This window comes from Archocentrus centrarchus, chromosome 8 (assembly GCF_007364275.1).
Source record: "Archocentrus centrarchus isolate MPI-CPG fArcCen1 chromosome 8, fArcCen1, whole genome shotgun sequence".
Classification (NCBI taxonomy): domain Eukaryota; kingdom Metazoa; phylum Chordata; class Actinopteri; order Cichliformes; family Cichlidae; genus Archocentrus; species Archocentrus centrarchus.
The window spans coordinates 6,394,268-6,538,446 of NC_044353.1; the positions used below are offsets into that span (position 1 = coordinate 6,394,268).

Consider the following 144,179-nt stretch of genomic DNA (forward strand, 5'->3'; position numbering starts at 1 on the left):
GAAATGTAAAAAGGAGACTTTGAAACAGGCTGTTGCATTAGCATAAAGGGCAAGCTAGATCCAATTACAGCCTGTTATGTTACGTTTCATCTATCTGCAAAACAATATACTGTGTTTACACCAACAAAACAGACCTGTCGGGAGGGGTGTTACCATTCTATTTTGGCATAAAAGTGATAATACGCACACATCACACTACAGTGTATAATTACATTATTTTAGTTTTTGCCTTTGTTACACAGATATTGTGATGATTATTATCATCTATGCAGATCAAAACACATCAATCTGATCATTTTCTAGAGGGGATAGTAAAATACCATTCAGAAAGAGTGTGTTTGCTCACTCAGCCTTTTTCTTACTGAGCTGAACATACCCTCCCCAGCTGATTGACGCCTCACATGGAACTTGCTCAGTCAGTGTAAATCATGTACATTATGTAAATCATCACTGTGAGCCCCACTCATTCACTAAATGCTTGCAGAATTACAGAGTGATGTTATAGATAACCTGTCTACAAGCAAATGAGTTTGTTTCATCCTGCTAACATGCTGTTATTAAAATGCTATCTACTACAATGAGTCTGCTGAAAGTGCAGCTTTGCTGTTGCTCCTCCCACTATTTTGACTTTAAATATATTATTTAGCTGCCAGTTAATAAAAGTTTATACATAACTGTTAGCTAACTGACTGGCGGGGAATCACATTACTCTCCATGACCAGCAAGATTTTTATCTACACAAGACTGCTACAGGCACCAGAGAGCTACATCAGACAGGAGCACGCAGGATTTAGACCAAATCGATCCTGTCGAGACCATATTTTCACACTGCTACAGATTCTGGAACAGAGCAAGGCCTGGAATGCTCCCATTTACACCAACTTTGTGGATATGGAAAAGGCTTTCAGCAGCATCCACTGAGACTCCTTATGGAAGTTTCTTTGCCAGTATGGCATCCCAGAGAAGATGGTGAACGTCATGAAGGTGCTGTACCAAGACTTTGCATTAAAAGTAATTTGCAACACGGATCTGACAGAGGCATTCCACATCAATAGTGGCGTGAAGCAAGGCTGCACCTCTCTCCGTTTCTGTTCATCCTAGCAATGGATTGGATCACAACGAAGACAGTTGCAGAGGGAAGAAGAGGAATCCATTGGACACTCACCTCATGCCTGGAAGACCTAGATTTCACGGACGATGTGGCACTGCTCTCACACCAACATCAAGATATGCAGGCAAAGACCACCATCATGGCAAGTACAGCGGAGCAGAAGTTGAAGATCAGCACCAAGAAGACCAGACACCTCAGAATGAACAGCACGGAAGCAGCCGTCATCATCAATGGGGAAGAAATGGAAGATGTGGAACACTTGACTTATCTGGGATCTAAAATGAGCAGGAACGGTGATATAGAGGAGGAGATTAGGGCAAGATTTTCCAAAGCCGGCCCGGCCTTCGTAGCACTGAGAAGTATTTGAAGAGCAAAGAACGTCAGCACCACCACCAAGATCAGGCTCTTCAATGTCCTGAGCAATCTTATAGCGCAGAATTGTAGAAAATGACTTAGACCATCAGTCACAAACTAGACGTCTTCCAGAACCACCGCCTCAAAAGAATTCTGAACATCTTTTGGCCAAACACCATTTCCAATTCTGAACTGCACCAAAGGACTTCCAAAATTCATCACACAAGAAGCTCAGATGCGCAGACAGAGATGAATTGGACATGTGCTGTGCATGCCGGTGGGGAGCTCTGGTGACGGCCTTATGCGCATCTACACGCGAAGAGGATTAGTAGTAGTTAGCTAACTGAATTAACAGGTGTGTTAAAGCACTGTAATTATGAATGTTCAGTCTCTCTTTTTAGCGGCTAGTGGCCTTTTACATTTTTTATTCAGACGTCTTAACAGAACAAAAGGACATTTTACACACACACAGTCATCCTGACAGAGACTGTATTGCTAAAGCTGGCACAATTAAATGATTGACCCGAGTGCTTACGACAGTTAATGTGCACTGTGTCTTTTTTTAAAGTAAAGCTAAGTAGTTGCTGAGTTATGATGCCCCTGTTGTACTAAAGTATTGTGATATTGTGATTGGCAGACCTGCCAAACTGTGATTTGGCTTTGACGTGATTGTGCTGCCATTCAAACATTGCTGATGCCAATCTGCCAGTTAGCATCAGCATTGTTTTAATGCTGATGCTAACAACATTAATGCTAACCTGTTAATTATAAGTGGATATTTTGTTCTTTGCTCTCTTTAATTTTGCATATTAACATTAATATGGGTGAGAGATAATCTTTGAATAATAGTTGACAGTGACAGCTGAAAAATTGTTTTGCTTGAATGAGTATTTTAAATTAGCTTTACTGTTTTCTGATTAGCTGAGGCTGGTGGAATGACACGTTAGCATGAGACTGGGTGATCTAATTAACATCATGATTAATTGAACATTTTACCTTGATTATAATTAATGAATGATTATTTTACACACACACACACACACACACACACACACACACACACACACACACACACACACACACACACACACACTAATATATAATATAATATATATAATATAATATAATGCAACAACACAGTCGATAATGTGTTATAAAGGGGACAGTAGATAGTGGGAGGAGTTTTATCTCACAGGCTGCACTCAGTTCATCTGGCTTAAGTCCCCCACCCCCACCCCTCCACCCTTTTTGTAACTTGAGGTGTGCCTCAAGGCTCTGACCTGGGACCCCTCCTTTTCATCACTTACCTTCTTCCCCTTGGCAATATCTTCCACAAATTCAGCATTCATTTCCATTGCTTCGCGGATGACACCCAGCTCTACTTATCCACCAAACATAACTCTTCCCTGCCATCCTCCTCCCTCACCACCTTCTTATCTGAAATCAAATCCTGGTTCACCTCAAACCTCCTTAAATTGAACAGTGACAAAATTGCATTCTTCCTTGTCAGAACAAAATCCACCTTATCCAAAGTTGGCAGTTTCTCCCTCTCAATCGACAGCTCCTCAGTTTCCCCCTCCCCTCAGGTTAAGAGTCTGGGTGTCATCCCTGACAGCACTTTATCTTTCCACTCCCATATCAATAATATTTCCCGGTCTGCATATTTCCACTTATGAAACATAAATCGTCTCTGCCCCTCCCGCATACCACCTCCGTTCTTGTTCATAGTCTTGTTACCTCCCGTATTGATTACTGTTTCTTTTATTTGGCCTCCCTCACAAATCCCTCCAGAAGCTTCAAACAGTTCAAAACTCAGCTGCTCACATTATCATCCCAAACCTACAGCAGCTCCACTGGCTCCCAGTTAAATTCAGAATTAATTTCAAAATCCTCCTGTACACATTCAAGGCCATCCACAACCTCGCTCCTTCTTATCTAGCTGAACGTCTTCACATCACTTCCGCCTCCCGCACCCTCTGGTCTTCCTCTTCTATCCGCCTTACTATGCCCTCTGCCCGCCTCAGCACCATGGGGAACAGAGCTTTTTCCTGCTCTGCTTCCCAGCTGTGGAACCCTCTCCCACCTGACATTTGCAATATTGACTCTCACCATGTTTTCCAATCATGACTCAAAACTTACCTGTTCAAGAGTGCATACTTGCTTTAGTTCCTTTGGTCATTTTAGTTTCTGTTTGTGCTTTATGTCATTTTTTTTTTAACCCCTGTAAAGTGTCCTTGGGTGTCATGAAAGGCGCTTACAAATAAAATGTATTATTATTATTATTATTATTATTATTATTATTATTATTATTTTTAATTGAATTTTAAAAGATAAAAAAATGACAATCAGTTAGAGGTTCTGAGTGTTGGCTTTGATTCATTTTGATTAATTGCACACCCCTACTTTAGCATATATCATACAAGACGAATGGGACAAAATGAAAATTTTGACTTGACGGTGGTACCAGAGCTCCTTGAAAGGTAAATTAATGCATCCAGTTTTAATGGCAGTCCCCCTAACAGAGTTTCACTCCCAAGCACTAATGTCAGTATCATGGTGGTGCAAGAGGAAGGGTCAGTGGATCAGCGGATATGATTGAATTCATCCTCTGGGGACTATGAATGGCTGCAGTAAAGTTAGTAAATGGGAGTAATAGCTCATTTGGAGAATTGATCATCATTGCTATTTCCATATCATGCTGCATGGTGGGAATGAATAAAACAAACAGATTTTTGGCTTTGGGCCTAATAATTTATTACAAGTCCGTGGGTATCACTGCAGACTTCTGCTTTAATGTAAGCATTACGTTTCTGGACTCTTGTGAATCATCTTCATTTTACGTCATCGCTGGTAGGTGTATGTTTAAGGGCACTTAATGCTGGGACACACACATGCGTCTGCTAAGCCAGTTATGACCATAGCTTATGTCAGAAAGCCGACAGGACCAAGTTGGAGCATGTTTGCTGGACTCTTTAAATCCAGTTGCTGTCATTCCTCATGATTTAAAGATTGTTTTAATACCTGCTGCTGATTATGTTTGACAGGTGGGCTGTTTTTTGTTTTTTGTTCCAAAATGGGCTCATTCATTCACAGTGAGTGTGATGGCAGCACTGACTCTCCTTTTACTCCAGCATGTGCTGGATTGCTTTGGTTAACTCTATTCTTGTGTGTGTATATGTGTGAGTAGTAAGCACCTGGACGCCCTTCTCACTTATTTTTTGACAGCTTTGTCTTGGGACGAGTGACGGGCTGACTGACTGACTGTAATTTGGTCGTCATGGATACAGATGTAGTACACACACGCGCACACAAGCACACACAGACAGCAGTGTGACTCCAGGGGTTGATGCGCCTCAAATAGAAACGCAGAGATGAGTCATCCGCCAAGCTGCTGCAGTACACACAAACACACACACACACACACACACACACACACACACACACACACACACGCTCACCTTTAGCAGATGTGTTTGGGATGTCAGGCCACTGAGATATCAGACATGTTGCCTGGACAGTCACATTCCTCTCTTCTGCTGCCAGAGATACGTGAAAGGCTGATTTTAAGCTAACGGGACAAGTGTTTAATAAATAATCATAGTGCTGGATAATAGAACAGCAGCTCATTCAGTGTGTAACAAGATGGGACACTTCAAATTAACTTTCTATATTTATATTTTCTCTTTTTGCTGTGTATGTAGTCTCTACTTGTTAGTCATACTGAGGCAGCCTTAGATCTGCTTGAGGACATGGGGAGCTGTTTACACAGGAGGTGAGGATGATGAGGGAGATGAAGGTGATGAGGAGGAGGTGGGATAGAAGTGATGACAAAATGATTCAAAGAAACATTATCATTTCTGGAAAGGAAACAGCAGCCACAGTGGTCAATGCAGAGATGAAAAGCTGATAAATACATGAATTAGGGGAGTCCTGAGCTGATCTGCTCGATTTGTTCATCTGTTAAATGTATTATCATTGATTACATAGAGCTTGGTTTGTTCTCATCCTTTGTTTTTTCTAATCCTTGGAGTCTGCGTTTGCCAGCAGTCGAGATACCCCATTATATTCTGTTAAAGGAACTGGAACCTATTCTTAAAGCTTCTCTTACGATCCAGCTGCTAAATGGAACAAATAAATACTGTAAAGTGCAGCCAGCAGTTTCAATTAATAATATCCACACTGACAGTGAAGTGAGCACTGCGGCTTTTGGTTAAAAAGCAACCTCTTCATGAGTCTCTGACATTTTTTTATTGTTTGTGAGATTTTTGCTCAAGGTTATGCGCTGGACTGTGTCTTGGCCAGTCTCAACAAAAATTGTCATGACACTAAGTCTGATTAGTACTCTACTTTATAATGCTTTTTCAAATGAATATAGTTTTAGAGCCCGACTGATATATTTTTAGCACTGATACCGAAATTTGAGGATTTAAAATGCAGTGTTCCCATAACATATATCAGCTGAGATTTTTTTTTCTCTTTCAGACACACAAAGCATAAAGAGATTTTTCTAAGATTTGTGTACAAGTTTCCTCAAATCTTTAGGACACACTGTACACTGTATTGAGAAATACCAAGTTTTTGGCTAATGGCACTTTGGGAATCACCTTACTGGTGGAAAACACTGCTTAATGCTGGTCAGATTGTGTTATCTTTGGTATTTTTGTATTCAGCTAAAGAAATGGGAACAAATGATGTTTTGTGACAGGCTGCTAGTGCTTTTTTCTTTTTTTTAATTGTTCTTTGCTAAGTTGTCTGTTTTATATGTAGACATAACGCAGGTTCATCCCTTGAGTTATGCTGAGTGATTCATAGGTCAGTGAAACAAAACAAAACAAAAAAAACCTTTCCTCTGACAATGGTGAATTACATGAACATGAGTAAAAAAGCAGCGTGCCCAAAGGAAAAACTTTGAAAGACCTTCAGAAAGTTGGAGAACTATCTCCTTAAAAAGTCTGGCTCCTTGGAAACAAAAAAAAGAGGAAGAAATCTGGGGTGGCTTAAGACTTTTGCACAGTACTGTAGCTATACTTTATTATAAATTACTCTTTTGAAAATGCTTAAGCCTTCCAATATTAATAAAGTCTATCAACACAATCTGAAGAAACAACTGCTGTGAGGTTATGTCCAACTTCCTGTTGTGTTTACCAGATATTTACTAACGTTGAACTAGATCTGGGCTGTACTTTCAGTGCAGGTTTTTACCCACAAGATGGTGCTGTGAGGCACTTTATTTAACCAGGCAAGTCATTAAGAACACACACTTAGTGGCAGGCTGGCAAGTGGCAGTGCCTCTTGAAGAAATGGGGGTAACTAAAAATAAATATCAAAGGTTAAGGAGCAGGCATATGAAAACATCTCAACATGACCACTGCTAAAACACTGCCCCCTGGTGGTGAACATTGTAGTTAAATTCTGCAGAAGGTAATTCAAAAAAGGGTCTTTACGGCTTTAACTTTCCTTTTCAGCAAACGTGTTTAAGGCTTGAGTGAGTGAAACCTAACAAAACAGCTGACTAATAAAATGTTGTTCTTGCAAACCTAAACAGCAAATACGGCTTAAAGCTGAAGAAAAGATGGAAGGACCACCATTCAAAACACCAACCTCAGGGTGGTGCTAAATTAACAATCAGGAGTTAATCAAAGCTAAAAGGATTCATCCTCTGGGAGCTGTTAATGTTGGTGCAAAATGTGCCAATCCTTTGGCTAAATGTTGACATTTTTTATTGGTTAAGTGGAGACTTTGACCAGCTGGTGACACTAAATGACTCTTCACCAAACTCAGAGGACTTTATCCTCTTGTCTGTGTAGATGCTTGGAGCTGATATCATGCTTACACTGACTGTGCCGTCCCCTGTGCCCCACAGCTAGCTAACAAAAACACCTGCACAGCCATAATTTGTGCACACACAGGAAAAAAAAACACAGTCGCAGCGTGAGTAGTCATAGCTAGCAGAGCAAGAAGAGGGCACAGTGCCCGCCCACACTCTTTGATTGACACACGGTTTTTTGGCAAGTGCAGCGCAGAAACATGAAAGCACCCAACACCACCCCTCCCCTCCTATCCCCACCCCAGAGCTGTAGGCTTACTGCTCCCTCCTTCTCTCCCCTCTCCCTGTCTATTTTTATCTCTAGCTCCTCCTCTACCCTGGCAGGCTATTTTCAGCACCGTTCCCTCCATCACCCCCCAGTCGCCTGTGTTTGTAAATGCTTCTCTTCTCTTCTCTTCTCCTCTCTTCTCTTCTCTTCTCGAGTGTCCTTGCTCCCTGAGCTGTTGTTGACTTTTCTCTGTATCCGTCTAACTTCCTTTCCACCCAGTGATCTACTTTCAGTCTCTCTCTCTCTCCCTCTCTCTCTCTCTCTCTCTCTCTCTCTCTCTCTCCCTCCACCCTCTGTCTCCCGTCTCCGACATTCATTCAGGAGCTCGGAGAGTGTCTCACACACACATACACACTCACTCACACACACACTCGTCAGTGACTCTCAGTCAGTGAATATTAGCCGTCTGACCAGCAGCTGTTTCTGGTCGCTGTGTGGAGCTCCACTTTGCAATTTTTTAAATGTATTTTTTAAGCGAGCGATAAGAGGACAGTGCGATCCCCTGCTGTTCATTTTCTCAGTGAGGATTCTAAACTCGACATCCCAGCCTTCTTCCATTTCCCTCTCTCTGTCGTTCTCTCAGTGCTTCATTCTAATTTTGGAAACATGGAACCTCGGGGAGCGCTCTCCCAAAGCTATTTATGTCCTTCCCTCTCCTCCTCCTCCTCCTCCTCCTTGTCCTCCTCCTCCTTCTCTTCCTCCTCCCTCTCGTGAGCCAGGAGGAGAACAGCGTGAGGATTCTTTGATGCACCCGGAGCAGGGGAATTCGGCTTCTCCTCCGTCTGTATTTTTGTTGTGTTGACGAGGCTGCAGCACCTCGTCTCGTCCATCGCTCCTCAGCCTTACAGGCTGTAAGTGACTGGATTTTTGTTTCCGATTGAATGGGAGAATCAAACTTTCTTCTCCTTCCTTCTGCAACACATCCCAGAAGTGATCGGGACTCCGGGTGATGTAGACAAAAACAAATAAAGAAGACCACACAGACACATTTCAGGTGGTTTCCTTTGACTGTTGACATTTTGATTGATTTGCGAAGCCCGGCCGAGGGGAGGCTTTCTGCAGGCTGGAGCTGCGACTACAATATTAAAAAGGAGGAGTTTGCCTGAAGTGTCGCCCACTGTTCATCACAACTCAAGCTGAGCAGCCGGAGCCAGCAGAAGCTCCAGGAAAACAAGGAGGCAGAGGCTACCTGCAAATCCAACTGAGACTGGATTACACAACAAAAGCACAGAGGAGTTCTATTCTGTTTTTCTGTTTTTATTTTATTTTCATTCATGGTCATTTTCAGCAGAAGCAGAAAAGAAAAACCACTTTGATAGTTTAGAAGTTTCCAGTTTAACTCAGATCTATGAGTCTAAGCCATGCCTGCGTCTCGGATGAAGAAGTGACTGTTTAACAAAATAAAGCGCCGGCTCTTGCCTTGGCATGCTGTTGCATCCCACCGTGTCAGGATTGTGCGCCATGTTGCAGACCATCTATGAGACTGAGTCCTGTTTTTCCTCCACCAGCACAGACAGCCATCATCAGCCTCTGGAGCTCCTGAGCGGCAACAGGGGCTCCAGCGCTGCCATGCCCACCGCTGGTGAGTCATCTGTGGGAAAGTAGAGGTGGGGGGGGGGGGGGGGGGGGGGGTTGGGAGGGAGTGGGTGGGGGTGCTGCGGTGTGCTGGCAGTTCGATTAAAATTGATGAATAATTTTGTGTTTTCATAAAGCCTTTTTGGTGTTTGTGTTGAAGTTTGGCTGCTTGATTTGTCAGCTGGAGCAGCAGCATGCACAGCTCACAGAGGAGGTGATGGTACCTTAGTACTCTTAGTGCTCGTTTGCCACAATTTGCGTCAAACTGTGCACTCCACAGATACATCATACACGTATTTTTAGCTTCAGCGTGACTTTCCGCATCTCATCAATGTCATCTTCTCTGGTGTACATTGTGAATAAATAATGATGAATGTGTTTTAGAAATCATAGAACCAGGAATCGATTAGAATAACTGTCTGCTGGTTACTTAATTATCAAAGCTTTGCAGTGGTAGTTATCAGTGCTAAAATATCCTGGTTCTGTGGTATATCACAGCATTACAGTTAAACATGTTGCCATGATTGAAACTTGTAACTCTTATTTTTTATAATGGACGCATGTGTAAAAAGTTCTGCAGATTATGTTAAAACAAAAGAAAAACTAAATTCGACTGAATTCATGTGTGGCACAAGTTGACGAGTCTGATGGTCAATCAGAGGAGTGAGCTGCACAGGCAGAGATGAGGTTCTTCCTTTTCTTTCAGTACTGTGGTTCAGTAAAGGTAGGTATGATAACACTTCCTCTGCAATCTGATTTCAGTACATCTGTGAGTGCATTGCAGATAGCACTTGCAAATAGCTTATCTGATATACTCTCAATTATTCCATTTTTCTAAAATGTAAAAAACAGGGCACAAGTTTTTAAGCCCAAAACGAACCGACAGTATAGAAATATTGAGTTAGCATCTCTTAAAGTCTAAAGATAATTAAGTTACTGTATTCAGGCTTTAAAATCAGTGAAGTACAAATACAACTGCATAAAAAAGAAGACTGTTTCACTCTTGAAGTGAAGGAGCACCTTTCTCACTTCTTCATGTTTGATCTCTTGCAAAGGTCTGAGTATTTTTGTAGTTTTTGTAGATGGCTTCTTTTTAGCTGTCTCACTCTATACAGACGGAGAGATCTCATTATGTCTGAGTTAGCTTTGGGAAACCTTTGGTGGCTTGCAGCATTGTCAGTGGTTTTGGGGCTATTTGTATAATGTCAAACACACAGCAACTAAATCTAATGCACTAGTAGGAAACATGGATGGTAAAATGGATTTTTCTGAGGTTTAGGTAGAGTATAACTGGCTGAATGATGCGGCCAAAAGGAGGTAAACTGGCATTGAAGTGTAGTTTGATGACAGCAGGTTGGAGCAAGGAGGATGTACACTGACTCTAATCTTCTTTCTGGCTGCAATTACAATGTTGTGTGCGTGTGTGTCTGTGTGTGTTCAGAATTAAGAGACTCACAGGGATTTGAAAATGTTGGCTAACGAAGGGGCACTGCGTCCTGTTGTAGATTTATTGGCGCTAAATTCCACTAAATGGTGCAGTGAATTTGCTCTTAGATTGCAAAATAAACACCCCCCCCCCCCCCCCCCCCCAGAACTAAAACAGCTGCACACCTTCTCTGTGTTTATTTTTTAATAAAACTAGCAAAATTGCATATCTGCACATACTAGTGCAGCTCATAAAATAGAATATTGTGAAACTTTTTTCAGAATTTTGTTCAAAAAAGGTAAACTTTGATTTATTCTAGATTCATCACATGTAAACTAAAACATTTCAAACCTTTTAATTTTGATGATGGCTTATAGCTGATAAAAATCAGATATCCAGTATTTTGGATTCCTAGAATATTTCCAGAGAAATCAAAAATGATTTACAACACAGAAACAACTTTGCAAAAATGTTTATTTATACACTCATTAGTTAGCTGGAGCTTCTTTCCTGTGCATCAGTGCGGTGCAGCATGGAGGCAGTCAGCTTGTGGCACTGCAGATGTGTTATTGAGGTTTCTGTGATGGCGGCCTTTGGCCTGTCTGGATTTTTGGGTTGGGAGTTTCTCTTCTTCATCTTGACGATACTCCATAGATTCTCTATGGATTCAGTAGGATTCTGTAGAGTTCAGGTCAAGTGAGTTGGCTGGCCAATCAAGCACAGTAATGTCATATCAATAGCAAATATTTGGTAGTAGTTTTGGAACTGTGAGCAGGTGATAAGACCTGCTGGAAAAGGAAATCGCCATCTCCATAAAGCTTATCAGCAGATTCAACCATGAAGTGCTCTAAAATCTCATGGTAGATGCTGCTTTGACTTTGGCCTTGAGAAAACACAGTGGCCCAACCGCCACCAACACCAGCAGATGACAGGGCACCCCAGAGACTGTGGAAACTTCACACTGGACTTAAAATACCTGGGACTCTTTTCCTCTGCGGTCTTCAGCCAGATTCTAGGACCTTGATTTCTAAAGGCAGAGCAGCATTTTCTTTCATCTGGTGGCTCTTAATGCACTGGCACAGCATTTTCTTTCATCTGAAAAAACTTTGGACCACTGATCAGCAGGCTGATCAGCAGCCCTGGTAAGAGGCTGCTTACATCTCTGGTTTAGTAGTGGTTTAATTTCAGGAATGTGACAGTTGTATCCTCTTTCCTGAAGACGTCTGTGCATGGTGGCTCTTAATGCACTGGCACAAGTTTTAGTTCACTCTTTTTATAATCAATTTTTATTGACAATCATCTCAAGACTGCAGTTGTCCGGGTTCTTTATGCATCTTTTCTTACCAAACTTTCCATGAATATGCTTTGATACTGGACTGAACAGCCAGCCTTTTCAGCAGTTACCTCATGTTGGCTCACTGTCATTGTGGAGTGTGTCAATAATTGTTATCTGGACAACTGTCAGGTCAGCAGTTTTCCCATGACTGTGGTTGTCTATACTGAACTAGAGCACAAGATGCACAGCAGTTATACTGTTTTAATAGTAAGTTACTCAAACTTGAAATGGACTTTTTTAATAACTTGAGATACTGGATTTCTGAAGTTTACATAAATACTGAATATATAAAAGTTTACCTTTTTTAAATTTCACTATGAAAAATAATGAACCTTTTCATGATATTCTACTTTTTTCTAGATGCACTAATACATCAGATCCAGAGTAACAGTAGCTTCCACTTACTGCTGCAAGTGGACATTCCTGGGTCAGGTTGTGTCGATAACCCTCTAATGTATTTACCACCCGTCAGCAGTATCCTTTGCTCCTATTAGTAGTTGCTCCAATTCCTCGTCTCAAAGTTGAGATAAGTTTAATTTAGGACCTGGCCACTTTGTAAAGGTAAAGGTCGTTTAGGCTTCGTAAGTAGCTTAATTTCATTGACGTTCACTACACTGCATCACTGCTAGTCTCTTCCTGTGTGGGCGCATCTGTACAGTTATGTTTTTATCCAACAACAGATGTAAATGCAGGACTGTTTCCCCTCGTTTTGGTCTCCACCACCTCCTGTAGAAAATGTGCCCTGCTTTGTTCATCAGATAGTTTCTGAACTTGTCTGTCGGTTAACTGGTAGCATTCAGCGAGCGCTTTTATGCTGTAAACTGTGGCCTGATGCTAACATGACCAAAGGAGATGAGAGCCATGCGATTCAGCCAAAAGCAGTAGGCTGTAAAAAATGTAATAATGGGCTAAACAATTCTAAATGCTCCATAGAAGTGAAGGGGCCTGCCCTGTGGGGTGAGCATTTGTTGAGGTTTCAGCGCTGACTGAAACATGGAAATATTGATTAGTGCATCTTTAAAGCTATGTATATACTGCCTGCACAATTGATCGACATTGTCAAGTACTTTAAGCCCGGTGTAACAAAACAGACATCCACCACGGATGACCTACAGTCTGCCATCCCATAATACTTGGCCCACCCATCAGTCTCTATAGCAACACCACACGTGACTCCTCTCCCTCTCTCTAAGCTTCTAATTTGTCTAAAGTACACACAGCCATTATACTATTTTTACCTCACTCTCCCTCTTCCTCTGCCTTTTCTTTCTCTCGCTCTGTCTCTCTGTCTCCTGGCTTTTTTTAGAGTGTTTTGCAGGGCTGACGTCATAGTGCCTATTTTCTTTTGGCAATGCAGAATGAACAAGACAGGGAGAAAGAAAGCAAGAGAAAAGACAAATATTGTTTTCCAGAAATGCCTCCCAGCAGCAACAGCAGCAGCGGAAGCCGCAATAGTGTGAAATAGGAGTGATCGAAACAGAGAGAGTGAAAAGTCTTCCAAATAGGACTTCAAACTACACGTCCCTGTTGGGATACATCATGTCGTTTTGAAAATATTTGCAGTGACAAATCTTGGCCAGCACTTAGTAAAGCATCTTTGACTCTCTGTCTGGATACTGGCTGGATCACAGTGGCTTTAAAGCACCCACATGAGATATTTCTGTCAGAGGCAGTAGTGAGAAATTCCCAGTTAGTTGATTGTAGGACAGAAATGGTGCATTCCAGCAGTGCAAGCAAAACAAAAAAAGTGCTGTCTTATCCTGATCACTTAATTTATAGTTGAGCAGCTGTGGATCATTTCTGTTTCCTTCATGCTGATTATTTTATGGAGCGCCAGGTTGTGCTGCGTAAACAAGATGTCCACTCCTATGATCTGCATGATGTCTTTACTAGGCATGGATACATCTGTTTTCTTTTTTTTTTTTCCATAATGTTTTGCATTTAACAAATAACAGAAAATATTTTTTAAAATTACAGTTTCCCAGAGTCTGTATTTGTCAGACACATTGCCATATTTGAGAAACTGAGGCTTGTCATCGGAAAATGATTACCATAAGTGTTTGTTGCCAATCAATATATAATTTATCAGGCATCCAAAGTGAAAAAAAAAAAAAAAATTGTGATTATTGTGCAGCCGTAATTTGTAGTGTGGCCATCCTAGGAGGACCACATATCTTTAAAAGACAGTTTATAATGTACTCAGAAAATGTCATTACATATTTATTTAAATAATAATCTCAGAGCAGTGAAAGCAGAGCCAGTGGCAGCTTCTCTATCATGTTAGTCTCCTGTGAGTCTCACCTCAAAGACCAGAGGTTTATCCACAATGTGCATGCACAAACAACCATGCCGATTAGCTTGCCCAGCTCAAGCCAGTGTTAATGACACATGCACATACTCATCAAATCAGCTGTTGCTGTGTACTCTGGCGAGACTGGAGGCAAGCAGAGTTGAGCGTGCTTCCAGAGATACCTGGGGCCACAAGATGACAATAATTTAAATGCGTGCAATGAGAGAAGCATATGGAACAGAACACTGTTTAAGATGGAAAGAGAGAACTTTTTTCACTTTGGTGTCTGTTTTTAGACAAGCTGTGCTTGCTTTGCTTGCCCTGACTGAAGCAGTGCCTGCTTTGCTTGCCCTGACTTAATGCCACCAATGTGCAGTTAAATTTAATCATTTAAATTTTCACACAGTGGAAACAAGCTAACATTAGCTTGCATGGGTGAGCTAGTTTCTGAGCTTTATTCATAATCTTGACCTAATCACTGTATAGAAAAGTGTGTCTGTGTAACTTATTAGGGCTGAGGTATAATGACCAGTCTGTGCTCATATCTATCCAGATTCATTGACTGGACAAACTAGATTCACAGTCTTTCATTCTTGCTTTTTTTTACTGCATCTGCCTTGGTGCATGAATGACTGTGTACAGCTGCAGTGAGCACTAGTCAGTTAGAAGCTGATACCAGATGATTGACTGAAATGTTGCCTGAGCCCCGCCTTTGTGTCAGACTGTACGTTAGTGTGTGTGTTTACCAGACTATAAATGTCTTCAGTTTGACGTCAGACGCTGGCTGCTGTGGAATGCTGCTTCGTTGCCAAACGGACTGTTGTACCCACACTCACAGACCGGTCTCTCACGTACACACACACATACAGACACTGTGTGTGTTGTACTGCAAGGGGAGACACGTGCGTCACAGTGAAACTCCAGAATATTTGTTTAGGTAATTTGGATGTGAGCGGCTGCACACATATGCACAGACACACTTGTTTATCCACAGCTCTCACTTTTTTGGGCAGTTCTGGTCACAAACCAGCAGCCTGAAATGGTTCTGATGATTTTTATATACCTGTTTCATGAAACACTGGTTAACTCATTATAGATCTAGTACATGTTTCTCTTTATCTCTGCTATGGTCTGAAGCCAAACTCGTCACAATCCCCCAGGACAAGGCTAACAGGCTTGGCCCTACTGTGATGTTTGTGTTTGATTAGCTTAGAACCCACATTGGAAGCAGACATCAGAGACCAATCAGTCCAACTTAGAAAGTTCAAAGGTCAGACTTCACAGTAGGTAAGACCTAATTGAATTTCCTTGCTGGTCTGCAGACAGGAACTGTCCTGACGTCACAGCATGCTGCAGTGTGTGGCGTTTTCCAAGAAGTAGCCTGATCCTCTCGCAGGGGTCATCAGAAACCAGGAGAGCAAAGGCAGGTCAGGGTTGCAGTCCTTCTCGTGGACACAGTGATAGCTGGTGATGGAAGGGGGATGCAAGGACCTCCCTACCCCTCTCTGTTTCATTCTCTCATTGCACCAGGAAATGTGTTAACTAGAGATGGGTGCTGAAACCTGGTATTAAATGAGCCCTGGGGCTAAATTATGAAAGACTAAAGTATCAATAAGCTACCGTATTATCTGTACTGCTTTCGGTAGTGGAGAAATTAACTCCATAAATGCAACAAGTCTTTTGCTTGTAAGGAATAAACATGATCAAACTGTCAGAGCATGTATGGAAAGTCCACCGCATTCAGATTGAGAAAGGCAGGCAGAGTTTTCAACTGCTAGATTTGTAATTCATCTGATGTTGCTCCAGGTGTGTTATACCTGCAGCCTGGAGTGCACACATAAATATCTAAATTATTGGCTATCTTCTCTAAAATGTGAATGTTGTTGTTTAAAAGTAACAAGTTGACTGCTACGGGCGTGTGCATTCAGTCCAAGATGGTTAAAACATCATCTAAACTCTTGCTCCCAATTTCCAGTCCCAAATTCCCATTTTCAGTTTCAGATCACCCCATGATTTGGAGGCTGCAGTCGAACTAATGTTACAGCACAGTAGATGCTGTCAGAAAAAGTCCTCAGCATCTGTTAGTGCTAACCAGTTGCCTCTCTGCACTGCCAGGAGCCAAAACTAAAGTAACTGTCCAAATGACATCATACAAACTCTCCCCTCCTCCCTCTTTCTCTCGCTAACATTCACTCATACACACAAGTGATCAGTGTAAGCTGATTGGAGCTGCTAAGCTGATTGGAACCTTCCGATCTGAGTGCCGCTGAGGCTTGTAGCTTAAACGTACTTGTGGAGGGAGAAAAAAGAAAAAGAAAAGTACATTACCACAAATGCAGAGCGTGAGTGACAACAGTCAGCTTAACAAACTCTGTGCATTTGTATACCTACACAAATGCTGCTTCAGCTCTGTTAAAATTCAGCCATGTTTTCTCATATTCTGTATAGTTAAACTCAAGCCTTTTAGACAGTATTTGGTGTCTTAAAGCATGTTTTGTTTGTAGGTTATATTAAGAAAATCTACCAATTTAACCTCTAGGACTTTACCAGCCTATTAAAGCAAACAATACACATTATTAATTGGAGGTCATATTCTTTTAAAAGACTTAACAAAAAAATCAACTGCTAGGCTTAGCTAGGCTTTGCCTGGAGCAGGAAATCAATACTAATCACCCATACCAATCGGCCTGAAAGAAGAACGAGGCGACGTGGATGTCACTGATGGGGGGGGGTGTACTTAGGTACAGAAGCACACTCATTTCTGTACCTAAGTAGTTCATTTCTGTTCCTTTTTCTTTACTACAGTCACACTACTGTGATAATCTCTCTCTATCTGTATGTATAGCACACGTTAACATGTTTCCGCAGTGTCCTTTAGCTTAGCCATGCTGAATATAGGCTGATTGAAGCACTAGAACTCAGTGCTTTCCACTGCTAGGCTAATACTTAGCTGGTGAATATTTTTAGGCTGCAGGACTGTCCCCCTCGCTTTTCTTGCAACACCATCACAGTTCATCTGAATGACATGGAAGTATGTGGGTGTGCATGCAATGAGTGATGCAATAATCTGCTGTGTCCCTGACATTTTCCACACTAATCAATCACTCATTTCTCTATTCTCTCTCTCCTGCAGTAGTGGAGGTGAAGAGCAGCCTCCCATCAGGCATGCAGAGCCCAGTAGGAACAGCAAGCGAGCAGAGAGGAGGAGGAGGAAGTGGTGGAGAAGGTGGTGAGTAGGGAGTCCTCTAAGAGTCCTTGAAGTGGGAGGTGTGTATGTGTGTGTCTGTGTGTGGGGTAGCACAAATTTAAAAAAATAACCAGAATGTGGGAAGTGAAGTGTCTGACGCTTAAAATTTGATGCTCACAGTGTGCCCTAATGTGCCTCACCCCGAATGTTCAAATGAAACCTATATACATTGCCCAGAAAAAGTAAACAGGAAGGCCACTGACATTTTTTCCCCTGCTCATCTTTTCTGAATGTTTTTTCACTAGTTTTGCATTTGGCTAGGGTCAGTGTCACTACTGGTAGCATGAGGTGATACCTGGACCCTACAGAGGTTGCACAGGTAGTCAAACTCCTCCAGGATGGCACATCAGTACGTGCCAATGCCAGAAGGTTTGCTGTGTCTTCCAGCACAGTCTCAGAGCATGGAGGAGATTCCAGGAGACAGACAGGCAGTTACTCTAGGAGAGAGCTGGACAGGGCTGTAGAAGGTCCTTCACCCATCAGCAGGACCAGTATCTGCTCCTTTGTGCAAAGAGGAACAGGATGAGCACTGCCAAAGCTACAAAATGACCTCCAGCAGCCACTGGCCTGAGGGTCCGAGGTCCTTTACTGGGCCCTGTGCTCACTGCCCATCACTGTGGAGCCTGACTGGCATTTGCCATAGAATACCAGAATTGGCAGGTCCACCACTGGCGCCCTGTAGTTTTCACAGAGGGGTAGACTTGACTACGACTTATCACTCATAGGTCTTTAACCAATGAGTGTACTCTGGAAAATCCTCCTTTCTGAAATTTAGAATGACCAAAATTTGCAAATTCTATATCAAATCAGTCTGATCAAAATCTGAGTGCTCTCACCTGACCCTAATAGATATGTACAACCCCAATTCCAAAAATGCAGTGTAAAATGTAAATCTGCAAATCTCATAAACCCAAATTTGATTCACATTAGAACATAGAAAACATATCAAATGTTTAGACTGGCAAATTGTACCATTTAAGAAAACAAAACAAAAAACTAATATTCAATTTGATTGCAGCAACATATCTCAAAAAAAGTTGGGACAGCACCATGTTAGTGTCGCAACCCCTCTTTATTTTAACATACGGTTGTAAACATCTGGGAACTGAGGAGACCAGATGTTTTTAGCACCCGGACTCTTCTACTATGAAGCCATGCTGTTGTAGATGCAGTATGCAGTTAAGCGTTGTCTTGCTGAAATATGCAAGGTGTTCCCTGAAAAATATCTTGTCTGGATGGGAGCATATGTCGCTCTAAAACCTGTATATACATTTCTGCATTGATTATGCCCTTCCAGATGCTCAAGCTGCTAATTGCACAGTTACTGAGACACCCGCATACCATCAGAGATGCAGGCTTTTGAACTGAACAACTAGTAAGCCGGATGTGCCTCTCCGCTTTAGTCTGGAGGACATAATGTCCATGTTTTTAAAAAAGAATTTCACAAATTTATTCGTCTAATCCCAGAACAGTTTTCCACTGTACCTCAGTCCATTTTAAATGAGCATTGACCCTTAGAGGACGGTGTTTCTGGATCATGTTTACATGTGGCTTCTTCTACACATGATGGAGCTTTAACCTGCAGTTGGGGATGCCATGGTGAACTGTGTCCACACACAGGGATTTCTGGAAGTGTTCTGAGCCCATGCGGCCCACGACAGAATCATTTTTCTGAGAAACTGCCTGTATAAGATGATCTTTTTATACCCAGTGATGTTACTGACCTGTTGCCAGTTAACCTAATTAGTTGCAAAATGTTGCTCCACCTCTTTTTTTAGTACCACTTACTTTAATTACCCCGTTCCAACTTTTTTGAGATGCGTTGCTGCCATCAAATTCAAAATGTGCTAATATTTGTCATGAAATATTAAAATGTCTCAGTTTCTGTTTATGTTTACATTGCGTCCCAGTATTTTTTTAAATCTGGTGTTGTATGACGTGGTAGCTAGTGTTTGTTGATGTTTAAATGTATAAGTGATGTTCCTGAATTGTGGCTCTTCTCTACAGTAGCACAACATTTTAGCATTTAAATTGTCTCCAATTTGAGCACTGTTGCAATGACACTTTTGCTCAGTTCAAGTACAATTGCAAAGATTACACTATAGTTGACAGTCTGCAGACAGAATGTCAGACAGTCACAATAAGAAACTATGTATTTGGGTAAAGTTGATCCCCTGTTGTTTCTTACATTTCCAGGTGGGAGTCCAGGTGAAGGTCCAGGAGGAGGAGGAGGAGGCCCAGTGGACCTGCGAACAGAGCCCAGGGTGGGGTCTCTGTCTGGTGGTGCAGTGGTGGACACATCCCTTAGAGAACAGCAGCTTCAGCAGGAACTCATTCTACTCAAACAGCAGCAGGAACTCCAGAAACAGCTGCTGTTTGCAGAGTTTCAGAAAAAACACGAAGTGCTAACAAGACAACATGAAGTCCAGCTACAGGAACATTTAAAGGTAAGTTAAATTACGACCTCTCTGTTTTGTTGGTTTATCCCAGGAGTCATTCAAAAACCCGAGTGTGTATGTAGCAACAACAGGAGCTGCTGGCAGCCAAACGGCAGCAGGAGCTGGAGCAGAAAAGGAAGCTGGAGCAGCAAAGACACGAAGAGCAGGAGAAACAGCGACTGGAGCAACAACTACTGCTGCTGAGGAACAAGGAGAAAGGCAAAGAGAGTAGGTCATACTGCTGCTACTGCTGCTAGCCTATGCATACGTTTACTCTGTGACCACAGGCTGTTGGCATACTGAGAGTGAAGTGTCCTGATTGCTTTCTGTGTGTTTTGGAAGGTGCCATTGCCAGCACAGAGGTGAAGCTGAAGCTGCAGGAGTTCCTTCTCAGTAAGAAAGAGCCTGGTTCCGGCGGACTAAACCATTCCTTCTCTCCTAAGTGCTGGTGAGGACTACACAGAGAAAACCTGTTTTAGTATGTGTGTTGTGTATAAATGGGAAAGTGTTTCTCGCTGGTGGTGTCCTATAAGCAACAAGTCTGAGATAAGGCTTCTGAACCAGAACTATGTAACCTAACATAACATGTGCTTAACACGCTCACTATGAAAATTAACCAGTTAGTCAGATCATCTGCAGAGGAACGGTTTAATTGAAGAGTTTCAGTCAGGTTTCAGAATTCATCACAGTACAGTCTTCTTCACACACTAAGGTTAATTATGGAGTTCCACAGGGTTCTTTGCTGGGACCAATTTTATTTACACTATACATGCTTCCCTTAGGCTGTACTATTAGAAGGCATAGCATACACGTTCATTGCTATGCAGATGATACCCAGCTTTATCTATCCATGAAGCCAGATGACACACATCAGGAAAGTCTTAAAAACATAAAGGCTTGGATGTCCTTTAATTTCTTGCTTCTAAATTCAAAACGGAAGTTATTGTACTCGGCCCCACTAATCTAAAGTCTCAAAAGCTCCCTGAAAAGCCTTCAGCTGATCCAAAATGCTGCAGCTAGAGTACTGACAGGGACTAGAAAGAGAGAGCAGATTTCTCCCATATTGGCTTCTCTTCATTGGCTCCCTGTTAAATCTAGAATAGAATTTAAAATTCTTCTCCTTACATAAAAGGTCCTGAATAATCAGGCCCCATCTTATCTTAAAGACCTCATAGTCCCATATCACCCCAACAGAGCACTTTGCTCTCAGACTGCTGGCTTACTTGTGGTTCCTCGGATACTTAAGAGTAGAATAGGAGGCAGAGCCTTCAGCTTTCAGGCCCCTCTTCTGTGGAACCAGCTTCCAGCTTGAATTTGGGAGACAGACACCCTCTCTGTTTTTAAGATTAGGCTTAAAACTTTCCTTTATGATAAAGCTTATAGTTAGGGCTGGATCAGGTGACCCTGAACCATCCCTTAGTTACGCTGCAATAGGCCTAGTCTGCTGGGAGGTTCCCATGATGCACCGAGTGTTTCTTCTTCACTCACCTCTTTTCACTCTGTTTATATCCCACTCTGCATTTATTCATTAGTTATTATTAATCTCTGTTTCTCTTCCACAGTGTGTCCTTTATCCTGTCTTTCTCCCCTCAGCCCCAACTGCTTGTGGCAGATGACTGCCCCTCCCCGAGCCTGGTTCTGATGGAGGTTTCTTCCTGTTAAAAGGGAGTTTTTTCCTTCCCACTGTCGCCAAGTGCTGCTCGTAGGGGGTCGTTTTGACTGTTGGGTTTTCTCTGTAATTATTGTAGGGTCTTTACCTTACAATGTAAAGTGCCTTGAGGCGACTGTTTGTTGTGATTTGGTGCTATATAAATAAAATTGAACTGAATTGAACCACATCAATAAAATCAAGTAGGGCCTGAGAGATATTGAGGAAGCACCCTTCATTTTCCAAGTTGAGGAGAGAGTGTGTGGGTGCTGTTTTATGACATTACTTCCGCAGAAGACATGAGGTTGTGGTTTTGTTGTCTTGATTTAGAAAAGATGTGCAGTAACAGATTTTACGTTTTACCTCATTACCATGGTTACATGTAGTATTTGAAGGAAAAGGGTGCAATTTGGTAAATACAACTATCTCGTTAAATTGACTGAATGCAGTTTATGTAATATAGTCACATCATTTAGGCCACTGCATAGTAGCTTAGTGAACGTGACACAGCTGTACACACTGTGTGATGCAGTATTGCACATGCAAATCCTCCAGACTGGCTCACGCATCTATGAAGAAGCAAGCAAGCAGTATTTATCCATGCAGCACTTTCAGAGTGCTTTATGGAAAATAGTGTCAATAATGTAAACCCTGAAAAAAAAAGGTTGGAAATAAAATATTACATAAAATAAAAATTAATGTAAAAAAAATACTATTACCAGAATTAGAAGAAAAAAGCTGCACATTAATTAAAGAGAAGCACACAAATTAAAAAGAGAAAAATGTACACTGCAAAAAAAAAGCTGGTGCAAAAACACCCGAGTAAACGGTTACATATGCCTTCAGATGTGATTCAGCAGAGCTCACAGGTGCAGGCAGAGGCTTCCAGAAGTCGGACGGCATGGCCTCAAAGATTTGGTCACCCTGAGTCCTTACACAGGTGTGCAGAACCGACAATAATTTAACACTTAGAGCTGAGTGAGCAAGCTCATGGGTAAAGTTGAAGAATTTATACCACATGCAAGGGAGCCTGCAATGCTCTGTAGAGGGAGAATTTCAAACTGGATCCTGAATGCAGCAGAGAGCCATTGAAGCGACAGAAGTACCAAAGCGATTTGGTCTGTTTGCCTTTTTAAGTAGACAAACGGTAAATGTTACCCATCACAAATGTTTCAGTGCAGTTTAACAAAATAAAAACTACCACCTGTAATGAAAGCAGTGTGGAGTGTTCCAAATTAAAGACTGATTGTGTTATTTTAATGTGGCTCTGTCCATGACAGCTATTAAGTTTGATTAGTTACTCCTGAAATCAGTTGTTCTAACAGAAGCACCACATGTTCACGTTTCCCTGCAACAGAATAGACCCAAGATTGTCCATTCAGGGAATTATTTATTTTTAGGAGCCGTTTTGGTCCTCTGTAAAAAATGTTGGTCCCAAAACTGCTCGTTTTGTATTTTCAGTGAGCTGAACTCTTTTTTTTTTTTTTTTTTTGTTTTCTACCATGGACAACTGCTCAGGCATAAACCCAGCATTATGTGTTTTTTTTTTTTTTTTTCCTTCTTTCAGTCAGATGTGTGGATACTCACCTGAGTCATGTTAAATAATATTGCTATAACACTTAAAACACATCTCCATAACACACGGTTGCATATCTCACACCTATGCCTGAATGACAAAAAGCTGTCATTTCCATGAATATAATGTGTTCCTGTCTGAAAAGGGCCGCGGACGACAGCGATGCCATGTTCAGTTAATATCAGCAGCCCCCAAAGCAACTGAAAATGTTTCATTGATCTACAACAACAACAGAAAAGGTCAGGTTTCAGTGTCAGAAGCTTTTACTTAAATCCATTCTGCACCCGCTATAATACAGGAGGAAATTAATGGAAGAACCACAGAGAGAATGTTTCCACACTGACAATCAAAGGAAACAACGCGGTATTCTAGGAAGTGTAGGAAATGACTAAATGACGTGCAAGTACCGCAAGAACCTTGACAGAAAATGACGTTAACTCCGTCTCATGATATGATGAAAGGGTTTTCCCAGCCGGCTAATCTACCTTCTGTTCTTCTGGTGTTTGTGTCTGCAGGGGAGCCCAGCACACCTCCCTGGAGCAGAGCTCTCCTCCACAGAGTAACACTCCAGGGACTCCTCCTTCCTATAAACTGCCCCCTCTCCTGGGGAACTATGAGGGCAAAGACGACTTCCCGCTCCGCAAGACGGGTACGAGTCACAGACATAAGGAGGGTGTGCGTGTGTGTGCGCGCGTGGGTGTGTACACGTACGCAGTTTGACAAAGGACTGTGCAAAGGTGGAATGCAGTGTGCTCATAGACATACTGGTAAAATAAGGTAATGCAGACTAATTACCTTTAGTGTACATGGTTCAAACGTGTGCAGAAACTCCATAACACAACTGAGATTTCCAGCCTAATAGAATTGATATATACCAAGGTAACAAGACAAATCAAGGTGCATCCACACAGGAGGAGAAATCATGGACCGTCACTGAAATTCAGCAACTTGTAGCTACAACATGCACAATAACCCTTAGCGACGTGAAGAGGGCAGGCCTCAAGTTAAACTTTTCTCAACTTTGAGGCAAATTATTGAAGTGGCTACCTAATGGAGGTAAAGAATACCTCTGATTGACATATGAAGAGATGTTAAATAATTACACAGGACACAACCTGAGCAGTGACCAGCCGTCAGGTACAAAGCGATGCGTGACAAGGCCACAAAGTCAAGCTTAGCCACAATCTAGGAATTCCACGATATTCCACATCAGCTGACAGCTCAGTTCATACCCCTCTACAATTTACAATCATATCTTACACAGGGAACTCTGTTTAAGCTGCTTGAGCATGCACACAGATGCTGGACATCTGGAAACGAGTTTGCAGTCCACCTCCACCCCAGCTTTTCTTTCATGCTATTTCTGAATTGTCCTCTCTGTCGTCATCTGTCCTGTGCTGGGATCTTGCTGTTACTCTCCCTGCCTAAGGCTTTTCATGTGTGCACATGGAAAGTGGAGGTTCTCAAACACATGCCGCCAAATATAAATTTCTGCAGATGGAAACATCAATTTGTTTTGACTGTTGTGGTCTTGACTGAATTAACAGTTACCAGATAACATGTGTGTCTCTCTAGTTAAAGTGTTTGAATGCCCAGTATACAAAGGTTGTCCACAATACTCTAAGAAAGTCAAGAGTGCGGCAGCTGGGCTACATGAAGCTCAAGGGGTATGTGTTCCCCTCTGGGTGGGATGGGAGGCAGGACCTCAATACCACATCTGCACCACCCAATTCACAACTGCACAGATTGTGATGATCACAAGTGCATAGCACATAGGTCAGAGGTATTTTAGCTTTACTTTTATACAGCAGGAGGAGGTTGTGATGCATCACTCATCTTTGTGATATGGATATATATATATCTCAGTACACCCAGCTGCTAATATTCCTATAGTACACTCAATTATAACGATATTCTGCATAATAGCTGTCACTAGGTTGACCCGCTTAGGGGTACTGTTAGGATTAGGTTGTATTTTAGCCACATGCTACACAAGCAGAGTTGCACAAACTAGAAGATGTTACTTTTCACATCTGTTGCATTTGTCTTGGCCCTACAATTCTTCTCTTATTTCTGTTTGGTTATGCCATACATCCATCCATCCATCCATCCATCCATCCATCCATCCAATTCAGGGTTGCGGGGGGGCCAGAGCCTATTACAGCTGCCAGTCTCTCTGTGTTAGCCCAGTCTGTCACAGGGCTAACACAGAGAGACAGACAACCATTCACACTCACATTTACACCTATGGGCAATTTAGAATCACCAATTAGTCTAACCCCACTAACTGCATGTCTTTGGACTGTGGGAGGAAACCAGATATTGGAGAGAACCCACACAAACAAATCCAGGACCTTCTTGCTGTGAGTGCTAACCACCGTGCTGCTCTGGTTATGGCATATAGGTGAAAAATCCATATAAATGGGTGGATATGAACATTCCTAACCTCCCAGAAACCTGCTGGATTTTAAAACATTAAAAATTGTGCTAGATGGAAACTTGACTAAAGGTGTTCTTGCTTTCACTCAGGTAGACACAAGCATCCATGTCATGTTGTTTTCAGCTCTAAATGTTTTTTTTCCTTTTCACCAGAGGCAGAAACACTTTTTAGACTTTAAAGATTTTATGCACGACACAGGTGCTCTTCAGTGGCACTTATGTAAATGAGGTAGACCAGACTAAACTCACTCTTTGAGAATATACTCCACTGTGTCCTGGGATAGTGCATCCAGGTTCCTATGGCCTGGCTTGTGATAATGAAAATGATTTATAGCAGAGCAAGTGTCAGGCAGATCTGTCACTGGCTGACCTGACGCCACAGTGACATCCCTCTGGATCCAGATACTGTTTATGGCAGTTGGAACCAATAAAATCTTCATGTTTTCCCTCTCACTGTTCGTCATCCTCACCTTGACCTGTATATTAAAAATAGCTTAAAATACACTGGAGCTGCTCATTTAGCAAACTAGCCAGCCAAAATGTAATGTAGGATTAGCAGACTTCTCAGTCTGCCCTCACAGTCTCTGGTTGGCAAGTGACCAGGTACCTTAAAATACCCCTGAAACACTCTGCCAAAACAAACCACTGCATGTTACCAGTGACCTATAATGAAAACAGAAAACAAGGAAACTACAAGAAAACTCATAACCAGCAGTACACAAAGTCATCCCTCCATCTTCTTCTGCTTATCCAGTGATTGTTGTTCTTTCACCTGCGTTTCAAACTGTACTTTGTTACAGTGATTAAGCTGAGCAGTTTTATTTCCCCTCTTTCTTGAACCCATCCAGTCTCAGAGCCTAACCTGAAGGTTCGTTCACGCTTGAAGCAAAAGGTAGCAGAGAGGCGGAGCTCTCCACTCCTCCGCAGGAAGGACGGAACTGTCATCAGCACCTTCAAGAAGAGAGCCATAGAGATATCAGGTGAGCAGAGACGCTTACCTTTTCATTCTGACAGATGTGTGACGTGCAAACTCTCAGCTGTAAAGTGTTTAGTGTGAATAGCTTCTTTAATAATACATTTATGATTTCAATTTAAAATGAATTCCTCCACCTCTCTTTTATTCCTGTGTGTCTGTGTCTCTCCACCAGTTTCCTCTCTCTGTAACAGCGCTCCGGGGTCAGGTCCCAGCAGTCCCAACAGTTCCAATACAGCTATTGCCAACGGCAATACCGGATCAGTCCCCAACATACAGACTGAGGTACACACACACACACACACACACACACACACACACACACACACACACTCTTCGTTATACTCACTCATGTAGCATATAGGCTGGCTTTATTTAATTTCTGCAAACTCAACATGAAGCTCGAGTTTGCCCCCTGCAGTTCACTGTGGTTCATGTCAAGTTCTGTGTAAGCTGTAAAAAAGAAAAGAAAAAAAAAAAGATATATTGCAGTTGTGCGATAGTGATGATTGAATCACCTTGGTCTTTGGCAGGAACTCTGACTCTGTGTTTGGATTCCTTTCCTGTACTTGCAGTGTATTTCTGCATATGGTTGTATTGTCTGCATTTATAGCATTTTTTTGTGCTTGGTTGTGTTTTCCACTTTCAGTCTTGCTTTTCTTAATGCTGTTCTGATGGTGCTTAGTGTGTTGAGCTTCCACTGACAGTGTTGAAAAGACACCGTTTTAGCAATCAGCCAAAATCTGGGAGAAGAAAAAAACCTGGAGTTGTTTCAAATGTGGAGGCAGAGTCAAAATGACAGCTTTCATGCATGTTTACTGGAAAACATTTAGGGGAATGTTCAGAACAGGTGATGGGGACCTTTGTCTTATTCTCAATCAGCAGTTGATAATCATGGGTTAAGATAAAATTCAAAGCAGAAATACAGCTGCAGGAATGTGGCTGCAAAAATATTTATAAAATTTATAAAGGATCTAACTGTACTTTTAGTGGTACAATTGTTTGACACTTGGGAGAGTACTCTCTAAAGTACTGCCATTGCACCCTTGATGGGGGGATTATTTGTACCATTGTGGTTTGTCCTTACAGAAACTAATCTCAAACCTCAAATTAGAATTTTGTAACATGATGTAACAAAGGCTACAGAGACCCAGAATCTTATTGCTGTGAGGCCACAGTGCTAACATCTGCATCACTGATACAGAATAAAACTCGTTATATTATCTAAAATCATTTTTATTTACCTTAGAAAATAAATTAGTAAAACCTTCAAATCTAAGTGCAAAAATCAGTATTTTACATACATTTACATTTCCTTTTGTATTTGGCAGAATATTGTCTCCTGACACTGGAGGTTGAAATTAAGAAGAACTTGAAATATGTAGCCTTGACTTCTTCTGAATATATTTTTTAATTCTTGGCCTCAGACAGGTACGCATAGTTAGCTTGAGGTCCAATAAGGGAATTCCTTGGTACAGATTTTTACAGGAATGGACTTTTCCTGTACCCTTATTTTTGAGAGAGTACAATGTGTGATGCAAATGAAATAGGGCCCATAATGGAACTCTGAGGTACACCACCACGTGCCATATCTGATAGTGACTTTTATTGTTTTGTTGATAAGAAAAAAAACACATTAAGGTGATGCCCAGCATTCCACTTTGATGCAATCCTTAGTTGGGCTCATACTGTGACCTTGACAGCAAGCGGTTTGCCCAATATAATTTAAAAAAAAAAGAGTTTTGAGAGGTCATTTTTCCTGGATTATAGTTAGTCTGACCGATACAAGACTTTTAAGACCGATACTGATATTTGGTCATTTAAAAAGTCTCTTCCTTACTTCCACCCTTTCTCTTCCGCTTTTCCTGGTCAGGGTTGCGGTGGGGCTGGAGCCCAGCCCTATGTCATAGGGCGAGAGGCGGGGTACACCCTGTACAGGTCGCCAGCCTGTTGCAGAAAGACAAACACAGAGAGACAAACAGTCATGCGCACACACATTCGTTTAGAATCTCCAGTTAACATAAGTCCACGTCTTTGGACCGTGGGAGGAAGTGGGAATACCAGAAGTAAACCCACGCAAACATTCAAACTCCACACAGAAAGGCCCGGGCCAAGGTGGATTCGAACCAGGACTTTATTGCTGCAAGGCAACATTGCTAATTTTTTATTTTATTAAAAAGGCACCCTGTTATTATTAGTGTGGTGTTAAATATGAATAATATACTGGGCATAACCGTATCAAATACATGCTTAAGCAGGCAGTATGGACTAATGTTTAAAGGTCTTTAAGTCTTCTCTGTTTATTGAATTTGAGCGAGTGTGGAACAAATGCTGTGGACGTTTCCTGTTTTTGTGCTGCTGCAAGAAGTGCAAGATGTAAATGCTGGCTCACAAACCCTTAAATTTTGCCCCCAGTATGTGCTAAATTTGACAAACCGTATACCTGTGATGACTTGAAGTGTGCTGCAAATATGATGCGGGATCAAACATCAGGGCTAAACCACAGACTAACTTCTTAACTGCTGCTGAGGTTTCACAGAGAAGGACACTAAAAGCCATCTGCTTGTGTATGTGTCTGCAGCTGAGGTCTCTCCATCAGACGCTGGGGGCTGATGGGACATTGAGTCCTCTGAGTCTCTACACCTCACCCTCTCTGCCGAATATCTCACTGGGCCTCCCTGCCAACACACACATCACGGTGAGTCACTGCAGCACACACACATTCATCAGCACAAGAACATACAAACACTACTACACATACCCCACACTGACCGACCTTGCCACACACACAGTATTTTGAGGATTTAACTGCAGTTCTGCAAGTATGTGTGTATCCTGTTTTCCTGGAGTGTCAGGATATTTATTGTTTTCCACACCTTTATAATGAATCATAAAAAAACTTCTAGAACACTCTGATGCTGTAATTTTTTTCCCCCTACTTATTCTTCGAATCGACAGTTTGTCGCTGTGGGCCCGTGGTACATAAAGGGATAATACCCTCCCTATCTGCTGTTCTGGCAAAATTATCAGTATTTTTTAAAGGATATATACTGGAGTTGATAATACCTGAAGGTGCCCTGCAGAATCTGGCACTGAGCCCTTTACGAAGCAAAGCTCGAGCCACCTCGGATCATCAGAGCAGTCCCAGCACATCCCATAACACTGTATCACTTGTTCATACTTTTTCCCGCTTTCCACCTCGTATGTTTCTCAAGTTCAGAGACACTCTAGCCCATTTGTGTGGCCTTTAAAATTTCAATATAAAATCTGTGTTTATATAAAAGATAGATGTAGCCACTGTGCTGTCATTGGGTAGTTAGATTCTGCTGCGAGTCCTTGATCGTCAGTTTGAGTCTTTCCGGTTAGATACTGAGGGACGCTGCACGCTGGGTGGTGTGACCATCCCAGTGTAGAATCGCACACTGAAAGAATACCCAGCTTCATCATCCTTCTAGGCCAAACTTTAAAACAATGTTGTCTTTCTGCTGGAGGTTTATTCCTGTTAAAAGGGAGTTTTTCCTTCCCACTGTCACCAAGTGTTTGCTTATAGGGGGTTGTTTGGTTGTTGTGGTTTTCTCTTTATTATTGTAGGGTCTTTACCTTACAGTATAAAGTGCCTTGAGGTGACTGTTGTTGTGATTTGGAGCTATATTAAAAAAACTGAATTTGAATTGAATCAGGAAAGTGTTTACTGAGGGTATTGATCAAGGGAGCAGTAGTTATTTTCCCAGTGACTTCTTTACAACTGGACTAGTTTTTGTAGGAGTTGCCCCCTGCTGGCCAGCAGAAAAAATGCAGGTTTATGGTGCATCCACATTGGCTTCTCTTTTCAAACCCAGAAGCTCCATCTGTCTTTTGTTACAAGGCAGTTTTGTTCACTTTTCAAAGTGATACATAAAGCAGTAGCTCATCTTTTTATATATGTGTGCAGTTTTCCACACAGAACTAAACCAAAGGTAGCTTCTCATTTCCATCACTGTTAATTTTGGTGCCTAAAATGGTAACTTCTGGTTCACATGTATAACATAATGCTATGACTAAAATGTGTGAATTGGTTAAAGACAGTTTCTCCAGTGGGTTTTTGATGTCTGCTCATCTCTACATGAATCCTATAAAAAGGTATTTTTTGTACATATGGTGCTAAAAAAACAACCCCTAAAGCTGCTTCATATGGAATACTTAATGAAGAGCCCCCATATTGTCGTGTTGCAGTGTAACGCTGGTTAGTCCTCTATTTTTATAGAGGGCTGGATGATTGTAGTAAACTGTACTAATGAAAGCAACATGGTGTTTAGACTTCTTTTCAATTGGCTTTGCATGCACTTCTTTGTAGGCTTGGTAACTGTGCGTGCTCACATTTAAAATTTTCAGTCCATAATCTCGTATTGTTGCATTTATGGTTTGGAAATGCCACCACTCAGACTTTTTAAATGTGAAGATTCATAAGAAGAACCTGTACTATACCTATAATATATTTAGACTATAAGTATATGTATTCTGTGCTAAATAAACAGTTCCTGTTCATAGACAGATTTTAGCAAGATGTTGACCAGATGAAACTATGCCGCACTATGAGGCGGTTGTCAATATGTGTCCATGTGGTAACTATGGCAAAATTCCCCCCTGCAGCCCTCCCAGAAGCTGTCTGCCCAGCAAGAGGCTGAGCGTCAAGCCATCCAGTCGCTGCGGGGGGGTGGAGCTCTAACAGGAAAGTTTCTCTCCACATCCTCCCTTCCAGCAGGTGAGCTGGACCGCTGTTACTATCACAGAGTTTACTGAGGGATTATGCACTAATAATAAAATAAAAAAACAAAACAAAACATGAGGGTAATGCAGTTGTAGTTGGTTTTAAAATTAATTACTTGGAGTGAGTTATGATTTAATGTTCCTTTGCAGGTGTGGGGCATGATGTGGAGACTCCGCCCCCTAGCTCTCATTCAGCTCATTCCTCGTTATTACAGCATGTACTCCTGCTGGAGCAGGCGAGACAACAGACCGCTATGCTAGGTACCGCAAACACAATCATACGCACAGCGATGCTAAAACTCACGATGGTGCCTAACTCCCTGTCCTCCTTCTGTGACCCGCTACCTGTTCAGTGCCCATGTACAGCCAGTCGCCGCTGGTTACGGCAGAGAGAGGTGTGTCGAGTGGCATGCGGGCCGTCAACAAGCTGCCTCGCCACCGTCCGTTGGCTCGTACACAGAGCGCACCTTTACCCCAGTCCCCCCAGGCCCTGCAGCAGCTGGTGGTTCAACAGCAACATCAGCACTTCCTGGAGAAGCATTACAAGGTACACATATTTACATACACACTGCACACACACACACACAAACAGATCCAGATACTCACAAAATCTATGTGTGTGTGTGTGTGTGTGTGTGTGTGTGTGTGTGTGTGTAGATGCTATCGAAGGGGGCAGAGCTTCCTAGGCCACCACCCACTCACCCAGAGGAAATAGAGGAGGAGCTTACAGAGACCAATGACATGCAGGAGGAGGATGAAGGGGTGGGCCTTCACAGGTGTGGTGGTATTTCTGACTCACTCTGTGTGTGTGTGTGTGTGTGTGTGTGTGTGTGTGTGTGTGTGTGTGTGTGTGTGTGTGTGTGTGTGTGTGTGTAATAAATATATACAGTGTTTAACAAATGTATCAGACCATCACGCAGTGTGAGGTTTATATCACAGCTGGCCTAACAGTACCGATTTACCAAAATCAGTTTTTATGTGTCTGTAATGGTTAATCCACTATCATGCTTAACCCTCTTAATTGTTTGTTATTTTTGACATCATTTCGCGTGGGTGTGCCCGGAAGCGGCCCGTGGGCCTGGAGTTGTGCTAAACCTTTTTGGTGTTGGGATCGACTAAAGCGGTGCAGTCAGAGTTTAGTGAAAGGAGCGCTTGCAGTTATTTTTGTAGCTGAACTTATTGCATAATATTCATTGGAGTTATGAGAGATAATTGAGATTTTTGAGTCATTTAATTAACAAAAGTCTGTGGTAGGCTGTTTCCTGCAAATTGTGCCATTATTTTTCTTAACTGGTGTGCCTGGCATAGCTGAGGTGGTTGTTACTGGAATAAACTCTTAATGGCTAAAAGCTGTAAACTCAAGAGCTTTGGTGGGAGGGGGAGAATAGCTGCTCAGCGCAAAACACATACAAACCACGGGTCTGTTACAGAGAGTAAAGTTAATTTTTACAGTGAGTTGAGTGGTTTGCAGTGTTTCGGATTTATTGTCATATTTCTGCGCAAACATTGGAAACTGCAGAGAGCACTGAAAAGCCTCAGTTTTAGTTCTCTTCAACATCACAAAAAACACTTCCATGAATTTTCTGTGACATATGTGTTATGTAACAGTAGAAAGTGTGTTAAAATGCAGCTGTTATTGTTACAGGTCTGATGTGTGTTAGATTAATAATGTCAAGAAAAACAAAAGTTTCTGATGTGTTTGCCAGGCGGTACTTTTAACATCACATCAGTCGTTTCTCATGTTCTGTGAGTGCCTAAACATCCTGTCAGTCAGCTGTCAGATTTCAGGGTTATAAGGTGGATTTATTATTTGTAATGAAGCAGCCTGGGCCTGCTGCTCCTGTCTCTTAAGGCCCCAGTGGCTCTCATTCAGTTTCTTTTGAATTTGCTCTTGAATCAAAACACTGATTCTTTTTGCACTCCAGCTCACTTATCATAATTGCCATTCTTTTCCTGGAAGAAACCACATATAAAACCTGAGCTTATTGTGTTTGTCAGATTACAGCAAGAAGAAGCTGTGGCTGTGTTGTCAGTAGGTTACTTGTTCTCTCACCGGGTCTTCTTGTGTTCAGCCTGCTAATTTGTGCTGCTCTTTATAGATTGCGATCATCATTATTGGCTGCGCACTTAGAGCGTGTGGATCTGGCCCCTGGACGCACCTTTTACTTCTGTCCTGTCATCTCATCCAATCAGGCTTCAGAAAGAGGGGTCTGATGACAGCACACCTCCATCTGAGCGTCTCTGTGTGCACGTGAAGAGTGAGGAGGAGCGCGGGAGCATGCACGTCAAGGGGGAGAGTACAGAGAGCGAGCTGGAAGAAGAGGACGAGGATGAAGATGTCATTCAGCTGAGGGAGGGCGACGAAGAGGAGAGGGGGGGCTACACTCAGGTTTGTGTGTGAATACCGCAACTTTACGTATCTGACCCTCAGTGTGTCTCTATGCAGATTCGACACATGCTTAGTTCAGGTCTATTAGTGTGGTCAGTCAGGGAGTGCTTTGGCTCATCTGATAGGGAGATGAGGTCTGCAGCCAGGTGCTGGCTGAAAGTCCACGGTCAGTCTAAAAACTTGTTGGTTGCACGGCGTCATCCCACAGAGGGATGAGTCACACAAATGCATCATTGACCGCCTTCCTGCTGTTTTGCGTCTCGCTGTGTTTTCTCTGTTGCAGCGGTTGTTCTGCGTTAGTGATCTGACTCATCCCAGCTAATGGTCGGCCTCTTACTTCAGTCTAAACCTGAGGTGGCTTCAGGTGTTTTTTTTTTTTTTTTTTTTGCCCACGCACAACTGTTTTCACACATAGCAGTTCTGAGCTGCAGTACATTTACGTATCACTGCAGAGTATTCCTTATGGGCTTTTTTTTGTTGTTGTGCTATGCTGAGCTCATTACATAACACGTGTCATCTGCTTCCAGTAAAAAAGAACATGCATTTAATTTCCCAAAATTTGACAAAGCATATTTTTCTGTCATAGACGAGGCCAAGTGTTCTGGAATAACTGCCTCATACAATGTGATGCCCTGTCCACTTGGCAGTGTGCACGGTAGTGGCGTCTAACTGTGTGTGTGTGTGTGTGTGTGTGTGTGTGTGTGTGTGTGTGTGCACAACGCTGCTCAGGGACTCTGACTGCACTAAAAGATCACTTTTCTCAAAGTGGATAAATGATGTTAGCGCTGCATAATTTCTGTCTTATTTACTGTGCCGTGATTCCACAATCAGACTGAAATGCCAGCATGAGTCATAAAATCCATAAAACATAAAATCTGGGATCGTTGATTAAAATAACGAAAAAAGAAGGATGAACTGAGAAATGCAAAAAGACCACGAAGACTAGAGGTGACAGCTAAAAGGGATGATTACAGTATCATTTCCCAAGTAAGCCAAACCCCCTCACAACATTTAGCAAAGCCAAGAACACGCTCAAGTCTGCAATCAATGAATGTAAATAGAAAGGGCTGTTACAGTGCATAAATCAGCCAGATTAGACTTTACAAGAAAACATAAAAAAAGAGTTAAAAGATCCAAATTATGATAAGAGGATGAACAAGAAAAAGAATGTGTCATTATCTGCATACCTCATCATCCGTCCACCGTGGTGGAGGCAGCGTTAAGGTCATAGACTGTATCTAAAAGATGGCCTTACCTTACATGTCCGAGAAGTGACAATGTTGCAGAAATACCTTAAACCTGCCTTTTTTCAAAATGGTCAGCAGAGGGCGACTCCTCCAGCTCCAAAGAAGTGCAGATGTATAGAAGTCTTTTGAAAATGACCCTTGGCACCTCGATCTGTGCCCTCAGTAATCACATTTGTTTTAATCAGCTGTAAGTAGAACTGCAGCACTGGTGTTTATTGATGATGTGACAGCTGATAGAAGCAGCATGAAAATCTGAAGTGAGTAAAGCTGTAATTTAAGTCAGGTGCTGTAAAACTGAGAGGATGGTGCTTCACAGATTAACTGGGCAGTGGCCCAACACAAGGGGGGTGGGGGGGGCTCAGCTTCTGGCTTGGCTTTGGCTGTGTTGCAGACTTCAGGCAGTCAGTGATTGCAAATAATTTACTTCCGAGTATTAAAACGTTTATTACTTATTGAATTAAGCTACTTTGTCCAGTTACTTTTAAGCCGGTGGAAATGGAGGGACAGTGTATAAAAATGGCTGCGACTCCAAAATATTTCTGGTCAGCTTCTTGAATGAAAGCTGAAGTCTGAACCTCAATCACATCTTGATTGCTTGCTTCATTTTAAGACGGCAGTGACGTAGTGCAGAGGCAACATTTCAGGAGGAAGACTGTGCTGCTGTCCAGATACTTCTGGACCTGACTGTAAAAGGTTTGTCTGTGACGTGCATGCGAGCAGTCGGTGGGTTTAAGTGCATTTAACCTACACACTTCACTGTATTTTTCAGTGATCTTTTTCTCTCCAGCCTCATGACACCTCTGACCTGTGTTCACTGTGGGTGGTACTTGCTGAGAGGAGGGTTAAAATGGATCCTATGATTCTGGATAAACAACTTTTTTTTTGCACCAGTACTCGATGAGTCATCCGAAGAAGAAACGAGACGTTTTAAAAAAACGGAAAAAGATGGCATTTGAATGTGAGACACGTCACTTCCATAAGTGTATACATGGAGAGTGAGGATGCTTCCTATATGATGAGATCGGGGCGCTGCAGGGGCCACATCCTCTGCAGTTCTTTAAGCATCAGGCTGGATGTTTGGGGCTCATTGTTATGAATAGTGGGAGAAAGACAAAGCCCTTTCAAACTGACCTAGCCTCAAGATAATGATACACACACACTTGTTGATGCAGCAGTGACATCACCAGCTGGTGACTCAACCACTGGTCTCACCACTGTGTGTGTGTGTGTGTGTGTGTGTGTGTGTGTGTGTGTGTGTGTGTGTGTGTGTGTGTGTCCTGTATGTCTGTATATCTTCAAGTGTGTGTCTTTTAGTGTCCACCCACGCATGATGAGTCACCCAGATCGCAGCAGGGAGCACAGCAACACTCCCTATATATAGACATCACAGAATCCGTATATGTGTGTGACTGGAGTGGTTACACAAACCTTGAAATTTTGCTCGCTCTCACTCACTCACTCACTCACTCACTCACTCACTCACTCACTCACTCTCTCTCACACACACACACATGCACACACACACACACACACACACTGAGGGGGTGGTGATCAGCTAGGTTTCAGGACAGTCAGTCCAAATGTCATGAAAATGAAACATGATTTTTGTGAATGATACAATATTCTGAATAGTAATTTCAGTGTGTGTGTTTGTAGACAAAGAGACAGGATTGGTTTTAAGCGTGCTCTCCTGTTAAACACACACGTCCTCCTCCATCGCTGCAGTGAATGGGCTGATCTCTGATTCATCCTCCTGCAGTGAATCATAACTTTCTGTCTCTTCTCTCCCTCCATCCCCGTCCCATCAGGCTTTGCAGCAGCTGGGCGTGTTCCAGTCCTCGTTGCCCCACAGACCCCTGGGTAGAGCGCAGTCCTCTCCTGCAGCCGCTGTCAATCCCATCAAGCACCTCTTCACTACTGGTCAGTTTTTATGTTTGCGTGTCTTATGTGTGTGTGTGCGCGTGTGTGTGTGTGTGTGTGTGTGTGTGTGTGTGTGTGTGTGTCCACATCTGGTTTCTGATTGGATAAGAATTTGATGGTGTCATTCTGCCTACTGGAGGCCTCCGTACTTGTTGCCTAGCAACAGGGAGCTGACTCTCTTGGTTCAGAATAAGAGCCCATCAATTCTCGAGTCATATCGTGTTTTATATTTTATTGTTTTCAAGTAAGAACTCTTCCTGTTTTTAACTTTTAAGTGCACTGACGTGCGGTGAGGCCGTACATGTATCTGTGCTCCGTCGAGAACGTGCATTAACGGGTGCTCTGCGCTAAACGCTCTAAACTGAATACACATCACTGCCTTCAGGACGTTTGGTTCCAAATGGGACTTCTCTGTTTGAGCACTTGATGTGATCCAAACTGTTACTAAGGGGAGTCTGTTTAAGCCTTTAGCTGTAGCGTCACGTTTTAATCGCTCCACCTGTAACTCCTCAGTTCAGCTGTGCAACTGGCACACCTGTCTGAATAAACTTTATAGGACAAGAAGCTGTGTTCTTGGCATTGGCAGCATTAATTTGTACAATTTGTATAATTATGACCTGTTCTGCTCGTTGTAGTACAGGAGATCTGCATCACAGTTCAAAGTCACCCATACTTACCTCACCCCGGGCACTGGTGCAGCCCCTCAGTTCCTGTGCTGTTAAATAGATTAATTCTATTATTAAATAACATTTTGGTTTATTTAGAAAAAAATTAATGACCAAAATGTTTTTTTTAATGCATTTATTTGCTTTTAGCTCTTTGGTGCCAAAAAGTTTTGTGCTCTGTTGCTGTCCTTGTTAAATTCAAAGTGTTTATTTTAACAACAGCTTAACCTGAGACATTAAAAGGAGGCTTTAACATCATCAGACGAGGGTAGATGTGACAAGTTGAGCTGTCTAAAAATGTTTCCTTTGTCCAAAAAAAAAAAAAAAAAACTTGGTAAAAGTGGCTCAAAACAGGGCCTCCAGAGAGTGTGCAGATATTAATACTAATAATCAAAGCTAGATATAGAGGTGACCTGCCTTTAAAGGATTTTGCACAAAAATCTTCATAGACTGTATTGTTGTGTTACAGTAACATACTGCAGCCGCCTTCAGTCTAAGAGTGGATTTGTTGTTTTCTGTGCCATGTAACAGAGTATTAAACCGCAGTAAAAAACGTAGACTGTACAGCTGCTACAGAACTAAATGTTCCTAAATGCCTCGCACATGTTTAACTGGTAGCTACTGACATCTTGTGGTGCTCATTGGGTACTACAGCTGCAAACATTTATTTATACAAGCCTCCACTCTGGCTGTTACTGAAGGTGCAGGCTTTTATTTTAAATACAGTATCTGTGTGGACTTGTCTCTCTCCCTCTGCAGGGCTTGTATATGACAGTCTGATGCTGAAGCATCAGTGTGTGTGCGGGAACGCTCACATCCACCCAGAGCATGCTGGGAGAGTGCAGAGCATCTGGTCCAGACTGCAGGAGACGGGTCTGCTTGGCCGCTGCGAGGTACACACACACACTCTTCAAATAGGACCTTCAGACTCACAGCAGAGCTGCGCCTGCTGTATAAAATTCATTTTTAGTACAGTGGTTAGTTTTTTCCCTAGTAATTTCTTCCAGTTATTTTGTTGTATGCAAATGTGGAGCCTTACTCTCTGTCTCTCTGTCTGTGTGTGAGCAGAGGATTCGTGGGCGTAAAGCTTCTCTGGATGAGATCCAGTCCGTCCATTCAGAGTTCCACACTCTGCTGTATGGAACCAGTCCGCTCAATCGGCACAAACTGGACCACAAGAAGCTGCTCGGTACCCATCTGTCTGTCTACACTTACACTCTGAAGCCTGCCTAAAGCAAATCTGCAGTGGAGGAGTAAATAAAGAGGAATAAATTATAATTAAAAAAAAAAGTCCATTCTCTCTCTCTGTTTTTTTTTTTTTTTTTTTTGCTGGTCAGTGAAAGTCCACCATCTTGGACTGCATCTGGTGTTGGTAGTCTGTGCTCCGCTCTGGAGATCTGCTGCGAGCTCGAGGCTCACTGGAATCTAATGCAGGTGGAGAGTTGGTGCTGCTACGCTGTAGCTCGCTGAGGCTGCAGAGCAGAACAAGAAATACAATCACTAGCTGCAGTCCAAGAGGAACATATTGGAACACCAGCTGATTATTGCTCTTGTTTTTATTGTCACAGAGAAAAAAAAATGGTATTATTTAAAGAAAAACACACCTCCTTTCTCGCACACATACACAGACGCCCGACCTTGTGATCTCAGTGTAGTTCTGTGAGAAACACAAAGTAGTAGCAGTTAAAACAGCTGTGTAGGTTAGTCTGGTGATACGGTGTTTGTGCTCTAATGGGTCACGTGGTACATTTGAGAGGTCATGGGGTGATTTATTAGGGAGGAAGGAAAAAATTAAGTTTTTGCGTTCATTTCCACTCTTAGCCGTCCCGAGCTTCTCCTCATAGGAACAGACAGGGAGAGTGTTTCTTTGGCGCATCTAAAAGCCTTTACAGAAATGCATTTAATTTTCATATACTAGTGCACAGTGGAAACACTAAGTCAAGACAGAAGGACAGTGAGCCAGATGCACAAGACTCGACTGAAACTGAAAGCATCTACATGCACTCCAAGCATTCACACTTTTCCTGCTGTTGGCAGCTGTTAAACAGCTCTGCAGGCTCGTTGATGTGAACATGTTGGTTTGTTGAGTTGATGTCTTACACTATTAATGTTTCTCCATTATTACGCACACACACACATGTGGTGTTAGTTCCCCTTGTAATAAATGTGTATGATTGAAATGTTGTGAGAGCTGCGCTGTAACCTCGACTCTCGCTGATTTTTTTTTTTGTTGTTGTTGTTGTTGTTGTTGTTTCAGGTCCAATCAGCCAGAAGATGTACGCCGTTCTTCCCTGTGGAGGAATAGGGGTGAGACTCCCTCTTTCTTGCCTGTCTGTCTGTATTTGTGTCAGCCCTGCTCTGAGCATTGTGCTGCCCCCTGCAGGTCGACAGTGACACAGTGTGGAATGAGATGCACTCATCAGCTGCAGTGCGCATGGCGGTGGGCTCGGTTATTGAGCTGGCCTTCAGAGTGGCTGCAGGGGAGTTAAAGGTAACACACTCACGAATGCTCATGAGCATAAAATCATGCCGTCTGAGGTGCCCCCCCACCCTCCCCTCACTCTGCGTCTGTTTCTCTAGAATGGCTTTGCTGTCGTTCGTCCCCCGGGGCACCACGCTGAGGAATCCACAGCCATGTCAGTGCACCTATCACAGTACTCCCACATGAATACATTTGACTTTAACTACATCTAACTAAGAGGCTTTTTTATGTGTGTGTGTGTGTGTGAACAGGGGCTTTTGTTTCTTCAACTCAGTCGCCATTACTGCCAAGCTATTGCAGCAGAAACTTGGAGTGGGCAAGATCCTCATTGTGGACTGGGTGAGACACACAAAAACACACACACACACACACAGTTTTTCCATCACTGCAGAGGACATTACATTTACACACATGCATTTTCATGTGCTTAGACAGTTCATATTTCATAATAACTTTATTTTGACTTTAAACATTTGCCCCAAAACAGATGCATGCTCCTTCAGTGTGGCTGAAATACATTATTAATACATTCATCTTTCAGTGTATTAAAGGATGAATTGCATTAATGTTAAACAGGCTTTAGGCTTACTGGGGTAAGATCAGGGTTTTCAGGTGGTTCGCTTCTTAGTGGGGTTGCGTGCTGTGAAAAGGTTTGTGTGACTGCTTAGCCTGATTGCCAGTGTTTGTGTAGGTGAAGCCAGGTTACCAGATAGTTGCTTGATATTACAGGCCTCTGGTTTCTCCCACTGTGAATTTCAAACACACTGGAGTTCCACTTAAAGGCTGAAAAAATGTACAAAATTAACATATTTTATATATTATATTATATTTCAGTGGGACTTGAAACTAGCAAATGAGACCTCAGGTTCGTTAGAAATTGTTTACCCAGATCATAAAGCAGGGTCATTCTCCCATAAACCTCTGTGCAGAGTCTCCCCCTGCTGGCCTCTAGAAATAATTCAGGTTTGAGGCACTTGTGCCAAGCAACTCACTTTACAATAACACCCTCTACTTTCTAAAAATGGACGTGGCTGTCGTCTTTGTGTCCTGATTTTCATTCTCTCAAGTGCTCTCATGCTTTGAGGGCCCAGTTAGTATTTTAAAGGCCACAGGAACAGCCAGATGAGTGTGATGTTGACCATTAATGGTTCTTTACAGGCCAGGTCATTCTTTCTCTCCTCTGCACTCCATGCTTATGTGCTTTGGAAGAAAAATAACATCTGGAGGCTGTTTGGCTCAAGGTCATTAAGCCCAGTTTAACGTCTGGTCACAGAGAGAAGTTGGCTGGACTCACAGTGTGCAAATAATTCACACTTGTCCTTTGGTTTAAAGAGTCTCTGTGCAGATTTCATGTAAACAAAGCTTGAGACGAAACACATCAGAGGTTAACAGATGTGAATATGTTTCCTTACCAACTCCTGGTCTTGTATTTGCTGGTGCATTAGGCATCAGTCAACATGTTACCATCATCAGAATATTAGGAAACCATTGACTGTAGCATTTAATACATATTTTTTTCATATATCACCCACATGTGGGTACACATCGAGCCGCCCGCCTGTCCGGTCCCCTGTGAGCCGCCCAAATGAGAGACCCTCACAGCAAAGGAGACGGAGCCCCGCGCAGGCCGGGGAGTACGCTCGGCCGCCAGCCTTTTACTTCCTTTAGTTAGACAAGTTTGATCGCTGAACATTTTGTCTACACAAAACAAGGTTAGACTCACCTTCAGCTGTGTTTACAGTCTCATTACCACCAACAAAAACCAGCTCCTCAGTGCAGCCAGAAAACGTTTGAAGTCACACGGTCCGATCTTGCATTCTGATTGGTTCTAGGGACATGGAGGCTTTTGCAGGCAATGGGAAGTGGTGTTTGATATTGGTATTTAACGGGTTATTTCATGTGACAGCTGTGGAAAGGATCCCATAAATATCCATAAATATGAAGAACTCTTCATATTTTTTCCACCTCACTAGGCTAGTCTTGATTTCAGTAATATTTGGGGGGTCGGATGGAAAGCTCTGCCGGGCCACCAGTTGATGTTCACTGTTGTAAACCTTTTGTAATAGAGTCCAAGAAAAGTAAAATATAGAGATGAAATCAGTAATAATCAAGAACATGACATGAAGGTGATGCTTGAGAATATCATCACAGTGTGAAGTCCTGTTAGGGACGCTCACAGGTGGAGTTAATCTGTCTTACAAAAACACAGGAAAAGAATTCAAGTCAGGATAAATGAGCCCATGGTGGTTACACTAGATTACTGTGTGTGTGTGTGTGTGTGTGTGTGTGTGTGTGTGTGTGTGTGTGTGTGTGGTAAACCATTTATTTACTGCCATTGGAAAACACTTCATGTAAATCGCTAACCAGAATCAAGTGCATCTGAGTGAAAGGTTAACCAATCCCAGTGTGCCCACTGTGTCTGCATCATGAGATCCCTCTGACCTTCTCTCTGATGCTGCTCTGATCTGTCACTGCAGGACATTCACCATGGCAACGGCACCCAGCAGGCCTTCTACAGTGACCCCAACGTCCTCTACATTTCCCTCCATCGCTACGATGACGGAAACTTCTTTCCTGGCAGCGGAGCTCCTGAGGAGGTAATCCCGCAGGCCCGTTGGTCATTTTCTAGTTGTGGGGATTCCACCAAACCAAAAGTTTCAGCCTGGCTGGCCAAATTATCCCAGAAATGTGTGTGAGGTCAGCTCAAAGACAACCAGCAGTTATTTAAATTTAAATGGCAAATATTGTAATGGTCCCAGAAGGGAAAGAGACCTGAATGCAGCCTGCGGGGGGGGGTGGGGGGTGGGGGGGTGGGGGTGGGGGGGGGGGGGGGGGGGGGGCAGTGAATGAGAACTATGCAGGAAGCAGCAGGGTAAAAAAGTAAAGCTGATTAACAGCTGAGTCCATACTTAGATCAAACTAGAATGTGGAAATGAAGTTTAAACAGGAAGAGAAACTCATGAAAAACAAAAACAAAACGCTGGACTGCTAGAATTCATGAATTCATTGGCCGGGGGAGGAGATGAACTGATACTGGCAGAAATGCAGGGAGACCAAATAAAACTGGAAATAAATGTAACCAAAAACATAACAATATTACATTATTTGGTTCTGTATTTAATTCCATGAGCAGCTTACACACACACACACACACACACACACACACACACACACACACACACACACACACACACACACACACACAGAATGGCTTAAGACACATGATAATAACCATTGATCCTCTCACTCTGTTTTTGTTTCTCCTGCTGTCTGCAGGTGGGATCAGGTGCAGGTGTTGGTTTTAATGTGAACATAGCCTGGACCGGAGGAGTAGATCCCCCTATGGGTGATGTGGAGTACCTCACTGCCTTCAGGTAAACTTTTTTCAGTGGGAAATGTTAAATAGACTCTTACACTTCTTGATTCAAACACATTCACACAAGCACTTTTTTCTACTTCTGCTTTCTAACGTTCACACACACTCACACTCTGACGAGCACATTCGGACCAACTCAGGGTTCAGTATCTTGCCCAAAGACACTTTGGCATGCACAATGGAGCAGCTGGGGATTGACGCACCAACCTCCCAATTAGTAGATGACCCGCTCTACCTCCTGAGCTACAGCCACCCCGTGTTGCAATTTCATTGTTTTGAATATATTTTTTAAGTTTTATGAATGTATTAAAATGGTGACAGAGGCAGATACACAAGGAGTTTTCATTTGGTACTGATAATTCATATTTATGGCATAAATGGTTTCAAATTCTGGTGGCAAAACCCCCAAAAATCTCCAGTCGGGAAATGTATATGAATCCATTGAGGTAAAAAACAGAGGCTTTTATATGTGTGTGTGCGTGTGTGTGCGTGTGCAGGGCTGTGGTGATGCCCATCGCCCAACAGTTCAGTCCAGATGTGGTCCTGGTGTCGGCAGGCTTCGATGCAGTGGAGGGTCATCAGTCTCCTTTGGGAGGCTACAATGTTTCTGCCAAGTGTGAGTACATCTGTGGCTACTTTAGTTTCCACTTTTTTGTTTGTTTTTTGACGGGATTTTTGAGTAGCTTAAAAGTTTTGATTGATTGATTGATTGATTGACAAAAACAAGTTGAATTTTCTACTGTGAATTTTCACAGTATGTGCTAAACCCAGAAAGTGAATGAAGGGAAAACTACCAAGTTTAAGAGGACAACAGATTGACTGCAGTCGTGATACATGAGGGCAGAGCTGCTGCACAGATTGGTTGGACCAAATTATGTGGAAACCAATCATCATCATCATCACTGTGAAATTTAAACTAAATGTTTTCTTAAGTTGGGAAAATGTGGTTACATTTGCAGATATTCTACTTGTGTATAAATCCCCCGTTCCTCCCCTTAATGAGTTCATTAAACCAAATCAAAGTACATGTATATCTACCAGAGGGGACTGTAAAATACCCCTCAGGAAAAGTGCTTTTGGGCGGTCAGTTTTTCTTATCGAGTACTTGAATTACCCACAGAAATGAGGAACTTTACTTTCTTTACTTCTTTCTCTAAATCTATAAAACAGTGATTATTGGATAATCAATGATTTGAAGTAGTGTCAGTGAAATTCTTTAACTGATTTTAATGTTTGATTTTGTATGTTTTGTCTTTTAATTAATTTAATGTCATCAGCTTACCAGGACTGCAGATGAAAATTAGCCTGTGTGGCTAAACCTGGCATGACAAATTTAAGTGTTCATGTTAATTAATGTGGATTTTCCCTTAAACTTAAACATAAACGTGTCCCATGATTCTCTTCACGCTGGCAAATCACAAGAATATTATGTGACTGTTGTGTGTCGGCAGGTTTCGGTCAGCTAACGCAGCTGCTCATGGGTCTGGCGGGTGGGCGGGTTGTTATGGCGCTGGAAGGCGGTCATGACCTCACCGCTATCTGTGATGCATCGGAGTCCTGTGTCTCTGCGCTCCTGGGAGACCCGGTGAGAGAGAGTCAGATTTTCAATAGTAATTATTAATATTTTGTCTCAACCTTAGACCTTGAGAACCTGGAGGTGTTAGCCACAACAATATGAAACAGTAACACTGTGAGGTGTTGTGATGGTTTGAGGGGACTGAGTGCACACACAGTGATTACTGCTTCATATGAAAATGTTCACCATTATGGAAAATCTGCTTCATAGCTTATGAAGCAGATGTCACTGTGATGTTACCCGCTGGATTTGGCACATAGTTTAGAAGCCTCGAGCGTGTCCATGTTAACTTTTTAAAAACATGTAGCGACCATGTTTGGAGAGGAAGATACAGCAGAGGGGAGCTATCAGCTAACGCCATTTGCTTCAAGAAGGAAGGTTTAGTTACTAATATTAAATTTGATGGTAATTTTGGCTTTGAAAAAACAGCTTAACACAAAAACATGCTTATCAGAGTTTTAGTACAACTGAATGGCCAACAAGACTCAAATAAAAGCATCTACAGGCGTAGCTCTACAGACCAAAACCATTTTTGTTTCAGGGTATAAAAAGGTTTCTGCTCTAAAGCTGAAACTTTATGAGCAGTGGCTCAAACTCTGTGTTTGCTCAGACAGATCAGCTGATCCAAATGCCAGCAGATTCCCTCCTACACAGCCAATCATTAAATCTGATACAGGGCGGGCTATTTTAGCTGCTTCAGCCTGCCCACAGATGCTACGCATCTACAAGCTGCTCCACAGCTCACCTCCACCCCAGCTTCTGCTTTTATGCTGCGTGTGTGTCTTATTCACCTGTTGTGTATCTGTTGTGGTTGATTGATGGCTGCTCTGATCAGTTTTGGGGTCTCGGCTTCACTTTTCAAGCTCTCAGCATAAAGACAGTGAGGTAGCCTGTCTTGCTCCGAAGTGGGAAACACCAGTTGTAGCATGTTGGTATCTTGTGTCGTGAAAACATGTGATTCAGTGGTGAGAAAACTCAACAGGCTTACATCAACTCTTTACCTGCTAGCAGACACCGTCCACACCAACAAGGAGGGTTTTGTGACCAGATGCTGTCACATCCGCTGGGATAATCTGCTGGAAAAGTCTCTGTGCTAAAGCTGGTTTACTAGCATACAGCATACGACTGCTGATGTAACGAGCCAGTCGGTGCGAGTTAGTGATCAGCACTGTGTTCCTATATGTATGTTAATCTGTGAAAACTGCCGTGTAAGACTCATTTTCTGGTTTTCTGTTCTCTGTCAGTGTGACTCTGTGTTCCAGTGGCCTCAGGAGAAGCCATGTCCAAAAGCCTGCGCCTCACTGGAGAGAGTAATAGAGATCCAGAGTAAGAAGCTCGCACAGTCAACACACACACAACGAGTTCATATCTTGTCAGCTTCCTTATTGCATTTTCTCACCGTGTCCCTGCAGGTAAACACTGGTCCTGTCTCCAGAGTTTGTCTCAGACCAGCGGACACTCGCTACTGGATGGCCCTCTGGGGGCTCAAGGCCAGTCAGAAAAAGACGAAGCAGAAACGGTCAGCGCCATGGCCTCCCTGAGCGTTGATGTTGAGCAGCCAGGCTCTGTTCCTGATAACACAGAAACCAGCAGGTCAGCAGTGCACAGTGTTAGCTTCACACCACGGGGCAAAGTGTCAGGACAGCGCGCATATAGTGCAGACACAGCAGACGAGCCTAAACACGCGTCAGTCAGCACATAAGACGTGTTCCTCCCACTGTAAACAACTTTGCAACAACAAGTAAACATTTCTGCTGTAATTCATGATAAGATTAATCTTATTAATCTTAACTGTCTGGTTTCCTCTCAGGTCCACAGAGGAACCAATGGAAGAGGAGCCCGTGTTGTAGAAGGAGCTTAAACAAGAAGCACACCAAACTTCCACTTCCACCTCCTTCTAGCACCTCTCTTTCTCTTCCTTTTCCTCTTCCTCCATGGAGTGTGCATTGGTAAACACACACACACACAGTGGAATTGTGCTGTTGTGGAGGACTCCACTTGTCTAAGGAGAACGTAATGGAGGAGAAGCGGTGTCGCGTGAAAACATGGATGCACCTCTTTCTCTACTGTTTCATCCATAAGAGGGGGAGCAGACGCCTTGTTAGCACCTCCGTGGGGTTCAGCAGAGGGGGAGCGTGGGCAAGGATACACATCATGTACCCTTGTATATTTGACTACCTGTACACAGCACCACTGAAATGTACTCTCCCACCCTCCGATCATTCTCGTGTCTTTTTATTCCATCCCTGCTCCTCCGTTTCCGCTGAGGGATGACGACTGTGGAAAAACTTGAACTTGAATCTTAAATGTCAGACACCGAGTGGACGACTGGTCTGCTTGCGTGTGTCGAGCGCAGGAGGGGGAGTAAGCGATTTTAATATGAGCAGAGGAGGAGGAGGAACTAGGTGCCTTTTTTTCTGTCCACAAAAAAAAACAAAACTAAGTCCAGAAAACACAAACCACCACCGCAGCACCTCAGTAAAGCAACCAGCCGATCGGGACTGAAGAAGCACACTTTTAAACACACACAGACACACTGTTGTTGTTCCAGTTGGTCACTTCATCTTTGAGTCTTTGTTTCTTCATCTGGATGCCTTAGTTTTTCCTAATCTCACTATTTAGCAGCCTTTAGAGCGATGGAGAGAGAGAATAATGAGTTTATGTAAATATTTACTCTGCTTACTACCTAAATACTTTCTTTAATATCCGGCTATATTCCAAAAGACTCTTTTTTTTTTTTTTTTTTTTTCTTTTGAGGGAGAAAAACTCTCTAAAGCCATCATCACACACTAGAACTCTCCAGTAAAAATCTCAGTTGAATATTAGTAGTAAAATAAAAATAATATTCAATCAGACTTTTATGGAATCTGGTGGAAACATCTCAGGATCAGATCAGCTTTAGCAGGATTCATGGAGCTAATGAAACTGCAGCACCCATCAGTCCTCTCTCTCCCTCTCTCTGTCCTCATCATTTGTGTCATGTGACCTAAACCCTGCATCTTCTTCTGCTTTTGAAACACCACAACGACCATCGCATCCCACTTTTTTTTTTTTATTTTAATATTTCCTGTTTGGTGTAAATAGTGTCTCCTGTCCTGTTGGCCATGGTTACATCACAGCAGATTCGGTGTGGTCACTTTTCTATATCTGTACATACACACATGTATAAAACCACAAAAGACTTTCTCTTTTTGTATAAAAAAAGCAAAAATAATATTCTATATAAATATATATATGTAAACAGTGTTTTATCCAATCAGATTGGATTTCTGAATATATTCTATTTGAAGATTTGATGTTTGGAAAGGTTTGGTTGTTTGGCAGGAAGTAAGCACACGGTCTGATGTGATCAGACCACAACCTGTTTGTTTGTTTGTTTACAGATGCTCAGGATGGCTGAATGTTGTTGTTGTTGTTGGGGGGGATCAGCGAGCTCCAGTTCAGGACCAGTGCTGCCCTCCTCAGGCAAACAGCAGCAACTACAGAAAGGTGATATTAAGTTCAAAGGTCATGACTGAGTGAAATAGGTTGGTCCAGTGATGATTTGTTTTTGTAGTCCAAATTGAGTGTTGTTGTGGAGGCTCCTCCATAGCTTATATCATTCATTATACATATCACATGATGGTACCAAATCATGAGCCCTGTAAGTTCAGATACATCCGTCACTGAGTCATTAACTCTACAGCGATGGTCACTGAATGGATCGTGAAATGAGGAACAGCACAAGTGTTGAAAACAACCTCACTGCGTGGCGGTCAGACTTCTTGAAGCATCATGAAACTCACTGCCATCTGTTTCCTACAGTTTAGGAGGTTTCAGGTCAGAGCAGCAGGCTAACCGGAGATGCCGAGACTTTTCCTCCCCTCAGCCGCGTCATCCAGCTCTTCTGGGGTGGTGCAGGGTTTTCCCCACATTTAGTTGGATAAGCCCAAAACACCTCACCCAGAAAGCATAACCACCAGGGGCTTGCATGGGTGGAGTTATTTTGTTGCTCCTTGTAGGGTCTGACAAGGTGAACTGGTCCTCCTGGGTGAGGAGCCAGACTAAGTGCAATCAGGGATCAAGGACATCAGGGTTTAGCTTAGCCCACTCTCAAACTATATAAAATCGCGGTGAAGTAAGTCATAGTAAGTAGTTGATTCTGTCAAATGGAGTTTGTGCATGTTCATATAGGGCTGTTAGCACTAACAGTTCTAGAGGTGTCTGTTTCTAATAGGAGCAAATCTAATTCTGCTGTAGCCAGAGCCAGGAAGGAAGGTGGTGGTGGTGGTGTCACTGATCCATGCCACTGCTGCATCATTAGGTCACAGGGAGATCTGAGCAGAGCTACAACTTCCTGTTGGATTCATTCTATGTATTGTTGTATTCTCATGTCAAGATTTCCCATTTCAGGCCTGTACTTTTTCATGAGACACCTGTGTTCAGTCTTCAGGTGTAACTTTGTAAACCTTGTTGCCTCTTTCTTTCTAAGAGACGAGGCTTTCTCCTTTCAGACCTTCCAACCAAGATGTTATTCTCCAGTTTTGTTTTTCTGTCGTGAGCTTTAACAGTTAACATGTGAACTGAGGCCTGAAGCATGATTTCATAGTCTAGTGGTTAATACATTTACATACCTGGACTGTGAAGAGCCTGTTTTGCTGTGGGAGGATGGGGGTGGAGTCTGGGGTTGGATCTGTGCAGTTTGGCTCAGTCTGACCTTGAGGTGATTCTGAGGTTGTATTCGCTTTGCTTTAAAATCTATTATTTTTATTACATCCTGGTTTGTAAATCATTAGAATTGAAATTCTTATTACCAGGACTGTAAATCACGGTGATAGACATCAAGCAGACTGAGTGTAGTGAGGCAGTTTTAACACAGATTTCAGTTCCATTCAGTGACAGTGACCGAGGACGCCTAGTATCATGTTCCCGGATCAATGCCAGCTACCCACTGGTTGCAGTAGAGTAGTGAGAAAGTGCTTTGCTACATGATATAATCCTCAAAAATCATCATTGCCCAGCAGGTCAAAAATATAACTCAAGATTAGCCTGAAGGTAACAGAGTGCAAACATCCAGTTTGAACAGGAGTGTTTAAAAAGCTGCAGCTGGATCTGTTAAATCTCTGATGGTACTAATTGTAAATGTGTGCATTTAAAAACACTCACTGGTAAAATGCTGACACTGGGGGGGGGGTTACATTTTGAGAGGGTAATTAAAAAAGTCTTACAGACGTGGACAGAATTGTTGGAACCCTTCTGTTAAAGAAAGAAAACCCACAAACGGAAATAACTTGAAAACTGACAAAAGTAATAATTAACTGTAAAGTCAAAAGTAATGATAATAAATAAATGATAAATAAAAACTGACTGAAAATTAATTAATGAAAATCAGACATTTTGAATTGTGGTTCAGAATTATTTTAAAAAACTGGCCTGTATAAATATGACGGTACGACTGAAAGTAAGCTGACCGCAGGGACGCGGTAAACTGAGGTGTGTCCTGTAATCAGCATCACAGGTGTCGTCTAACCTGTAATCAGTCAGTCTGCCTGCTGTTTGGAATCACAGTGTGTACCACACTGAACATGCAGCACAGAAAGCTGAGCAGAGAGCCGTCTCTGGAGATGAGAAAGACAATTGTAAAATTCTCTTATCAATATCAACATAAAATGCATATTGATAAGCCACAGAGCTTCTGGGAGAACGTTCTGGAGCTTGTTGGCAAATCACATCAGCATCAGATCAGGACACTGTAGCTACTGTGGAGCACGGAGGAGGCTCGGTCATGTTCTGGAGCTGCTTTGCTGCATCTGTGTGTCTTGAGTCTGTGCAGGTACAACAAAATCTCAAGACTGCTGCGGGATTCTGGAGTGAAACGTGCTGCCTGGTGTCAGAGGTCCTCCAGCGGGATAATGACCACCATTTTTGTCCCGGTCACTTTGATTAATTTGTTTTTAAAATAATTCTGTTGAACCGCAGTTGAATTGAACTTTTCGTTACCTCGCCCACAGGTTATGTTTTTGGTCGGGTGTATCTGTCTGTCTGTCAGCAGAATAAAATTATGAGCGGATTTCTGTGAAAATTTCTGGAGTTGGGGTCAGTACAAGGAACGATGAATTTTTCCTTAATTAACTTTTGTAGCGTAGTATCAGCACATATAAAATTTGGGGTGGGTGAGGTATGGGCTCTAGTTTCTTATTACTTTTGTCAGTTTCAGTGACCATTGTGGTTTTTTTCTTTAATGTAACAGTTCCGACTATTTTGTCCACGTCTGTGTAATAAATCTTTAATAAACCAGTGCAGCTAAACTTGAACACTCATGAAATGAGTGATTGGATGATCGGGGATGTTGAAGTTTGTTCGGTCTCACAAAACTCCACTGTTGGAGACCGTAGTTCAAACCTGCTGACTGTCATAAGGCGTGGCTCTGCTTGGCTACCACCTTCACTTTCTGACCAATCACACGTTGCTCTGCTCTGCTTCAGAACTGGACCAGCCTATTATCAGCACCTATTGAAACTCAACTCAGAAACACTATACTGGGACGTCAGGAGACTAACTCTGATTGACGTAATCATCAGCCTCACTTCATTTCCCAGGACCCTTTGCGGTGTTGTAGCCGACGCTGCTACCTCTGGGTCTCATCCGTTCAAAGCAATACCGCAGTGACGGGAACAGAGAGCGAGAAGGCCGCAGTAACACGTGATTTGAGGAACTCCCTATACCTTTTTACACAGTGTGGTTGAGTACTCTTAGTGTATATTATCTGTCAGGTGGAATGGAGAGACAGTATTGATTGATTGATTTATTGACCTGTGTTTCCAGGTGGATTAGTGTAGTCTTTTTGTACTATTGTAAACACTAAGGGCATTTTGTCCATTTAACGTGCAGTCAGTAACAGCAGCGCCTTGTGTTGGGTTCATGGGAGCCGTAGACTGAGCGAGGGAGCCGGGCAGATCAGGTCAGGTCATTTCAAAGACCCATTGAACACCACGGTGCTGCACGATGTCAACTTCTGAGCTTGGCTGGAGTTCATGCAAGTGGGAGGAGCAAGCAGCAATTAACACAGGGATTGGTTCAGCTGAAAATACCTTAACCTTTCTAAAATGACCACCAACAAGTAAAGACTTTATTTACATGAGCAGCATCTTGTGGTCATTATGGCAACTGCAGCCTAAACTATTAAACCACTGCAGAAGAAGACAGCTCAGTGGAAAAGGTGGTGTAATTAAACAGAAATACTCTGCTTTTTGTTTTGGCTTCGTGTAATCATTGGAAAAATGTTAGTTTCTTCAACAGTCGACCTGTATCTCTTATTTTCATCTGGTGCTCTTTAGAATCACTTTGGTTTCAGCCTGTTTACATTTTGCTTTTACAGTTTTCTACAATAATCTGTTATTTTTCCTTTTGAGATGAAAGATTTCCCACTTTTTTTTAAAAAAAAAACTATTATCATTTACAGGCAAACAAATGAAGACAAAGCAGGGAATGGAAATAATCAGATACTGTTTTTTTTTTTTTTTTTAAAGGATTTCAAGCCAAAATAAGTTTGGATATTACTGAGTCATTTGATTGGGAAGTAAAATCTCGAGGATGCACAAAATGTTTCCAGTTTTCCTATTGGAACTGCATTTACAGCTACATGGAAATAAGTCCGAATTCAACAGGACATTCCTGCTTTCACAAAGAGGAAAAAATAGAAACGTTCTTGACTACGAGAAAAGAGTTCCTGGACTTACTTGATTTACTGCAGTAAATTTAATCTTGAATATGAATTTAAGTATTTTAGAGACATTTAAAAAAAAATAATAATAATGTGGAATTCAGTTTTCATCAGGTCAGGTCAGACTTATTTTGTGGCTTTAAAGAGCTTCCACAATAAAAATAAAGGTTTAAAAAGGTTAAAAAAAACATATCATTTGAGATATTCAGGTGTGCTTCATCTCTCCAACTCTGATCAAGAAACTTCTTGAGCAAAACTGAATTACCAAGCAGGCAAAAATCGGCACTGGCTCCCCGCAGCAAAAACAGAAGCTGCGTGATGCTTTCGCTGTTAGTGTCACACCTCCGAATAACAACAAACCTTTAAGACTTTCTTCAAGCATGTGGTTCATTTTAAAAAATACCCAACTTCCATATTAGCAATGCTGCTGCCTTCCAGGATCCAAACAGTTGCTTTAGTGAGTTCCTCTGTGTTACCACAGTGAACAATTCAGTTTTATTTATATAGCACCAAATCACAGCAGTCGCCTCAAGGCACTTTATATTGTAGGTAAAGACCCTACAGTAATTACAGAGAAAACCCAACAGTCAAAGCGACCCCCTATGAGCAGCACTTGGTGACAGCGGGAAGGAAAAACTCCTTTTTAACAGGAGGAAACCTCCAGCAGAACCAGGCTCAGGGAGGGGCAGTCATCTGCTGTGACCGGTTGGGGGTGAGGGGATGGAGACCTGTAACGTCTCACCATCACTGTCACTAGAGGTCTGGGTCAAATTAACATCCAACCTTTCTTAGCTTTTTTTTTAATCAAGTCTTTGCCTAATTGGGCACACCCTCACAGAAAAGCTCTTAACAGAACTGAAAGGTTTAAATCCAGGTCTGAGACTTGGCTCGTTGCTGACAGTCAACCAGACCCTAACCGGGCTACCTGTGGGATGTTTTCAGCTGTGGTGGTTGCTGCCTGGTCTTGAAGACCCTCGTGAGCACAGATCGCAGATGTTGCGGGCTTGCCTCGGCACAGGGCTGATCGCACTTAGTTTCAGAAGAACCCAGAGAGAAGAGTGGACGTCTAGAACTCTTTAAAACTCTGAAGAACAGCGTGTTGATGTAGAGAGAGATGGTTTGTGTTGTCTGGGCACCTCCCCAGTCTGGAGGCCTCATAGCTTTACTGCTGCTGCCACCACACACACTTGAGGTGAAACGCACACAGTCACACACACTCGGACTATTTTGCTACGAGTTGATACTGTGTTATTTCTTGATATGTTTGATACTGTGGTGTAAATGTAGTGTCCTGCTATCATGCAGTGTTCAATGGGGGGGGTATATTTGGGCTCTTGGGTGGGACAGAGGAGGCTCACCTTCTCTCGCTCTGCCGCTTTTACCTCCTTCTGTTTTTCGAGGGGAGACGTTCTCTCTGTTACCTTTCACTCGTTTCGGCTCGCGACTGAAACTTTTTTCGGGAAACGCCATTTTTGTTGAAACTGACCACGAGCACATTCCTGACTCTTCTCTGTCTGTGCTGTTGTTTTCTCCAGATTCTTGCCTGTTGCGACGATATGACATGTGTCTAGTTCTTGCTGACTCACATGTATATAAAGTGCATATATGTGTACACATGTGCAATACACGCTATTTGAGCAATCTATTACTGTGACTATTATTGATGATGATACTCGTCCCTTTGTTGAAGTTTCAGCCCGTTTTTTTTCTTTTGTTTTTGTTCCCCTCCTCGTCCTGATTTGCTGTCGATGGATTGCGTTGCAGGAGCCTAAAAAGGGAAGGTGACTTTTGTGATTCTTCACATTCAGTTTAATTTCAGGGGGTTTGTAGACATTTTAAAGAAGACCTTTTTTTTTTTTTATTACTCTCGCCGTAATGTTGTGATGTTGACCCTGTTTCTCTGTTTTCTTTCTTTCTTTTCTTTTTTTTTAAAAGTGGGCCTGTTGTTAAACTTGTCTGGAAACTCAATAAAGCAATTCACTGACTGTGCAGTAACTCTTATATTCTGTGCATGATATGAAATTTGAGGAGTCGCTTTTTAACCATTCACTGATACAGCAAAACACTGTCATATACAGACTGCAGACTATGGAAGTTGCCATCAAGATGTCACCAACTGGTTTTTGAACTCTGTGTTCAGCACTGAGTTTTTTTTGACTGTCACCACTTTGATTTTTCTGGAGCTAAAAGTGAGCACATTTGGGCAGGAGGGGTGCAAAGTTATCTGCCGGTGTTAACAGGTGAAGCTCAGGCGTGCGTGCACACGACCACGCTTTAGTCTTTTTGTTTTTCCCTCTTGGTCAACACAGTAATTGCTCTGAAGCTCTGTAGAAGACGTGGCCTTGGCCCGGTCCTGCACGAACTCCCCAGCAGTTTGTTTGGGGAGAGCACCGGATCTCTTTCTAATCCAGCTTCCACAGTGTGGAACTAAACCGCTCCTGTAGCCATGTTTGCTTCTCATTATGGGATGCAGCAGGACACACACTTTCTGGTTCTAATATAGATTAGTTGGTGCACAGTGAAGAGACAAGAAAGTGAGATATAGAGGAAGACACACAGGAAAGGGCCACAGGTCGGACGCACACCTGGGCATGTGGCACACATGGCTCATCCACTGAGCCACCCTGCCACCTACACTTTCTGCTTCTATTTGATTTCGATGGGTGAAGTGAACCAAGTTCATCAGCAGATTCAGACCAGGGAAAATATCTGTGAAATGCCTCGAAGCTCCTCTGAGCAGAACCAGGCTCCCCCTGCTCCCTGTGAGTGGCCTTTAATGCTCGACTGCAAATTTGACAGACTTGTAAAAAGGCTGCCACAAAGCGAGGCTGCATCCTGTTATCCACAGCCTGTAAAGTGGTGACTAAACTGAGGGATGCTGCAGACATGCGGCTTATTCTTTTGCTGCAGTTTAAAATAATTACGCTCTCATTATCACAAGTTATTCTATTCAGCTTTATTATTAAATTGTTACATTTTCAGTTTGATTAGAACTGAAAAACATAAAAAATAATGAATTACTGTACATTTGTTTTTTTAATCAGAAACTGGAAGCATATTATACAATTTATTGTATACAAAAGGAAAACAGTTGTGATTATCCCTAAAATATATTTTCTCATATTGTGTGTGTGATTACACACACACTCCCCAGTATTTCCTCCACATTTTTCATCCTGAGGCTGCACAGAGAAACTCACGTTTAGCTCTCTGGTGAGTAAATCTTGATGAGGTGTTGCAGTTCAGTGGGATATCCGGTGACCGGGCATCGGTGGTTACTTTTCACGTATGTGTAGATGCAGCGGTAACAGAACACGAAGCCCGAGGTGGACAGCGCTGTGGCATTGGCGTGGGGCTTCCTGCACAGAGGACAGGTCCTCCTGTCTGAGTCCAGCTCGCTCTGATCCTGCTGCAGGTGGAGCGGGGGTGGAGGAGCGGGCAGGGAGGTGAGAGCTTTGACCGTGTTCTGGTTCTCTGATGAGTACCACCACTCCAGGAACTGCAGGAAGAAAACGCCCAGGGAGAGGGAAGAGGAGAGGGAGACAGCTACGCCCCTTGCTGCTTGTGACATCATCCACCATGCTCTCTGCATCAAGCTGTGAACACAGGAACAATGCATTGTGGGAGCTGAGTTTTTCTTACAGTTCTTGAATGAGACATTGTAACAAATATGACTGCGTAATAAATCTGGTTGTACAAGCACTTGAGCAGAGGCTCTTCCATCTATAAAGTCCAATAATGAAGAGTCAGAAATACAAACTGTAACATGAGTGAAAAACTACAGTAACCATACAGTAAAGCTGCTGGTGCAGCAGGTGTGAACAGCTGAACCTTAGCGGTGCTAATGCTAACTCAGCCTGTGCAGTGCTGCTAGCAGGTGTTAATACATTTAAAAACAATATTCAGGGAGTCAGTTTATGTTTTACGCTGTCGTATACTCAAAGCAGTGTTCAAAGTACTCAAACTTTTGGCCAAACACGGTGAAATTAATCTCACTGAATATTTCAGAAGAAGACTGTGTGAGGTGTACCTTCCACCAGCTGGTTTGCCAGGGGTCCTGGCTTTCCGCTCCAGGTCTCTGATATCTTGAGTGTTAAGTCGCTCCAGTCTGACCCTGGCCAGCCATAAGAGAGGACTGTGGGTCCTGGTGAATCCAAAGACAAACAGCAGCTGCTGACAGAAGATCCAGGCCTGCCAGGCTGAGCTGACGTACGGGTACGCTGCCACGGCCGCCCGGTACAGCCTCTGGCTCCTTGTCTGCGCCAGCCGGATGGAGAAGTCCTCCTCATCCCTCTGTCGCTTCAACGTCGCCTCCAGTTTGGCCTGCAGGTATGGCAACAGGCACAGAAGAAGAAGAGACCACCAGCGGGATGTCCTGGTCAGCCCGAGGCGTACAGGAAGTCTCCGCCCACCTGAAACTCTTTTCAAGCCATAGAAGTTCTCAGAGAAGGAGGCACTGCAGTTAGACAGGAAGTGGTTCTGAAGGAGGAGGTCCAGCAGCAGGTAGAGCTCATCAAAGCTTCGCCAAAGGAAGCCAAAACGGGATGGGTTGGACTCTGCCAGAACCTGAAAGGGACACCAGGAGTGGGGCTGTTAAGAGCGGAACAGAATCTAATGCCTGTTTTCCACCAGTATCGACTTTGGGGTACTCTATTAGGTGGTAGTGCCTGGCACCGGGTACTTTTTAGTACCGACTCAGCCGGGGTTCCAAGCGAGATGAGTTGAGCCAAAAATGTGATGTCAACAGACTGCAAGCCACTGATTGGCCAGGCAGTGATGTCACAGGATGAGTCATGGCTGTACACTAACCAACACTGACGTTTTTGTACTTGGTGGCTGACAACAGAATCCAGAGGGAGTAGGCGGAGCAACCGTTTCTTTTTGTGTCGCAAACAAATAAACTCCACTCGCTATAATGACCCCACCGACGCTGAGGCGGTACTCAACTGTAAGACTCGAGCTGAGCCGAGTATGTACTAGTTAAAAAAAAAAAAAGGCATTAATGCGCTAACACAACTCTATTAACAAAACAAAACAAAGCACACACCGCGGTGCAGTGAAACACTCACCTTGACTGCATGTTTCAGTGCCGGTCTGACCGTCTCCATCAAAGACTCCTGTGCGAGGACTTCAAACACTGATGGCTGCTCAGTGACGACAGTGGATGTGAGATGGGCTCCGGCCTCAGCCATGGCTGCTGCGAAAACACAACACATACAACTTTCACTGTCCAGCACAAGAGTTTGAACCCATTGTGCAACACAAGGGAAAAAACAAAACAAAGAAACAACTTTTGAGCACAATGTTAAAAAAAAAAATAAAAAATCCTCCCCAATATGTCAGACTGCAAGTGAAGCAGTGAAAACACTCCACATAACTATTTTATGGTGCTTTTGTCAGACAGCAGAATAAGTGAACTATTGGCTTAATGTAACTACACTAGAAGCAGTCACATGTGTTAGTGCTCAGAATTTAGCTTTGTTTACATCTGCTCAGAGGAAAGCAGCTGATGCAGACCTGAATGAAATGCTGTCAATCATCATGACAGAGGTGGGCTTCCAGTTTATTTTCCATTTGGAGCTCAAACCAGGGGTATACAGGCATGGGAGAAGAAAAAATACATATATATTGTGTGATATTTGAGGTACAACTTTGAATTGACATTCTGGGGCCATTGCAGAATAATAACTTAAAATCTGGCACCTTTAACAAATAAGTTCTGGTTTATTTTAAAGTGAATCTATGTGATGGAGGAAAGCCATTTTAAACTTTATGATGGGGCAAAGTCAGTAAAGTTTAAGCAGTTTTAATCACATTTGAGGGGTGATAAGTTTTTATGCTATGCTTGGCCACTAAAATGAAAGTTTATTCAAGTGAGGCTTGAAAACAGCTGCTCAGAGTGACAGGTTATGATGTGCGGATCGATACTAAAATATTGATGCTTCCAATAGCAGACCTTTACGCTTTAAAATCGATTCTCTGGTCCAAGTATCAATACTTGCGATACTTCAGTCATTTGAGATAATGTATCTTACCAAGAACATGTTAGAAAGTAACTAAATTATTATTATTGATTATTACGGGGTTGAAGAGAACTACTTTTTCTTCTGCCTGGTAAGTGTGTAATGCGTAAGGACGTAATGCCCAAGTGCAGCATGCTGCTACTGCTCACACACTCACTCAAACATAGACACAATGGCAAATGGTCACGTGTGGAGCTATTTCAGCTCCAAAAATAGCCAAGGGGCAAACTGTTTGTGGAAAAACTGTGAGAAGTTGTGGTAACACAACAAACCTCATTAAACACCTCAGAATACACCACAATACTGAATATGAGGCATACTATGACACGGACCGAGGAGGAGAGCCAAACGTCAGGTGCTGCTGTGAGGGCAGGACAGACGGAGTCCTTTGGTGTTGCAGGGAGGAACTATCCAGGTACAGAGAAAGAAATGTAGAGTTTTAAGGGGTAATAAGCACGGCTGCTGTTTGAGTTGGACAGATTAATTAAGACAGTATAAGTAATGAAATAAAGACATGCTTCAGCACATAGCTGCATGCTTTCAGCTTGGAGTAATATTTGTAACATGCCTACGTGAGATAATCTCAGAGGTAAAAAAGAACAAAAATCTGAGAATTATTCAAGTAAGCTTTCCTAAAGTGTAAGATAACAAAGTGGTTTAATAGTAGAGCAATTGTGGTAAAAACTGCTAAAGTGAAATATAAGAAATATATACTAGGAAAGATGAATTAAAAAAAATAACATTTTACCAATAAAATATAGCTCATTTATTATCAGTCTGTGTTATTTGTTAAATTATCACTTTAAAATATAGGTATATCGACAACCATGCAATTATTGTGGCATTTATTTATTAAAATGTTTTACTGGCAATTTTAATGAGTCACCCAGTGACTGGAATATTTGTACTGTATTGTAGGCTATTTGGAGAGACTGCATATAAGTCAATCTAAATAAGACTAAGCAATCAGTGTTGAATAGCCCTATCATTTGTTTTGCACTGTGATTTTATTTCATTTAAGATTTTTGCACAAAGTACTGGATCAGTATCGCCGATACCAGCTTGAATTTTACTCAGTATTGGATCAGAAAGGAAATGTGTGGTATCGAACATCACTAGTGACAGGACTTGCTGCTGTGCTTCCTCTTCGTGCGGCTATCATAGCGCTGTGTTATCGTTACAGGCAGTCATGTGTGCACTTCGAACTGAAGCTCAAAGTCCAAAGCTGGCATGACTCACAGAGCCAAAGTTTAAAGCTGCTCCATGTCAGCCTTAAACGACACGGGTGGCTCCAGTATAACTGAAGGGACCACCTTTAATAAGCATTTGTGATACGCGTAATATGCCACCGATTTATTTTTAAGGCTCTGAATCAGTGGCTAGTTTACTCGGTGCTAACACTAGGTAAGTTAGGTACTAGACAGACGGATTTAATCATTTTAACCCAGCCAAACTGGCCAAAAAAGTAGAGGGAGAATTATTTTTTCACTTCTTTATTTTCAGTCCTGCGGTCACAACACACCTTCCTCTGCTAGTCGTTAGCTCTCAGCTAGCAGGGCTGTCACCGTCACTTCCTGGCGTCTCTTCAGGCTCCGTCTGTATCACACGGCGACGCTGCGCTGGTCATTACCGCAGACTCTGCTTTCGCCCCATTTCTCTCCTGTTATTAACCGCCTGCCGTACAATGTGCACCGTCCACAGCTACCCACCGATTCGGTTTACACACGCTCCAATTTATTCCAACAACGTCATCACGCAAACGCACCTATCGGGCTTAGGTTTGACGCTAGAGTGGATTGACTGAAAGGACGCTATACTCTATAGTGATTGGCTGTTTTGCTGTCAAGCAACTGATGACGCTCTCCGTCCCAGGTCACCAATAGGCGGACCTGTTATGCCAAAAAGTGATTTGCGATGTTTCTGAGTTTTTGATGTGCAGACTGTAAACAGACTGTAGTCAGCAGGATTTATGAAGAGGTTGTATATAAAATGAAGAAATTACCTGTTTTACAAGTATCTTTATAACCTCCTATTGTGGCTACATTGTAGTCAATCCAGTCATTTTTGGCCACTTAAAATATCGTGATAGCATTGTGACGTTTGTTGCAATTACTTCTGCCCTCTTGGCTTGATCTCCCTTAAAAAGACATTTTTAAGTGACACATTTTACCCGGATGAATAAAGGATATAAAATAGCCACTTTGCCAAAGAGTGACTGCCGCTTCTGCCCTGTGACAGGAATGTTTCGCTAAAAGTAAAAAACAGAAAGAACTATATGTCATAAATCTGATAATTTTAGGGGGAAAAACACACACAAGCTAAATTCAGTCACTTTAACATTTCAAAAGGAAACTGAGCAGTACATCAAGCATCACAGTGCTGGAATAAAAACTAGTTCTTGTTGAGTTGCCTCGCATGAAGAACACAGATTTCTGTAAGCTTGGTATAAATTTAGATCTATATTAACTGATGAAAGTGTGTTTAAGGTGGAGGTATAACAGTGATTATGTGACGTTCTCCTTTCTCATCCATCATGCACTGTTTGGCCTGTGAAGGTTTCTCAGTCAGTGAGGTTCTTCCTGGGGTTCTTCTTACTCCTTTCCCTGTTATCTTCTGTGTGTGTGTGTACATAGAAACCATAAAAGCGATCACTAAACAATAAACAATATCCAGCAATATCCAGCTCTCTGTGTGGGTCTGAGTCTGGGTATAATCTCTTGATCCTACGCTCGATCTCTCTCCTCTTCATTTCTGCTCTCAGCTGTCTGACTTCAATAGAGGCTTAAAACAAAACAAAGCAAAAATATGAAAAAGAGGGAAACCTGATGTCAGCACGGATTATTGTGTAGGCTCAGTCCCATCACTGCAGCAGTGCAGTCTATTATAATGACCTTGAATTTTGGAACTGCTGCGATCTTCTTGTTGTGCAAAAGTCTTGAGCCACATCTCATTTCTTTATATTTTGCTTCCAAGGAGCCAAACTGTCTTGTTTAAAGTGGTTCTCTGAAGCCTCATCAGAAACAGGGAAACGGAGAAAAGGCTGAGTGAGGTATGCCACATTACACAAGAACTGAACTGGAAATCCTGCAGCACGTCTGATGGAGCGATGAATCCAGATTTGATATTTTTGGTTGAAATTGCCATCAGTGTGTACAGAGGAGGCCAAGAGAGGGACAACAGTGAGTGTCTGCAGTCATCTGTAAAACACGGTGGAGGCTGTGTCATGGTTTGGGGCTGCATTTCAGCCAGTGGTGTTGGAGATGTTTTCAAAATTTATGTTATTATGAACACAGAAAAGTACAGTCACATTGTGATATGCCATACAAAAAAACATCTGGAAAGCATCTGGCTGGAAAGGCAGCTGACATCCAGAGAAGAGCTTTGAATGTCCTTCAAGAAGCCTGGAGAACTATTCCTGAAGATTACTTAAAGATATTTCAATAAGGAAAGATGATTGGGAGAAATATAACAAGATTTATTGATAATACAAATAGTTGTTTGGCGATTAGACTCCGATGGCCCAGTGAAGCTGAAGGGAATCCCAGTAGAGATGGGAATTAGGCAGGAGTCTAGATGCTGGTGATGGTCGAGACTAAGACGGAGGCTTGGAAGGAGCTCTTGGGTGGTGAAGGGACCCAAGAGAAGGAATTAATCTGGAAGGGAGAATGACAGGTAAGCAGTGATAAAGCACACTGAGTGGAGCAGAAAGATGATTGGACTCGAAGAGATGCGGTCAGCACTGAGTTTAACAGCGTGGGAAAGTGGAGGTGATGACAGAGAAAAGGCAAAACACATGGGAAAGAAAACGGAGGAGTGATTTCAGATCTTCCTTATTGAACTTAGAAAGCTGCCTCAGAGAGTTCAAGCTGTGCTGAAGAATGAAGGCAGGCACGCCAAATGTGGAATTTCAACCTCATTAGAATTTGACAGACTCTGCTTTCTGCCTTATATACTGTAATCTGTTTGTGTTTGCACGTTTCCCATTTTCAAAGCAAAGGATGAAGAAATGAGGGCTGCCTCAAAACTTTTGCACAGGACTGTTATCATAGTCAGTCTGAGGCTGAAAAACTTCTATCAATAAATCAAGCAATGTCTACTTAGATACCGTATACTCATAGAGTGTATATAGAAAATGGATGTCGTCACTGTGACATCACTCTTTTGTTGTGAAGCCTCAAAATGAAAACTTTTGTCATCATCATCCTGGTGTTTTTAAAATCAGATGTGATGATTTAGGGGCAGATCTGATTGAGACAGTGCAGCCTCATAAGCTGTCATCACATGATAAAGCACAGCCCTGCTAAAACTCTAAATTTGACTATAATTTACAAAATAATGTTGTATTTAATAAGACATGAAATTAACAACTGGGAACATAAACTCAGTGAGGAAAATGCACTGATGTCACAGATCAAGGGAGCTGAAGGTTTGTCTTATAGACTTCTATAGGATCTGACTTCTTTCAGCATCCAGAGTGGCCCCCTGCTGGCCAAGAAAAATAATGCAGGTTGAAAGCATTTCTGCATAGGCTTGTATTTTCAAACCTGTAAACTGTATCTACATTCTATTTACAACTTCTTGTATTTACACACACACACACACACACACACAAAGTCTTTATATAATATTTAAGTTGGTGAAAGGGACAGATGGTGGGACACCAAGGAAAGTGAAGGGGGGGCATGATGACAAACATCAGACAAGCTCCACTGCAGATTTCAGTGAATGAGAGGAAGCATTTGGCGGCTGGAGAGGATTAGAGGATTATTAATGCAGCTGACCGCACCGAAAGTCTCCATCAGCATCATCATCGTCATCACCGTCCTGTCTGTGGTTCGCTCTCTCTGCCTGTTGTCTCAGCATCATCCAGCAAAATCAGAGGACATGTAGGAGCTGAGGAGCCAGCATGGAGATATGTTGGTTCTTCATGAGCAGGAGGGGTGAGTCAGGGATTTCAAATCAGACCGTCATTAAAATGGTGGATTAAAAAAATCATTTGTTGAACTTTAGCTTCATTGATCTTTATTGGTCAACTTACGCGGTCTTTATCTTCTTATTTTTTGACTGTATAAAATTTATTATTTTAGGAAAAGCTTTCTGACCTCACATTTTATGATTATTGGCTCCCCAGCAGCCTGAGCCTATTGCAGCACAAATAAGGGAGGGCTAAGGTGTCCTGATGAACTATAAGCTTTATCAATTAACATCATCAGTCAGGACTTTGTATGTAAGGAGAAGGGTTTAAAATTCAGTTCTGGATAATGAAGGGATGCTAATATTAATATTGATCTAAATATTTGGTTTCTTTCTATTTCCAGTCTCTTTGACATGGACTGCGAGGCTCGGTGAAAAGAACAGCAGAATAAAACTCCCCACCTTCAGCGAACTTTCTGCTTCTTAAGAACTCCTCTTAACAGACTGCCCCCCTTCCTTCAGTTGTCCTGGGAAATATGGGTCTTCTTTCCCCGACCCTTCTCTTCCTCCTTTTTGCAATTTATTCCCCGCAGTCCTTTTCCCCGTGTGCTGAGTGCTCAAAATTGTGTCCACAAACATGCATTTGTTACGAGCACGCTGACCTGGTGGACTGCCGCGACCGTGGCTTTGAGCATGTTCCAAGGGGTCTCCCACATGGCACATGGCTGCTGGAGCTAGGAAGAAACAACCTGAGTGTGATTGGCACCCAAGCCTTCAAGGGACTGTGGTCCTTGCGGGTGCTGGTGCTCACCAACAGCCAGATAGAAGAAATTCAACCACAGGTAGGAAAACCACTATTCAATTGGAAGCACACTGAAAGCTGTTGATATATCATATAAAAGGTAAAGTTGAAATGGCACCCATAGTCGATGTTTTGTTGTCTCTGCACAGGCATTTTTCTCGCTGTCTTTCCTGGAGAAACTGGATCTCAGCTGGAACAAATTAAAAACTCTCCCTGTGGACTTCTCATCCAGTCTGTCTGCTCTCAAAGAACTGCGACTAGAGCACAACAACTTGCATTATATATCTGGATACAGGTACCTGGCTATCTGTTGACCCTCAAAGTGCAGGGGAACGCCATCTCTCTTCCTCCATCAATCTCCATATTCCTGTTAACCCTCTGAGGTCATCATAGGTGTCAACCCTAGCCCTAACCCTACCCTACCCTAACCTAACCCTAGGCAATAGAATATGTCATTTTTATTTTTATTAAATTGTTTTTACAAAATAATCATTCTGCCTCACGCACTTCACAAACTATTTACATATTTTTTTCCAAGAAAATCAGTTTTGCCTTTAGAGTTAGATCTCAGGAGGTTAACCTCTTCCAGCACCTCGAGCTATGACCTGACAACTTATTTTAATTAAGTATCTTTGCTAATACATTCATCCTGTCACCCTACATGTTGATTTTCACAGCAACCAAAAGGCTTAATTGCAAGCCAGAAAGTATCAGAAATTGAGACAACTTTTCTTTTTTTATTAAATAATTCTAAGGTGATCAAAAAGATCAGAAGCTAGCTATCCTATGCATGCCTGTCTTCACCACCCAGTGACTGCAGCTATAGACAGCAGCATTCGACACAGTGCCTCTCATGGTATCTCATCCTTCCCTCCTTGTCTTTGTGTCTCTGCTGTTAGCTTGGAGTACCTGGACAACATGGAAAAGCTGGACCTCAGTTATAACAAGCTGGAGTCTGTTGGACCCGGTGTGTTCAGGGGCCTCTCCCGGCTCAGACAACTCTATCTGCACGACAACCGACTGACTGTGGTGCAGCAAGGGAGCCTGGACATGCTGCCTGGACTGGAGGTGAACAGAGTAAACTCTTTTTTTTAATCACTGGGCAATTGAACAGGTACCTAAAACCAGTTTATACAGGGTTCTGGGTATTTAAGAAACATGTGAATGTAAATGAATCTTGAAAAATGAGCAGTGTTATTTCATCTTGTTTGTGGGAAAGCTCGTGTTTTGGTACACTGAAAAATTATGAGTTTGAAATGTATCATTAGTAATAAAGTGTAAAGTACTGTGATGTAGTATTTAATGTTATATTGCACTTTAACGTGCAGCTTAGGTAGAATTATGTAATTAGTGTAAAGAGAAGTGGCTCAAAGATCCATCCCTGTGGGACACCATTCCTGATTACTTGTTATCTGTATGTCTGCCTTTCTGAATACCTGTCTGTCTTTCTTGCTAGGTCCTCCAGCTGAGCAACAACAACATCTCTCAGATAGATACTGATGCCCTGGCTCCTCTGTACAGCCTGGCTGTTCTTGATCTAGAGGGAAACAACCTGCATAACCTCAAATTCAAGACCTTCATCAGCCTTCATACAACAGCAACACACATACAGCTGTCAGGTCTGCAGGAATACTCAAATGTTTATTTCATATGTTATCAGAAACTGTCAGACCAGACTGAAATATGCTATACAGAAGTAGTGCTTATGCCTCAACTGTGCCTTCTCTGGTCAAGTTTTGACTCAACACTCTGACGCACACTTTTGTGGTCTGTATTATCCGTTTAATTAAACTTTGTATGCTTGAATTCCTTCATTCCCTGCCAGGGAACCCTTGGAGCTGTGACTGTGAGCTGCATCGTGTCTTCAGTAAGATCCTGCATGTTCGGCACCTTCACATTGACGATTACCACAACGTCACCTGCCAGGACCCTCCGCAGCTGATGGGGGCTTCGTTGGCCTGGGTGGACAGCCAACTGTGCGTGGCTGAGACCGCAACTGTACTTGTCATCACTGTCACTGTGCTGGTCACCGTGGTGGCGGCTGTGGCGATGGCAGAGAGGAACAGGAAGAGGAACCACGGGAAGAACTGGGATGCTGAGTCGCAGACGCAAACTCATCCACCATCCTGAGGCACTGTAACATTAGTGAGAGGATAAGGAGATTTGATAGTATGGACTGATGTCACAAGCTTCCAAAAAAAGCATACACTTCATGATTGCTGCCACAAATGGATAGTACTTGATTTCTCTTTTCCTGTGAAAATACATATAATAAAGTTTATACTTTTTGATGCTATTTAAATTCTACCATAGCCACATAAATACATCATAGTGGACATCTTAAGCTTTTCCTTAGCTTGAAGTCACCAAGTGTCATCAACTGTCTGTCATGAAATTAGAAAATTGCAAATAAAATCATATTTAATAGCAGACTTCTTGCAGATCCTCTACTTTGTTTATAGCTTATCACTATACCCTGCCTAGGAATGTCATTAGTCCTCACATATAAAACATCTTTTTATACTGTCTGACAGTCAGATGGAGAGTCGACAGTAGAGACAGAGGGGGTCATAAGGACCATATGTCTCTGTAGTCCACAGGAGATTACTGCAGGACTGATGGAGGGGAAGAGAACAGAGAGGGACAAAGTCCCATAGAGGTCAAAGATGTCAAGGTGATTACTGCTGATCCGGAATGCAGTTATTAAGGGTGTGTGTGTGTGTGTGTGTGTGTGTGTGTGTGTGTTGGAGGTATTACACAGGCAGAAAGAGAGCTGTCTGGCTTCCAGCAGCAGTTCTCTTATCCTTACTTTCTTCTTTTATTGTTGTGGTTTTTTGTTAAAAGTCTTTCTGAATTTTTTTTAATAATAATTAATAATTTTGATTTCAGTCAAAGAAATCCAGGAAAACCCTTCAAAGAACTATTTGGACCAGTGTTGGGAATCAGTCTGGTCACAGTCTAAACATGGGTGAAACTCTGACGTCCTCTCTGTGGTCAACACTGATCTAAACTGATACCGAGGAAAAAAACCAGAACTGCAGGCGGATGGATGTTCACCTTGTTTGCATGAAGAGCAGCTTTCAGGTCAGAATGTGTCTTAGAAAGTGAGAAACTGAAAAATTAGATTATTGCAAAAATGCATTTATTTTAGTTTTTAATTAAAAAAAAAACAATAACTTCTAATATGCCTAGCACTGGTTGTGAGCAGACATCCACAAAGCTTGTATCTATAAAGCACAAGGATGTCTAGATGATGCTGAAGATGTATCTCGAACCAACATTGTGGTAATGTCCCCAGTGTTGTTCCATCTTTCATTTTGGTAATATTTTTCAACCAAGGCTAGACATCAAGTAAAAAACTGTCTGCCAACGGTTACTCAGATCTCTGCTAGGTTACAGCTCTCATTTCATGATGATATTGTGGTTTAACAAGCAGCCAGCCCTGCAGCTTGGAACAGTCTGCTGATCATCCTGCAGTGAGCTCATTGTTAGCCTCTGTGACTGTACAGCGCTCATGAAAATCTGACCTACAAATATGAGATGAACCTGTTGCTAATAATATGAACCTAGCTAAGAACACAACCTGGGAACAAGACTGCTTTGGAATGAGCAGAAGCTGCATTTCGCCTGTTTAGGGATATGCCAGGATATGTCCTTCAATGCACATATGAAACAAATATGTAGGACTGCTTTTCTGCATTTGTGCAATATTTCTAAAATTAGAAACATTCTGTCTCAGAGTGATGCTGAAAAGCTAATTCATGCATTACTTCTAGGCTGGATTATTGTAATTCATTATTATCAGGATGTCCTGAAAGCTCCCTGAAAAGCCTTCAGCTGATCTAAAATGCTGCAGCTAGAGTACTGACAGGGACTAGAAAGAGAGAGCAGATTTCTGCCATATTGGCTTCTCTTCATTGGCTCCCTGTTAAATCTAGAATAGAATTTAAAATTCTTCTCCTCACATACAAGGTCTTGAATAATCAGGCCTCATCTTATCTCAAAGACCTCATAGTACCATATCACCCCAACAGAGCACTTCACTCTCAGACTGCTGGTTTTCATCGGTCACAGCATTCATCTGCTGTGACCGGCTGGGCCGATGAACCGCTGAATGCTGTGACAGATGAATGCTGTGACAGATGAATGCTGTGACAGATGACTGCCCCTCCCTGAGCCTGGTTCTGCTGGAGGTTTCTTCCCGTTTAAAGGGAGTTTTTCCTTCCTGCTGTCACCAAGTGCAGCTCATAGGGGGTCGTTTCCATTGTTGGGTTTTCTCTGTATTATTGTAGGGTGTTTACCTACAAAATAAAGCACTTTGAGGTGACTGTTGTGATTTGGTGCTATATAAATAAAATTCAATTGAATTGAAAAATTGAATTGCTAACTGTTTTAAATGAAGCAAAGGTTTAGCTGCCACACAGGGTACAGCAATGTATGGTAATAAGCACTGTCCAAAACTTGTGGCTCTTTTGGGTCTGAAAAATTCCCATTTGAGCCTTCTAAGTTGATCCTAACTGAGTCCAGACATGATAACCTGTCAAATACACTACAGTATTTTCAACATTCCAAAGCAAATAATGTATTTTTTTCCCCACATGAAAAGGCAGTTTTCTGAATTTGATCTAGTCTGTTAAAAAAGTAATGTTGTTTCGGTGCTTTCCTCCCCAGCACTGATTAAAACAAGCTCCAACTGCATTATGTTAAAAATGGATTAAATAAAGAGTGAAAATGGAGCTTCTGTAGATTATTAGGTCATTCGCTGCAGAGCTGTGAAAGCTACTGTACAGCAATGCACTGATGACATCATAATTTCGACCTCTCTTTGCCTTTTAGGTAACAGGTTTTAAAGCTGAACAGAGCACACTGGAACAATAGGGATTAGAGTGAGATTTACTTCACATGTGACGGACAGAAAGGACGGCAGAGTAAATTTTTGGTGCTAATGGTGAAGTTTTATCTGCTTGTGCAGGACAACTGCAGTTAAAATGCCATTCTAGGTGAGAAGGGTGTTTCTAATGTTGCATTTCTCTTACACCTCTGGAGTTAAATACGACAAAGTAAAGGAAGTGTGGATGCATATTACCTAAAAGGAAAACATCCTTTTATCCCATTGAAAGCTGTCAGTTTCCTGAATATGATGTTTTTCGCTGTGAAAGAAGATGCTGGACAAGTGAGGAATTATGGAATATGGCATTAAGGAGATGGAGAAAGATTCCTTTCCAGTGCCTCTACAGAGCAGCTGTGTCCTGTTGCCTGAGGCTGTTATCAGACACTGCCCCACCTTTACCAGGTGAGCTTGTCTTCAACCTCAGCTGGATGTTGTGGAGTCACCTCTGGACACGTTTCTTTCTATGCCATAGTCAGCAGTTGAAGAACTCTGTGTATACAGTACTATGAGCTCCAGTACATTTAAGTAACCTGCAAATCCAGAATCTGGATCAGATCTAGATGGTGTTTGGTTTGGCACTAGTCCTTGGCCCTTCAAAACAGTGTACCAAATATCAGATGAATCTGATGGGGTCTAGGGTATATTTAGCCATTTTTGGCTACTTTTGATTTTGTCTTTATATTTCATCTTAGAGACAGAGGGGAGACCCAACACAGCAGACACACAGCATAGTGGACACACAGCACAGTGGACACACAGCAGGACATTGCAAATTGGTGTCGCGGAAACCTGGAAAGAGCCATGGAGTCGTGGTGCTGGAGGTGCTGGAGCATTTGTGTGAGACTGAACACATGCACGTTAAATGTAGTTGGACTGCAGGTTCTGCTTTGCTCTTATTTTTTGTCTTTTGCCCTGGAATCATCTTTGTTTTGTTTTTTTATACAACTATTTGCAGACAATGAGGTGTCACACAAAATATTTGTGCCAGTCCAACGAACAGTTCCTGTCCAGCACAGACAGAGGGGCCCATCCCAGGCCTGACGCTTCCAGGTGTGTCCCTGCTCCTTTTGTATACCTGGAGACAGTGTTTACATCTAACTATACACACCAAACCTCCTATAATGTCAAAATGTCGAAACTGACTATCAATACCCGTCACTCTGACAACTTTCACCTGTTCCTCAGCAACCTAATGCCACACATTGCCATATAATGTTTTGGTTGGTTTTGGATTGGTTGCTCACAAACACTTTCTGCTAGTGAATATTCCATTTTTACAGTTTCTTCCTGCACCAGTCAAACATCACAGATGAGGACAATATGCAGGAAAAAGCATATTGATCATAACTGGTTTTACTTGGTCAATCAACACAATTTAAAACTGGTATGTAGTTTGAAGTCCACACTTTTGACACAAGTTGAAACTGTGTCCTGCTGCTATGTCATCCTACATCAACTATCTACTTTGGACACACTGGTCGGTCTTTCTTTCTTTCTTTCTTTCTTTCTTTCTTTCTTTCTTTCTTTCTTTTTTTTTTTTTCTTCTTTCTTCTTTCTTCTTTCTTTTCTTTTTCTTTCTTTCTTTCTTTCTTTCTTTCTTTCTTTCTTTTCTTCTTCTTTCTTTCTTTTCTTTCTTTCTTCTCTTTCTTTCTTTCTTTCTTCTTTCTTCTTTCTTTCTTTTCTTTCTTTCTTTCTTTCTTTCTTTCTTTCTTCTTTCTTTCTTTCTTTCTTTCACCTCGACCCAATTATGACCAATAAATAAAAAATCAGGGGATCTAGGGGTCACTGGCCAGCTTTCATACAGAGTCAGCATGAATCAGACTGGTAGTTTTGCCGTAATATTGTTAACTAACAAACAAACACACACCGAAAACAATACCTGTTCAGGTTTCAGACTTAATCACAGTACAGAAACAGCATTAGCACAAATGATCTTCTTAGAGCCTCTGACAGTGGACTCATCTCTGTTCTTGTCCTGTTGGACCTCAGTGCAGCTTTGATACTGTTGACCATAACATTTTATTACAGAGATTAGAGCTTGCTATAGGTATTAAAGGTACTGCACTGCAGTGGTTTGAATCATATTTATCTAATAGACTTCAATTTGTCTTCTTCACACTAACGATGGAGTTCCACAGGGTTCTGTGCTGGGATCAGTTCTATTTACATTATACATGCTTCCATTAGGCAGTATTATTAGAAAGCACTGCATACATTTTCATTGTTATGCAGAAGACATGAGAACAACACGCATCAGTTAGTTAAACTGCAGGAATGTCTTAAAGACATTAAGGCCTGAATGACCTCTAATTTCCTGCTTCTAATTCAGATAAAACTGAAGTTACTGTACTTGGCTTTAAAAACAAAATAATAAAAATGTAAAAGCTATTTGAGACTTCACAGGAAGCAGCTGAGCTAAAACAGGAAAGAGCTACAAACTTTTCTTTGTACCAGTTAAGAGTCAAGCTGCTGCATTTTGAATTAATCATTAGATGTTCATAGACACCAGTCTCACCATTTCAGTGTTAAAATGACATAGTACATCAGAGGAACAGCTCAGGCTGAGATGCTTTGGATGTGTGCAAAGGAGGGATGGTGGATATTTAACAAAGGATGTTGTAACGAGTATCGCTGCAGCAGGCCCAGCAGGACGGGTGAGTTACCTGACTTCTAACCTCCTAACTTATTTGAAAGATGTTCCATTTAAAATATGTCTCATATATTTTTACATTGCAGCTCTTTTGTTCCCCCATTTTTGTGTGAATTTTTAAAAACTGATGGATACTGACCAAATGAAAACCCAGCCCTAACCCTAGATCAGTTGCTGGTGACCTTGATGAAACTGAGTTCAGTCCACAGAAGCCAGATGGCAGCGTAGGGAATGAGTATGTCTGTGTAACTCTCTTTAATTATGTACACATTGCACACATTGTGGGTATATGCACATGTAATTAGAAACACAATGTGAAATAAACACGACCTTCTCTGGCATGCTGCTGGCAATAAGATGTCGAGCAGCTCTGCAGGTCGGAGTATCACTCTGTGGCTCTGCTGGCTCCCCTTAGATCACTCATGGCAACCATATCTGCATTATAAGTATATGCTTGTATATTTATGAAGGTTCTTGTGTGACTTGCTGGAACTTGATCACTTTCTTCTTTTACTTAAAGTATTCAATTATTTCTGAATCATTTTTGTTCTCTCATCCCCAAATTTTCAAAATCTGATATGACATAAGACTACATTATTTAGCTACATTCATTTTTTTTAAACTATGGGGCAACAAACCTCTGAAATAACAGACATTGCACTGACTCGTTACCCTTTAATTCATCACAATGTGTTTGCAAAGGCTAACACAGCAGACACAAAGCAGCACTGGTCTGTATCAGGAACCGTGCTTCTAGTTATCTGATCTTGTGAGAAAAACAATAATTGTTGGCTAATAATTGTGTTGCCCAATAAGCCACCCTCCCTCCAGTATTGTGTTATTTGTATCCCTTTTTGCTTAAATATTTTGTGTTGTTCTGTTGAAAGGTACTTTCTATAGAAGCCTTTGAGTTAGTGATGTAGTAGCATTATTTATCCAGCAGATGGAGAGACTGCTTTGACCAACCCATGAATATATGATGTTATTAATTTAATAGGCAGCTGGGATAGGCTCCACCTCCATTTAGCTAAAAGTTAAACCATTTATAAACATTAAACATAAAATTTTAGCAGCAGCACAAACTTTAAAGCAAACACCAACACAGCTTTTTGATTTCAAATTTTACACATTTATTATGTTATTACTTCTCTTGAAACCTCTCGTATTGCTTAAAGCCAACATTTACACTCTGCATTTTGTATCTTATTTTAGTTTCTTATCATTGAGACTGCATTGGGTTTTTTTCTTGGTATCTCTTCATTTTAAATACATTTTCTCATCATTATGACTTAAAATCAAACAAGAGTTTATAACTTCTATAAAACATGTTTTTGTAAACAATTTAGATATTAATTAATGTTTAATGTCTTTTCTCTTAATTTTGACTATTTTTTTTTCATTTAATTTTCATTAAGTATGTCACATATTTAATGTTCATTTTTATAAATTTGAATACAATTGTGTTACATTTGTGAACTGAATCAAAATTTGAATCCTTCATTGATCTTTAAATTATTTTTAAAAAATGTGTTTTAATTAAGTTTACGGGCTGACTGAACAATAAAAACTAAATCCTAAATTTAGTAACTTGAAGTGTAACATGTATTTAAGAAGATACTTCAGTGTTGAACTGTCAGTCAGTGGTAAAACTATTTTCTAATTTTACTACAAGTACTACAAGTACTACACTCTAGCATTCTTATTCAGTGAAATATGTACAGCCCATAACCACTGCGTCATAGAGGCAAGTAAGAGTAAAAAAAACTGTTAAATGAATACCAGCCCATTCGCATGTCAGTGTTTATATTTGTTCTCAAAGCCCATTTTAATGCAGAGGGGAATGACATTACTGGTTGTTACCCACCTCCTGCTGTAAGCACCTGAAGGCTGGAAACAAACAGGAAGCAACCTGCCTGCATGTGGCTCAGATCAGCACCTGTCTTTACTCTAACCTTAATGACTAACTCCAGTGCTTCTTCGTAGACCTACTTATTTAAGAAGATGCCAGCACTCGTTCAGTTTTACTGTATTTTATATCTGAGTGCACTCAAATATATTCACATATAAAACATGTGCAATCATCAGGTGAACAGAGGCTGATACAGTTTTAATGATCAACATACTTCAACAAATTTAATCACAGTTACAGAGACATCACTGAGGCGGTCCAGCATTAAATGCACCTTAATCTCTTATATCAGATATAACAGAAACATATTAATTCACTCTTTACTGAACTGATCTATGTTTGCATGTTTTTAGCCCTGTGACAGACTTGTAGCCTCTCAGAGATGCACCCTGTCTTTTTGGCCTGTTGCAGATGGGATCAGCTTGTGACCTTAAACTGGATGAGCAAAAAGATATCGATGGATGGATGATACTTTTTATTTGTTTACTTTATTTATTTATTTTAAATATGCGGTCTGCTGAAACAGAAACAGAATTGTCTTGCTAGGCCCAAAGAAACTATTTAATATGATGTGGTTTTATTATATATATTATAATGTATTATTATTATTACTTTGTTGTTATGTAATGCTATTATGAGCATTAAAGGATTATGGTCTACTCTTACCTTTCAAACCAGAATATTTAGCTTTCTTATTATGAAAATGATGTGAGCAGTTTATTGTGCTTGTTGGTGCTGATGAATTCAGACTGCATGTTAAATAAAACCCTGCTGCTCAGGCTGCAGTGAACAGCTGTGGGCTCACGCCGGAGCTTCAGTTGACACCATAACTGCAGCGCTGCAGTTGCGGGGATCGGTGCACAGGTGCGAAGGTTGCGGTGAAGCGGATGTCTGCACCTCCAAAGTTTCTCGGCACTCTGCTGCTCGCTCTTCTCGCTCTGTGACCACATCCTGAGCTCTGCTGTCGCTCTCAACGCCTCCGCAGGTTGCCGTGACCTCACAAACAGCCTCAACCTGCTTCTCTAGAGAGACGAGAGTGCTGATTTCCTGTTGTCATGAGCTGCGGCTCACTCACATTTTAAACAGGTACTCAGTTATTTACAGCCTTCCATCTATTGTGAAGAAGCTCCACTCACAAACAATGGAAGTGGAAACAGTGATCAGTTTTTAGAGAGGTGAGCTTGTTTTACTCACTGGAACATCTCACAGCTAAATTGGCTCGGTGTTTAGAGCTGGGGTTCATGGAAAATTGAAGGTGCAAGGATGAGTTCTCAGAAATGCAACAGATAACAGGCTGCTAAAAATAGCTCCCAGCTCGGTGTGCAGGCTGAGATATTCCTGTCTTCAGTGAATTATACCTGATTCCCATCTGACAGTTGGGAAAATGAGCATCTGTTGTGTTTTGAGGCCTTTGCTTCAGATTATGAAAGAAATAAACATGTTTTTTCCAGAGAAGTTTTATTAAGAAGAAAATTCAGCATAAAGCAGTTCACAAGCACAAACTAACAGAATCCTAACTAACAGCCAAGTACTGGATGCCCACATATTCATGTACTTTAAAGGAAAGCAGGTGAAATAGAAAGCAAATATGCTTTATGTACTCTAAATGATTTTTCATTGTTAGTCACAGATTCCAGATCAGCTCTCAGTTCTTCTGTTTTCCTGGAAACTTCTGTGGAAACACAACAGGAAAACATGCCGTCAGTGTACAGATCACTTCTTTATATTCTACGTATCACTTAATAAATATAAAACCTTATGTCTCGAGTGAGTCTTCACAACACAAGCTGAACTTTATCTTTTGTGTAGCATTTCTGATGGACGTAAACACACGCTTTCTGCCGCCTTCCTAATCCTGTTTGAGCATCAGGCTGCTGCACCAATGAGTTCAGAACCTTCACGGGTGCAGAGAAGTTTCCGTGGATAAATCATATGACAGAAACATCACTTTCAGGGTTTCTTTTTAAGACCTTTCACATTGATCGCTACTCGCTGACACTGAGGTTACTTACAGAATATTATTATACTCATTTTAAAAGTGATTGATTTCATTCAATTATCAATCTGCCATCTGCTGGGATGCCTGAAAAATGTTGGAATGTTGGGTTGTCAAAAAAACCCTTTATTATTATTTTAAATAGTTTTCATTGATTCATTTTGCACTCGTCTGACTGTGAAACAGACACTCTGTCTATTTTTATAGGTCTTAACTGTTGAGTGAAAGTTCCTGAGAAGAATAAATAAATATTCCAGAAAGAGTTGCACATCCAACATGTTAGGAATTGCAAACTGACCCAGGTTTTTTGAGTTAGTCCTGCATCGGCTCTTCAGCACGGTTACAATATTTACAGTGTGAGTTCATTTTGGAGGAAGAAGCATGTGGTGCTGTTGAGTTATATTGTTTTATATAGAGACACGTTTCATATAATGATTCATTAGTTAAAAGCTTGATGATGGGCATAAAAATAATATGATGAGTCTGACACTTCCTACAGTTCAGCTGCAGCAAAGGATTAAAAAGCCTTTCATTAGTTTCATAGTTGTCTGCTCTGGGTAACAAAGAAACAGCGTCCCTCTGTGGCTTCATGAAATGATAAAAACATGTCTTATGGCACAAACAGCAGTATGAGCGTCTTGGACCAACCTGAAATTTCCACACCAGAAACACCACGAAGAGTCCGTAGATGCTGCTCTTAATGATCAAAACCACGTAGGACAGTTTGGCGTTGTTTGTGGTCTTCATATATTTGGCTACAGAAAAATTTTACATTTCAGTCAGTTTCCCAAATCAGTACAGAATCAACACACTGAGCTATATATGTTTATATAAAATTATATTTACCTCTCATTGGTCCTAAGAAAAAGAAGGAAGATATGTTGTTAGTGAAGTTGTAACTATTTCATATGATCACAGACACATTTAAAGATTACAAATGGACACACCTGAAGTGCCTGTAACCCAGCCTACATGTGGGACAGTGTCGTTCCCATCGAAGAAACTGACGGTGCAGGTGAAATTCTTGCCGGGTGTGAACCACCGTGAGAACGAGACCCTCAGCCTGCTTGTGATGCGGTAATGTGAGCCATTATATTTGGCACGGTGATCGGTCGCGATGCCATCTTTGATGTCCACCCCATTAATCTGCCAGGACACACTCACATGGTCCGGATAGAAATCCGAGGCCACACACAGCAAGGTCTTGTTGTTTTCCTTGGTTTTCCCATTCTGACACTCTTTTTCTGAAGGTTCAAACACACCACCCTTTGGTCCTTCGGGTGTTCGGTTCGGTTCTGCAGGAAAAAGGGATGTGAATCATTAGACTGGCAGCTCAGTCAGTACCGAGAAGGCTCAACCGGGATCCTTCTCTGAAAATTGGTGCCATACAAAACCCCCAGTCCTTCTAACAATGAGCTGCACATTAAATATATCTTTTTCCCACCATGTTGCGATTATTTACACTGCAAAGTGTTCGTCTGTCATTGATGTAGCCTTATGCCTTTTTTAAACAAGCTGCATTTGCTTTATTTTACTTTATTCTTAACTTACTTGAAACAAAAAACATAACTATCGAAGCATTTTGTTTAAAATTCGCAGCCAGTGATTTAATACTCTGTGAGTCTGTCTACACCCAAGCATCCAAAACAGCACTCAAACTGATGTTTTTGTTCAACCATAAACTTCACAAAAGATTCTTTATAATGTTCATTTCAGAGGTTCTCAGCAGTGGAAAAAGCATGTATAAGTTTTCTTACCCAAAGCTGACAGTTTGGTGCCAGTACCAAAGTAAGCAGGGTTGTAGTTTGTCACACTGATGTGCAGCAGTAACAAAAACTGTTCAGCGATCAGCAGCTGGAAATTATCTTATTTTCTCTTTACAAAAAAAAAAGCCAAATTTCTCTACATTTACCCGTAATGATTTTAGACAATAATAACCTCAGCAGTCTACTAACTTAGAGATATCACACTAAATCAAATCATTGCAATTGTATTTTATTTTATGGGATATTACAAGAGAAAATGTGTTTCTAATTGTTAGAACTGTTTTTGCACCTCACCTTAGACTGAGTTTAGTTCCACTCCCAGAGGAAGCCTCTGACTGGGAAAACTGACAGCTGATAAGAACTCCCTACAGAGAGCAATAATCTGGGCATAGAGCCAATTCTTTTATAGCTGCAGCACTTTGCTGGAGAATAGGAGCCGTCTGACTAATTAGCACTGACACCCGACCAACTTTGTGCTTGAATATGTTTTACTTTTCAAAGAGAGCATTTTTATGCTTATGGCAGCCAAATAAATCCATCTAAAAGCAAAGTCATTATTTCTCTCATATTAAGAAGCTGTGAACGATGCTCAGTTTGAGTAGTTGTTGCAGATGATCTTACCTAAGACGGTCAGTTTAGTTCCAGATCCAAAATATGCCTCGCTGAATGAACACAGAGCTCTCAGGCTGTTACAAAAACCTCTGCCTTCTTTCTCGGGGGCCCTCTTTGCAATTTATCAAACTTTGTCATGTTTCACACATTTAGACTTTCAGTGGGATGGACTGCAGTTGACAGCTACAGTCTGCTGAGGATCGTCTTTGAAACCACAGCAGCAGCAGGAGACATTTTTAATATGTAGATAATATCTAATTTAAGTGAGTTTTATGGCTATTATGCATCAGTCATGCTTGAAAGGCGTCATTCAGGCTTTTGAGTGCTTTGACTTCAGGTGAATAAAATCAATAAACCACCATTAAATATTTGAATTGTCTTTAACTTGATTATTTTTTTTTACCTAAACAGTCAACTTGGTTCCTCCGCCGAGTACAAGCCTGGAACCCAGCACAGTGAACTGTACTGTAATCACCTGCAATCATGCAGCCTCTGCTTCCTTTTGTGCACACAGCGTTTATACCTAAACATCTACTAAGTCAAAGCTTTACTGCCACACATCCAGTTCACTCAGCAATATCTACAAGAAATGGTGGGCATCATGTTTGCTTTCAAAGGTGAATTCACGCAGAGATCAGCGGATGCTTCACTCACCGAGGACGGTCGGTTTGGTGCCTGCGCCAAAAAAGGCTTCATAAGCAGCACAGCGCACAAGCTTGATACCAGAAAGCACCGAGCTCAACCCGAAATATGAAAGGAACACATTCTTTTAGCTCACTTCATCTTCTAACATCATAAACATTTTTCATGATGAATTGAAGCTGTGAGGGGCTCATCTACCCAGAGCAGGTCAGTTTAGTTCCACTTCCAAGTGCGCTTCAGCTCCGGTGTCACATTGTTTCATCCTTTATGAAAAAGTACCAAAATTGCCCACAACAGGCGCGCGAAACGACACTAGATTACCATTAACACTTACAATTTTAGGACACCCCATCAAGAGTTTTCTGGTGTTTTTAAGATGAGTGGATAAAACTGAAGACTTTTTTTTTTTCTTTTAAATGTTGTTTTAATTGCAAACAAATTTCCTGTCTGAATGTGATTTCCACGCAGTCCCAGGACAGCACTACATCCTGCGCTTTCCCAATATTACAACTTTATGGTTGTCAGGAGTCAAAAGTGCTCTGCAGCGCTCCACGCAGTGCATTTTAAATGGAGGAGGTTTTGTACAGCGGCTCTATTGGATTGTATCACCGTGCCCCCCCTGTCCCCACAGCGAAAAAGCGCCACACAAAAACTTGGCTTCACTTTGCTGTCTTTCCTCCCCCCACCCAGCATCTCCGTATCTCAGCCTCCATCTTTCTCTGCTGGTGCATGACAGCAGGTGTGCGGCTGACTGCCGGCCTGAGGTGAGCGCCGTGCAGCGTGGCTGCTGCTATTTCTGTGACTGCCAAGAAAAGAAGCACAAAGGAAAAGAAGCACGCGTGTTTCTATATACGGAAGCTTCACGGTGACGTCTTCACTGGTCACACCTCCTTATTCCCACCCAGTTAGTGTCTGTATGACACTGGTGCCGCTTCTAGTCAACACAAGTCTGTCAGCTGTCCAACACCGGAGGAAATCTGCCGCTCCATAACCTTTCCCAAATCACTGTGATTCCACATCCCCACGAGCCCCAGATGAACAAAGAGAAAATCAAATATATGATCATTTGGTTTTCGGAAGTTCTGGAAATACGTATAAACATTAACAAAGAAGAAGAACCAAACACGGTTCAGCCGAACACACTGATGTGCCGATGATTGCTCTTATGAATCTGCTTTACAGTTTCTAACTACAATAATTTGGACTTTTTTTTTCTCTGAAAGTGTCTAAATTCTAATGCACTTTCTCACCTGATTATTTTTTTGTGCTGTAAGGAGACTCAAATAAGAAAAATAATTTAGAAAATCAATTTTTAAAATAAGCTATAAATAAGGTCTGATTTGTTTAAATTTTAATAATATAAACTAAAATATGAATACAGCTACCTACATGAGAAATACGGTTATTTTCATTCTTTTTCTTTTCTTAAAGAATGAAGATGATAAAAAGGAGATTCCTTCCAGTGGCACCTCTTGGACAGTCTGGTGTAACTTAAATATCTAAGATTGAAGTGGCTCCTCCTGAATTGATTGATTTTTCAAACATGTGTAACACCAGATTTAGCCTGTAGAGGTCAGGCTGTGATCAAGATAAACTTGGTCTTAATTCAACACTTTCTGCTCAGACAGCTCAAACAGTCAAAGAATAAAAGAATAAAGAAAGCCTGACAGAAAAATGTAAGAAACATTCATGCTGAGAAGCTGAATTATATGAGACTGTTTGCTCTGTTCCAGCACCTGTGTACTTATCTAACTGATCAGCTTTGTGGTGCTGCAGACACTTCAGTCGACTGAAAGAGACACATTTTTGTGACTCCAGTTACTCTGTTGCTTCTTTGCTGTTGATCTTTTTTTTTTTTTTGCTAAATTTTGTTAATATTAAATAAGATTTAAAGAACTAAGTAGATAAAAACCACAGCATGGACCGAGCTGCTTATATGTTTGGATTACTGCACCCATGTTGGCACAGAGCAAACTCAAGCTGTAAAGCAGGTAACTTGGAAGGCTGTGTGTGCGCAGAGGCTGCATACAAAATGTTGCAGCTAGAATTTCAATCAGGGTCAAATCCTGCGATCCTCATTTCTAATAAGTGCACAACTTGTTGTGTTCAGTTTCAAATGATACTAACCCTTTGAACTCCACACACTACATACATGTGCATAGAGTTCAACACAGAAGTATGTTAATAAAAATATTCAAATTGAGGCAGTTTAGCTATTTTTTTTACTCACTTTTCCTGCATTCTGATTGGGTGTAGAAACCATTGCATTTAAGATAAGATAAGATAAGATAGTGTTTATTTGTCACATGCACAGTTATACACAGTACAATGAAGTGAAATGTATTTTGTACCTGCAACCATATATACACACATATAAATAAGAAGAATAAAAATAAAAAAAAGTAATTCACACTATACACTATACTCTATATACTATACACTATACACACTTTTTAAATTATAATATTTACACTGTGCAATAATGGTCCAGTTAGGGCTCAGAGTTGAGCAGACGGATGGCTTGTGGGTAAAAACTCTTCTTCAGCCTTTCAGTCTTAGCCCTCACGCAGCGGTAACGCCGGCCTGATGGGAGCAGGGAGAAGAGAGAGTGTCCGGGGTGGCTGGGCTGTTTTTAGGATCTTCATGGCCCTCAGCCTGCACTGCTTGGTGTAAATGTCCTGCAGGTTGGGGAGGGTGGTTCTGATGGTCCGTTCAGCTGAACGAACCACCCTTTTTAGGGCCATGAAGTCCTGCTTGGTGCAGTTTCCCATCCAGGTGGTGATGCTCCCACGCATGATGCTCTCGATGGTGCAGGTGTAAAAGTTCCTGAGCACCTTGAGTGGGAGCTTGAAGTCTCTCAGCCGCCTGAGGAGGTAGAGACGCTGTCTGGCCTTCTTCACAGTGATGTTTATGTGATGAGTCCAGGACAGGTCCTGTGAGATGGTCACTCCCAGGTATTTGAAAGTGTCCACTCTTTCCACCTCAGCACCACTGATGACAAGTGGATGGTAGTCCCTCTGCTGCTTCCTGCTGAAGTCCACGATCAGTTCCTTTGTTTTGCTGACGTTGAGCAGGAGGTGGTTCTCCTGGCACCAGTTCTCCAGGCGGGAGACCTCTCTCCTGTAGGCTGTCTCCTCATTGTGAGAGATTAGTCCCACAACAGCAGTGTCGTCAGCAAACTTGATGATGACGTTGGACTCTGACGTGGCCTCGCAGTCATGGGTGTACAGTGAGTACAGCAGAGGGCTGAGCACACAGCCTTGGGGGGATCCAGTGTTGAGGGTGAGGGAGGATGAGGTGAGGTGACCCACTCGTACCACCTGTGGTCTGCTGGTCAGGAAGCTGTGAACCCACCTGCACAGGGATGGGCCCAGGCCCAGGTCCAGCAGCTTAGAGACCAGCCTGGAGGGAACTATGGTGTTGAATGCTGAGCTGTAATCTACAAACAGCACTCTCACATAGTTCCCCTTACCAGTGTCTATGTGTGAAAGGGTCTTGTGGAGGAGGAAGGATATGGCGTCATCTGTGGATCTGTCTGGCCGGTATGCAAACTGTAGTGGGTCGAGGGTGGTGGGCAGTGAGGAGGTGATGAATGTCTTGATGAGTCTCTCAAAACACTTCATCACCACAGAGGTGAGCGCTATGGACCTGAAGTCATTGGGGCTGCTGGGGTGTGGTTTCTTTGGGACTATGATGGACTTTTTAAAGCAGGTGGGAATCACACACAGTTTCAGTGAGAGGTTGAATATCACTGTAAACACAGGTGCCAGCTGGTCAGCGCAGGTCTTAAGGACACGTCCACTAATACCGTCTGGTCCAGCCGCTTTCCTGGTGTTTACACGTCTAAACGCCCTCCTCACGTCGCGCTCCGTCACAGTGAGTGTCTCCGCCCCTCCGGCCGGGAGCGCAGCGGGCTGTCGGCTTCCCGACTCAAAGCGCGCAAAGAAGATGTTGAGTTCATCAGCCAGAGAAGCGTCGGCATTTAGTTACATCAGTTACAAGAAGGGAGGGAGGTCTTCTGTCCCCGATCCATCCATCCATTTTCTTCTGCTTATCCGGGGGCAGCAGCCTAAACCCAGACCTCCCTCTCCCCAGCCACGCCCTCCAGCTTATCTGGGAGACACTGAGGCATTCCCAGGTCAGCCGAGATATGTAATATCTCCAGTGTGTCCTGGGTCTGCCCCGAGGCCTCCTCCTGGTAGGACATTTGTGGAACACGGCATCCAGGAGGCATCCTAGTCAGATGCCTGAAACACATCAACTGGCTCCTTTCGATGTGGAGGTGCCCCACCCACACTAAAGACCGTGTGAGTAGAGCACAGCTTTCTCCTCCTGAGTCACCTGACGGTTTGTCAGAATTGCTTTGAGGCCATCCAAAAGTTTTTTCCATGGCCTCACGTAATTCCTCCCACACCTGAGTTTTTGCCTCAGCCGCAGTCTGACTTGGCCTGCTGGTTTCCCTCTGCTGCCTCCAGAATCCCACAGGCTCCTTCTTCAGCTTGATGGCTCCCTTCACCTCCGGTGACCACCATCTGGTTCGGGGATTACTACCACGACAGGCACTGACCACCTTGCAACCACAGCTCTGAGCAGCAGCCTCAACAATGGAACGTGGTCATTCGGACTCAGTCTCCTCAGTCTCCCTCGGAATACTGTGGAAGTCCTGCCGGAGGTGGGAGTTGAAGATCTCATAGACTGGGGGCTCTGCCAGGTGTTCCCAGCATACCCTCACACTACATTTAGGTGCACCAGGTCTGGCCAGCATCTTCCCCCACCACCTGATCCAACTCACCACTAGGTGGTGATCAGCTGACAGCTCAGCTCCTCTCTTCACCCGAGTGTCCAGATCATACGGCCACAGATCTGATGATACGATTACAAAATCAACCATTGACCTGCGACCCAGGGTGTCCTGGTGTCAAGTGCACTTAGACATCTTTATGTTTGAACACGGTGTTTGTTATGGAGAAATAACAGTTTGTCCAATAACAGAGCATCACTCGGGTTCAGATCAGGCCTTTCCAAGAAGAATTTATTGTGACTTATTTCTAAGTGATTCTTCTCCTCATGCTGCACTGCTACACCCAATCTTAAGGTTCCCATAACTGCCAAACCCCACCTAAATCCCTGATTGTTGTAATCATCACTGTTTATAATACACAATTGTCCTATACAAAATTTGTCAAAGAGCATTTATTGTATTTAGATCATGTGGTTGCATTTTTCTTGGCCTTAGTCATTAGTTATTGTGTTTTTTTCATTTGAGGGGGTGGCTGTGGGTCAAGAGGTAGAGCAGGTCATGTTGGTAAATGAGAACTGGTACCTGGTAAAATAAAGGTTAAAAAAAGTAGAGCAGGTGACACTGACTTTCTGCCTTGGTCTTTGTCTGTGTTTGGGTCCATTTTAGGAACTTATTTATGCCAAGATTTAAAGAGCATTTTAGAACAAACATGCAGAAAAATGCTCTTATCTAATGTATTTTTGTACCGTAAATATCGCATACAGTACTTGATTGCCATCGTGCGTGGTAATCAGATGAGGTGGCTCCTAAGAATTGGGAGGATAAATGGGGGAATCCATGGATGCTCTAGTTTCTTTTTCTGTTTAGCAAAATGCAACAATTTTACAAGGTTAATTTTTAAAACTCAAATCAAAACTGAGGAAGACTACACACATGTGCATGTAACGAACATTAATTAGTAATCTAAGTTTGGACAAAGACAAGATTAGAGAACGACAGAAGAACTGCAGCACATGTGCAGTGTGAGTTGTTGCTAAGCCACAGAGTGAGTCTGTGCTGCTGTGGTAGTCTTGAGGCACAGTAATACACAGCTGAATCTCCAGCCTCCACTTGCTTTATGTGCAGAGTAGAATTACACACCTCCGGACGCGACATGGAGTACTTTGCTTCACTGAAAGGAGCTTCAGTGGCTTCAATGCCTTTATTAACAGAATACGTTAGCAGCTGCATTTGGCCAGTGTCTGCATGTCTGTACCAAAGCATGTACAAATACTCGTTATTATCTTGTTCACAATGCAGCGTCACAGATTTGTCTCCCACACGGCTGAACATAAATTGAGGTTGAATTATTTTCACACTGCAGCAAAAACCTGAAAGATGAAGAAGACAAAAAGTAAATCAAAGGTCTCGGCACAAAGATCGCATCAAGTAAAAAAAAAAAAAAAAAGACAAAAAGCTGTGTTCTTACTGGAAAGCAGAAGAAGTGCCAGAGAGAGGAGCTTCATGTTCTTTGTGTTTCATTCGAAAGCCAACAAAATTCTCCTCTCTGCGTTTTCTATGGATGCTCCACCCACAGCTTCTGACAGCAGCTACGGCCCTGCTAACAGAGCGGCCTCTGTGGGAGCATCTCAGTATCATACATCTGTCACAGTGAGCGTCCAGAACTGAATTCACACTTTTATGCTGAAGTCTGAGCCGGCGCACTGGACGACTTATTCGACCACTAAAATAATTTTTTCATGGATAATTCTATGATTGTTACTGGTGTATCAAACATTACAGAAACATCAAAAAGGATTTTGGTAAATACCAATACTGTTTAGTCAGGACAGCTGTGGCATAAACAGGTCTAATAATTTGTGAAACACTATTAGTGGCTGCAGAGTGCAGTGGTTCACACATCTGTCTGGTGAAGCTCCCCGGTTCGATCCCAGGAGGAAAAACCCGATCTCCTGGGGGGAGTGTCAGAGAGAGAGTCAGGCGTGAAACATCTGCTAAATCAAACAACACGTCATGAATAAGGAAACAGCCAAAAAGCTTCTATGAAAAACAAGTTCAGTTTCTTTCAGTAGCAAACCTGCATCAGTGTGAGCTCTGTGATGCAGACGAACACGACTGCTTTTCTAAAGACTCACTGCAGAAAACCTTCAAAGGCACATTTGGGTAAATGACCAAACGTGCATCTTCTTCAAGATTTTCTGCTAATATATATATATATATATATATATATATATATATATATATATATATATATATATATATATATATATATTATATATATATATATATATATATTCCAAGCATTCTATAATATTTTGTTTCTTCAAATATGAAATAAATCACAGAGGATGCCTATCCTTTATTATTATTTCCGGTATTATTACCTTTACTCTAACCTCACTCCCCAATCATCTCACCTCTATCATTAAAGTGAACTTTTACATTCATTCTGTGCTTTGAGCACTTTTTAACCATCACTCTCACTCTGATGGGGCATCAGAAGCCTGGGATCAAACCACTGACCTCCTGCTGCTTATAAACCCCCCTCTAACTCTTCTTACTGTTCACCACACACAAGGATCAGAGTTTGCATTTTACTTTGTAATGTGATATAAAATATCACAACTCTGCTCCATCTTGAGAGGAGAGAGTTACCCCAGAACTACACTGGATGTCACTGCAGTTATTCCTGTCATAGATCAGCGTGCTGTTGTGGTTGTCTCTCTTTTTTTTTTCTCTTCCTTGCTCCGGGAGGTTGGCAGGCTGGTTTCTCCTCCACTGTAGGGCAGAGCTGGAGGCTGACACACTGAGGCCCTGCACACCTGTGAGTTCTCACTTATCACTCCTGTATTTAAGGTTCTGCTCCAGCCTCCTGTCTTCGCCACAGTGTCTGCTAACATCCGTGGTAAAGCGCCTTCCAGTCTTTTTGAGTCAGTAAAAAGTTTTCTTTGTTATTCATTCGGACCTCTTGTTGTATAGATGAGTTTGGTGCCTCACATCCTGGATTCTCATCAACTGGACTAGTTATTTCTTCGCTCGCTACTGAGGCTCCCTCTCAGCCTGCCTGCCCTCCTGGAACAAGATTCGGAGCCAAGACAGCAACCAACCTCCCCCTCTGGATTTTCCCCACCAGCTTCCTCACACCGACCCTTCCCTTTCTGTGCCTGCAGGGATTTGGACTGTCTCCTGAATAAAGCCCATTTAGTTATTAGTGCTGTTGTTTCTCCTGTCCTAAGACCTGCCTTTGGGTCCACCTTGAACCTTGCCATTTGGCTGTGATGATTCCATCCTTCACACAGCTTCAGAGGTGTTTCAGAAGAAGAGCGTTCAGTCTGCAAAGGGACTTTTATTTTCTAGATTAAGCAGATTCATTTCCGTGTCTGACCTCCTGCCCTCCTCATCTGCTCTGTACAGCTCGCATCTCTTTACAATGTTTTTTTGTTACACAAACAGACTAGAAATGCACAAAAAGAAGTTAAAACCTAAACACAACATAACTGAAATAATGATCACTAAACATTTCAATTCAATTCAATTCAATTTTATTTATATAGCGCCAAATCACAACAAACTGTCGCCTCAAGGCGCTTTGTTTTGTTGGTAAAGACCCTACAATAATACAGAGAAAACCCAACAGTCAAAACGACCCCCTATGAGCAGCACTTGGCGACAGTGGAAAGGAAAAACTCCCTTTTAACAGGAAGAAACCTCCAGCAGAACCAGGCTCAGGGAGGGGCAGTCATCTGCCGCGACCGGTTGGGCTGAGGGGAGAGAAAGACATGCTGTGGAAGAGAGCCAGAGATTAATATCAATTAATGATTAAATGCAGAGTGGAGTATAAACAAAGTAAATAAGGTGAATGAGAAACAGTGCATTATGTGAACCCCCCAGCAGACTAGGCCTATAGCAGCATAACTAAGGGATGGTTCAGGGTCACCTGATCCAGCCCTAACTTAAGCTTGATCAAAAGGAAGTTTTAAGCCTAATCTTAAAAATAGAGAGGGTGTCTGTCTCCCGAATCCAAGCTGGAAGCTGGTTCCACAGAAGAGGCGCCTGAAAGCTGAAGGCTCTGCCTCCCATTCTACTCTTAAGTATCCGAGGAACCACAAGTAAGCCAGCAGTCTGAGAGCGAAGTGCTCTGTTGGGGTGATATGGTACTATGAGGTCTTTGAGATAAGATGGTGCCTGATTATTCAAGACCTTGTAGGTGAGGAGAAGGATTTTAAATTCTATTCTAGATTTAACAGGGAGCCAATGAAGAGAAGCCAATATGGGAGAAATCTGCTCTCTCTTTCTAGTCCCTGTCAGTACTCTAGCTGCAGCATTTTGGGATCAGCTGAAGGCTTTTCAGGGAGCTTTTAGGACAGCCTGATAATAATGAATTACAATAATCCAGCCTAGAAGTAATAAATGCATGAATGAGCTTTTCAGCATCACTCTGAGAAAGGATGTTTCTAATTTTTGAAATATTGCGCAAATGCAAAAAAGCGGTCCGACATATTTGTTTAATATGTGCATTGAAGGACAAATCCTGGTCAAAAATGACTCCAAGATTTCTCACAGTGTTACTGGAGGCCAAGTAATGCCATCCAGAGTAAGTATCTGGTTAGGACACCATGTTTCTAAGATTTGTGGGGCCGAGAACAAGAATTTCAGTTTTATCTGAATTTAGAAGCAGGAAATTAGAGGTCATCCAGGCCTTAATATCTTTAAGACATTCCTGCAGTTTAACTAATTGATGTGTGTCATCTGGCTTCATTGATAGGTAAAGCTGAGTATCATCTGCATAACAATGAAAATTGATGCAGTGCTTTCTAATAATACTGCCTAAGGGAAGCATGTATAATGTAAATAAAATTGGTCCTAGCACAGAACCCTGTGGAACTCCATAATTAACCTTAGTGTGTGAAGAAGACTCCCCATTTACATGAACAAATTGGAGTCTATGAGATAAATATGATTCAAACCACTGCAGTGCAGTACTTTAATACCTATAGCAAGCTCTAATCTCTGTAATAAAATGTTATGGTCAACAGTATCAAAAGCTGCACTGAGGTCCAACAGGACAAGTACAGAGATGAGTCCACTGTCAGAGGCTGTAAGAAGATCATTTGTAACCTTCACTAATGCGTTTCTGTACTGTGATGAATTCTGAAACCTGACTGAAACTCTTCAAATAAACCGTTCCTCTGCAGATGATCAGTTACCTGTTTTACAACTACTCTTTCGAGAGTCTTTGAGAGAAAAGGAAGGTTGGAGATTGGGCCTATAATTAGCTAAGACAGCTGGGTCAAGTGATGGCTTTTAAGTAGAGGTTTAATTACAGCCACCTTGAAGGTCTGTGGTACATAGCCAACTAATAAAGACTGATTGATCATTTTTAAGATTGAAGCATCAATAATTGGAAAGACTTCTTTGAACAGTCTAGTAGGAATGGGATCTAACAAACATGTTGCTGGTTTGGAGGAAGTAACTATTGAAGTTAACTCTGAAAGATCAACTGGAGCAAAAGAGTCTAAACAAATACCAGCAGTGCTGAAAGCAGCCGAACATGAAGAATAATCTTTGAGATGGTTATGAATAATTTTTTCTCGAATGTCTAAAATTTTATTTGTAAAGAAATCCATGAAGTCACTACTAGTTAACGTGAAAGGAATACTCGGCTCTACAGAGCTCTGACTCTTTGTCAGCCTGGCTACAGTGCTGAAAGAAACCTGGGGTTGTTCTTATTTTCTTCAATTAATGATGAATAGTAAGATGTCCTAGCTTTACGGAGGGCTTTTTTATAGAGCAACAAACTCTTTTTCCAGGCTAAATGAGCATCTTCTAATTAGTGAGACGCCATTCCCTCTCCAGCTTTCGGGTTATCTGCTTTAAGCTGTGCGTTTGTGAATTATACCACGGAGTCAGGCACTTCTGATTTGAAGCTTTCCTTTTCAGAGGAGCCACAGTATCCAAAGTTATACGCAGTGAGGATGTAAAACTATTGACGAGATAATCGACCTCACTGGGAGCAGAGTTAGGTAGCTGCTCTGCACTGTGTTGGCACTGAAGAGCATAACAATGAAGGAATTAGATCCTTAAACTTAGTTACAGCACTTTCAGAAAGACTTCTACTGTAATAAAACTTATTCCCCACTGCTGTGTAATCCATTAAAGTAAATGTAAATGTTACTAAGAAATGATCAGACAGGAGGGGGGCTTTCAGGGAATACTGTTAAGTCTTCAGTTTCTATGCCATATGTTAGGACAAGATCCAGAGTATGATTAAAGTGGTGGGTGGGCTCCTTTACATTTTGAGAGAAGCCAATTGAATCTAACAATAGATTAAATGCAGTGTTGAGGCTGTCATTCTCAGCATCTACATGGATGTTAAAATCACCCAGTATAATTATTTTATCTGAACTGAGCACTAAATCAGATAAAAAGTCTGAGAAATCAGACAGAAACTCTGAGTAAGGACCAGGTGGACGATAGATAATAACAAATAAAACAGGTTTTTGATTTTCCCAATTAGGATGGACAAGACTAAGAGTCTCCTCCGTGAATCGCCACCTTATCGTGGTGGAGGGGTTTGTGTGTCCCAGTGATCCCAGGAGCTATGTTGTCTGGGGGCTTGTCCCCCTGGCAGGGTCTCCCATGGCAAACTGGTCCTGGGTGAGGGTCCAGACAAAGAGCGGTTCAGAAGACCCTTATGAGTGAAAAAACAAGGGAACAGTTTACCCTGCCCGGGATAGGGTTACCGGGGCCCCACCCTGGAGCCAGGCCTGGGGAGGGAGCTCGAGGGAGAGCGTCTGGTGGCCAGGCATTAGCCCGTGGCGCTTGGCCGGGCGCAGCCCGAAGAGGTTACATGGGCCCGCCCTCCTGCAGGCCCACCACCCGCAGGAGGTGTCGTAGGGGTCGGGTGCAATGTGTGTCGGGCGGTGGCCGAGGGCGGAGGCCCTGGCGGACCGATCCCCGGCTATCGAAACTGGCTGTTGGGACATGGAATGTCACCTCTCTGGTGGGGAAGGAGCCTGAGCTAGTGCGTGAGGTTGAGAGATACCAGCTAGACATAGTTGGGCTCACCTCAACGCATGGCCTGGGCTCTGGAACCAGTCTCCTGGAGAAGGGCTGGACTCTGTTCCAGTCTGGAGTTGCCCTCGGTGAGAGGCGGCGAGCTGGGGTGGGTATTCTTGTATCCCCCCGGCTTGCTGCCTGTACGTCGGAGTTTTCACCGGTGGACGAGAGGGTAGTTTCCCTGCGCCTTCGGGCTGGGGAACGGGTCCTGACTGTTGTTTGCGCTTATGCGCCGAATGACAGTTCAGGGTACCCACCCTTTTTGGAGTTGCTGGGTGGGGTGCTGGAGAGTGCTCCATCTGGTGACTCCATAGTCTTGCTGGGAGACTTCAACGCTCACGTGGGCAATGACAGTGAGACCTGGAGGGGCGTGATTGGGAGGAACGGCCTGCCCGATCTGAACCCGAATGGTGTTTTGTTATTGGACTTCTGTGCAAACCACAGTTTGTCCGTAACAAACACCGTGTTCGAACACAAGGATGTCCATAAGTGCACATGGCACCAGGACACCCTAGGTCGCAGGTCGATGATCGATTTTGTAATCGTATCATCAGATCTGCGGCCGTATGTTCTGGACACTCGGGTGAAGAGAGGAGCTGAGCTGTCAACTGATCACCACCTGGTGGTGAGTTGGATCAGGTGGCAGGGGAAGATGCTGGACAGACCTGGCACACCTAAACGTATTGTGAGGGTGCGCTGGGAACGCCTGGCAGAAGCCCCAGTCCGGGAGATCTTCAACTCCCACCTCCGGCAGAACTTCGACAGAACTTTTTTTTTTTTTTTTTTTTCTACCAAGATGGCGCCGCGAATGGATGCCCTGGTACTTCGGTGCGCTCTGTTTTGTTTGTTTTTGTGCGTTATTTCTGTGTCTGGACACTCTTCTGGGTATTCTTACACCAGAGAAGAGCTTTTCAACATTAGGTCCACAACACCTTCGGATTTATTTCCTGTTTTTGTCGCATCTGCGGCGGATTTATTACACACTCTGGCCCAGAAAGTGAGACGCCGAAAGAGAGGGAAGCGCGCTGGCGTGCTTGTGAGGCTAAGGAGACGTGGATTACGCACAGCCTTACCTGGGATTTTCCTCTCCAACGTGCGTTCACTTAGGAACAAAATGGACGAACTGATACTGATGAGGAGCATGAATAGAGACTTTTCCAAATCCTGTGTGTTATGCTTCACGGAGTCATGGCTGTGTGAGGAGATACCGGACTGCGCGCTCCAGTTGGAGGGATTTCATCTCCTCCGCGCAGACCGGCAAGCTGCGCTTTCCGGCAAGGCTACAGGTGGAGGAGTCTGCTTCTACATAAACAGTGGCTGGTGTACGGATGTGACAGAGATTTCTAAGCACTGCTCTCCCTCACTGGAATATCTTTTCATTCACTGTAAACCGTTCTACTCTCCGCGGGAGTTCGCTTCATTCATACTGGCCGCTGTTTACATCCCGCCGGACGCGGACGTGCACGAGGCCCAGTGCGCGCTCACAGAGCAGATTCTGTGCATGGAGCGGACATACCCGGACTCTCTTATCATCGTACTTGGGGACTTTAATAAAGCCAGCCTGAGACAGGAACTTCCCAAATATAAACAATATATCACATGTCCGACCAGAGAGGAGAAGACACTAGACCACTGCTACAGCACGATAAGCGGGGCTTATCACGCAGTGCCCCGCGCTGCACTCGGCCTCTCTGACCACGACATGATCCACCTGATCCCCGCGTACAGACAGAGGCTGAAGCTCTCAAAACCTGTGGTGAGGACAACAAAGCAGTGGACCCGTGAGGCTGTGGAGGAGCTCCGCACATGCTTCGAAACTACAGACTGGGACTCAATGAGGGCTGCCTGTGACAGTCTGGATGACTACACGGACACTGTAACCTCGTATATCCACTTCTGCGAGGACAGCATTGTGCCATCACGCACCAGGGTGAGTTATAACAGTGACAAACCCTGGTTTACTCCCAAACTGAAGCAGCTGTGGATAGAGAAGAGGGAGGCTTTTAAAAGTGGGGACAAAGACTGCTACAAAGAGGCCAAGTACAGGTTTAGCAAGGAAGTGGCCACTGCTAGATCACATCACTCTGAGAATATACAGCAGCAGATCTCAGAGAACGACGCGGCCTCTGTATGGAAAGGTTTTAGGCAGATTACCAACTACAAGCCTAAAACCCCCCACTCCACAGACGACCTACAAACTGCAAATAGACTGAACGAGTTCTATTGTCGTTTTGATGATCAGTTCAGCAGCCTTCACACCTCCACCAGTCCCAACTACAATACAGCCAACACAAATATTCACCCCCCAACCTCCCCCACTCCCCACACCTCAGAGAAGCCCACATCATCAAGGACTCCCACCCCAGAGTCCCCCTCCTCCCCCACCCCCACAGTCTTTTGTATTCAGGAGGACCAGGTGCTAAAGCAGTTCAGGAGTGTCAAAGCTCGCAAAGCTCCAGGTCCAGATGGTGTCTCACCTGCCACACTGAGACACTGTGCTAACGAGCTTGCCCCATTGTTCACGAACATCTTCAACTCCTCACTGGAGGCTTGCCACGTGCCTGTCTGCTTTAAAACCGCTACCATTGTTCCTGTCCCCAAGAAGCCAAGGATCACTGGACTAAATGACTACAGACCTGTGGCACTGACTTCTGTGGTCATGAAGTCATTTGAGCGTCTGGTGCTGTCCCACCTCAAGTCCCTCACAGCCCCCCTTCTGGACCCCCTGCAGTTTGCCTACAGAGCCAACAGGTCTGTGGACGACGCCATCAACCTGACTCTGCACTTCATCCTACAGCATCTGGACTCCCAGGGAACCTACGCCAGGATCCTGTTTGTGGACTTCAGCTCTGCCTTCAACACCATCATCCCTGATCTCCTCCAAGAAAAGCTGTCCCAGATGAACGTGCCTGATCCCATCTGCAGGTGGATCACTGACTTCCTGACGAACAGGAAGCAGCACGTGAGGCTGGGGAAGAATGTCTCGGACTCCCGGACCATCAGCACTGGCACTCCTCAGGGCTGTGTCCTCTCTCCTCTGCTCTTCTCCCTGTATACCAACTGCTGCACCTCTGACCACCAGTCTGTCAAGCTTATTAAGTTTGCAGACGACATGACTCTCATCGGACTCATCTCAGACGGGGACGAGTCGGCCTACAGGATGGAGGTCAAACGTCTGGCGTCCTGGTGCAGCCACAATAACCTGGTACTGAACGCCCAGAAGACAGTGGAGATTATAGTGGACTTTAGGAAGCACACAGCCCCTCTACCCTCCATCATCCTGACTGACACCCCCATCACCACAGTGGACTCTTCTCGCTTCCTGGGAACTACCATCACCCAGGACCTCAAGTGGGAGCCCACCATCACCTCTGTCATCAAAAAGGCCCAGCAGAGGATGTACTTCCTGCGGCAGTTGAAGAAATTCAACTTGCCAGCAAGGACCATGGTGCAGTTCTATACTGCCATCATTGAGTCCATCCTCACCTCCTCCATCACTGTGTGGTACGCTGGAGCCACCACTAGGGACAAACAGAGACTACAGCGCGTTGTGCACTCTGCTGAGAAGGTGATTGGCTGTAACCTCCCATCTCTCCAGGACCTGTACACCTCCAGGACACTGGGGCGTGCAGGTCGGATCACAGCCGACCACTCTCACCCTGGGCACAGACTTTTTGACCCTCTCCCCTCAGGCAGGAGGCTACGGTCCATACGGACCAGAACCTCCCGCCATAAGAACAGTTTCTTCCCCTCTGCTGTTGGACTCATGAACAATTACCCTAAGACTATTACCACCACCCTCCACAAATGCTGATGACCCTATGTCTATGCACCTGTCTGACTGCACTGATGTACATATTAGTGGAATATAGTCTACATTCTTCTATCTTTTAATTAGTCTCTGCACTGTATATTTTGTAATTTTGTAATATTGTGCTATAGTTATAGCTCTAATATCTCTGTATATTTGCAATTTGTATACTTGTATATTGTCTTATAGTTTTTATACTTATTTGTTTTTTTCTGTAAGCACGAAGTACCGCAGCAATTTCCTAATGCTGTGAACCTGTTCACCCATATGGCAATAAAAACCTTCTGATTCTGATTCTGATTCTGATTCTGATTCTGATTCCGAGGGAGGCTGAGGACATTGAGTCCGAATGGACCATGTTCCGCACCTCCATTGTTGAGGCTGCTGCTCAGAACTGTGGCTGCAAGGTGGTTGGTGCCTGTCGTGGGGGTAACCCCCGAACCAGATGGTGGTCACCGGAGGTGAAGGGAGCCATCAAGCTGAAGAAAGAGTCCTATCGGGCTTGGTTAGCATGTGGGACTCCGGAGGCAGCTGACAGGTATCGATAGGCCAAGCGGAATGCAGCTCGGGTAGTGGCCAAAGCAAAAACTCGGGTGTGGGAGGAGTTTGGTGAGGCTATGGAAAAAGACTTTCGGACGGCATCGAAGCGATTCTGGCAAACCGTCAGGCGACTCAGGAGGGGAAAGCAGTGCTTCACTCACACTGTTTATAGTGCGGGGGGGGTGCTGCTGACTTCAACTGAGGCTATAGTCGGACGGTGGAAGGAATACTTCGAGGACCTTCTGAATCCCACTGACACGCCTTCTGTAGTGGAAGCAGAGTCTGGGGATGAGGGGGATGACTTGACCATCACTGGGGGTGAGGTCACTGAGGTAGTTAAACAACTCCTTGGTGGCAGAGCCCCTGGGGTGGACGAGATTCGCCCTGAGTTCCTGAAGGCTCTGGATGTTGTAGGGCTGTCTTGGTTGACACGCCTCTGCAACATCGCGTGGAGATCTGGGGCAGTGCCATTGGATTGGCAGACCGGGGTGGTGGTCCCCATCTTTAAGAAGGGAGACCGGAGGGTGTGCTCCAACTTTCGGGGGATCACACTCCTCAGCCTCCCCGGTAAGGTCTATGCCAGGGTGCTGGAAAGGAGGGTGCGTCCGTTAGTCGAACCTCGGATTCAGGAGGAACAATGCGGTTTTCGTCCTGGTCGTGGAACGCTGGACCAGCTCTTTATCCTCTCAAGGATATTCGAGTGTGCGTGGGAGTTTGCCCAACCAGTCTACATGTGCTTTGTGGACTTGGAGAAGGCATTCGACCGTGTTCCTCGGGGTGTTCTTTGGGAGGTTCTGCGGGAGTATGGGGTGTCTGGCCCATTGTTGCGGGCCATTCAGTCCTTGTACAACCACAGTGAGAGCTTGGTCCGTATAGCCGGTAATAAGTCGGATTTGTTTCCTGTGGGTGTTGGACTCCGTCAGGGCTGCCCTTTGTCACCGATTCTGTTCATAATTTTTATGGACAGAATTTCTAGGCGTAGCCAGGTGGCGGAAGGCTTCTTCCTTGGTGGCCTCAGAGTCTCATCTCTGCTTTTTGCAGATGATGCGGTTCTGTTGGCTTCATCGGAGGGGGGCCTCCAGCTCGCAGTGGAACGGTTCGCAGCCGAGTGTGAAGCGGCTGGCATGAGAATCAGCACCTCTAAGTCTGAGGCCATGGTCCTCAGCCGGAAAAGGGTGGAGTGCCATCTCCGGCTCAGGAACGAGTTCTTGCCTCAAGTGGAGGAGTTTAAGTATCTCGGGGTCTTGTTCACGAGTGATGGGCGAAGGGAACGGGAGATCGACAGGCGGATCGGGGCTGCTTCTGCAGTGATGCGGACGCTGCACCGGTCCGTCGTGGTGAAGAGGGAGCTTAGCGTAAAAGCGAAGCTCTCGATTTACCGGTCGATCTACGTTCCTACCCTCACCTATGGTCACGAGCTTTGGGTAGTGACCGAAAGAATAAGATCGCGAATACAAGCGGCAGAAATGAGTTTCCTTCGAAGGGTGGCTGGCCTCTCCCTTAGAGATAAGGTGAGGAGTGCGGCCATCCGGGAGGGGCTCAGAGTAGAGCCGCTGCTCCTCCACATCGAAAGGAGCCAGTTGAGGTGGCTCGGGCATCTGATAAGGATGCCTCCTGGCCGCCTCCTGGGTGAGGTGTTCCGGGCATGTCCCACCGGGAAGAGGCCCCGTGGTAGACCCAGGACACGCTGGAGAGATTATGTATCTCGGCTGGCCTGGGAACGCCTTGGGGTCCCTCCGGATGAGCTGGAGGAGGTGGCTGGGGAGAGGGAAGCTTGGGCTTCTCTGCTTAGGCTTCTGCCCCCGCGACCCGGCCCCGGATAAGCGGAAGAAAATGGATGGATGGAAGACTAAGAGTCAGGCTTTCAAAAGAATGAAAACTTTGTCTGGGTCTTTGATTAATTAATAAGCTGGAATTGAAGATTGCAGCTAATCCTCCTCCTCGACCTGTGCTTCGAGCATTCTGACAGTTACTGTGACTCGGGGGTGTTGATTCATTTAAACTAACATATTCATCCTGCTGTAACCAGGTTTCTGTAAGGCAGAATAAATCAATACGTTGATCAATTATTAAATCATTTACTAATAGGGACTTGGAAGAGAGAGACCTAATGTTTAACAATCCACATTTAATTGTTTTATTTTTTGGTGCAGTTGATGAAGCTGTATTATTTATTGTTTTTGAATTTTTATGCTTAAATAGCTTTTTGCTGATTTTAGCTTTGGTTTTTGGTGGTCTGGGAGCAGGCACCGACTCTATGGGGATGGGGTTTTGGGGGGATGGCAGGAGGAGAGAAGCTGCAGAGAGGCGTGTAAGACTGCAACTCTGCTTCCTGGTCTCAACCCTGGGTAGTCAGTTTTTAGGAGGGTTAATAAATTTGGCCAGATTTCTAGAAATGAGAGCTGCTCCATCCAAAGTGGGATGGATGCCGTCTCTCCTAACAAGACCAGGTTTTCCCCAGAAACTTTGCCAATTATCTATGAAGCCCACGTCATTTTTTGGACACCACTCAGACAGCCAGCGATTCAAGGAGAACATGCGGCTAAACATGTCACTCCTGGTCTGATTGTCATGGCTGAAGTGTTCTGTACACAAATGAAGTGCAAATGATTGATGTGCACAAATATGCACAGCTATATTTCTCAGTATGTGGTCAAAAATTACAGATAAATCAGAATAAATAAACTTCTGTTATAAATTCAGTAAAATTCACGTGTTTAAACTAAGCACGGTCACTGGTTGCATTTGCAGTGTGGAGAATCTTGAGTGGAAGGATATGGGGGATGGTTTTAGTAAGTCTGTGTGACTGAACCACATCACTGTGTGCTGGCGGCGCACCAATACACAGCTGAGTGTGACAGCTTCACACTGGGAAGGATCAGAGCTCCTTTCATTCTGGTCTCCCTTAAGATCTCGGTTTGTTTCTCAAACTCTGGCTCATAGTCGGGTTCAGCTGCGTCGTAGCTGTATCCGATCAAGCTGATCGGCCCGTCGTCCCTCTGCTGGTACCAGAGCATCACAAGGAGGGAGTAGTCATCATGGCTGCAGCTGATTTGGACCGCAGAGCTCATGTTCACAATCTGAGGAAGACTTTGATGAAATATGATTCTGCAGACCGAAGCTGTGGACGGTTTGAATCACATTGTTACTGTAGTAGAGACAAAAGATGGAGCACATATGCAGGTCAGTGTAGGATCTTACTTGGACAGCAGAGGAAGAGAAAGCCAAACGTGTTCATGAAAGGAGACATTGTCATCACTGCTGTGTGAGAAAGCAGATCTGAGTGACTGAGCTCATGTGCTTTTGGATCGGGGGGGGTACTAATTCATCCACTTCTGAAGAATCCTCTGTGCTGTGTGCTCTACCGCCACCTGTTGGCTGAATTTCCATTCTTGGCAATCATTTGTAAAATAATTACTTTTGATAAGTGCCTGAGTTTCACACTAGGAACCAGAAAGTGGGACGACTCTTTCTGTTCATCACTAATAGTCTGCAGATATTTAAGTAGATCTTTTCATAGGACAACACTGACAAAATGACACTTTGACACAATGAAAAGTAGTCTGTGTGCAGCTTATATAACAGTGTAAATTTATTCTTCCCTCAAAATAACTCAATATACAGCCATTAATGTCTAAACCAGCGGCAACAAAAGTGAGTACACCCCTAAGAGACTACACCCGTAAATGTCCAAATTGAGCACTGCTTGTCATTTCCCCTCCAAAATGTCATGTGACTCGTTAGTGTTACTAGGTCTCAGGTGTGCATAGGGAGCAGGTGTGTTCAGTTTTGTAGTACAGCTCTCACACTCTCTCATACTGGTCACTGAAAGTTCCAACATGGCACCTCATGGCAAAGGACTGTCTGAGGATCTGAAAAGACGAATTGTTGCTCTACATGGAGACTGTTATATAAGCTGCACACAGACTACTTCTCATTGTGTCAAAGTGTCATTTTGTCAGTGTTGTCCCATGAAAAGATATACTTAAATATATGCAGACATGTGAGGGGTGTACTCACTTTTTTGATACACTGTATGTCTGCTCTGCTCTTCTTGGCATCAGAAGTTATGATAAGGGTATGCTGCTGGGGATTTTCAATATTACATTTCATGGACTGGGCCTTTAAAATGAGCCAGAACAAATAATCTGCTTCGTCTTTGGTGCCTAAAAGAAGAAGCTTTTAAAGAGAAGCTCTGACACTCACAGCGAGTCACTGCTGGGACCCACCGGTCAGCGGTGAGATCAGGAATAATCATATTTATTTCTTTTAATGCATACTTTGAATTCAGACAGAATAAGATTGCTGGAGGATGACAGGACTCGCCATCCCAATGTTAATATAATATATATGCCCACACTTAGTCTTTTATGCATTTTCACCTTTACAGTTTTACAAATCAGCACTGAAATGATAACAAAATCCAGTAAGACTGTATGTGCAGATGAGAGCAGAGTAACGAGGTTTGCCAGCCCGCCTAAACTATTGAAATGGATTACAGATAAATATATCGATCCAAATACTTGAGGAATCACGCTTCCAACAATAAAAACTACTGAATATCAACATGAAGAATAAAAGAGTTTCTATTCAAGTCAATTTTATTTATATACCACCAATGTACAACAAACAGTCACCTCGAGGTGCTTTATATTGTGGGTAAAGACCCTCCAATAATTACAGAGAAAACACAACAAACGACCCCCTGTGAGCAAACACAGGAAGGAAAAACTCCCTTTAACAGCAAGAAACCTCAGAGAGCCAGAGATTATTAATAACTAATGAGTAAATGCAGAGTGGAGTATAAACAGAGAAAAAAGAGGTGAATGAAAAGAAATACTCAGTGCATCATGGGAACCCCCCCCCCCCCCCCCCCAGCAGCCTAGGCCAATTGCAGCAGCTGTTGCAATTTCTAGTGTTGAATGCATTTAAAACTGTAACCTGTTACTGACCACAATAAGTTCGAGCCACATGTTGTTTATTAGTCGTTGCAGTTACGTCGGCTAAAATGAACCAAGCAAGCGAAGAGAAGATCGGTTTGATCTCAGTGGTTTCCGACCTCAGTGGTTTCACGCTGGTGTCTGTCAGCATGTGCAGGATCACGCTGGTTTTTGTAGGCGAGAGGAGCTGCATTTATTACTGTGCTATCTTGCGGCAGCAAAGTATTCAGCGCTGTGTTCGGGGTGTCTCGGTCTCCCGATGTGAAGCTCCGCTGTGCTCTCTCCATTCCCACTGATGTTAAACTGCCCGACAAACGATGGTTCAATAGTTAAAGACTGGTAATACATGAAGCCGATCAGCTTCAGAGCAGTGTCTCCTTTTGAGCGCTGATACCACAAAATTGTGTTAAAGTTTTGGTCTTTGTGTTTGCAGGTCAGTCTGACTTCCTCATTCGGTGATGCCAGCAGCTGCCCCGGAGTCTGGACAACCTTTACTTCTTTATTGGAGGAAACGCCTGCAGAGGGATAAAGGAAAGATGACAGGCTAGAAATTAATAACATACCTTCTGGCCATCATGTGCCAGTAATATTATATGTATTATAAGAATTACTTTAGGTTAATTAATAATAATAATAATTTTTGATTGATAAAGTCATAAATTATTAGAAAATGGTTCAAAAATAAATTTGCCAAAGTAAAAGATAAACAGCAACCGACAGTCCAAAACCCAAAGACAGCCACAGTCATGTCTCTCCTGCTCATATAAAACACAGAACAACAAACACACACACTGGGAATATCATTGGAGTGTTTAGCTAAACAGACAACCACAGGGCCAGAGATAAACTCATCACTGCAACCAAAGCCATGTTTTATAGAAAAGCAACACAGACTTTATGGGACAAAAAAGCAGTTTATGATGTGAGTCAGTCAGAATGAAAATATTCTGATTCTAAGACTGATGCAATTTTAAAGAAACAAAAATGACAAATTGTGATTACATGGGATTAAGATAGGGTCAGGGTGTTGACTGATGATGACTTAGACATCAGCAGGTTAATAAATTCTATCCTTAACTCCCCGTCTAACCTTTTGTTTGGACAGCGAACAGTTAAGACAGACAGGAAAGGTGTGAGAGAGACACACACAGGAAAGAGCCATGTGTCGGACCCACCACGGCCATGCAGCGCATACAGTCACCTGCTCTCCCACCAAGCCGCTCTGGCTACCTGATGCTCTCATCCTGGCCTATGCTGCCTCATCTTTTGTTTCCTGCTCCAAACTTCCTCATAGATGGACTCAGATGGAGGGAACTACTGAAAAACAGACCTAATCACCCAAACCCTCTAAGATCTAAGTTCTCAATGATGACAGGAAAAAACCCTGAGCCTAATTTCTCACACTCTGTTCTGGAAAAAAACAGAAGGACTTTTCTGGCTAAAGTATAAATAATTTTGATGTACGTGCGTTAACTGTGTATTTTGTTACCTGATTACCAAAACGTGGGGGCAAAGGATTAGGACTTAGAGTTGGGTCTGAGGTTTAAAAAAAGTCTGATCAGTGGTAAAAAATTTAACAAGCATAAAAAAATAATTAAAACATTAAGTGTAATGAACAGAGCCCAAACAAAATTTAGCCTAAAAGCAAAATAATTCCACATGCATGTACAAAGTTTCTGGGCTAAATCAAAATCCTGAAGGACTGAGAGTCTTTATGAATACCTTTAATGCAGATGATGATGGGTATGATGAGCTGAGACCAGTTCATGTTGAATCCCTGCTGAACTCTTTAGATCAACTCTGTGAAGAGGCTAAACTTCAGTCTGTCGTTCTGTCGGCTCCTCCCGCCGTCTTCCTGAAGGCTCACACGTTTGTGCTCGTGTGGTTTGCTGCAGGTGTTCAGGGTCACAGGAAGGTTTTTGTTGAGGAACTTCAGGTTTTTGTACTGTGGTGGAACTAGAAACTGCACAGAAATAATGCCCGCTGTCTTCAGGGTGCCTCAGTTTGAGCAAGTGGAGGAATGCCTCGATCTCTCCATCTCCACTCAGGCTGAAGTGGCCCTCAAAGGGTTTTTCAGCCGTCTGAATTTCTTTAAAACTTGTAAAACCAACTATATTCAAAGAGGTGTCTCCTACTGGGCGATGATACCACAGAATGGTGTCAAAGTTCCTGACTGCATGTTTGCAGGCCAGTTTGTCAGTATCATTTACGTTCTTCAGGAGATCAGTTGGAGTCTGATGAATAGCTTCACGTTGATTTGGTGAAGCTCCTGTAGAAAAAAAAAAATAAAAATGTGAAACCTTGTGATGAAACTTGAAGCATTAAGCAGACAAAAATAACCTGAAGTACCTTTGATCCAGAACAGTGGGATAATAACTGTGATTAAATAACTCTTCATGCTGGTAACACCACAAGAACTCTGAGTATGAGCAGGAAAGGGAGGAGATGCCGTGGCAGCGTCATCTCCCGAGGATAGCACAGGCTTACGTCACAGGCAGATAAAGCGTCGCTGTCTCACACGTGGTTACAGAAACCAACGATGTTCCATTAAAAGTCGAGTCTCAAACATTTTGCTTTTTGGATCCTTGATGTTGTGTTCTTGCTTCTTTCTCATTCTGATTAATTCTGTTGTTCCCTTTGCTGTTCAAGCCAGTTGCTGTTCCTTCTCTCTGCAGAAAGGTCCACACAAATGGAGACCACTGCAGGACCATATATCCCCAATTAGTCATTTTATAATGAACATCTTGTGATACAGTGATCCAGGGAGTGTATCACTGCAGTGACATTAGTTGCCGTAAAAGCCAGAAAAAAAAATCAGTGTGTGAGAATTAATAACATGTAACATGCCTTCAGTAAACGTCTCAGACTCTAGTTTAAATCTAAATATATGAAAGTATCTGTGATCAGGAAAAATAATATAGCTCATTAGATAAGAAGCTTATTTTCATGCTGTTGGGAGAAGGCCACGCGTGCAAAGAAAATGTAGAAATCTGTTTTCTGTGCTATTTTTTTTCCCATTGGCTGAACAAAAACAACATTTATTTTTCTTAACATTTAATTGTGTGGACAAGATGCCAGTTCGGGAAACCGTCCCTACCCACAGCTAGAGCTGGCCTAGTATGGATATTTTGGCAAATACATTTTTATTTGTAAAAGTTGTATTTGTTAAAAGTACATTAAAATGAAATTATTGAACCAATGAGTGATTTAAAGTTGTTGAACAGCGGTCGCTCTGACATGAATACACACCAGTCTATGACCCTCTGACCTTTTTTTAAAATGCCTTTTTAGTACAGACGAGTCTGATACTGACAGGAAACTAGAATGAGACATGGAGAGCAGTGAGACAGCAGCAGCCAAGCAATCCTGACCCACAGATTAAAGCAGGTAAATGAAACACAGTTTTGCACTTTGCAGTCATGATTTGTGGTTATTCCTCAGAAAGTATCAGAAAAGGTTTCCAGGTAACAGTTATAGCTCTGGGTGTTTGATTTAATCTGTTATTACTATGAAATTAAACAGAAATGTTTTTTTGCTACATTTTGCCATCAGTGTTTCCACGTAAGAAGTGACAACATTACATCCAAAAAGGAGAAATTTTGCGGCATGATTTCAGTGTTGTATTTTGTTGGTGTATTGCTGTTGGCACAGCAACAGTGTTTGGCACAACAAACAGACAGGTTCAAAAAAAAAAGCTCAATTCCAAATAATGCAAATAAATGACCACTTTATTTTTCATAGGTTTTTATATTGTAACCAAAATATTACTATAATATTATACTATACTGATTTTGCCTCTATGACATGGTTACATTTGTTTCCACATTGTTACCCCAATTATATAAACTTCTGTCTAATATTACTCAGCTAAAAACCAAGGTATTTGGGTTTTACATGATTAATTACAAAGTAATTAAATAGTATTATGTACTACACATCATTACTCCACAATAACCATGTTATAAGTGAGGTGTAATTAAAAAGCTCTATCAGGATTATTTCTGAAGAAGCCCATAAATGCTGCTGGCAAGATGCACACGGTTTCTTGCTGCTGTATTTTGTCACAAATAACAGCCTGAACTGATAGGATATCAAACCAAATGGGAGCCACAGAAACAGGTGCCTGCTCTTCTGCACCATCTATAAGACCATCAGCACTGAAAGAGCTTTGGGGTTTTTGTAAATACCAGAAAGACTTTATATCACTGTGCAACACTAGCTGCACAGTAGTACACAGCACTGTCCTGAGCTCCTGTTGGCTTAAATACTAGAGAAACACTTTTTGTATCACTTGTACTCAGATCTCCACTGATGTTGAAGTTCTGTTTATATGACTCTTCCATTGTGACATCCTTGTAGTTCACATGTCCAATGTATTTCATATCTGTCTGACCAGCTGCCTGCTGGTACCAGAGGATCACTCTGTATTCACTCAGATTGTGGGTGCAGACTAGCTGCACTTTGTCACCAGGCTTTTTAATGAGAGCAGGGGGAGTCTGATGGACCTTAATACCCACACAGCCACCTGGAAGGAACATAAGAAAAATTCTTATTAAATATGCTCTGTGATGGATGAATGACAGAAGGAATATGAATCATTACCCGCTAAAAAACAGAAAAAGAAAAAGTAGATCATTTTGGTGTCTTCTATAATTGAGAGCGCCTCCTGAGTTTTTATCATATTAGTTGGTGTCACAAAGGTTTGAGGAAGGAGGAAAGAAAAGAACAGGGGCGTGGGGTAATACAGGCGGTGACTCCACCTCTCAACAGCTAAATCATCAGCTTTGGTTCCTGGTTTAAAGCAAGTTAATTCCTCTTCTTAGGATGAGAAATCTTTAGCACAATTTGTGTGCATTTTTTACATTAGTTGTTAGTATAAATCTAACTGAGAAGATTTCATTCAAAGAGTGAGAATGGCTTCTATTCAGGGTGGACAGCTCCACCATGTGGCAACTCATAAAGCAACATGAATTTCAAGGTAAAAAATGGGTTTTAAAGGGGTTTTTATAGCTTCCCCAAAGTATCTTGGGCAGGATACTGAACCCAGAGTGGTGCCTGACGTGTTCATCGGTGTGTGATTGCATGTGTGGATGTTAGAAAGAAAGTAGAGGGTACTTGTGTGGATGGCTGTGTGTGTGAGGGGGTGGATGAGGCATGCTGTGTAGAGCGCTTTGAGTGCTCATGTAGAGGCCTCACCAAAACTGGGTGACAAAAGCCTGGAAAAATGGTGCCTGGTTTGATGGTATGTGGAAGCACTCAAAGGTCTTCCTTTAGCCTTTAGGGAGAAAAACAGACAGACAAACAGCAGCACGATACTCTGAAATAATCCTTAAGAGAACCTAAATGTGTTTAACGAAACTAAATGAAAATCTATCCAGTGACTGTTAAAATTTATAGGCTTGAAAACTTACAGAAACAAAATAAGAATAATTTCCATTATCAAATTTTACAAACTGAGCACTCATTGACTTTGTGATTGATTTTTAATAAACTGATAACCACTTATTACCTCACAAAATTTTGATTGAGGGAAAATCAGGCAGTGTTCCAATATTCAGTCACCTTTGTGTGGTTTTGGTATAGTGTGGCAGGTATCTGCATCAGTGTGTGAGCTGACAGCACAGAGATACACGCCGCTGTTGCTCGGCTCCACATGCTTCACGGTGAAAGATCCGCTCTCGCTCACAGTCTTGCTGGCAGAATATTTGTCCTGACTAAAATTTCCAAAGTCTGGCGGCTTGTAAGGCAACGTGTGGACAATCAGCCTCAAGCCCTGCCCTGGTAACTGCTGAAACCAATACATGTGGTAGTAACTGCCATGCAGATTGTGACGGCAGTCCATCTGAGCGTAGTGACCGCTGTTCAGCAGTAAGCTGGGGGTCTGTGTGACACTTTGAGTCCATATAAGACCTAAAACCAAACACAAGAACAGGTGGTTTACAGTAAATGCTTGCTTTTGGATATAAATATTTTGTATCTAAACTTCAGAAATATATGTGGTTTAAGAAATAAAAGATAAAACTTTGGCCATAAAAATCTTGAAACCATAACTGTAGTGCAGAGGAGAGAAACGGTGCCGATGATGAAAAGTGACATCATTCTCTACTCTCTGTACTCGAATGCCTCTCACAGTGAGGTTGCACCTGATAGGATCCTCTTGTACTACAGTTAATCTCTCCTGTCACGTACTGGCATCATCAGCCTCATCAGCACTTTGTGCTTGATGATTTTTCTTAAAATATGACCATAATCATTATTATAATTATTGTTGTACATGATGATGAGTATCAGTTTTTCTGTTGACTGCATTATAGAAATGTGCCAACCACAGACACAGGTGTTTGCCTTATACTAAACCACAAATGATTAAAAGCCTGTGCATATCGCAAGTGATACACAGTAGTGCATTCAGCTGCTGCATGGTCCTCATAATATGATGCATAGAAAAGTCACTTTCATGGTGAGCGACCTGTTCCCTGGCATAGACTTGAGACTGTCACCACCAAATGACAGTTCAGTGTACCCACCCTTTTTTGAGTTCCTGGGCAAAGTGACCAAGGATGCTCCATCCGGTGACTCCATCGTGCTACTGGGAGACTTCAACGCTAACGTGGGCAATCACAGTGAGACCTGGAGGGGTGTGACTGGGAGCCTGATCTGAACTCAAATGGTGTTTTGTTATTGGACTTCTGTGCAAACCACAGTTTGTCCATAACAAACACCATGTTCATACATAAGGATGGCCACAAGTGCAGCTGGTACCAGGACACCGTAGATCGCAGGTCGATGATCGATTTTGTAATTGTATCATCGGATCTGTGGCCGTGTGTTCTAGACTCTCGAGTGAAGAGAAGAGATGAGCTGCTAACTGATCCCCACCTGGTGGTGAGTGAGTTGGATCAGGAGGCAGGGGAGGATGCTGGTCGAACCCAGCGCACCTAAACATATAGTGAGAGTGTGCTGGGAAGGCCTGGCAGAGGCCCCAGTTGGTGAGATCTTCAACTCCCACCTCTGGCAGATGGTCCATTTGGACTCAAGTTCTACACCACCATTGTTGAAGCTGCTCCTCAGAGCTGTGGTTGCAAGGTGGTTGGTGCCTGTTGTGGTGGTAATCTCAAAACCAGATGGTGGTCGCCGGAGGTGAAGGGAGCCATCAAGCTGAAGAAGGAGTCCTATGTTGGTGTTGGATTTTGCCAGGACCGCCCTTTGTTCCCATTTCTGTTCATAATTTTTATGGACAGAATTTTGAGCCGTAGCCAAGTGGCAGAAGAATTCTGCCTTAGTGGTCTCAGAATCTCATTTCTGCTCTTTGTGGATGATGTGGTCCTGTTGACTTCATAAGGTGGTGGCCTACAGTTCGCAGCCAAGCGTGAAGAGGCTGGCATGAGAATCAGCACCTCTAAGTCTGAGGTCATGGTCCTCAGCAGGAAAAGGGTGGAGTGCCCTCTCCGCCTCAGGGACAAGTTCCTGCCCCAAGTGGAGAAGTTCAAGTATCTCGAGGTCTTGTTAACGAGTGACAGGAGAAGGGAGCGGGAGATTGACTGATGGATCTGGGCTGGATCTGCATTGATGTGGACACTGCACTAGTCTGTCATGGTAAAGAGGGAGCTGAGCAGTAAAGTGAAATGATTTACCAGTCAATCTACATCCCTACCCTCACCTATGGTCATGAGCTTTGGGTCGAGAACGAAAGAATGAGATTTCAAATAGAAGTGGCAAAAATGAGCTTCCTACAAAGGGTGGCTGGCTTCTTCCTTGTGGATAGGGTGGGGAGGGCGCCTCTTAGGTGAAGTGTTTTGGTCATATCCTACCGGGAGGAGCCTCGGGGCAGACTCAGGACATGCTAGAGAAATTATACTTATTGGCTGGCCTGGGTACACCTTGGGGTCCCCCCTGAGGAGCTGGAGGAGGTGGCTGGGGAGAGGGAGGTCTGGGCTTCTCTGCTTTGGCTGATGACCCCACAATCCGGCCCTAGATAAGCTGAAGAAAATGGATGGATGGTTTGTGCACTTGTCTAACAAGCCATGGAAAATCATTCCTTTGTACAGGTAGCATCTTATTACCGTACCACACTGGAATTCACTGAGTTCCTGAGAGCAACCCATTTGTTCACAAATGTTTGTAGAAGCAGTCTGCATGCCTAGGTGTTTGCTTTATACACTTGTGACCATGTAAGTGACTGGAACACCTGAATTCAATGATTTGGATGGGTGAGTGAATACATTTGGCAAAATAATGTACCTTGATAAGCCACAAATTCCACCATATAGTAAAGGCCTCTAGAAACTGCTCTCTAAATCTTCACAGAGTGCACTACACAACACCAGTTCATGTCAAGATGCTAGCTATCTCTACAGTAAGAACTTCCCACTGTAAACTCTGAATAAAAAACCTGAGCAGATGATGATAGCATATGTTGTGGGGAGGTTTTTGTGTTGAGCAGCAGGCATAGATTACACTGTGTAAACTAGCAGCACAGAAGAACACTGCACTGCTGTCCTGCTGGAGATTCTCAATTGTTAATATGCAGTTTTGATTTGCATTTGCATTTCCATCTATAATCACAGACACACCGGCCTCCAGAGTGGGACTGTCTCCCACCATGTATCCCAGTAGCTGTAACTGCCCACTCTCTGTTTGTACCAGAAGATCCTGTTGTAGCTTGAAATGGTGTGTAAACATCTGAGTGTGGCCGTCTGATTTGGATATTTGTAGATGTCTGCTGGAGTCTGGTGGACTCGGTCGCTGAGTGAGGCACCTGTGAAAGAAACAGCAAAGAAAGAGCACCATCAAATACTCCACACACAGCATTAACACGGTGGTGCATGCTTTAGGTAAAGCTTATTCCAAACATATTCCTCTTTAATGACATTACCTGAAACCATGCTGATCTAATAAATCAGAATCAGGAATAAGATTATCATTATGGGGTTTTGAAAGTATTTAACTCTGGTTCAACCGTGCTGTTTCTGTGAAATACTGTTTTTCTCAGTGGATCTTCAGTCATGTTGTTCACCCAAAAATCACAAGGTGGGTGGTGACCTCCTGCCATCAGCCCTCCTCCATTAGTTCAATATGTCTGTGAAGATATACTGCCACCTCATGAGCAGAAGAGGGACAGGGTCAGACTTTATATGTTCTCTATGAGGTATTTTGAACTGTCAGAGACACTGTAGATATTTTCTAGTAATAGTACCAAATCATGCAAATTATCCAGTAATTGCAGTAACAGTTTTTTAGTTGAATACATGTATGTGTAATTCAAAATTACACTGTAATGTCTTATTTCAATGTATAAATACATACAGAAACAAGCGTTATCTACATATCTATCTATCTATGTGGGTATACACACACACACACACACACACACACACACACACACACACACACACACACACACACACACACACACACACACACACACACACACACACACGTGGTGCCATCACCATCTTGTTACAGTACAGAATGCTGGTTGCCATTAATAGCTTACATTAGTCCCTGTTAGCTAACTAGTGACAGGGACTAAAACTAAAAAGCGGTCTAAGGGGTCACTTTTGTACTGTTCCTGGCTGCAGCAAGTTTAATGTTAAGAAAAAACTGTCCACTTTCATTCTCTGTGTCTTGAACAGCAAATGGTTCTTTGTTGATTGCTAGCTACACTGAAACAGGAAAATCCCCCCGTTAGCCGTAATGTTTGGGTTTGTAGAGCACTTTATAACAATTTTTTCCTTGTCAGGTGTACTGAGCAGTACAATCAGCTGGCAAAGCAGTTGTCTGCAAAATGTGATCGGCTCTATTTTATGCAATAAAATATTTTTCCTAAGCGCATCTGACCAGTTTAAGGCACAACAGGTTACCACATCCACACCACTAAAGCACAATCGGGAATCCTAACGTCCATTGGCATGTCTTTCCATGCTTCTTGATTTTTGTAACCTTATGCACACTTGCCAGCGCAGTTGGGTTGGAGACTCGTGTTTTAGCCTTTACTGCCTTTGCAGTGCAAGAGATCAGAGGTTCTTTGATTACAGAGAGGGAGATGTTTGAGCAGCTGGAAAAGATGATAGTTTCTTGAAAAAAATCCCTGTGTGACAGCTTTGCTTCCTGCTTCACCTTATTCTATATTGCAACAAATCCGGCACGCCTCAACCACCACTATAAATCGTTATGGGGCTGTGATGATATCATGTAACTATGAGGAGTATGCATTTAACCAGGAGAACACTGGAGCACACATAGATGACTAAAAAAAAAAGGGCAAAAGGAAAGACAAGATGATATTTAAACTGACAACACAATGAGACACAGGTGGGAACAGGGCTCAGGTGGAGTTAAAGCAGGGCACACAATTACACAGCAAAGAAGACAAAAACAAGCGTTACCCAGAGAACAGCTTAATAAAAAAGAGAGAGTGAAAGGAGAACCAGTAATGAGGCAGACTTGCAAATAGTCTCCACAGTTATAAGGCACACATGTCCCTTAGATGTACTGTTTTATGATAATACCACAGCATTAAGGTTTCTAATGATAAAACTGCTTTTTTATAAAAAGGCTATTGTTAAAGGGGACCTTTGTCTCTAACTATAGTTGTCATGGAAAGAGAAAAATGTTTGCAAGTCTTTAAAAACTAAAGACCCTCTGCTTTCTGCGCACTGAGGTCCACAAGCTTTTCCAGGAATGGAGACAATTTTCCAGAGAACTAACTGGAAAGCAGGCAGTGGGATTGTGTGTGTATGTGCTGATCACTTGTGTGAGGTATAACCTGCTCTGGAGAAGGTTATGCATGCAGCATAAGCTATCATAGCAAGGTGCAAAGGCCTCTGGACACTTCTTTACAGATCTCTGCAGACTGGGCCACAAAACTCCAGCTGCAAACTGTGGAAACTCTATAACTGTCCTTATAGCTTGAAAATGTCAGATCTTATATGGAAATATGATGGGAAGAACTAATTAAAATAAAAAGTAAAAACTTCCCACTGTCACCTCTAAATGCAAAAGAAAATTAAGTAGCTGCAAGGGGGTGAGAACAGTAACACACACACATGATAACGTGTGTGGTGGGGAGGTTTTTGTGTTGAGCAGCAGGCATAGATTACACTGTGTAAACTAGCAGCACAGAAGTAAACTGCACTGCTGTCCTGCTGGAGCTTCTCAATTGTTAAAGTGCAGTTTTTATTCTCTTCTGCGCTCCCATCCAAGACCACCGACACATTGGTCTCTAGAGAGGGAATGCTTCCCCACACGTATCCCAGTAGCTGTAACTGCCCACTCTCTGACTGCTTGTACCAGAAGATTCTGTTGCTGATTGAAATGGTGTGTAAACATCTGAGTGTGGCCGTCTGATCTGGATATGGCCCTGAGGTACTCACACTAATTGACCAACTGACTTGAAATTGGACACTGAAGTTCAGTATGTGATTGGATACATAAGTCAATCAACTGCACGGTCAGTTTACTGCATCAGGTCTAAATCATCACACTGTCAATGTTAACCCTGCACTTACAATATAATTAGCAGGAAGGTAAAACTGATGTAATAAAGTTTTTGATGTGTGTCAGTTAAAATGATTTCTTGCCAAGACTCAGAGGCTTATGCTGCATTTGAAAGAATAGAGAAGGATATTAATGTCATAACAGCATATTTTAGCAAAGAGCATTCATATACATTCAAAATGACATTAAAATGTCACTTTAAGGCCTGAAGACATGGCTTGAATGAATTCAGACTGAGCACACTGGGACTTAAACTTTTTGCCTTAATGAGAACAGTTCACAATGTTGGTGTATTATGCTTACATGTGTGCAACTGACCAGCAGAAGAGGGAAATTAGCATCAGGGTTTAGCATAATGGACAGCTGCGTAGCTGAACAAAGTCTTGAGTGACTTATCTTCAAAGGTAGAAGCCTGTGCTTTCAGCTGTGCTGTTGTGCTTTGTGAAAAGTTGTGTTTTTTTCTTTTGTTGTTGCGCTTTACACATAGGGGCGACCCTACAGAGCTCATATCTATCATATTTTTGCCTTCATTTGAGTCGGCTAAAGTGTCTGTACATTATGTACAGTCTGGTTTGTGAGCTAAAACTCGTCACTCTGAAAGAAAAGGCAAATTAATGTGTTTTGAGGTATTTCTACAGCTCACAGGGTGCCGTGCTGAATTCTAATGGGATAGCGACATCATGAAGCACGTTGTAGATTCTTTACCTTACAATATAAAACACATCCAGGTAACCGTGGCTGTCACTTAGTACTATATAAATACAACTAAATTGAATTGAACAGAAAAATGTTGACAAAGCTTTGTGAACAGCTTAAATTGTGCCGATATGGCACACTGTGACACACGCTGTGTTTTGTACCCAAGTTCTAAGTCACCAGTGTGATGACCCTAAGCCTTTAGTATATGTAGTTAATTTTGTTTTTAAAAAGTAAAGCAAAAACACCTTTAAATGAATGTCAGTTAATGCGATGATTTTGGTCCGTCACTACCTCTGGAACTTGAAAAAGGGCGACTGGACTTCTTTTTGTTTCACCTCTCATCTGAAAGGCTTCTTCAGTTCTCAAACCAGAAGGTGGAGACACACACTTAGCACGCAATGCTACACAGTAAAATGGGCAGTGTTAATGCAACACTAAAAGAGTCAATTTTAACACTGAGCCAGTGAACATATGGTCCCGCCCTGTACAGTGTTAAAATTACACTGAGCTCAGTGTTACATTTTCAGAGTTGATTTTACTCTGATTAGAGTTAAATTTAGCTATAGAGTAAAATTTAATCAGCACTCACATTGTTAATATACTTTTACTCTATGACATAAATAACACTCACAGTGTTATTTAAATATGACACTGCTACTTTAAGTGTTATTCTAAATCAACTCCTACAATTTTTTCTTAACAAGTGTAAGATCTATTTAACTGTTAATTAAATTTAACTCTAAACAGTGTTAATGTGTAACCAATTCAGTCAGTGTCAAAAAAATTTACACAATTATATACTGTTTTTATAAACCTATTGTTAATATTTCTTACGACATACAGCCAAAGATATTTGTAGCACAAAAAGAACCCATCTTCCTTGTCTTATTAATTTATTAAGTTCAGTACAAAAATAAAATGCACTTAAAGGCTTCTCTGCATTTTCAGTTTGATTAGAAAGAAAAAACTTTTCTAAGACAATGTGAATTTACTGGAACATCTTTATCCATTTATCTAAGAAATACATATTTTTTGAAGAACTTGACATTAGTGCCATTTTTAACAAACGACAAATATCAATTGGTCAGTGACAAAGTTAAAAGCACCCATTTTCTTAAGGTCACATAAAATTTTACACAAAAGCTTTTCAAATTAGATCTTTAGATTACCAGTGACCAATTAGGAATATGTTGTTGCCGATGAAATTCTGTAGCCCCAGTTGAAAGTAATTTTGTGTTTGACATGGAGAGAGAGAGTGTTCACTACAAAGTTCTGAAGCAATTTCAGCACCTTCCTTTAACTCTCCAAGTTCCAAGACGTACATGTTGTGGAGCATTTGATTATAAACAGTTCCAAATACGAAGTGAAAAATTTCATCAAAAGCTCCAAGTGAGCTGGCTGACTTGCATGGTACGACCTGCTTGTCCAGAACAATGAAGAACTCATGAATGGTGCTCCTCTTTGTCCCAACAGCAAGTGGGTAGGGCTGCGTAGTGGAGTTCATGGCATCAGCATGTTCCTGGACACTTGTTCCACTCTAAGTATGAAAAAAAGGAAAAATAAGTGGGATTTAAAATTTCTGTCAAAAACTGCCAGAAGCTTTCCCTGTCAAAGTTCAAATCAACACCTAACCAACACTCTCTGCCCCCAAATAGAAGAATACATAGCAATAAAAGGAATGAAATTGGTTCCATATAATTTTAAAACAGAATCCATTTCATATATGAAAAGAATCATAGCAAAAGAGGAGAAAGGGAACAGGTAATAGTTGTTGCAAAAATTAACATACATTACAAACCTTCTGGAAGACCACATGGTGCTCCTCATCCTGGGATGGAGAAACCTTCCCACGTCTTTTGTAACCCTGACAGGAAGGAGGAATCAGGTGGAACAGGAGAATGATGGAAGCAAGATCACTGTCCCAGCCTGTGAGAACAGAAATAACACAGAACATGAAAATAAAGAAAAAAAATTAGAAGGCTATTCCTTTAAAGCCGAAACATAAAGAAATCCAATAGAAAATTCAATTAAATAAAAAATTCTTTACAATTCCTCCAGCTACTATTAATACTTAGGTTTAAGTCCTACAGAATAAAACTACCAGAGGTAAGGGTCTCATCCAGTTCCTCCTCACTTGAAGCTCCTTCAGCACAGTAGATCACTTCTTCAAGGTCGGTTGAGGTAGGGAGAGTCTTGCTCTGCTGGATCACTTTATGCTTGAAAACAGTCAGCCACCTAAAGTAAAAGGCATTCTATTAATTGAGCACAGAAAATAAGACAAGAAGTACAACACTCATCAAAAATAATAAAAAACACATTGAAAATAATCACTGCAAACCATACACTACCATGTTGAAAAATTATGTAAAATAAAAACAAATGTATTCCAATATAAAACGAATGTTTGCAGTTTATGGGGGAAAAAAAAAACGTTGGCACTAACCTCTCCAAAAACCTGGTAGCTACATCTTCTCCAAATTCCAGAATGAAGTCTTGCTCAATCTAAACATATGGAAAAAGAGCTTATTGCAATATAACACAAAGCCAATTCATCTCCAGGCCTTTATTTCAGGGGCAGGTTTGTTTAAAGAGGTTATTAATTTAAAAAACAAAGATCTTACTGGATTGTGTGATCAACTCATGATCAGAAACTAACTTCTTTGATTTAATTTTTTTGACCAAACCTACTTAGGTAAAGCATCAAAAGTAAAGTGTGGAGTTTGCCCAAAATGAGATGTATAGCTATTTTAGAAGGTTTTCATTTTAGAGAACAAGTCAATTCACTTATGAACACACAATTGTACATCAACAGGCTATTTGTGTAAAATGCTGAATTACCAAGCCTCTGACATCTCTGAAGCGAGGAAATTCAGTCAAGACGCTGGATGATCTGTTTTCGTCCAGGACCATCTTGCAACGGTAATCAAACATCATCTTCATTTTGTTCCTGATGGCGGCCTCATCAGAAGAGTATTTCATGAAGGAATTAGCTTCCTTATATGGCTCTTCTCTTAGGGTCACCTCAGGGTTAAATGAAGCATCTCCTCTGGCTGTTGGTCCACACCCAGTCAGCTGACATGATGATCTTCTCCCCTCTGATAAGGTGCTCTTCCTCTGGATGGTTTTAAGCCTCCATGCTAAGTAGCCACTTTAACCATAATAGAAATCTTCCTTTAAAATAGGTTAACAGGCTATTTTATTAGAAAGGCAGCATTTGGGTCAAAAGATAAAGAATTTAAAACAACTTGGATATTGGATTTAATACTTACATATCCATTTTTGGAATAAGGATCACGCAGGTTTGGGAACTTTTCAATCATGCCTTGAGCATACATCTCTCTCACATGTTGTGGTGGTGCTGTCCTAAAGGAGCAAATTAAATTAGGGCTGCAACTTTAGTAATTAAGTATTCTATCGATAATTCCATTGATTACTGAAGTAATTGGATAAGAATTACAGTTCATCTGCATATTTTAACTTCCGTACAGCAGTTTTTCCCTGTGTGAAACAAACAGGGTGGATGAAGCAGCTACAAAGTTGTCTTTTCTTCACTTGCTGATCAGGTGGTTGATGGAGGACTTCCAGCTGCTTCCCAGTAAACGTTTAATAGTGGGTGGTTCGGGGGGGGGGGGGGCTTCTTTTGGATGCTAGAAAAACGTCTCCTTTTGCTCCACCTGAGCTCACGTCTCAGTAAGGGCTCCGCCTCTTTAGGTGTGTATGAAGCAAGCAGCAATAATAGCAGCGATCCAGCCGGTGTGGAGTCCGCGGGGTGTGCTCCTGTCTGCTAAATGCTGTGACAGCAGAATTCTGAAAGTAAACCGATTTTCTCAGCCCAGTGCAAGGGCGTCTCAGCGCCTGGCGATCAACGACTAAAACACTGTTTTGACTCAAGAATTACTTTAAACAAACCACAAACGTAGTTGATCATTTGATATTCATCTGAGGACGATTTCATGTTCGTTGATAGTAACAAGCATAACTTTAATAGAATACCATTAAAAAGTAGAAATAGCTGAGATTTAATTAACACCGACGATACATTTCATGCTGTTTCAGAGGAACCGCAGCTCCCGCAGAAGGAGTTTCCCCCGAGGCAAATTGAAAACATAACCCGGGGGAGCTCGAGGCAGGTGTCTGAAGTCAATTCCCAAAATCAGCCCTGAAGTATATTTTATAGGTTCCTATCAACGTTTGGAAGCGTAGTGACCCGTTAATGCAATTTTATGTCTAAAATGCCATCTTTATTTAATGCTAAATATAGGATAACATTTTGAAGGTTTAAGCTAGCTAACAACTCCTCAAACATCTGTCACGTGAAAAGCATATTTTTTTCTGTCTGAAGAACCATGTTATTTTAATATGCTGCTTTGAGTGTAACGACAGTGAAAATTCAGGAAAAAAATGAAAAATTGAGGAAACTTACCGAGACTTTTCCAGCAAGGCGGAGAAGTTGAAAATGGCGCCGATAAAATTCTCTTCGGTCTGGCACAAAGTGCAAGGGGGCGGAGCTTTTCAGAGTACTTTTTTACACTCAGTTTGGAGAATTTTCATTAACACTGCATTATAGTGTTTTAGTAACTCTAACCGAGTGCATTTCCTTTAACACTTGACAAGTTACACTGTAAAGAGTTATTTTTAAAAAACCTGTTTTAACTCTGAATATTTACACCAACACTGCAGAACATAAGGAGGCATTTTACACCCACTGGTGTTGAACTGACTCTTATAGAGTTTACATGTTCTGACACTGCTTATTTGACACTCAGGATTTTACTGTGTACTGTCTTGTGAACAGTTGGTTGTTGAATATATTTCTTTAAATGGTATCTTTTTTAGATGAGTTACTCTTGTACTTTGAATCTTGCTCCTGACAAAGTATGAAAAACTAAAACTAATACTGAAACTAATGAAACTAAACTAAAACTAAGCAATAAACCAAAAATAAAAATGAGCAAAAGCACTCTGAAAACTAATTAAAACTAACTGAATTAAAGAAAAAAAAAAGTAAAAACTAACTAAAACTAAACGATAATGTAAAATCCAAAACAATTATAACCCTGGTCTGAACAAGACCAATAAAGATATACAAAATACAAAAAAAATAAATAAATGAATGAAGTTTTTAAAGTAAAATGGTAAATGGACTAGTTCTTATATAGCACTTTTCTGCTCTGGTTTGAGCACTCAAAGCGCTTATACAACATGTTTACCCCATTCACACAAGCACTTCCACGATTAACTAAGCTAAGTGCTTTTTATTATCTAACATTAACACTCCAACTCTTGCGTCAGAGAGCAACTTGGGGTTAAGTATCTTGCCCAAGGATACATTGGCATGGAGTCTGGAGTAGCCAGGAATTGAACCACCGACCTTATGATCAGTGACAAAAAGGAGAAAAAGATCGTTCACCGTTTAACCAGCTGCTTTTACACAGCTGTGCTTCGCACTCACGGTTGCAACAGTAGGCGACATGAGCTACGCAGAGGTGAGGACAGGTGATGCTGATATGAAGGCTAGCCGCTCACTTCCGGCCTTTGTGGTCTTCGTGGGCTGCGAAGGACCACGTGGGCCGGGTCCTTCGAAGGATGCGACCGCTGAATTTGGACATTGTGCGTCGATATAATCTTTATGCCTGGAACTCGTGCACTGAGAAACGTTCCACGGTGCAAAGTGCGTTAAAATTTTTAATTCGTTATTTTTCCCATAATTAATTAATCAAAATTAACGCGTTAAAGTCCCAGCCCTAATAAATAATCAAGGTTTCTCGCACTAACATTAAAAATTATCAGGGCCTTACGTGCCAAGCATGTTTCCCAAAGTCATGACAGTTGAACAAGATTATTACATCATTGAGGTCTGAATTTATCAAGGTTCTTGTACAGGACATATTTTCACAGCTGAACACAGAGATTAATGCATCTTTTTATAGATGTGAGAATACTCTGACCTCTGGTTTCACATTTTATCTGCTCCCTGTGTCTCTATCTAATTTATTTGAATTCTTTGAACCCACTGCTTCAGACACTACTTAGTTATTTGGTTCAATCGTTGTTTGGGTCAGGTACAGGGTTAGCACACCTTTTCCAGGATCAAATTCAAGCACATTCAAGGTCAATTTTCAAGATTTTCCAGCACATTAAGGGGTCATTCACAATTATCAACATTTTCCAAAGTTTACAAAGAGTACTCTTTTTCAGACCCCCCCCCCCCCCCCCCCCCCCCCCCCCCCCTCCCTCCCTCCCCAAAAGTGTACAAAGAAAGTGTTGATATTTTTTCATGACATTTAATTTCTCCTTGTTCGGTGGTATTTTAATGTAATAGGAAGAATTAAAAACACATCCTGGTGTTGAAAAATTCTGAAAATCTTGGTATTAAATATATTCTTGCCTATCCATTAAAACATTGTACTGCACTACATGTACGCAAAATGTACATGCAGCCACACTGTATACAGTGGCAGTGGAGCAATTTACAGTGGTATGCAAAAGTTTGGGCACCCCTGATAATTGTCACGATTTTCCTTTATGAATCATTGGTTGTTTGGATCAGCAGTTTCAGTTAAATATATCATATAGCAGACGAACACAGTGATATTTGAGAAGTGAAATGAAGTTTATAGGATTTACAAAAAGTGTGCAATAATTATTTAAACAAAATTAGGCAGGTGCATAAGTTTGGGCACCCTTGTCGTTTTATTGATTTGAATACCTTTAGCACTAATTATTGGAACACAAAATGTGTTCTGTAAGCTCATTGACCCTTGACCTACATACACAGGTCGATCCAATTATGAGACAGGGTTAAAACAACTCTCAAATGACCTGAAAACAAAGAGTGTTCAACATCATGGTTTAGGGGAAGGATCCAAAAAGCTCTCTCAGAGATTTCAGCTGTCAGTTTCCACTGTGAGGAACACAGTGAGGAAATGGAAGACCACAGGCACAGTTCTAGTTAAGGCTCGAAGGGGCAGGCCAAGAAAAACCTCAGATAGGCAGAGGCGAAGGATGGTGAGAACAGTCATAGTCAACCCACAGAGCAGCTCCAAAGACCTACAACATCATCTTGCTGCAGATGGTGTCACTGTGCATCGTTCAACTATTCAGTGCACTTTGCACAAGGAGAGGCTGTATGGGAGAGTAATGCAGAAGAAGCCTTTTCTGCACACACGCCACAAACAGTCGCTTGAGGTCTGCTAAAGCACATTTGGATAAGCCAGCTTCATTTTGGAATAAGGTGCTGTGGACTGATGAATCTAAAATTGAGTTATTTGGACATAACAAGGGGCGGTATGCATGGAGGAAAAGGAACACAGCATTCCAAGACAAACACTTGCTACCCAAGGGTAGCCAAAAACGTCTGGACTCATTATAATGCAGATACAATAATGCAGTCATAAATATATTTGCAAAACAAGTCATTTCTTCGTTTTATATATAAGCCTTTCACAAATCCTATGCACCACAGTCTGACAGCCGACAGTGAGTTTTCTTACACAGAACTTGGCAACAGTGCCCACCGCCAATCACCAGATTGTCATCTATGCTTATATTTGTGCGCAACAAACCAGGAACATGTAGAATTAATGTACATACCTTCTGAATAAAATTCATCATTGTTTTCTGTGGTTTATTGCGTACAGCTTACATTTTTGATTCAGCTTTTTGGAACAATACTTCCAACTTCTTTGTTGAATTTATCTTCCTGCTGCGCCGCACTCACAGCTTATTCCTGTCCAATATCGTTATTGAGTCTTTCTGTGAATCGATGATGGCCTATTTTAGAAAATTCAGTAAAGCCTTTGAATTGATCTGCCATATCGCTGCAGACCAGGCAACGGCGCAGTGGTGTACAAGTGAACGAGAGCGCCTCATTGGATGTGCGCAGCTGAGTTCTACGCTGTTGAATTTACTCGCGAGGAATGAATACCTGCGCTCGTGGAATGACATTATTTGCGGGGATTATGTTTTTTTTTTTTTTTTCCTTGAGCGTAACGTTTGACTTAAAAGTATTAAATATTCGTCTGATCCATAATTGGAATTTGCAGTTTAACAGCGCACGAACACTCGTTAAAACGGCCACTCTGTCTTCGGGGGGAGGGGCGTGGTCACAAACAGACTGACCGCTCACACGCAGACGCGCAGGCCAGACTCACTTTACCACTCATTTTATTGCTGTTTCATAACCGAACTGTTCAATCAGATAGCTATATTTTTATTTACAAAAAAAAAAAAAAGCTGTTACAATTTCAAGCACTATATCCAAACTTCAAGCACTTTTCAAACCTTGAAAGGACAATATTAAAATTCAAGCATTTCCAAGAATTTCCAGCACCCGTACAAATCCTGCAGGTAATGGTTTTAATTCCCCTCTGCTCTTTAGTTTTGAGTCAGCTGCTGAATTATTATTTGCTACTAATTGCATTTAATTTAATCACATGCTTGATTCAGTTTTTTTTAAAGTGATCAACTGATTGATTTACTACATAATTTGAATGATTTCACTTTGCAACATTGTAATCTTTATTAAGTAAGAAGAGTAAAAACAGGTCCCTACAGCACCCCTGGTTCACACCTTTTGGGTGCGAATTCACATTGATTGATTCACCACTTGATTGGTCATTGCATGAATGCAACTTTATTCATTAAATGAAAGTAGAAAAAAGGAAAAATTAAACAGCAGGTTCAAGTCCCACTTTGCTCCAAGCTTTAAAAATTATCCATTGAGTTTTGAACTTCAAATCTTTTCATATTGAATGATATAATCACTCTTTCCACAGGCAATATTTTTATCTTTCACAACTCTTTATATTGATTGGTAATTAAACAAACTCGAGTTGAAGAAAAAAAAGACTCTTTGCTATCCCTGTGCTCACCTACTGGTTGCACATAGGAGTTGCACTTAGATTACACAAACTTGAACAGGAAAAATGGCCCAAGGTCATCAGCTGCCATAGCCATCTCACTCATGGTGGCCCATTTCCCCCATTTCAATATCTTATGTTTTTTTTTTCAGCTGCTTCAACTCTTTCAGCCAATCAGAATTAAGTTCTTTGCAGCATTTCAGCACCAATCATTCAGCAGCAAGCTAGTTCTAGTTATAATGGATGATGCAATTTAACACTACAAATTGCAAAAAAGAACTACATACATGTACACGTCAAAATTTATTAGTAAACAAAAATGAACAAAACAAACAAAATTACTTTTTTAAAGTTCTGGCGCCCTGTGGCTGGGGGGATCCCACAGCCCGGAGTTGGGGGGAGCCAGGGGGGGGGCGCTGTGGGGCTCCCTCCTGACTCCCCATGGCTTGTCTCCCGGCAGCGGCAGGTTGGCGGTGGGGTGGGAGGCTTCATCCGGGGTGGTGGGGTGTCCTGTTAGTGATTATTTTTACTCTGAATAAAGGACAAATCTTTAAAGGTAAAAACTCCGGGAAATTACTTAATAAACAGTTGATCAACCAAATAATAAACAAATAATACAGACAGAGAGCAACTGATCAGAAAGTTCTAGACTAACTTCTCTCTTTCAGTGCATCTTATCTTGTTTTACTTTTTTAATTAAAGTGTTTCAGGTGTCTTCCTTCACAAAAAACATGTTTACCTGACTGTCCGCCGAGCTGCTCCTCCTCCTCCTGCTCGGGGGCTGCGGCACCAGGCTCCTCCTCCTCCAGCACACCGGGCTCCTCCTCCTCCTCAGGCTCGCTGGGACCCTGGCACAAAAAAACGTAAATTTCGTTATAAAGCATTTTAAAATCAATGTTCACATGTCAACAGTGTGTCTACAGAGGTGCAGGAATGCATCTCCAGAGACAAGTGTTGACTAGGGTTTAATCCCGGGATCTGGGATTCCCGGGAAATGCGATCAGAACCGTTTCCCGGGAAACGTTAAGACGGGGGAAAGCGGGAAAAAAGTTGCGCAAAAGAAAAGAGCTTCAGAATGTTAAATTGAAGGAAATATTGAGGGAAGGGTTTGTTTAATGCGAAAAGCATTACTCTTCATTTCAGGCACATTCAGCCTCCGTTTAAGGCTTCAGTCTTCATCTCAAGCGTTTTAATAGAGGTATTATTACACAGTTGTACTTTTTTCCTCTTTAATTTGTTGAGATTGTAGGCAATGTGTTTAGCTTACGGTATTTTGTATTATATATTTTATATTATTATATATTGTTATATTGCATTATATAGCCTATAAAATATGCCTGCCCTGAACAATAAAGAAATATCTGTTTAACTTCGAGTGTTTCTTTTCCTCGTTTGCAGCCGCTTACTAACAATCAGAATTAGGATGCGGGCCTAATGTGTGAAGAAATTATCATGAAATAGATTGCTTTAACATATTTCGCTTTTAAAATGGAGTTGAGTAAAATGTATATTTTTTTAGGCTATAAGGATCAGCCAGTTTTTCAAAAGACGATTCATAACGAACCTACTTTAACCCTCAGACACGGTGTTATAAATTTGCTGTTGCCAGAATGGCAATGACCAAGTCGTAGTGCATTACTCAAGGCCCTGTGTTATGTCATGTTATATTGTAGTACGGTAGGTAACTTTTCAATGACTATTAGACAGTGGAACGGTGTGCATTGTGGACAGCATTCCACTGGTGGAACGGTGTGCACTGTGGACAGCATTCCACTGGTGGAACGGTGTGCATTGTGGACAGCGCAAGTGGCTGAGCCTTTATCAATGCTGTGTGGAGATGAATTGTATTGTTTTGCACCAGCAATTGTGAAATAGTTTTCAGTGTTTCAGGTTTCTTCCTTCACAAAAAACTTGTTTACCTGATAGTCCACTGGCGCCTCCAGTGGACTGTCCCAGTGGTGGAAAACCACACCCCACCGAAGGGGGGAGCCAGGGGCGGGGTTGTGGGGTTGCAGGAGCCTCCTCCCTCCTGGTGGTGGGGCGTCTATTTGGAGGGTGGGTGGGTTGGTTGGAGGGTGGGTGGGGTTTCCCTGTTAGGGATTATTTTTACTCAGTGAATAAAGGACAAATGTTTAAAGGTAAAAACTCCAGTAAATTACTTAATAAACAGTGGATCAATCAAATAATTAAATAATACAGACAGAGAGCAACTGATCAGAAAGTTTTTACTTTACTTTTTTAATTAAAGTGTTTCAGGTGTCTTCCTTCACAAAAAACTTGTTTACCTGATAGTCCACTGGGGCCGGGCTCCTCCAGCTCTGACTCCTCAGGCGTGCAAGGCTCGCTGGGACCCTGCCACAAAAAAGTCAATATACTCAGCTCAACTCAACTTTATTTATAAAGCATTTTAAAATCAATGCCATTGGCCAAAGTGCTGTACACAAGTAAGAGCAAACATGTTTAAAACACACATAAAAAATAAAACCACAATTAAAACAATAAACAATAAGAACTAACATCTCATCTTTGCTGTAACAATGCACTGAAGATTCGGCTTGGAGGATTTATGAATAAAGGAAGCTAGCAAAGTCGCACGGCTGTTACCGCACGATTCTTCTGAATCTGAAATAGCCTCCGGGTTCTGAAGGAAGTGGGCTGCACAGGGCGGGGTCGACAATTCCCAGTTCACTGGTTCGATTAAGCTCTTGGTTATTTCAGAGTTAGTCTGAGATTTTTGCTTTTACAAGGCACGAGGACAGTGCTGGAGGATTATGATGTTGGACACCGGATAAGTGGTGCTACTTGGCCAAGCTGCATTTATGGAATATTTTGTACATATTGCTTGTGTTTGTAGTTATTCTCTGCTGTAAAATCTGCTTTTGAAAAATATCATTCATTTATCGTTGTTAATTGCTGTAAACTGTGCTCTAACTCACTCACTCACTCACAGACAGACAGAAGCTCAAATTAGCGTTTTGCTTAATCTGATATTTAACTCTAGGTGCATTAAATCAGGTTCACTTGTGGTGGATTGAATGAGTGGTAAGTAGTAATAGTTTGGTGGCCCTTTCACACCTAGGTGTGATTTTTCACACCTAGGTGATAAAAAAGCCTTGCGCGTGCATGTGAGGTGCGTGTGCGCGTGCGTGTGAGGTGCGTGTGCGCGTGCGTGTGTCCGTGCGTGTTTGCGCTGACGTGTGATAATGACGTATACGGTATCCGTTCAAATCAGCTGATCTCATTGTCTCTCCTTACAAGGGGCCTTTTTCCCAGACGGACATCAAAGAGGTTCAAACTCACAAGACAGTGGCTAAATAAAAATACAAAGGTGAATAATCTAATATCCGAGCCCACCTGTGGTGCATAACGCACACAACACAGTGCCTAAATTAAAATACTATGGCTAAATAATAGCCGTATATCCTCCTCAACAGTAGGGTTGTTCATTTACATACAGTAGGTCTGAGGATCCCGGTCTACAGATCAAAGGGTTATGGGGTGTTACCAGACTCTGACTGAAGCCTATGTTTTTATTTACAGTGTTTCAATCCAGCAACAATTCACACGTGGTGGAGTGTACCAATCATCCGTGCTAGACAACGGCTTTCGTGAAATAACAATCGGAGGGGTAATTTCAAAACAGTGGGTCGTTCACCCATACAAAAGGTTTGTGCTTTTATAAAACAGGGAACAGGAGAGAAGGCCGTCTCAAACTCTCGCTTGGCAAGACGTGTAGCTTGATTTCTTTTTTCCCCGAGTTTTTTTCTTTTTAAACGGACTCCGGAGCATCGCTACACACGGACTTTTAAATGGATTCAGGTAAGCGTGTTATTTTACACAAAATTATGTGAAAACAAAATGTATTCTGTATAGTATCTCATTTCTTTTTTAAAAACACACAGTTTGGTTTTAGACAACAGTGGGCAGAATAGAGACTTCAGGAGAAGTGTACGTGATGTAAGAGGTGACTGATTTCACTGATATATATATATATATATATATATATAATCACTTTTTTTTCTTAAAAATAAAAAAAATCTTTCTATCTAATGTTCCTTTGTATACCAGATTATTTCATCCATCCATACAAGAATGCACGCGGTCAGATAATACGAAGACCATTGGGGGAGTTACGGATCGTTACAAACCGTAAGTCTTTTTTTCTTTAACAAGTTATGTCTGAATTAAATCCAACACAACTTTCTCAAACCCGTGTTGTTTTTTCATAGCATTAGCTGAATCGTCAAGAAGGGAATCTGAAAATCGTGGGTGAGTAAAACCAATTTGGTTTTTTGTTTTTTGTTTGGGGGTGTTTTTTTGGATTTATATTTGATTTTTATTATGTGATATTCATTCAGCTATTCATACCACCGCAGATCAGTTCATCACGCTGGAACAGGAGGAGGACGTCACGGGCCCACGAGTGGATTCTATCGCTCGGAGCGCGGAAGTTTGCGTGAGGACATTACAGCGTCTACGAGAGACACAGCGATCGCAGGACCATCTTCACATCCTACACTACATCAATCGTGTGTAAAAAAGGATAGCCTCGCTCTTTTGAACGATTACTTACGTAGGCTGAACAAGAGCGAACTTTGCTGCGAAGACGAGTTGGTCGAGCAGGTTCCAGCAGGACAACAAACCATCTCATCTGAACCAGGACAACAAACCATCTCATCTGAACCAGTACAACAAACCATCTCATCTGAACCAGGACAACAAACCATCTCATCTGAATCAGGTGACAACAGTCCCTCTTTTTGCTGTGCTACAACTCCACAATGTATGGGAGTTAGGGGTCCCGATAATAATGTGCATGACATAACTGATGACGCATTGAATGAAGCTTACAACGCATGGGTAGCGTCAACCCCGGCTCCTGAAGGCACCAGTCATAATAATCTTTGTAACCCCGAAGTGATATCATCTGTTTTAAACTCTATCAAAACCAGGCATTGTACCAGAGAAACAAGCCTTACTGAATTAAAAGAAACAAGACAATTCGTTGTAGAAATTTTAAACACACAGTTAGCCGTTGTAGATATTTTAAAATCTATTTTAGAGACCGTAAGTATTAGAATACTGCAAGGTCAGGAAGCTTCATCCGCTCCTTGATCTCAGATTATCAATGGAGCCCCAGAAGAAAAAATTTAAATCCTCTGGCAGTTTGAATATCGATAATAACAAACTTCGTGCACAACTACACATTTTAAACATATTGAGTAATCACATGGTTAAAACATGTGATGATTTAAAAAGAAGTGTAATGAACACATCCTCTTTATCAGACAGTGTTGAACCAGTGGCAGAACCATGCAATACACACGCTGTAACTGTTAACACAGACAGCAATAATCATTCTTCACACACCCACACATTTTACATTCCAGATGCTAGAGCTGATGGTAATGTCTGCACAACCATCGGAGCTAATGCTGCTAGTGAGTCCAATGCTCTGGGTGTGTCAAACATCTCATCTCATAGCTATGATATGGATGACATACTATTAGCCCCAGACATGATTGATTTTTGCGATGACGATTGGTTGTTTCAATCGCCGTCTCTGATGAGCGATAGCCTGTCTAATGTTGGTTGTGCTGCTAATGTTAGCAATGCTGATAGTGCAGTTGTCACACTCCCTAGAGGTGGGGGCGTGCACTGTGTTCCTGCAAGTCCGTCTGGTTTATCTGTTGCTGCTGCTGCTAGTGAGTCCAATGCTCTGGGCGTGTCAAACATCTCATCTCATAGCTATGATATGGATGACATAGTAGTAGCCCCAGACACGATTGATTTTTGCGATGACGATTGGTTGTTTCAATCGCCGTCTCTGATGAGCGATAGCCTGTCTAATGTTGGTTGTGCTGCTAATGTTAGCAATGCTGATAGTGCAGTTGTCACACTCCCTAGAGGTGGGGGCGTGCACTGTGTTCCTGCAAGTCCGTCTGGTTTATCTGCTGCTGCTGCTGCTAGTGAGTCCAATGCTCTGGGCGTGTCAAACATCTCATCTCATAGCTATGATATGGATGACATAGTAGTAGCCCCAGACACGATTGATTTTTGCGATGACGTTTGGTTGTTTCAATCGCCGTCTCTGATGAGCGAAAGCCTGTCTAATGTTGGTTGTGCTGATAATGCATACATACAGGCTGGTGATGGTGATCATCTCGTGATACCGTCGTCCTCCAGTCATAGACCATGTATAGATGTTACCAGTGTGCGGAGTGATGTTACCACAGACTGTGTGGATTCCATCCATTCTGATGTGAGTGGTATTTTGCAAAGCGGTGGAATGGCTAGGGACATACCTGTTTTTAATGGGCGTGAATTCAGACAGCCCATAGATTTCAGAAACATAAGATTAGATAATCCCAGCCAAGCACCTGCAATACTGCGACAATGTCTAGGTAATGTTATCGATCGTGCGGTGGGCGAGGTTCCCCCATCTAGTGTTTTGAATGTTGTTTTAAGAGGGCCTAGCTTATCTAGCGACGTACAAGCTGTGTTAAGTTCAGATAACGATTATAATGCTGATGTTTTTCTCGATGAGATAGCCGCTGTTATGCAAAGTAACGATGACACACTTGGCGATGATGAGCTTGAGTTCATTATCAGTGTTGCGCTGAACAGAGGCGGTGGCCGTGGTAAACGTTTAAAACTAAAGAACGTGTTTTACGATGAAATTCTGGCTAAAAAAGGACAGCATCTATACAGCCCAGACAATGACGACAACATGTGTTTCAGCAGGTGTCTCACACACAAAATCCATCCAGAAAAAACCGAGTCAGAAAAAGACGACATAGCTAGACAGACACACATAAATGCAGGTCTAGACATAACAAAACAGGTAATGTTGTCAGATGTCGGTAAATTTGAATCGCTCTTAAACATCAAAATTGTAGTCTTCCACCACTCTTCTGCAGGGCGTAAACGCGTGCAGCCTTTCCACACAGACACAAAAGCAAAACCCGACACAATTTACCTGTATCTCCATGATAACCATTACTATTTGATCGAAAACCTCACAGGATTTTTCGGCTGCTCGTATTTCTGTAAACTTTGTTACAAAACATACGAAACTCCGCTCAGACATAAATGTTCAGAGACATGCAATGTTTGTTATACAGTTACATGTAAACAACAACAACAACAACAACAATCCGGGCCGACCATCAGATGTAAAGACTGTAAACGCATTTGTAAGTCTTCCATCTGTCATCAATACCACAAAACACCTGATCCGATACATAATAAGATACCGTGTGCTTACATGAGATACTGTGACAAATGCTGTAGCGTGTATACACCCAGTAAGAAATCACACCACGTCTGTACGCCCCCGAAGTGTCCACACTGTCACGAAGCGAAAACTCAGGATGAAACACAGCACCTGTGTTTCATTCAACCTGTCGACAAACAAAAGCCTAATGATAAATACATATTTTATGATTTCGAGACCAGATTTGAAAACGGTAAACATGAAGCAAACTTCGTCTGTGCCATGGATATTCAGGGAAACAAGTTCTGCTACAACACGTCAAAGTGTGTGAGCGCATTCATCAGGCATTACAGATGTGAAAAATATCGTGGATACACGTTTATTGCACACAACGCATCTGGTTTTGACAGTTACTTAATTTTAGAACACTTTGTCAGACAAAGAATTGTTCCTTCCGTCACAATGAGAGGTAGCAGGGTAATAATAATGCATGATGATTGTTATGATCAACGCTGGATTGATTCATTCAGTTTCCTCCCCATGAGCCTTGCTAAAACACCAGATGCACTAGGGTTCGAGGATTTGGAAAAGGGATATTTCCCTCACAAATTTAATATTAAGGCCAACGAGTTTTATATTGGCCCGTATCCTGATCCATCCTTTTATGGGTATGACAACATGACCGCATCTGCTAAAGCTAAATTCATGGAGTGGTACCAGCCCACGCACACAAGCCACTTCGACTTCCAGCATGAAATACGCAAATACTGTGTTAACGATGTGGAAGTCCTGCGAAAGGCCTGTCTGATTTACCGCGAGACTCTGCAGGAGTGTGCGGGGCTCGATCCGTTCAGACATGTGACCATAGCGTCGTATGCAATGGGTGTGTATAAAACAAACTTTCTCCAAAAAAACACACTCGCACTCACCCACGACACCGCTTACATTTACCAACATAAGACGTACTCTAACGTCTCTATTGAGTGGTTGGAGTATTTGGCCCGCAGGCACAATATTGTGATCAAGCATGCCCTTCGGGGAGGAGAGCAGCCTATCGGTCCGTATTATGTGGACGGTTTTCACACAGACACAAGCACATGCTTTGAATTTGCAGGTTGTGTGTTTCACGGATGCCCCAGATGTTATGCGGAGAGTGAGATTAATCCTGTGTGTAAAGTATCGTATGGCAAGCAGTACCACACTTTCTGTCAGAAGGTTGAATCGTTGAGACAACGGCATGGCTTAAACGTGGTGGTGATGTGGGAATGTGATTGGCTGAAGCTGAAACAGACAGATCCCTCTGTGATGGCGTTCATGCGCAGCTACAGAATGCCTGAGAGACTGAATCCTAGGGAAGCGTTGTTTGGAGGGCGTACTAATGCGATGAAGCTGTATCACAAAGTTGGTATTGGTGAAAAAATTCATTATTATGACTTTACAAGCCTCTACCCAACTGTGCAGTCTAAAAAACCGTATCCCCTGGGCCATCCTGTCATCATCTACAAAGATTTTGACACGGTGGATAAATATTTTGGGTTTGTGAAATGCTCTGTATTGCCCCCTAGAGGGCTCTACCATCCCGTCCTCCCATTCAGATGCCACAATAAACTCATGTTCCCGCTGTGTGCAGCGTGCGCTGTAGAGGAGAATCAGGAGACTGTGTGTGGGCACTCTGACGCTGAACGTCAGTTGGATGGTGTCTGGGTATCGTTTGAACTCGAAAAAGCTGTTGAAAAGGGTTATAAAATCATCTCCATCTGCGAGGTCTGGCATTTCCCTAACAGGTCTGCTTCACTTTTTAAAGACTACGTTAAAACTTTCCTGAAATGTAAGCAGGAAGCATCTGGATACCCTGAGAATGTCAAAACTCCTGAAGATCAGGAGGCTTACATTCAACAGTATTATGAGCACGAAGGCATCATGTTAGACCCTTCAAAGATACGTGTGAACAAGGCGGTCAGAAGCTGCAACAAGCTTCTCTTGAACTCACTGTGGGGTCGTTTCAGCATGAGAGCAAACATGCCGACGTGTGAGCTAATCACTGATCCATCTCGTTTCACACAGCTCATGTTCAGTGATCAATATGATGTGCGGCAATTCTGCTTCATCTCTGATGAGGTTGCCATGGTGCAGTGGACGCACGCTGACGCTAGAACAGCTCGAGTGAGAGATGTGAACGTGTTTGTTGGTGCCATGACAACGGCACACGCCAGGCTTATGCTGTACGACTTATTAGACAGTCTGCAACATAGGGTGCTCTACTGTGACACTGATTCTGTCATTTTCACATCAAGAGAGGGTGAATGGAATCCCCCACTGGGACCATTTCTCGGTGACCTCACAAGTGAACTCTCCACCGGTAAGCATGGTGATGACGAATACATTGTCGAGTTTGTTTCTGGGGGTCCAAAATGTTATGGCTATCGCACTAATCAAGACAAAACAGTGGTAAAGTGCAAAGGTGTAACACTGAACGCCGTAAACTCTAAAATCGTAACGCATGATGCATTGAAAGGCTTAGTCAGTTCATTTGTGGCAAACCAGAACACAGACGGACACGTGACAGCTGTCTCTGACAACATCAAAAGAGACAAAAAGGGATTCCATCTGAAGAATGATGTCACTGTTAAAAAGGTGCGTGTGGTGTATAATAAGCGGAGAGTTCTTAGCGACTACACCACATTACCGTATGGATATTAAACCTGATTTATGCTTTGATACCCGCTTACAACATCCATTTAGCATGGTAATTAGCGGGCCGAGCTGTTGTGGTAAAACACATACGGTCAAGACCATTATTGAAAACGCATCAACAATCATATCCCATAATATTGATAATATTGTGTACATTTACTCATGCTGGCAACCCATATATGATCAACTTCTTCAGATCAGAAGTATTCATTTTGTGAATGGTCTCCCTGATTCATTGTGTGACGACACTCTGCTACCTCCAGACAAGAACAACTTACTTATTATAGATGATTTAATGAATGACGCTGCCAATAACTTGGAAGTACAAAACGTGTTCACCAAGTATGTCCATCACAGGAATTTGAGTTGTATCTATTTAGTTCAGAACTTGTTTATTCAGGGAAAATCAAGCAGAACTATTTCTCTGAACACAAATTATTTAATTTTGTTCAACAATCCTAGGGATAAATGTCAGATCTCAGTTTTAGGTAGACAAATGTTTCCCGGTAACATCAAATATTTTTTAGAAGCTTTTAACGACGCCACTGCCACGCCTTTTGGGTTCATGCTCATTGATTACAAAGGCAAGACCCCTGACCATTTAAGACTCAGAAGTGGTTTGCTACCTGATCGCACAGCTGTTTATATTCCTAAAAAGAGGTTGAAGAAGTGAAAAAATGTCGAGTCGCATACGTAGAAATTTATCTCTGTTGGAATTGTTGCACAAATCCCCTCCGGCTGTACAGCGTGTAATTATTAAGAATGCTAGCTTAGATTTTATCAACGCTCTGTGTGAAATAGCTCTTAATGTAATGAAAGGTAACATACCTCTCAGTGATCGTCAGTACAAACAACTAAAAAAGAAAAAGACTATAATCAGACTAATTGCTGACAAGAAAGTCAAAATAAATAGTAAGAAAAGAAGCATCAACCAATCTGGAGGATTTCTCCTCCCTTTATTAGGGGCTGCAATACCATTCATTACCAGTCTCATGGCTAATAGATGATATGGAGCACGCTCAGAAAATGTATCTGGTTCCCCAGCACCAGATGGAGTTTTTAAAGCAGCAGCAGCAACAGCAAAGTACTTCTTCCATCAGACAATCTGTGCAAAATGAGTTGGACAAAGCTATGTCTGAAGTGTTGCAAATACCTGATATGAATGAATATGAAAAAGCTAAAAAGTATTCTGTTGTTCTTCAAAGATATTTATCGCTTGTGAAACAAGGCCAGAATGAAAAGAATGTGTTGACACTGTCTTTCCCTGACGCATCACCTTTACACATGCATCAGCAGCAGGAACAGCATCAGCAGATGAGTGACGATGTGGTTGCTAATGATGTTTTGACATACATACCCAAAAAGAGAAGGAGAAATGCAGAGATTATCCTATCTGCTCTGATGCGTACAGCAGATGTATCATGGAACGAACGTGGGGAAATTATTCTTGATAATCAAACTGTCAGAGGATCACACCTTTACGACTTAATTAAAAGTGTCACAGCTGTACATAATGTTTCTGATGATTCAAGACCTCCCGGATGGATTGTATTTTTAAAAACACTTGCAGGGTTAAACGTACCGTCTTCTGTCTTTCCTAACACACACGTGCGCAGGAGTATTGGCTTGTTTAAACATGATCCGCAGATTGGTAGAAAACGGGCGCAGAGTGATCATACACCCATTAGTACGGTTAAAAAGATGAGAAGGCCTGTTGGTATCTGGGAAGGATTTTGATTTTTTTTCTCATTAATTTGATTTTTTTTCTCTTTTATTTGATTTTTTCTCTTTTAATGTTTTTAATTAATATTCTACATGCCTGTATATATACATATTGTCTGATAAAACTGTTTTTAACATTCTACATGTCTGTATATTTTGCTTGATAAGGCTGTTTTTATATTTTTTTTCTGAAAATAAATGAAATGAATCAATCTGTGGTTTTCATCGTCTTTATTGTCTCGTTTTCCATAGCATTAACGTTGTACACAATCAAAGCTATATCCTAAACACTTAGAAACAGGTTGTATTTTGTTAACAAAACGACATACCATAGCATCATTACAGACAAGGTTAGAAGTATACATATTAATCAACTGATTATAGGATACACCTTTTTGCATGTGATACAAGAAAAACACACAATGATGGCCACAAGTTGTGGTAAAGAAGCTCTGAACTTGTCTTCCAGAATATATAATATTATCACAGTTTTTCATTAGAAAGTCTATTATCTCATGTGGGAATTTGTCTGGCGAGTTACCAAAACTGTCAAAAAATAAACCTCGTCTGTCTTTTGTGATATAATAAGCCAGCCAGTGATGTCCGGGTAAGGATGATGGATCTGTGTTTACAATTCCCATGCAGGGAAATGTCGATATTGTCTTTTTAGGTAGCTGATCGCATGCAAATACTCCTAGAAAATAGGTCCCATTAATAATTATTCTTTTAACGACTGAGGTTAATTCCACAGTATTCATGTCTACTTTAGTAGTAGTCCAAAAGTACTTGTCTCATGTTTGATATCTCAATAATTGAGTCAAAAACAGCATAACAAATAAGGTTCATAGTACGCGGCAGAGGATTTCTGAATCTGGTTTCCAGGCGGACATTGCCTGTTTTAATCAGGGATACATTCCCAGAATGGCCTTCGTCAGCTTCCAAGTTGAAACAAAACAGTGTGTATCCGGATCCAAAATCCTCTCTTGATATAGCCAGAGGTCTGTCCTTTAGATGACGACCGGTGGTTTGAATTAATTGATAATACTCTCTGAGGTACTGACCTCTCTGAAAGTGGGGCTGAAATGGTTTGGCTGGGTATGAATGTCCTTCAGCATACAGACACATAAACTCTATAGCACAGTTTTCAAAATTAAATGGGTTCCGTGCATAGCTGCCTGTGTATGCCTCATTATCCACAAATCCTACAATGATAAACTGTGGTATGGCTCCTAGGAATAGATTATCCTGTGTGTTGAGACGTGTTCCTGCCGGAATGGAGAATGTTTTTAACGTAACCCTATCTATAGGGTATTTAGCGTTTGCATGCAGCAGCGCTTTGCTCTGTGCCAACCTGATCGTGGGGGAAACTGTTACTTTTTTGACAAACAAACTTGCTGAGATAATCTTAACTTTGTACTGTGCATTCTGACCCGTCATGAGACAAAATTCATCTTTAGACCTGGTAAACTTTAGAGACAGATCAACACCGTTCAACAATAGTTTATCTTGAAAAAACATGTCCGCGTGAATTGGTGCTATTAATTCCACAATTCTGCTGTTTCCAGTGTGTCTCCCTCTAGCGACCAGACCTTGATTATCACCTTCTATGGACGTCACATTCATATGTGATGCTGTATCCTTACAGAACAATCCAGTACTAAACTGCGTGTCCAATGTATCCTTGCTGTAATTAATTAAACATTCAATTATCCCTCTATACGGATAGGTGTTTGACGATTGAGTTATTAGACGATCTCCCAACGTTATATCTAGTTGAGAGAAGAGCGTGCATCCTGGGTAATTTATAAATCCTACATCTGCTGCTGCATTATCCAACTGCGTGCCGTCAGCATTTGTTATTTTGACTCTTATAAATATATAAGAATCATTCAAATCCAGATAATCTTCACCGCTTGATGAAATAAAAAACTCAAGAGGCCCACTGTCTGTCACTGCCGACAGGGGAGGAATTTCAATAAATGTGCATTTTTCAATTGATGTTTGTGTAAACGGTACTGTAAAAATGTCCAGCTCAGACTTCAAGCAATCAGCTGATTGTGTATGGATGAGAGACATGATTATCTAATCTTAGAATATGTCTTTCACAGGTCCTCTCCCTTTAAAAACCGAATTTGAAGTGGTGCTTCTTCTTGTTTTGACTGCTTTTCTTCTTTTTTTTGGAGGAGGAGGAGGAGGAGTAGGAGGAGCATGTTTTGCGTTTCTTGGCTGTTTTGGTGTGACGACTGTGTGAAGTGGGAGGGGATCTCGACGGTTTAGATGTGTAAACCAATAATCCATTTCCCTCTTGTTTTTCAGACCCCACACGCCTTGCTATGTTTGAAACCACATCTGATACGATCCCCGTGGCTGCAGATTTAAGATGAGGCTTGGCAATATTAAAACCCCTTTTTAACAACGGGACAGCAAACCTGAAGAGTGTGCGAAAGATTCCTCCTAATCCGCTACCGTATTGTACACTGCTTCCTATGAATCCGGGCATATCTCCACCAGCCTGATTGATATAGTAGTTGAGATATTTGGTCTCGTCATGAATGTATGGTGTGCGCAACATTTTTTTTTTATTTTTAAAAATAATGTCTCGCAGGTCTGAAGTGTAATTTTACAATTACTTTGCCGTAGATGAAGGGAATGAATTGATTCTGATCGTCTTTCAAAGATAATTCAATATCGTCTATAACAGATTTGCACACCGATGTGTAATGCGGTCTGTCAAATGTGAGAATGGGTATGGAGCTGTCTTCGTTCGCTACATTTATACATCTGAGGAGGGGTACATGGGAGTCGCCTACCAGCTGGTAATCTACAATATCGCTGCATATAAAAATATTATATCTTCCTCCGTGAATGTCAGCAGGATGAGGGGCGGATTTGGATGTCTTAGAGAGTGTAAAAGCTTCTCCAGGATTAAAACCCAGTATTTCGGCTAGCCGACCTTTAAACGTTAAAGTAACTCCTTCCGGTGCTACTGCGTGTATTCTATTTGTAATCAGGTTGTGATAAATGCTGAAGTCCGTGGATTGTGTCAGCTTAAGGTATTCAGAATAAAACTCTTTTATTATTTGCGCTATTGAATCATAATATCCCACGGGAAGGTGCACATAGACATTTGATTTTCTTTTAGGGACATACACGACTACCATCGCATCAGATTTTGAAAAGGTGTTCCAGATTCTAGGGTATTGAAATTCGATAATACCAACTTCATACGGCTCATTCAGAATGATAGGTTTAGCCAGTTTAGTTCTGAAACTCCATATCTTATTATTTGGATAAACGTGATGTGACGCATTTGATGGTAGCGTAACATAAAACCCATTCTTTTTCTCCATCATTCGTCTTCACAATCTTAAAAAAGACTGCTGTGTTGTAGTCTGTGCTGCGTGTTTTTATTTCACATTTAATATGCTTTTTTCAGGTATCCAGGAATTAAAATGAGACGGCCAACCTAACCATTTCACCAGAGCCATATTCTTCCTACCCACTTTTTTTCTAGCTAGTATTTTTTCAATTTTAAAGATTTTATTCTTATCGATAATAACATGCTGTATTTCCTGTTCATAAAATGTTCCCTCGATCTCTTGCCCACTAAGATCATTTAATATATAGACATGTGGCGATCTTCTCCCCAGTCGCTGTTTTATGGTAAACAACTCGTCCGTATAAGTCTGTTCATAGCCTTTTCTAAATTTACCTCTCAGTTTTGAAATTCTTACATTGTCCCCCACATTAAATTTAAAATCATACACCTCATCAGGCTTTGATTTGTACAATGTTTTAAACACTAATTCCTCATTGTCTGCATTCACTTCTTTTGGTGCCATTTTAATAGATCTATGATATGATCCGTTATATGCTTGTACAAAATCCTGTATGACGTTTATATATCTTCTAGAGTTTGCAGAGGTCAAATATTTCCACATCCGTGTTTTCAGACTTCTGTTAAAACGTTCGACGACACCGGCCTTGATTTCAGTATGTGTTGAGAAGTGTGTAATGTTATATTTGTCTAACACTTTTTGAAAATGTGCGTTATAGAATTCAGTTCCTTTGTCTGTTTGAATTTTAAGAGGGATGCGACCTTCAGTCAAAATATCCTCAAAAGCAGCAGCTACGGCACGTCCGGACTTTGTTTTAACACACCTAACCCACGCATACCTTGAAAATACATCTATACAGGTTAGCAAATAATTCACATCGTCGTTATCACATGCATATTCACGCATGTCAACCAAGTCAGCCTGAAATTGTTTGTCTATCCCGTTCACCAATACTCTGTTTCTGCGAAAGTTTACCCTGACAGGTTTATGGAGAGTATATGTATCATCTGTCATTAAATATTGTTTCACCTCAGTGTATGTTGGTGGTTTATCAAGCAACTCAACTCCACCATTGTATAATTTATTCACACTAGCCAACCCCGCAGGGTGAGCGTGGTTATGATATATTTTGCGCAGAGCGTTTTCCATGATGAATGCAAAGGTAAAATGAACAGTCTGTATGGAATAACACACGTTTTTATTTCAAACATATGGGTGACAACAACAAATATGCACTGATTATGTTACAACATATGTCTTCCAGACCAATAGTGTTCTATCATTCCTAGATGGGCGTATTTAACAGATGCATCCCCATCTTCACTCATCAGAGGTAAGAATATGTCATTCATAGCCTGCTCAATGTTTGCTGAAGGTAACAATTCAGTTAGAATGATATTTACGGCTGTTGTTAGCTCGTTGCGTGACTCCCACAGGCTGCTGGTGGCACAGAGAAAGAGCCTGACCGCCGGGATGAATCTTGGGGTCCACAATATCTTTACTATCTCATCATAATGTGTAGCGAAATAGAACTCTGGGGTTTCCCATATGCATTCATGCTGCATTTGGCTCGGATGGTTAACGATACATCCGTAACACACCTCTTCTCTATACTTTCGTATAGCGCACGTCAGTAGACGAATTGTGGCGATTTTGACGTTTTTCAAACTCTCGTCTGACAGCTCCACTACCCACGGGTGGGGTGGGGATGATGGTGCACTAGGTGGTGAATCAGGAGGAGGAGGAATGGTCAACATCTGTGTTGGATGTGAAGGTGTAACAGCTGATGCTGTTTTAATGTCTGGAAAAACAAAAAAAAAAATCATCATTAGTTATGTATCCATCATTAATGTATTGTAATATATATATATATATATACAAATCACTAAAAACGTACCATTATTTGTTTATTTTTTTATCCCTAGTAGTCTGACAGTCTGATGATTTTCGGCCTACACAAGGCAGAAGGCTCAGCAGTCTTCGTAGTAAGGGTGAAATCATCAAAAACAAGGCGTTTTCTAACGTTCTCATAACCCTTGTTGAGCTTGTCTCTCTTGATAAACGCATCGACTTCCTTAAACATTCGCTGCACAGCTCTCCAATCTGCCCACTGGATAAAAAACAAGTCCTTAAACCAACTCATGCGCTCAGCTTTTGTGGTAGGATACGGGCTTAATCTCCAGCTCTCGACTCCTCTGGATGCAATAACCCTCTCCCTGTCTTCACAAACACTCAAAAAAATAAACTCCTCGGTGGGTCGGTTGTAACGATCAGCCTCCACTCTGTACAACTCAGGCCCTGTTGGTGAATACCACTGGGATGCATACAGCATGTCGGGGAAGCCAGTCTGGTCCAGGTCAGGCCCGACCACGGTGCGAAAAAGTCTCCAGTTTTTAATAGACATATGGTGTGAACCACCAACGCCCCAAATCTCGTCATCCCCACAATTCACACACAGCACCACCTTACCGTCCCTATATTTAGCTGAATACACGTACCCGTTCACACCCTGGTAATCTGTTTTAAATTCAACCTCTTCATCATGCTTCTTTTTGCGAGGACGCCCATCAATCTGCGCATCTGATGACGTACCTCCGAAGTCGGTCCTGATTCCAAAAGGGTCAGACGGATTCACTCCGGCAAGTGGGTTGAAGGACGTCATGGCAGTTTAGATGGGTGGTTGGTTGATCGCTAGCTGTCGCAAATTCTCTCCGAAGCTGTATATGCCGGTGGTCAATTGAAGAAGTGATGTACATACGCTCTTATATACACACCCTATAACTTAAGACACACCCCGCTAGGTGGAGACATACGTCATAACCCTTTGATCTGTAGACCGGGATCCTCAGACCTACTGTATGTAAATGAACAACCCTACTGTTGAGGAGGATATACGGCTATTATTTAGCCATAGTATTTTAATTTAGGCACTGTGTTGTGTGCTTTATGCACCACAGGTGGGCTCGGATATTAGATTATTCACCTTTGTATTTTTATTTAGCCACTGTCTTGTGAGTTTGAACCTCTTTGATGTCCGTCTGGGAAAAAGCCCCCCTTGTAAGGTGAGACAATGAGATCAGCTGATTTGAACGGATACCGTATACGTCATTATCACACGTCAGCGCAAACACGCACGGACACACGCACGCGCACACGCACGGACACACGCACGCGCACACGCACCTCACATGCACGCGCAAGGCTTTTTTATCACCTAGGTGTGAAAAATCACACCTAGGTGTGAAAGGGCCACCAAACTATTACTACTGTGGTATATGAAAATTGCAAGCTCATTTTTCTCAGGCTGATTAAATAAAAGATTTATAACTAAAAGCCATTGAATAAATACATCCTTAGAATATTTGTGGGCTTTTTGATGTCCTGTCTTAGTTTGTGCAAATTTAATTATTGACCCACAAGACCTGCAGTTCATGGTATTTTGTTTAATTGACAGGGGAAAAGTGGAACTTTCTTCACTGGACTTTGTCCACAGGTACTCGAGATCATACCTGAGACATTATGCGCCTTTCACAGGAAACTAACCGGGATGACGGCCATATGTTGAACAGCTTGGTATAATTCCATGAACAATGCAGGAATATTCGAATTATATTTGTTAAGGGAGTGTTGAGGAACGACACTGTATAGCTCGAGCACTCGAATGCCGAGATGTAGGTTTTATTGCATTAATCAAGCCAACGTTGCCCCCTACTGGGCATAACAGGACATAGCTGGAAAGCTACCTCTACAATATTAAAATAGGTTAAGCCCGACACAGGCTACAGAAGGCCTACTAAAGAAAAAAAAACTTTTCCCCGGGATTCCCGGGAAATGGCTCGTCTTTTCCCGGGATTTGATTCATGTCATTTTCGGGAAAAATATTAAACCCTAGTGCTGACTACTGTGGTCTGAACGTCCATGGCTTTGGTTAGTATGAGCAGGGCATGCTGAAGGCTGCATTTATAACTGTTAAGGCCCTTTCACAGAAACTCTGGGGTCAAAAGGGGGAATTGTAGGTATATTCATGATATATGCCACATATATATCTTACATACATTTACTTCCCTGAGAAATTGGTCTGGAAAATAACAATGACTAAAAATACAGAAGCTTATAATGTTCCCTGTCATCATGAACTTTGTATCCTGAGTGTACAATGAACCACACTGATGAAGACTAAACAATGATAGAAATGGAGACTTTGAGGTCACCCTGTTGTTGAAATTCTGTTTTCCACATTCTGTTTTGTAAATGATGTAATCAAGACTGATATGCTGTGACTACATGAAACTGTAAGTTGAATTAGAAAGTGCCAGTACGTCATGCCATCTCACACGAGTATGGCATACACTCTGACCCAGATTAATCTGTAAACTGTTTGAAATGGTTTTATTAAATTTAATAATTGGACTCCTTATTCTAATTGATTTGTGTCAATTCCTGTTCAATGAAACGAAACAAACACGCAGAAACCTAAAGGCTTAAACAGCAACAAACACACACACTTATTATTTAAATTCCTTCATAAGCCACAAGTAACGTGTCAAGGTGAGGAATCAGGAGAATGTCACAATGCTCTGAATTATTCATGATCCAGTCATCCACTCCTGACTTGAAATTTAGATTAGAACTTTTCTAGTACCCTTACCCTGGTCACACCAGAGGGTGTTGAATGTGTTGATCTACTTTGATGCAGACTTTTATTTGATTACATAAACAGAGAGAAAGCAGGACCAAGCTGGGGGTTGCAGATTTGGCACGAGGGGTTGCCACAATGAAATCTGGAAGAGATCAGAGAGGAAAGGAAGGTGAGAGGAAACTTACAAGACAGCTGTATATGACACATGGGAAACACCATTTCACATTTTCTTTGTAACTAACACACAGACACACAGACACACACACAGATACTTGCCTTGCAGATTCCATTTTCTTTGGGTCAGGAAACAGAGCAGAGAGTTAGAGCTGCATGTCTCCAAGCTCTAAACATTCACACAGTTACAAGTCCGTACACTGGCAATCCTGTGTAAAATATGCATTAAAACAGAATGCAATAATTTGCAAATGCTTCAAATTTAGCATTTTAAACTTCAAAATGAAATAAAAAAAAACAATAAGTGATGCAACTGCTGTGACACTACCATGTTTTCTGGGATTGGCCCAACCTAACACCATATTGGCAGGAATTAAAGCACTATTGATAAAGTGTTGAGGGTGAGCACTCCATTCACATTTGAAGCTCTATACACGGAGGGATGGATAGGTTAACAAGATCTGCTGATAAATATATGTATAGAATCATGTTGGCAGCTGGTAAAAAAAGCTATCACTAGGAACTGGCTGAAGGCAGAAGTTCCTAAATGGGAAGATTGGGTTGATGTAATGCAGAATATTTATATGATGGAAAGGCTGACTTTTTACATTAGATTAGAATATGGCAAATTTAGGAATTATTGGAAAAATTGGCTGGATTTTATATCACCATTGAGATCAGATTTTGTTGAATAATTGTTTGGGTTTGGGGGAACCCTTACCCAAAGTAGTGGCAGATAATGCAGCCGTGGTACCAACCTGGTTCATTTGAGGATTAAGAGGAAGAGGAGGTGTCGACCTCTGACCCATTGACTGCATCCCCATCTGACCAAACTGGTTCATTCCTAAAAATGAATCAGGACAAAACTGAGACATGTCAAAACACTTGTCACTGGGCATTGCTGCGGCTGGCACTGATTAGATGATACAGATATATTAAACAATAAGTATTTCCTGGTTGTAGAAGGGAGTGTATAGGTATCCCACCAAAACAAACACGGAGGAAAAATCTGGTGTGAAGTATTTTAAAAATTCTTGCATTCAAGTTAAGTAGAAAGGTTTACTGCTGTCTAAAGACGGCTCAAACCTTTTCTGAAGATGTTAGACCTCTAGTTCACAAAGATTAAGGTGATAACCATATTAGTTAATCAGCAGTTTATAAAATGACAGTTTTCCTTTGTAGAAAGTTTGAATTAAAAAAAAGTCTGCAGATTTTTAATATTTAACATCAACTGCTGGCAAAAATTTTTAAAATGAAAACCACGAACAAAATTTGGCTCACCTTTGTTATATTGGGATGGCAGCAGAGAGAAAGAAAGAAATATCTGCTCATAATTTGGGTGAACCATCCCTTTAATATGCCGTCTCCACCAAACATTTCCACAACTGGGAACAGCCATTCCTTGCATACATTTTTTTTAAAAACTCATCAGAATCAGAATCAGAAGGTTTTTATGGGTGAACAGGTTCACAGCATTAGGAAATTGCTGCGGTACTTCGTGCTTACAGAAAAAACAAATAAGTATAAAAACTATAAGACAATATACAAGTATACAAATTGCAAATATACAGAGATATCAGAGCTATAACACAATATTACAAAATTACAAAATATACAGTGCAGAGACTAATTAAAAGATAAAAGAATGTAAACTATATTCCACTAATATGTACATCAGTGCAATCAGACAGGTGCATAGACATAGGGTCATCAGCGTTTGTGGAGGGTGGTGGTAACAGTCTTAGGGTTATTGTTCATGAGTCCAACAGCAGAGGGGAAGAAACTGTTCTTATGGCGGGAGGTTCTGGTCCGTATGGACCGTAGCCTCCTGCCTGAGGGGAGAGGGTCAAAAAGTCTGTGCCCAGGGTGAGAGTGGTCGGCTGTGATCCGACCTGCACGCCCCAGTGTCCTGGAGGTGTACAGGTCCTGGAGAGATGGGAGGTTACAGCCAATCACCTTCTCAGCAGAGTGCACAACGCGCTGTAGTCTCTGTTTGTCCCTAGTGGTGGCTCCAGTGTACCACACAGTGATGGAGGAGGTAAGGATGGACTCAATGATGGCAGTATAGAACTGCACCATGGTCCTTGCTGGCAAGTTGAATTTCTTCAACTGCTGCAGGAAGTACATCCTCTGCTGGGCCTTTTTGACGACAGAGGTGATGGTGGGCTCCCACTTGAGGTCCTGGGTGATGGTAGTTCCCAGGAAGCGAAAAGAGTCCACTGTGGTGATGGGGGTGTCAGTCAGGATGATGGAGGGTAGAGGGGCTGTGTGCTTCCTAAAGTCCACTATAATCTCCACTGTCTTCTGGGCGTTCAGTACCAGGTTATTGTGGCTGCACCAGGACACCAGACGTTTGACCTCCATCCTGTAGGCCGACTCGTCCCCGTCTGAGATGAGTCCGATGAGAGTCATGTCGTCTGCAAACTTAATAAGCTTGACAGACTGGTGGTCAGAGGTGCAGCAGTTGGTATACAGGGAGAAGAGCAGAGGAGAGAGGACACAGCCCTGAGGAGTGCCAGTGCTGATGGTCCGGGAGTCCGAGACATTCTTCCCCAGCCTCACGTGCTGCTTCCTGTTCATCAGGAAGTCAATGATCCACCTGCAGATGGGATCTTGCACGTTCATCTGGGACAGCTTGTCTTGGAGGAGATCAGGGATGATGGTGTTGAAGGCAGAGCTGAAGTCCACAAACAGGATCCTGGCGTAGGTTCCCTGGGAGAGCTAATCTGAGCTAATCTGCTGCCCTATTTCTCCATTAGAATGGCTTCTGACAGTGGTGCAAGGCTACAGTTGTGTTGAAAAATAATGCTTTTGTCACTTAAAAGACAAGTAGCCAGATTCGCCATAAAATCGCCAAAGTCAATAGATGGTTTCTTTTATCGCTAGAGATGCGCACAAGTTACTAGACCTAGCAACACTGTCGCTTTGTGACCACCGCATATCCTGGGCCTAACGCTGGCCCCAGTAGAGAGCTAGCAGAACTTGTATCTATATTCTGTGGGAAGTGATTTCGCTCCTGCACAATATTGTTTGCACACAAAATGACATGGTGATTCACTTGTCATTATAACCTATTAGTTCTCTTCGGGGAGAGTAATACACCAGTAGATATTCACCTTAAGAACACAAGGTTTTGTACCTCTCAACTTTGCAGATTTCGCTTGCATATGTCCATATGAACAAATTTGGATGTCCAATATGGATTTTCCTGTGGAAATCACAGAAAGTCACTATTGGCTCTCTGAAAAATCGCCAGATGACGTCATGACGTGACATATGACGGCAAAGCGTCATACACAACGCTCATCTCTAGAAAACGTGCATGCATGGCTGCGTTCATAATGCAAAAGGGCAATGCTAGCAATTTTTAAAGATTAGAGCTAATCTGCAGCACTATTTCACCATGAGAAACACTTCTGATAGCAGCACA

General features: G+C 42.2%; 4 protein-coding genes and 1 gene segment (V, D, J or C); 2 read left to right on the forward strand and 3 right to left on the reverse strand.

Moving 5' to 3' along the window:
• The first annotated feature begins 8,985 nt into the window (after window positions 1-8,985).
• hdac5 (histone deacetylase 5) lies at window positions 8,986-53,216 on the forward strand. The gene is made up of 28 exons (XM_030736797.1): window positions 8,986-9,142; window positions 17,321-17,416; window positions 19,631-19,881; window positions 19,956-20,100; window positions 20,215-20,320; window positions 23,612-23,745; window positions 26,384-26,515; window positions 26,684-26,793; window positions 29,090-29,206; window positions 31,138-31,249; window positions 31,405-31,515; window positions 31,608-31,801; window positions 31,912-32,030; window positions 33,448-33,643; window positions 36,699-36,810; window positions 38,235-38,368; window positions 38,544-38,664; window positions 39,733-39,782; window positions 39,859-39,966; window positions 40,056-40,111; window positions 40,209-40,296; window positions 42,435-42,554; window positions 43,234-43,331; window positions 43,831-43,949; window positions 44,785-44,918; window positions 46,154-46,235; window positions 46,322-46,502; window positions 46,720-53,216. Exons 1-28 carry the CDS (start codon window positions 8,986-8,988, stop codon window positions 46,757-46,759), a joined length of 3,423 nt encoding a protein of 1,140 aa, XP_030592657.1. The 3' UTR covers window positions 46,760-53,216.
• Window positions 53,217-55,637: 2,421 nt separating this feature from the next.
• On the reverse strand, window positions 55,638-60,422 carry pex12 (peroxisomal biogenesis factor 12). Of its 2 annotated transcripts, none has more exons than XM_030736803.1 (4): window positions 60,157-60,422; window positions 57,681-57,805; window positions 56,642-57,177; window positions 55,638-56,207 (listed from the first exon to the last, which is right to left on the reverse strand). In XM_030736803.1, exons 2-4 carry the CDS (start codon window positions 57,801-57,803, stop codon window positions 55,814-55,816), a joined length of 1,053 nt encoding a protein of 350 aa, XP_030592663.1. In that variant the 5' UTR covers window positions 57,804-57,805; window positions 60,157-60,422; the 3' UTR covers window positions 55,638-55,813. The 2 variants fall into 2 exon arrangements, with proteins under 2 accessions (XP_030592663.1, XP_030592662.1); XM_030736802.1 differs by having other exon boundaries at window positions 57,681-57,808.
• A 3,021-nt stretch (window positions 60,423-63,443) lies between these two features.
• Window positions 63,444-66,780, forward strand: LOC115785263 (chondroadherin-like protein). Its single transcript, XM_030736801.1, has 6 exons — window positions 63,444-63,574; window positions 63,953-64,390; window positions 64,500-64,645; window positions 65,250-65,418; window positions 65,807-65,969; window positions 66,176-66,780. Exons 2-6 carry the CDS (start codon window positions 64,085-64,087, stop codon window positions 66,478-66,480), a joined length of 1,089 nt encoding a protein of 362 aa, XP_030592661.1. The 5' UTR covers window positions 63,444-63,574; window positions 63,953-64,084; the 3' UTR covers window positions 66,481-66,780.
• Window positions 66,781-75,281: 8,501 nt separating this feature from the next.
• LOC115784277 (T-cell receptor beta-1 chain C region-like) lies at window positions 75,282-81,079 on the reverse strand. The segment is given in 7 exon segments: window positions 75,282-75,472; window positions 76,445-76,551; window positions 76,643-76,654; window positions 76,744-77,091; window positions 77,554-77,609; window positions 77,857-77,927; window positions 81,047-81,079. Coding segments are annotated over 7 exon segments (654 nt in total).
• A 19,032-nt stretch (window positions 81,080-100,111) lies between these two features.
• LOC115784280 (uncharacterized) lies at window positions 100,112-115,730 on the reverse strand. The gene is made up of 10 exons (XM_030735438.1): window positions 115,375-115,730; window positions 114,944-115,253; window positions 114,549-114,607; window positions 114,207-114,340; window positions 113,895-114,031; window positions 113,523-113,642; window positions 108,509-108,665; window positions 105,470-105,817; window positions 104,199-104,432; window positions 100,112-100,422 (listed from the first exon to the last, which is right to left on the reverse strand). Exons 1-10 carry the CDS (start codon window positions 115,380-115,382, stop codon window positions 100,112-100,114), a joined length of 1,818 nt encoding a protein of 605 aa, XP_030591298.1. The 5' UTR covers window positions 115,383-115,730.
• Window positions 115,731-144,179: the final 28,449 nt, after the last annotated feature.

Bases quoted from the DNA above. Each gene is read 5' to 3' on its own strand.
- hdac5 (XM_030736797.1), top strand. From the start codon at position 8,986: ATGCTGTTGCATCCCACCGTGTCAGGATTGTGCGCCATGTTGCAGACC. The intron at 26,794-29,089 runs GTACACACACAC...ATGTGTCTGCAG, and splicing joins TCCCCAACATACAGACTGAG to CTGAGGTCTCTCCATCAGAC. The intron at 39,967-40,055 runs GTAACACACTCA...CTGTTTCTCTAG, and splicing joins TGGCTGCAGGGGAGTTAAAG to AATGGCTTTGCTGTCGTTCG.
- pex12 (XM_030736803.1), bottom strand. From the start codon at position 57,803: ATGGCTGAGGCCGGAGCCCATCTCACATCCACTGTCGTCACTGAGCAG. The intron at 57,178-57,680 runs GTGAGTGTTTCA...TGTCCCTTTCAG, and splicing joins CACTGAAACATGCAGTCAAG to GTTCTGGCAGAGTCCAACCC. The intron at 56,208-56,641 runs GTACACCTCACA...CTGTGTTCACAG, and splicing joins GGCAAACCAGCTGGTGGAAG to CTTGATGCAGAGAGCATGGT.
- LOC115785263 (XM_030736801.1), top strand. From the start codon at position 64,085: ATGGGTCTTCTTTCCCCGACCCTTCTCTTCCTCCTTTTTGCAATTTAT. The intron at 64,646-65,249 runs GTACCTGGCTAT...CTCTGCTGTTAG, and splicing joins CATTATATATCTGGATACAG to CTTGGAGTACCTGGACAACA. The intron at 65,419-65,806 runs GTGAACAGAGTA...CTTTCTTGCTAG, and splicing joins ACATGCTGCCTGGACTGGAG to GTCCTCCAGCTGAGCAACAA.
- LOC115784280 (XM_030735438.1), bottom strand. The intron at 114,608-114,943 runs GTAATTCAGCAT...CCATATGTTTAG, and splicing joins TCAGAGATGTCAGAGGCTTG to ATTGAGCAAGACTTCATTCT. The intron at 105,818-108,508 runs GTGGGAGACAGT...GTTTGGTTTTAG, and splicing joins TACAGCTACTGGGATACATG to GTCTTATATGGACTCAAAGT.